Here is a 144,179-nt window from a genome sequence, read left to right on the forward strand (position 1 = left end):
TTGCCCATGTCTGGCCTTCAGGTGCCTGACTGATACCAAGATGAGAGGATCCCAGTTTCTACCGAGAAAGCATGATAAGCTTCAGCTTGTCATCTTCAGGTTGTCTCAAGATGACCGAAGTTCAGGGAGGTAAAATGCTTATGCTGGATTTATATTGGTAAATGAACAGAATGGATCTGGGTATGTATGATGGCATCTGACAAGCTTTGTGATGTACTCTAGATCTACATTCATGCCATCTGAAAGCAGCTGGCTTCTGTGCCTGTGGATTTCCAACACAAGACTTCATCATTCTCTCAAGCTGCTAACAGGTCTGTGGCTCCAGCATTGTGATGCTGGATGAGTTGCGCTGTTAAGTTGTTTACCACTGCAGGTGGAAGAGTGACCAGGTGTGGATGCTGTGAGACTGGCTGTGGGCTTGGAGATGTAGCAGGTATGCTTGACTTGGCCCAGAAGATGCTCTAGGAGGCTTGTGCTGGTGTGACTGGCACAACTTTTCAGATCTTCAAGGGAAAGATTCTGGGCCCCATGTCTAGCCAACAGAAGCCTTCAATAGCTACTAGTGAGCTTACAGCTGGCCGTGAAGCAAACTATCCACTGTCCTCATGCACAGCACTAGGATGGAAGGAGCCACTTAACTTGCCTGGAATTCTGCATTATGCTCCCCCTCCTCCATGTCATGGCTGCCATTAGACTGCACTGGAAACCAGTGACTGAATAAAAACCACATAACTGAAATGGTGCTACAGTATCTGCTTAATTCTTGGGCTACTAGAAATTCCCCAGAAACATTTCCTGTAGGAAAGCTGCACTCCATCCGCTGGAAGGTTGAAAGGTCTTGCTAGAGTCAGTCCTAATGGCATCCTTAGTGCTGAAGGAAAGACCTCTTCAGGGTAAGGTACTTGGTGTACAGAGCTGTGGATCTGGTACTAACCAGGCAATGACACTTGTCTGAAGCATCAAAATGGAGTAGGATTATTCAAGTAAATACTGATTTCCCACCCTCAGTCACTCCCCCATTTTGAGGATTGGATACAAAGGCCCCAGACTCCTTTCAGTGTTGGACTGGTTTAGCATCAGTTGTGCTACAGTATAAAGTAAATACTGCATTAAGTACTTGGGGCATTGTAGTGTGATGTGTAAGAACCACAGTACCTTTGTGAATTTCAGGTTGCAAAGGATTCCTGAGGCACTGCCAGATGGTACTTGGCTAATTAGGAGTTCAGTGGCAACCAAACTAGCACTTGGGGGCACCCAGCTGTTTACACACAGCATGTTTTTTGTAAGGTAGTGATAATTTTGCAAAGTTAATATTGCAAAACACTAGCAATCCCAGGTATTTTTAAAACGCCAATCTTTACCTTACCACTAAACTCATAATGACCCTACAACAGGGGTGGCCAATCTTATCCACAAAGGGCCGGTGTGTATGCAGGTTTTTGGGATAACCTGTAGGTCAGCTGTTCAAACCCAGGTGTGAGACCCCTTCAGCCAATCAGTCCTCTAATTAGTAGTCCAATTAGAGTTGCAGTGAAAACCTGCATACACAGCGGCCCTTTGTGGATAAGATTCCCCACTCCTGCCCCCCAACATATGAAATGCTGGACAACAACAGTTTTTATCCATCAGATGTGCTCCCTATTTGCAAGCAGATGGCAGTGAAGTTCCTGAAGATGTACTGGGTGCATAGACCCTTACTGCTGTCAGCTGCTGTCGTATTTGTAATATGTGGCAATAGGCTAGTGTCAGTTTTTTTATCCAGTATATCTATAATGAGAAGGGCAGTCTATGCCTATACATATTCTGCTCTGTATATTATACACAGGGGTAATTCCAGGTGGAAGGCATGAGAGGGGCAATAATTCAAAAAAGAAGGACCGATCTTATCATTAGCAAATGATATGTTTTGAACTGGTGACTGACAGAGGAAGGGGGCACTTAGGGGCCAATCAGCTTTCAGTTGGGGCTGGTACCCTTGTGGTCCCGCCCCTGTATTCAACCCTGATTATACACAAAATATAGCTTGTTTATTTCTTATTCCATGAAACATGGATTCTACTGCCTTTTTACTATTAATTTTTGATGCAAAAAGATGACCAGCATTTTGTGAATTGAGTGAATGGGAAAAAGTACATGGGAAAGAAAGACCTTAAGGTTTAATGGTGTAAAGCAGGTTCACATCACATTTTAAAGATGATAAGTAGCATTTAATACTACCCTCCAAATTTACCCGTGTATGAAGGATTAATATAGTCAGACATTTTGGTCCTTGAAAGAATCATGATTATGACTATGCTCTCTTCCAGCTGAGCACACCCTAAGGATATTTTGTACAGGTAGTACATAGACTAGCCTGTCTGTATCATCCAAAGATACATGCTTCATTCTTCATTAGACAACTTTATATCATCTTCAGTTACTAATAAACTTATCTTTCATGTCCCCTGCAACCACTACTATTGTATAAAACATTAAAAATATCAAGAAACTGTAATTAAAACTAAGCAGAATAGATTCTAAATTCTTCCTAAAGACCTTTGTTTCAACAGAATTTCACTTTTTAAATAAGAATAAAACCCAATTAATACAATTAGTAGTAATTTATAGAATACATACAACAAGAAAAAATGTGATCTGCTATTTCATAAAACAGCTATGTTACCTATTTTCTGTCATCTATATATTAGTTTGATGTAGCTTCAAGCATAAATCTAATTTGTCTCAAACGTATTCACTGGGTTATAAATCTGCAGTCTGCTGTATTTTATAATTCATTTGTTAAAGGCCTTCAGTTTCCAGTTTCAGTTTCCATGTAACTACTAAGCTGTGCCTATAAAATTGGTTTGAGATGGTTTTATAACTTCAGCTACATATTATACAGAACTATTTGTACGGAAGTTTAATTCTTCACATATATTTGCGTGCCAGATTTTCAAGATTATGTGTCACGTTCACGGCGAACGAGCAGGCAGGAAGCGGCGAAGGACGAGGAAGGCTGGTAGGTTTGCGGGGTACGAGGGTTTATTTGGGGAGACGGGGCAGACAGCGACGCACATCACACCAGTGACGGACACCCAACCAAGAAAGACGTGGACTGATATACATGAGGCAAGCCGAAATAACAAGGAACAGTTGGGCACAATCGGGGAAGCACACGTGGATGATGAGGGGGCGTGGCACACACGAGGAGCGGATGAGCTGGGCGTGACATTATGTTCTACCAATCAATTCAATGTTGATATACATATTTGTATATATTTATTCATAAGTCATTGTTGACCAAAACCAATTACTTATCAGTGCAAATATATTTAGTATTAAGAGCAGGGGTGCTGCTAGGGATTATGGGCCCTGTGACGATGTCCCCCATCTGCCACTATACACTGTTTTCCCACATTCCATGTATTCTATCTACTTCCTCTTTTAATGTTTTTGAAACCCTGATCATTTATTTTGGAGACAGACAGTGCCCATGACTAGCTAGCTTCCTAGCCAGCAGCCATATCTACATATTGCTAAATGCCTAGTGACTGCTTTGCTGTTTTCTAGTCAGATGGAAAATATTCAGATGTTGGTCATTTTGAATAAGTGCTCAACCATGAAAAAAAACACATAGTTCAGGTTTCAGCAGTTGGACGGTTCAAGGTGCAGTACAGCACCATATGTACTTTTATTATGACTGTATAATTATTGTTATGTACTATATTATTATTGTTCCCACTACAAATACAGATAAAGACTTAGGCAATGGATTTTGTTCATCACCTGCGTTCTGTTGGCATGATGAGGAAATGGCAGTGAAGTTCCTGAAGATGTAATATGTGGCAATAGGCTAGTGTCAAATATCCTGTAACCTTGACTACAACAATTAGGTATGGAAAATGGATGGACAGATAGATAAACAATATTAATATCTATAAATAAATGACTTCATATGGGGAATTCAGCTGTCTATAGACATATGCATTACATCAGGTACTGAATTAGCCCTAAAGACAATCAAATACTGTAATGCAGGGAGGATGCATAGGTCCTGGCAGGAGGTGGGGTGGGGGGGGGGGGGGATGAAGTCAGTTGATGGGCCTATAACTCAGTACCTGTCACGGGCGCGGGGCATGGTGCACGCAGGGAAAGAAAGATCATTTCACACGGATGCGATTGAAAGTATTGTGGCATCGGACGGACTAAGACATCGCGGGAGAAGAGAGAGAGATGGAGATTTGCTTGCTGGGGAGAACACGCTCTTTATTGGTGGTCCTGAAAAGGACTACATCAGGCACCCAATGAGCACTGAACCAATTACACATAGGAAACACAAGGTTGTCAGACGCTGAACTGTAAGATACACACACGGTGGGAGATTAACGTAAGCTAATTACATACAAGGATCGGACAGGGTACACACAAGACACGGGCAAACACACGCGTGACAATGAGGAAATATAACCATTAACAATAACAATACAAGAGCTATTTACAACTGCACGGGGGGCATGCTGGGACATGTGCCCCGCCGGTGCTGCACTATTTTACGGAAATCGAATAATACAGAACATTGTACAGTAAGAATGACAGGTGAACTCAACCCAGAAGGTTCCCCGTTGGCTATGGGGATCAAACCAGGAATTTGGGCAGTGCAAGGCGACAGCATAAATCACTGTACCCCCGTAGTAGGCAATTGTAACATTTACATAACTTACGCATTTAATCTGTCTGGCAATTCTTTGCCAAGCCAACTTATTGGTGTTATTTATTAGGGCTGGGTATTGTGACCAATTCTGCGATTCGATTCGATTCTTATTTTTATGGTTTCGATTCGATTTCGATTTCGATTCGATTCGATATCGATTAGCTATCAATATTTCATTTAAAATGTTAGTTTTGCAGACATGGGATCCATATTTTGATATAAATGCTGGTAACTGAAACTCTCCTATACTTAAGTTTATTACTGGAATACACTACATTAATCTACATTAATAATAGGGTGCACACAGTTGTTTGTTTTAAACAACTTTTATTTTAAATGAACACTGTAACAAGAAGTCATAAATATGTTTTTAGTGGAGCAATTCGAAAGATGGTGACACCTTCAGGACGAGAGGTGAATATTCATATCCTCTTACGTGAAGCACGCGCATTAAGAATCGATTCGGGGATTTCCCGAATCGATATCGTTGCGTTAAACTGAAGATCGATTAAAATCGGAGAATCGATATTTTTTACCCAGCCCTATTATTTATAGCCACAGTATTGCCTTTTTTAGCAGTTTCTTAGTATCAAGAACAATATCTTTGTATTTTTCATACAGCTACATCATCAGCATTTGTTTTGTGGCGGAAAAAAACACTGCTCTTGTTCTACACGCGTTCCGACTCATTTGATTGATCTATCTTTCATCCATTCATTTGGGCTTCTTTAATATTTCAGGTGTGCGCACTAAGTGAGACTATGCAAATCTGTCTTGATTAGTGAAAGCTGAACTGTGTTTGTGGAACGACATGAGGCTAAGTTTAGAGATGGTGCTAGTTTGAGTCTGACTTTTTCGGGAAAGTCTGGCTTTCCTTAGCTACTTTCATGGAATACCCCCCAGGGGCATGAGGCGGAAACTGGGATCGAGAAGGGGAAGAGGTAGGGAAGGGCACAAAAGGACTAGGATGGGGCAGCAGACTCGGAAACAGAAAAGGGAAGGGTTTGGTAGGAACAGACTGGGGAAGAGGAGGGACAGGAGGATGGGATGCATGGACCACCATGGGCTTGGAGAGCTGGATGGCTGGGCTGAGCGGCAGAACAACTGGAGTAGGAGGTGGACCCAGTGGGCGACTGGAGACTTAAGGAGGGGAACAGGTGGGTGACGTAAAAGGCTACATGATGGGGGCTAGGAGCCATCAAGGGGACTGAAGGATGGGATCTGGAGGGCGACGAGGGGATTGAAGGACGGGGACTGGAGGGTGACAAGGAACCAGGATCTGGGTGGCTGGCCCGGCTAGTGCGTCCCCATCTCCCCCTTTGGGAGACAGAGAACTGACCTGGCCCTCTTCTGGGCCTACATCTGCACCATAGAAGGCACCTATGGTTGGAGGCAGGAGCCTGGAATGTGGGACTCAGAGCCAGGTCCTGGGGGGTCCCACTCCAAGTCCTCTGCAGATGATTCCTCCAGATCTATCCCTAGTAGGCTGTGGGTAACCTCGGACAGAACTGCAGGGGAAGAATCAGGATGAGCAGGCCCCTGTGGGCCAGACTTGAGAGGCTTGGGTAGAATCAGAGCAGCCCCTTCTGGGCCAGACTTTGGAATCTCAGGAGAGACAGGCTCCCCTGGGCATGGCTCTGAAGGCTCGGGTGCAACGGAGGCCTTCCCAGGGCAGGAGTCTGAAGGCTCGGGTGCGACAGAGGCCTTCCCAGGGCAGGAGTCTGAAGGCTCAGGTCCGACGGAAGCCTTCCCAGGGCAGGAGTCTGAAGGCTCGGGTGCGACAGAGGCCTTCCCAGGGCAGGAGTCTGAAGGCTCGGGTGCAACAGAGGCCTTCCCAGGGCAGGAGTCTGGAACCTTTGACTTAGCCAGGTCTATAAAGTTCCAAAGTTCCTATTGTAATTCCTATTGTACATTGTGGATTGTGGATTACTAGAATTAAGAATAAGAGTATGTTATATTACAACAGAACAGGGGCGTAGCTCTGACAAAATGTCACCTTGCCCCCCCTCACGTTATATAATGTTATAATTTTATGCATTCAAAAGCCCCTGTAAAGTGCAGGGCCACTTAATCTACCAGGGTATCCATGCCGCTACGAGTTTATGACATTCTTGTGAAGAAAGGACAGTGATTCCATTAAATAGTCCCACGTGCCACTAAAATGTGTCCGGCCTACTCAGAAAACCCTATTTTAATTTTCTGCATCAAAGGCACCTGTACTTCATCTTTCTCTCCTTTCACATTTTGGTGTGGAAGCATCGTTATCCACATTGGTGCTCACCATTAAGGGTTCAATCAATCATCCTGACCCAAACTAGAAAAGTAAAATGCTGCAAATCTCTTTTGGGCAGCAGCAAAGGTTAATGTCTTTGTTGACAGGCTATAAGGCAGGCAGGAGTGAAGACATCAGTCTTGCTTATTCTCCCCTCTGTCTAAAAATGTCCCCAGTCAGGTCTCATTCTAGTCTATTAGAGAATAGGAGATGAAAAAGGGAAAGCACTGAACATTTATTGTGAATATAGCTTGAGGGAAGTTGCTTGTGGGTTTTGCTGCCTTGGCGAAATCAAGCATGCATCACCTCACAATGACAAATTATTGCACATCTAGCTGTTTAGTGCAATGGATTGTAGCCTGAATTTACATCTATGTGCAGTGCCAAACAGATGCATAACATTATGGAATGTTAGTCAGACTTGATAGATATACATTTCATAAATATACATAAAAATCAATAGCCATAACTCTTCTAATAGTTGTGCCTTCTGAAGTATTTGGCATTAATTTCCCCCTAAATTAGGCTGGACATTCAGGAACTGGGAGGTAATAAAAATCACAGGAAACACTGCTACTACTTACTTTACACATTCTTCTTTAACTGTGATTAATTGTTTCTGTAATAATTACAGACAGCTGCACCGAGGCTCCCTGGCACCATTAAAATACTGCACAGCATTTAGTAGGCAGTGTGTAAAAGTGGGATTAGGGGTGTTGGCTGTCAGTGTTAGTGCTCAAACCATCATGTTACTTTATGCCAATCTGTTTGCAAAAGTGTTTAATAAGAAATTTAGCCATAAAATATTTAATATAAAAGCAAATGAGTGAGAGAACACAATATTCTCAACAGAAAAGAAGTTTTGAACTTGGAGGGGCTCTGTTATCCTTAATTTACTTGCAGCTACCCAACTTTGGATTTTTTCGACAGGGATACAGTAATAAAGTAACTTCATTCAGTACTGTACTGTACCTCAAGCAAACAAACCACTGAAGCCACACGATGTTTTCATGAACGTGACAAAGCAGTGCATGCATTCGTTATTACGGACCATTATATTTAACCTGAATTTTTTATATAATAGGCTTTATAGTCTGTTCATAAATAGAAGGCGTCCGTATCTCGGACGTTCTTAACCCAGGGACTGTTTGTATTAAAACTTTGTATTTGCAGTAAATGTGGAAAAAAACAGCTTGTATTCGCCTCCTTCATGTTTGTCCTTCTGCAGTTATATTTGTTCCCAGTGGGGAACATGGACCTTTGATCTTCAGCATGTCTTGTAGTCTTATGTGTTGTGTGTCTGGGCTGTTGTTTTATGTCACGACCAAAATGTATATATTAACTAGTATATTATTGGTTTACTATAAGGAAAATGTATTTAAAGTATAAATGGGAAATATGGTCACACAACAGTACAAAAAAATAAGATTTTTGAAGGTTTTTAATCATTATGTTTCATGCAGTGTAGCATTAGGGAGTAGAGACAGGTGACAAACTATTTTTTCAGTGATCTAGGTTGTTATTAATGTTTTACATTACGTATCTTAAATTTGCAATGAGGATATTGACACTTTTCTTGATAATAACATGTATTATAAAGCTACGTTTCATGCATATTTATACATACGAGTATATTGTCCTGGGGACAGAAATGGCACTGATTCGGCAGAATGGCCCTTAAGTACAATGAAGTAAAAGAGGTGTGACAGTCAGGGACCCAGACTAATCCAATTACAGTAAAACCTCGGACTGCGAGCATAATTTGTTCCGGAAATGTGCTCGTAATCCAAAGCACTCGTATATCAAAGTGAATTTCTCCTCTCTCTCGTCTCCCTCACACCATCCACAATTCAAGGTGTAGCTGTATATTCCAAATTTTTTTAGGGCCTCTGTCATTGCGGGGCCCATGAAATTGTCCTAACTTCTCCCCCATTACACACCCCTGCCGATAGTCATCACCTTCATATTTCTCTAATAGCCTGGTGCCTTTTTACATTCCCTAAACGATCTTATGTTGCACTTATAGTTCTTGAATAGTCTTATTAGATCATTGCTAAACTATATGGACAAAGGTATTACGACACACCTCTTAATCATTTAATTTGGGTGTTTCATTCAGACCCATTTTCACAATTGTATAAAATCAAGCACCTATTCATGCAGTCAGGTTTACAAACATTTGTGAAAGAATGGGTCTTTCTGAAGCGCTCAGTGAATTCAAACATTGTACTGTCATACGATTTCATCTCTGCAAAAAACCAGTTTGTGAAATTTCTTGCCTGCTAGACATTCCATGGTCAGCTGTAAGCGATATTATTGCAAAGTGAAAGTGTTTAGGAACATCTGAAACTCCACGTAAAATAACAAAACGGGATCACAGAGTGCTGAGACACATAGTGCATAAAAGTTGCCAACACTCTGTTGAATCAATAACTGCAGAGTTCCAAACTTCCTCTGGCATTAACCCCAGCACTAAAATGATGCGCTGGGAGCTTCATGGAATGGGCTTCCATGGCCAAGCAGCTGCATGCAAACCTCACATCACCAAGACCAATGCCAAGTGTCGGATGGAGTGATGTAAAGCACACTGTCACTGGACTGGAGCAGTGGAAACATCTTCTGTGGAGTGACGAATCATGCTTCTCTGTCTGGCAGTCTGATGGGTGAGTCTGGGTTTGGCGGATGCCAAGAATATGTTACCTACCTGACTGCATTGTGCCAGCTGTACAGTTTGGGGGAAGAGGGATAATGGTAAGGGGTTGTTTTTCAGAGGTAGGGCTGGGCCCCTTAGTTCCAGTGAAGGGAACTCTTAATGTTTCAGCAAACCAAGACATTTTGGACAATTCTATGGTTTTAACTTTGTGGGAACAGTTTGGTGAAGGCCCTTTTCTGTTCCAGCATGACTGTGCTCCACTGCACAAAGCAATGTCCATAAGGAATTTGGTGTGGAAGAACTTGACTGACCTCAACCCCGTCAAACACTGTTGGGATGAACTAGAACGGAGATTGCGAGCCAGACTTTCATGTGCAACATCAGTGCCTGACCTCACAAATGCTCTTCTGGATGAATGGGCAAAAATTCTGGATGAATGGCCCAGTTACGCTCAAGCTGAAGGCTGCATATCATAAAGCAACCGGTAAGTTGTTATGTATCTCCTGCTCCAAACTGCTTGCACTTGGAAACTCAGCCTAGCTGCACTTATGCCTAGTTGACTCCTCGACAGCATGTTTGTAGTGTGTTATTTGCCTTACTTGTACATTACTTTATGAAGATATAAAATGAATTGTAATATGTTAGTTTTTGTATGTACTGTTCTATCTGAATTTCAGGTCACAAAATATAAAATTATTACATTCATTAATTATTACATTTGTTAAAGGGGAACCATCTTAAAAATCAAGAAGCACAAGCCAAACTTGATCAAAATTGCATCAGCAAAGAAGAACAGTGTTTATAAATCAAAGCTTATTGACAGGGATAGATTGTCACGATCTGACGGCATGGAGCAGGGAAGTCAGGGGATGTCGGGGAGTCCAGGGAGTCGGGGGAACGTAGGATTTATTAGAGGAAAACACACTCGGGAACAAGGGACAACAGGCACGTTAGTGACATTAATGACGTTAATGACCAGACAGGGGAAACATTCCCAGAAAGTCACTTAAATACACAGATTCAATTAAACACTACTAGAAAGAGCAGATAACAAGAAGATTCCACATGAGGTAAATGAGGGGGTGTGGGACACAGGAGGACCGGAACGATCGGTACACAGATGGATACTTAACAGAAAAGAATGATCTCAAAAATCACCATACAACCATTTATGCTGCCATTTGGAAACCATTTGTATCGAATGCTAATGAACAAAGACATAACCGGGTGAAATGACCTAAAAAAGAGGTCTGATTTATAAAACCGTTCCTAGAACAATTCATAAATGTGTATGTATGTACAAATTGCCGCTACACACAGGTATATAGGTATTTATCACTTGTGTGTACAAACAGCTATACGAAATGAATGTTGATAAGTCTCATGCATTTTAAATGTGCACTTGCACAGCAAGATTATTTTGGTAACACATTATTATGCCCATGTTTTTAGTAATTTATGAACACATCCATAACAAATAGTAATGCATTCATAAAGCATTATAAACATGGCTATAGATATTTATTTAAAAGGCATAATACATTATAGCTATGTTTATTATGCATTATGAATGCTTTATGAAGCTCTCATCTATAATGCACCACACATATTTTCCTAATGCATTATAATGGTTGGTATAAGCATTAAGGATGCTTTGTACTGCATTATGAAGGTATCTATAGCGCATTATAGATGAGAGCTTCATAAATCATTCATAATGCATAATAAACATGGCTATAATGTGTTATGCCTTTTAAATAAATATTTATAGTCATGTTTATAATGCATTATGAATGCATTATTATTTGTGCATGTTGCAGAAACAGAAACCGTTAAGACAGGTATAAGTTATTCTGGAAGCAGCAGAAACAATAAATAGGTATTATTTGGTAACTTCACCAGTGACCTCTCAAAGAAAGAGGACGACCTATCATGGGGACAGGTGACACATGCAGTTAACACCGTGTCACCTGTAATGAGAATGGTAGCGGAGGTGAGGAAGAAGTGCATTGATGTGTGTCCCCTCTGGATGGTAACAAAGCTGCCATCATATGCAAAACATCCCTAAGAGGAAGCATTCCAGATGGTAACACTGAACGTTCAGCTCCATCACCCATGGATGAGGTCGGGCTACCAGAAATACATAAAAAACATTTATGCATGTGTTTAAGTGGCGGCAGTAAGTAATGTGCTTTTTACACCGCGGTAGACTGACAAGTGAATGTTGCCAAAAATTAACTGTTCCAGACACGTCAGTTTCCTGGTAAAGCATATATTTAGTGATAATGACATATTATTTCTGTGGTGTAGATCTGCCGGTCTTGCTGGGTTCAGCCTCCCCCACTTGAGTGTGCATTGGGATGGCACTGGTGCGTCTTGTGGGCCTCCAAGAATGGTCCGAGCTCCTGGCAGAGACTGCATAAGGCTGCCTCTGGTAGACCAAGCCGACTGATCATCGCTCTCAGGAAATGGATCTGTGCGGCCTTTGAAAACACACTGTACCTGCCCAATTCTCTAGCAGCGATACGCCTGCCATCCTGCACCCTGTTGATTTGATTCTTTGGGTTTGGATCTTACATGACTTTGTAACAATTCCTTGTCATAAGCATGACTTGCCTACGTATACTTTGTGTGAACATAACTGGATCATTCTATTTGTTGATCTATCCAGGCTGAAAGTTAAAGTGGGAGCCTGTGCATATCCAACGTGTCGATCGGCTTGCTTCAGTTACACTTCTCTGCCACTAGGGGTTTGTGCATCCGCATGGTCAGGAATGTTCATAAAGATACGCACATTTCTACACACAGGAAGAAATTGATAAATACCATTCTATACGCAAAAATGCTGTTGGTACACCTGATTGATAAATGACACCTCATGACTCCCTAAACAGTAAAAAAAAAAGTAATACGGTGTAACGAGTCACCCTTCTCCTGTTTTCCTGTATCAAGACAGGTTATGTTTGGAAAAAACAAACAAACCTACAGTGTCTGTTGCTCACTGATTGTAGTACATAGTGATATGTCATTAGGTCCAGAGGACTGCTCTTCATAGGTGTATAATGGGCTTGAAAGCATGACCCTAATCCTTATAAGTTGTTGATATAAATATATTTGGTGACCCATCCATGGGGCACAGTTGCCTAATGAGCATTGTGTCAGTATTTTGAGTGTATTTCAACAGAGCCTGGAAAGTTCAGGGCATGTTTTTGGGGATGCTGTGGTTGTCCTCAGATGGTTGCTGGTTCAAATCCCAAGGCCAGCAGAGTGTTGGGCCCTTGTGCAAGGCCATAAATCCCAGTAGCTCTAGGGAACTCTAAATTCATAAACCAGATAAACAAGTGCAAAGTTAAATATGGCAAAGCTGAAAACTAACAGTAAACAGTTTGGATAGCTTTCCTGTCCACTCCTGCCACATTGATCACCTTCACGGGAGTAGCATGTCACAGAAAGGACAGATGAATGGTGTGGACCACTGCCAACGTATATGTGCTCTGAAAGATTCAGGAACCGTTCCTCAGTTAAATGATTGCAACCCAATTGCTTCATTCCCTGCCTCTCTCTCTCACTCTATCACCACACAGAAGCATACAGATTATCCCTACCCACAATGCATTGCTGAATAATGACTGACTCAGCAGTAGGGGCTCTTGTTACCAAGATTCAGGGAAAATACAACAATATGACCCCATCATAACTGAAGTAGTCGCTCTTGGCAGTAGCTTTTGGCCTTTTCCTGAAGTGTGCTCATCAATAGCACTCTATGCACTCTAATCACAGAAAATGTTTATTTTTCATTCCATCAGGAAACAGTGTCAAGGAGCATGAGAGTGATCTATAAAGGATAATGGAACACTGGCGATATTGTTACATTATTTAAAAGTGAGCTTATTTACCATCACTGTATACGAATGTGCATACTTTGCAATCTAAATTATGTCCTGATAGGTTAGTGTCAAAGGAAAAATAATCCTGACATCAGCAACAAAATGGTAAATGAGTTGTGAAAGGCATCTTTGGCTCCTTCACTGATCTCCATCCATTAACACTGATTGGTTGATTCTTTAAGAGAACATATAGAGAGTTAAATGCTCTCCTCTCCCAAACTTATTGCCGCAGCAATAACAAGACTGAAAATGTACCGTTCACCCCATCAGCTGAAATTAATTTTAGTTATTGCAACTATACATCAAAATATTTGTTTTTCTGTACAAATGCAAGAGATCTATCGACAGCGGCAGGCCAGCAGAGGCAGACTAATGTTCTGATCACTGGGATGGGGGGGTCTCCCCATTAATCGAGGCTCCCCTGTCACACTCAGTTCTACAAAGAAGCTTCACAATGGTGTTTTTATACATCTGAACACTGTCCTACTCTGTTCTCAGCCCTGAAAAGCAAAAACAGGTGAACCAGGATTTGGTTCTGGTTCCTAAGAAGTAAGACAACCACAGTGTGCACTGGACATAGATATGGGACAGAGCCAGCAGCTCTTTCTGTGTACCGACTGGCATGGAATAGGGGAGAGGTCTCCATTCCGCCTGCAGCAGAGCCAATCGTGTGAAAAGGATTTACGGCTCCTCAGAGCCCACAAGCCACAAACTCCTCCTGCACACGCCACTGCGGACCTCACCATGGCAAGAGATTAATAACCTTTATTATTTTTGTTCAACTCCAGATTCCACCTTACTAGCACTGAGGAGTCTAGTCTCATTTGCCTGCAGTGCCCTATTAGTCAGCAGAATTAGAAATCAATACTTGGCATCCATGAATTGAATGGATTTCCTATGTACTGCAGGGGTGTCACATGATGTAACATGCTGCAGAAACACAACCACAGGGTTGCTGGGGTTCGAATGCTGGATCTGCGTCTAATGAATGTAATTGCATGTTAGGTTAAGGGGGACTACAAGCTCTTCTTTTCCTGTCATGCTGGCCTACCTAAGATCCACAGAAAAACTACCGGTACCTTAACTTTAGATCGACCTTGTACTGGAGACTTCTAGAAAAAAATTGCTGTAGCATATATTGTTAATAGGCCAGTAGGGGTCACCATTATCCACAAATGTGATAAAATAAAGCTTGGTGCAACTGGTCCCACGACCTTGACAAGGTAGGCAGTAGAAAGATGGATGGATGGTAAAGCAGATCTTGTCCTTTAAATGGAAAATTAAATTGTAATACTTATTCTCAGTGCTGATTAATTATATCATGCAACCTAATCATAATAGTGGCCAAATCCCGACACAGACAGAAAAACCAGAAAAAAATCCTCCAACACAATAATTAGCTAAATAACCTTTTAGCCGTCAAAAAGTGTGGGGAAGGCAGGAGGAGAGTCATTTCCCAAAAGCAATACAAAATGCTTTAGTTTGACTTGAGACTTACACAATGTAAATCATAACATAATGATTATTTATAATAAGGGAATTGCATACCAACAGTGATACAGTATTAGTATAGATCCCGATCTCCCATAGTGAACATATTGTAGAAAGTTCAAAACACCTTAAGGCAGGGGTCTCAAACTCCAGTCCTGGGGGGCTGGAGCCCTACACAGTTTTTGGTTTACCCTCATTTACTGTAACACACCTGATTCAACTCCTTGTGCTAATTACCACACAGCTCTTGTGCTGAATCGTTTGTGGTGGAACAGGGAAAGAACTAAGCTACACAGGGCTCCGGCCCCCCAGGACTGGAGTTTGGCACCCCTGCCTTAAGGGGTCTGTATGTTGTTACGTCGTGTGGGGACGGAGCAGGAAAAGAGCAGGGAGTCGGAGAAACGAGGGCTTTATTGTCGGAGAGTACATAAGACAAAATACAAACGGCAAACCTGCACGAGAGACTTCAATGACAGACCTAAGGAAACGGACACAGACGCGGACTAAAATATACAGGACTAAGCAGAAATAACACGAAACAGCTGATAACAATCTGGGTTTCACACTTGGTAAACGAGGGGGCGTGGCGCACAGAAGGATCGGACGAGCAGGGCATCCCATATATGTCTTTTAATTGTAAAAGCTAGTTGCGAGCTGTACTTACACTGCCTCCTTCTGGTCATTGTATTTCAGGATTTTATTCTGAAGAACAGTGTCCTGCTCTGTTACCCTGCTTCAACACGGAAACTCTGGAGTAAATAAGTATTTAGTGTTAGATAGTCATTTAAAATTTCCCCCGACTTCTTTGATGATTTCCCTACAATAGAGAGCACTGGAAGTCTAAGACCTATTATTTAATGAGTTCTCACTCCAGCTAGCTAAATTCTGCTTTCAATAGTTATTTTCTCTATTGTGTATGTATGTGTTAATAAAATACATCAGCAGAAACTACTAAAAAAGGACAATTGAGTTTCCTGCACAATGTAAATTTCACTATAACCAATTGCATTATCTTTATACTTAAATTACACCTCATTACACCTAAATGTTTGAAACATTGCAGAGAGGAAGTGAAACAAATTATTAATGAGCCATGTGTTTGTCAGAGAAAGAAATACCATGAGAATCTGACAATTTAAATATGACACACTAAAACAGGAACATAAAACATAGAAAAATATTAGTGATGCACCGATTCCACTTTTCTGTCCCGATACCAACACCTGGGCTTTGGGTATCAGCCAATACCTAGTACTGGTCTGATACCAGTGTTTAATTAATAAGCTATAGGGGTATTACCTCACTGTGTGGAAGAGACTGTGATCAATCTCTTATGTGTAAGGCAACGGCTCAACTTAAAACTCAAACTAAGCTTATTGTAGTACAAATAAATGTACAGTAACACACACACACATATATATGCAGTGGTACCTCAGAACTCGAATTTAATCCGTTCGAATTCTAAAAAGTTTGAGTTGTGATCGAATTTTCCCCATAAGGAATAATGGAAAACCAATTAATTGGTTCCCAGCCCCAAAAAATTACACCTAAATATGTTATTTTTTAGCATTTAAACACAAAATGAACCAGAAGAAACAAGAAGAGCATATACTGTACTAAACACATCCAAGCACATTTATCAAAACAGTAATTTGTAAAGTAAGAAAATAAATGTATCCAAACAATGCGTAAAGTTAAAAAAAAAAAACATAATGTCCTGCCCAGATCGTCCGCTCCTTCCGTGTGCCACGCCCCCTCGTTAACCCCATGTGGAAGCCCCGTGTGATCAGCTGTTTCTGGTTGTTGTCATTAGTCCTCTGTATTTCGTCTGTGTTTCAGTTTGTTTCCCCAGTCCGGTCATTGTATTGTCTGTCTGCGTTTTGCCTGCCTTATCTGTAATTAAACCCCGTAATCCCAGATACCCTGACGTCTGCGTCTTTGTCTCCGTTCAGACCCCGCTTGGCACAACAATATTATTATTATTAAATGTATTAATGGTTTATTATTAATATTAAAATAATTTATAAGAAATCTTTATTTTTAAATGTATTTCATTATATAATAATAATTACTGTTATTGTCTATCATTGTCTAAATGTATTTTTACTGTATAAATATACACTCACTTAAAGGATTATTAGGAACACCATACTAATACAGTGTTTGACCCCCTTTCGCCTTCAGAACTGCCTTAATTCTACGTGGCATTGATTCAACAAGTTGCTGAAAGCATTCTTTAGAAATGTTGGCCCATATTGATAGGATAGCATCTTGCAGTTGATGGAGATTTGTGGGATGCACATCCAGGGTACGAACCTCCCGTTCCACCACATCCCAAAGATGCTCTATTGGGTTGAGATCTGGTGACTGTGGGGGCCATTGTAGTACAGTGACCTCATTGTCATGTTCAAGAAACCAATTTGAAATGATTTGAGCTTTGTGACATGGTGCATTATCCTGCTGGAAGTAGCCATCAGAGGATGGGTACATGGTGGTCATAAAGGGATGGACATGGTCAGAAACAATGCTCAGGTAGGCTGTGGCATTTAAACGATGCCCAATTGGCACTAAGGGGCCTAAAGTGTGCCAAGAAAACATCCCCCACACCATTACACCACCACCACCAGCCTGCACAGTGGTAACAAGGCATGATGGATCCATGTTCTCATTCTGTTTACGCCAAATTCTGACTCTACCATTTGAATGTCTCAACAGAAATCGAGACTCATCAGACCAGGCAACATTTTTCCAGTCTTCAACTGTCCAATTTTGGTGAGCTCGTGCAAATTGTAGCCTCTTTTTCCTATTTGTAGTGGAGATGAGTGGTACCCGGTGGGGTCTTCTGCTGTTGTAGCCCATCCGCCTCAAGGTTGTGTGTGTTGTGGCTTCACAAACATACCTCGGTTGTAACGAGTGGTTATTTCAGTCAAAGTTGCTCTTCTATCAGCTTGAATCAGTCGGCCCATTCTCCTCTGACCTCTAGCATCAACAAGGCATTTTCGCCCACAGGACTGCCGCATACTGGATGTTTTTCCCTTTGCACACCATTCTTTGTAAACCCTAGAAATGGTTGTGCGTGAAAATCCCAGTAACTGAGCAGATTGTGAAATACTCAGACCGGCCCGTCTGGCACCAACAACCATGTCACGCTCAAAATTGCTTAAATCACCCATTCTGACATTCAGTTTGGAGTTCAGGAGATTGTCTTGACCAGGACCACACCCCTAAATGCATTGAAGCAACTGCCATGTGATTGGTTGATTAGATAATTGCATTAATGAGAAATTGAACAGGTGTTCCTAATAATTCTTTAGGTGAGTGTATGTATTCAGGTAGTGTAAACATGTACGATGCTATGACAGCGAATGCGACGCTTAGACTGAAGCGTTATCCTTTGTTTCCGCTGAGAGATTGGTACGTGACTCATTTCCCGGCGCATACAAGTTATCTTAGGTCGGCGTTCACGGTTTGACTTCTGAGATTGAGATCGAGTTCTAGGTAATTTTTTTTCAAAGTGGTTGGTTTGACTTTTGAGAAATTCGAGTTCGAATGAGTTCGAGAACTGAGGTACCACTATATACTGTATATATACACTCACCTAAAGGATTATTAGGAACACCTGTTCAATTTCTCATTAATGCAATTATCTAATCAACCAATCACATGGCAGTTGCTTCAATGCATTTAGGGGTGTGGTCCTGGTCAAGACAATCTCCTGAACTCCAAACTGAATGTCAGAATGGGAAAGAAAGGTGATTTAAGCAATTTTGAGCGTGGCATGGTTGTTGGTGCCAGATGGGCCGGTCTGAGTATTTCACAATCTGCTCAGTTACTGGGATTTTCACGCACAACCATTTCTAGGATTTACAAAGAATGGTGTGCAAAGGGAAAAACATCCAGTATGCGGCAGTCCTGTGGCCGAAAATGCCTTGTTGATGCTAGAGGTCAGAGGAGAATGGGCCGACTGATTCAAGCTGATAGAAGAGCAACTTTGACTGAAATAACCACTCGTTACAACCGAGGTGTGCAGCAAAGCATTTGTGAAGCCACAACACGCACAACCTTGAGGCGGATGGGCTACAACAGCAGAAGACCCCACCGGGTACCACTCATCTCCACTACAAATAGGAAAAAGAGGCTACAATTTGCACAAGCTCACCAAAATTGGACAGTTGAAGACTGGAAAAATGTTGCCTGGTCTGATGAGTCTCGATTTCTGTTGAGACATTCAAATGGTAGAGTCAGAATTTGGCGTAAACAGAATGAGAACATGGATCCATCATGCCTTGTTACCACTGTGCAGACTGGTGGTGGTGGTGTAATGGTGTGGGGGATGTTTTCTTGGCACACTTTAGGCCCCTTAGTGCCAACTGGGCATCGTTTAAATGCCACAGCCTACCTGAGCATTGTTTCTGACCATGTCCATCCCTTTATGACCACCACGTACCCATCCTCTGATGGCTACTTCCAGCAGGATAATGCACCATGTCACAAAGCTCGAATCATTTCAAATTGGTTTCTTGAACATGACAATGAGTTCACTGTACTAAAATGGCCCCCACAGTCACCAGATCTCAACCCAATAGAGCATCTTTGGGATGTGGTGGAACGGGAGCTTCGTGCCCTGGATGTGCATCCCACAAATCTCCATCAACTGCAAGATGCTATCCTATCAATATGGGCCAACATTTCTAAAGAATGCTTTCAGCACCTTGTTGAATCAATGCCACGTAAAATTAAGGCAGTTCTGAAGGCGAAAGGGGGTCAAACACCGTATTAGTATGGTGTTCCTAATAATCCTTTAGGTGAGTGTATATATATATGTGTGTGTGTGTGTGTGTTACAGTTATCATTATATATTATATGTATAGTGGGGTTGTGTTGTTGTGTTGGAGTACGCCGTCTCCACCGGGTCCGTGGATGAGAAGAGATCACTCGAAGGCATTGATCAGTTGCCAAACAAACTTTATTCCAGCAGATCGATCTGGGAACTCTGCAACGCACCGTACCCCCACAGAGTTCGACTTCCTTGTTGTTCACCATTTTTCTTATACCCCTTCTACAAGCAGCCCCTGCCCCTGTCAGTACATTTCCCTTCTCTGGAAGTTTCTTCTTATCTGGTTATTGTGGCAACCCAATATTATTTGCCTAACCACTGTCACCGCAGCCTGCGTCAATAGATTAACTTTGGCATGCACAGAGCCTCCCTATATGTTGCAATCTAAGCAATACATCTTGCACGAGCTCGGTCCCCCCCCCCCCCCCCCCAGTAAGCTGATGTCCTTGTTCCCCTGCAAATATCTCTATGCACCGTTGCCACACCCACCACACAGTGGAACTCCTCGGGATCCCAGGTGGCTACCCCCCAGGCAGACGCATGGTCCAGTCCCACATTCCGGAAATGGCCATCCACCTGCTACAGCAAAGTGTTACGTGGACATTCCCTCAGCCTGGTCCAGCTACTTGGGTCCTCACCAATGAGGATCCTGTGAGCCGGATCACTCTCAGGGAAACATGCCACATAGCTATAGTGCCGTAACTGACACTCCCTCCCAATGCAGGTAATGTGCCACATTCGGGACTCCTCTAGCAACCGCTTGTTCGACACAAAGTTAAACCAGTAGTACCCAAGGATTCTCCAAAGAGACACAGTACCAAAGGAGTCCAGTCTTCGTCTCAGCTCACTGAATAGCGTCCATGTCTCACAGCCATACAGCAAGACAGGCAGCACCAGAGCTCTAAAGACTTGGATCTTTGTCCTCTTGCAAAGATATCGGGAGCACCACACACCCCTTTCCAGCGACTTCATTACGACCAATGTTCTCACAATCCGTCTGCTGACTTCATAGGATGAGTAACCAGAGCCATGAATGTCGCTGCCGAGGTAAGTGAATCTCTCGACAAGGTCAACATTCTCCCCACAGACAGACATACTACTGATGGTTGTGCCGAAGAAGTCATTAAATGCCTGGATCTTGCTCTTTATCCAGGACACCCGCAATCCCAGACACTCAGGCTCAGTCTCTCAAGAGCCCCGATCAGAGACTCCATTGACTCTTCTAAGATCACAACATCACCGGCAAAGTGAAGATCAGTAAATCTTTCCTCACCAACAGTGCTGGACCCCATGACCCTGCCCGCACCCAGTCCATACAAGCATTGAACAGAGTAGAAGCAAGAACACACCCTTTGGCGAACCCCAGAATCAACTGAGAAGAACGCAGAAGTTCTCCATCCACTCTGCACAGCACTTACAGTAGCAGTGTAGAGGCCGGCCATGACGTCCGCAAAGTCTCAGGATGTCCCACAGGGAAACTCGATCAACCATGTTAAACACTTTACGAAAATCGACATAAGGCTGCAAACCTCCACCTATATTTGTGCTTGCGCTCGATGAGAACCCACAGTGCCAAGATATGGTCGATGGTAGACTTCTAATGCATAAAACCAAATTGCTCCGGTTACTGACAGGCGAGCAAGTGATCACAAATCCTGTTAAGAATGACCCTAGCAAGGACCTTACCTGGCACTGAAAGCAGTGTTATCCCCCTGTAGTTGCCGCAATCCTGGCGATCACCCTTCACTTCCCAGAAAGGGACTACAAGTCCTGCATTCCAGGCAGTTGGGATGACGCCTGACTCCCAAATGGAAGCAAAGATTGCCTGCAATGCCAGGAGGACAGCCTTACCACCAGCCTGGAAATGTTCACCCTGGATAACACAGATCCCTGCAGGCTTCCCTGCCTCCAGCTAATATCCAGGGTGCCCTGCGAGATGAAGCATCTCCTTCTGGGAACACTGGCAACACCAACTTGGCAGCCTTCAGGGTCTGATCACGGAAGGTCTCCCACATCACGTTAGAGTCAGCAGTCGCACTCAATTCTGAAAGTTCCTCACACAAACTGCATGCAAACTCATTAGAAACAGCTTGATCTTAGAGCCTGGCCTTGATTCTCCTGGAAGGGGGTAGCCTACTGGATCTAAGCTGAATCTTCAGAGTAGGAACAACAAGTCTGTGGTCAGAATTCACAAACTGGGCACTTCTGTAGACCCTGCAGTTCTGCTGGAGCCTCCAGCATCTGCCCATGAGGATGTGATCGATCTCCATTGCCACACCACCAGTATTGGAGTACCAAGTCCAACGAAACCATAAAGGGCTTTGGAACCATGTTCCAACAACCCACAGCCCCTGATCTTTTGCAAAGTCAAGGAACATGGAGCCACTCTCACCCCTGTCTTCAGACCCATAGGGATGGGGACCAACACAATCCTCATAGCCAGCTCTGTCAGTGCCTTTGGTCGCATTGAAGTCACCCATGACCAAAGGAATGTCACCTCATGGCCACCTATCAACCACCGAATGAAGTTGCGAGTAAAATGTCTCCCTCAACGAGACATCACTCATCGTGGTCGGAGAATATACTGAGACAACAGACAAGACACCCAAGGAGTGCCTTAGTCTGAGTCTCATAATATGCTCCCTGACTGTGGCAGCCATCAGACTGACTAGACCAAAAGTAGGTGAACCTACCTAAAGAGATCTGGCCACTCCCCGCTCTATGTTCCTCAGAGAGTGCTGCCACCGAGATGCGAGTTTACAAAGCTCCCCCGGGCCCCGACAACAGAGAAAGATGGTGATCTTGCTGGAGAGTATTACTGTAGATCTCCGATGGTTTCAACTCATCCGGGGATGTGGCTCCCGAAGGCTTTCCCCCATCCTCTTCATGGTGCGTGCAGCCTTCCTGTGGGTAGCTGTAGCAGAACTACTCCCATGGAGTGCAGAAGGTCAGCAAATGGTGACAGATTTGCCTAGGAACAGAGTTATACCAGATGAGCCACCATTCACTGGAACAGGAGTCGATCTGTTCAGTCCATTTGAGATACAACATGACTGGACAACTGTAAAAAGATATGGCGTCACCTTTACTTGCCTTGCTTGCCATGCAGTTCACATAGAGGTAGCAGTGTCCTTGGATATTGACTTGTTAATTAATGTACTTTGACAATTCATCGCAAGAAGAGGTCAAGTTCAAGGTTCAAGGTTACTTTATTGTCATCAGCAGCTTCATACATAAAAACACAAAAAGAGTGATAAAACAACGTTTCTCCATGGCCGCTAGGGTGCATCAAACCCCCCAAATGAAAAATATTTTCATGGCTATATAAAAAAAATGTTCTATCTGTACTAAAAACACACTGTGCAAAATAATTTGAAATTTGGATAAGTTCTACCGGGTCCACAACAGCCATGAAATTCTGAAATAACGGCAATAATTCATACTTTGGAATAGTTATACTGCAAGCATTAATGATTTCATGTTTTAGTATTTAAAGTGGTTAATAGTGGATATCGATGGCACCGGGGAAAACCCGCGTATCCAACAATTTGTCAATTTTACAGGGGAACGTTTTTTCTAAATGGTGGAAGTAAAACGTGACCTAGATTTGAGAGCCCTTGTGAACATACTGAAAATACTGGTGCTAAAATCTGAGCCTCGTCCATGTTCACAAGCTACTCACTTCCAAATCACAGCACAGACTGATGTCCCTTACGCGAAAATTGCATGATATGAAATGGATGTGGTTTTGTTTAGTTGCTTTAGTTTCGTTCCCGCCCATTTTTCACTTACGCGGATTGCGCCATACTATAGTGCACTTACGCGGTTTTTCCCAGGTGCCATCGATATATCAGTCTTCTTGATGTTCACTATCAGTTCTTAAGATAGACATACTATTATACTTGCCCAGAAGTATATTGCTATTATATTGCTGCTGGAAGTATTGCTCTGTAACAGTAGGCCTATGCCCTATACACCTGTACCAACTATATCAGACATCAGACATGTATCACAATAATTTAATAATTTAATTTGTGCATTTAAAATATATTTGTGAACTTCTGAAGTACCTTCGTTTTTCTTGCGTTTATCATTATTTTTCATATTTTCAATCTAGATGTGGACCCGGTAGATGTTAATCAAAATTAACGAAATTTTGCCCAAATTATTTTTTCATCCGGTAGAACATATTTATTATACAGCCAAAAACATTTTGAAAATCAATGGGGGTTTGATGCACCCTAATGGCCGCGGTGCAACATATAGTACACTTAACATCACAGTAACAGGGCATGCAAGGTGCAAACAAGGTGCACTGTAGTGCAGTAAATAAACAGTGCAGAGATAATAAATAAATAAATAAATAAATAAATAGTGCAAAGATAATAAATAGTGCAGAGATGTAAACTTCGTAAGTAAGTAAAGTGCACTCGCAATTTAGAGGTAGTTTGTATATTCAGTTTAGAGGAATGTAAAGAAAGACAGTCCAGATATTAGTGTGCGTTCAGAGTTCTGATGGCTTGTGGTACGAAGCTGTTGCACAGCTTGGTAGAGGCTAAGCGGAAGCTTCAATACCGTTATCTGGATGGTAGGAGAGAAAAGAGTCCATGTAGCGTGTGGGAAGGGTCCTTTATAATGTTTATGGCTCTGTTGTAGCAGCGGGTCTGGAAAATGTCTTTTAGGGAGGATAGAGGCACACCAATGATCTTCTCAGCTGCTCTCACTATCCGCTGAAGCGTGTTACAGTCCGAGACGTTACAGTTCCCGTGCCAGACAGTGATGCAGCTATGGAGCAGGCTTTCGATAGTGCTGGTGTAGAACGTGGTGTGGATTGGTCGGGGGAGGCTTGCTCTCTTCATCCTCCGCAAGAAGTGCAGATGCTGTCGAGCCCTCTTAGCTATGGAGGTGGAGTTGACCAGGAGAGGTCATCGGTGAAGTGGACACCCAGGAACTTGGTGTTCTTCACCCTCTCAACAACAGCGCTGTCGATGGTGAGAGGTGGATGAGCAGTGCTGGATCTTCTAAAATCTATGATAATTTCTTTGGTTTTGTCTACATTTAGAGAGAGGTTGTTGCTCTTACACCACTGAGCCACTCTCGCCACCTCCTCCGTGTATGCAGAAATGTTATTTTTCTTGATGAGGCCCACCACAGTCATGTCATCTGCAAACTTGATGATCTGGTTTGAGCTAATCTCTGCTGGTCAATTTTGGGTCAGGAGTGTGAAGAGCAGTGGACTGAGAACACAGCCCTGTGGTGCACCTGGGCTCAGGGTGACGGTGTTGGTGCCGATTCAGACTGACTGTGGCCTGTCAGTCAGGAAATCTAGTATCCAGTTCACCAGGGGGGTATTGAGGCCCAGCCCGCTCAGTTTGAGAGACAGTCTCTGAGGGATGATGATGTTAAAAGCTGAGCTGAAGTCGATGAACACCATCCTTACATGAGAATCTCTCTTTTCCAGGTGCGTTAACGACAGGTGAAGCACAGTGGATATTGCATCATCAGTTGACCACTTTGGGCGGTAGGCAAACTGGAGGGGGTCCAGAGTGCTGGGTAGGGAGGTCTTGATATGTTTCATGACCAGTCTTTCAAAGCACTTCATGATGACCAGAGTGAGGGCCACATGACGGTAGTCATTGAGGCAGGTCACTGCTGATTTCTTTGGAACTGGAATGACAGTTGTGGTCTTGAAGCATGCTGGAACAATGGCCTGAGTCAGGGAGGTGCTGAATACGTCGATGAGGACGACGGCCAGCTTGTGTTGGAAATGCGGTCTGACAATGCATCAAATTTTGTTGGAGCGGATTAAGAGCTTAAAATGGCTATTCAAGAATGGAACGCTTCTATAATTGAGATTGTATTTTTACAACATGGCATCAAATGGATGTTCAATCCCCCATCTGGCTCTCACCAAGGAGGGTATGGGAGTGTATGATTCATTCAGGAATTAGGAAAATCCTCCATGCAACCCTAAATGTTCAAAATTTGGATGAAGAAGGCCTTCAGATATTTCTTTGTGAAGCTGAGGCAATCTTAAACAGTCGACCTATAACCACACCTTCTAATGACCCAAATGATCTGCAGGTTCTTACTCCAAACCACTTGTTGTTGATGAAAACTAAACCAGCATTACTCCCAGGGCTTTTCCAGCAAAAGAATCTCTACGCACGGAGAAGATGGAAGCAAGTAAAATACATGGCTGACCTATTTTTGGAAACGCTGGGTTACAGAATATTTACCTGAGTTCCAGAAACTTCAAAAGTAACATGTCACAGATCATCCTTCCTAGGGATATGGTCTTAATCGTGGATGACTTGGCACCAAGAAACTCTTGGGTAATGGGTAGGATCATTGAAGCAGTGCCAGATGAATATGGACTTGTTCATAAGGTTCAAATCAAGACAAGCGAACTGGACAGACTAATCACCAAGATGTGTTTGCTCCACAAAAACGAATGAGGCAGTGGTAAAGATTGCACTCCCACAGTGTGTTAGTTATTTATTATGGCTAAAACTATGTTGACTACAGTCATTTGCTGATTTGTATTTGTGGTTATTGTAGCAACTGCATGTCAAGCAAGCAAGTAGGGAGATGACGGAGAGGGGAATCAAGATCGGGAAGCTGTAGAGTCAGGAATAAGGATTTAATTCCACAGGACGACAAGGTTGTATACACACAGTAAACAACATCAATGACCGGACTGGGGAAACAGACTTGAATAAGGACTGAAATACACAGGACTCAATGGGAATAGCAAGAAACAGCTGATGACAATCAGGATTACACGTGAGGTTAATGAGGGGGCATGGCACTCAAGAGTACCAGACGAGCAGATCATGACAGTTACATAAATCTACATGAAAATCTTTTATATGTAGACATTCATATTTGGTACGTGTATGCGGTTTAATATGTTACTGTCTCTTTAATAATATGTGTCAGTGGTGGAGACTTAAGGGGCTGCATTGGCATGATCTGGCAGAGCGGGAAGGGTTTGCTGATGCGGGTACTTACCGTGTTGGATGTATAATTTTGGTCTTGCCTGTTAAATACGATTGTTAATAAACGTTACAATATATATGTGCTTTACCACTACAAGGACTGTGGATGTGGGGCATTAATCGGATTTGTACAACCAGACGTGCATAAATCATGCGCCCGCAGTTACTGTAGCGTTTAAAGTTTGCAGATACAAGCGTAGAGCTGCATCTGACTTCACAGACTCTTGCTTCCATGCATCTCTGCACATGACTATGGTTTTTGCCTGCAGTTTACAGTAGGTCGTGCGTTCAAATCCCCCTTTACTGTCTTTTTGGATATGTGTCAGGTAAATTAGTTAATTAGTTAAACCGTGCAGTGTTATGTGCGGAGCCCGTAGGTGCACTCGTTGTGTGCACGTGTGTGCACGTGCTGTGTACCTGCACTTGTGGTTTTGTTAAAAGGGACAGTTCTTAATTCTCTAGCAGCCAATCATGTTCAGCCAACTTCTCTGTCGGTCTCTGTCGTCACACTCCACTGTTGACGTCATGCACCTCCATGGGTCAATCATCACACTCTATTGATGATGTCACATATCTCCATCAGCCAATCATCGCGCTGGAGAGGAGAAGTATATGGAGAGGGCGCCTATACATTCCACCACGTAGGTTCGACCCTGTGTTTAGACACCCTAGGTAAAGGCGGGGGGAATCTCCTGTATTTTATGTCTATATAGGTAAGATTAGAATAGATAGATATTCTTTTGTTTAGTTTATTTTCTAGTTAGATAAATTACTGAGCCCTATTAGGGAAGCTGTTTGGTTCTATTTTATTCTTTCCTTTTTCGCCATCCACAGTCCAATCCCCCTCTCCCTTTTCTTGTGAGTTTTGTGTTTAGCTAATGCCTGTTAGGGTTGCTCCTGCAATGTCCGAAAATTAAATGTTATTGTTCTCACTCCATCCCTAGACCTTATACTGAGGGCGTGTAACATGCACACAAAAAAGAAGCAGTGAGTGATACCATCAGGCAGCACAGCGACAGCCTGGACTGATGTCAAATGTCAATAATGTAGATACCTGTGTGTAGTCAGCGTTTATTGTGTTCTCATTGTGTTGTACCGTATTGTCACGTGCAATGTTAATATTATGTGTTGCACCTACTGTTTGGCGTGTGAGTAGTCAGGGCGGCCAGCACAGTGAGCAGTGTGTGTGTTGTCAGAGTGACTGGCTTACATAAGTAAACATCATTTTTGTGCTTTCCTGCACTTTGGTCTGGCTCATTTTTGCTATATATTGTAACCATGTCTGGTACCCACACCTCAATTCAATTAGTGTATCTGTTATAATTCTTACTGTTATGTCAAATGTTGGTCATAAAACAAAAGAGAAATCAATATAATATGAATATTTAAACCTATAAAATATATAAACACAATGAATAACATTTTCAGACATGGACATTAAGACATACACACAGTATACAAGTAACCACCTTACAACAGCAAGACTCAGAGCATTCAGGTAAAATCACATTTATTGACTTTCAAATTTCCAGGTGATCCATCTCGTACTTCTAGAACTTGTACAGTTTGGATTAGGCTGGTGGAGCACATGACAGAGCTCTACGGGGAATACAATGCTATTCCTCACAGCCCCGTTCCTGGTTTTGTTTTGGGGGTCTTCTCAATGAGTCTCCCCTTGATAATTCTTTGTGATATTATAAGGCACAAGTGCTGCAATTATCCCATTCTCAACAGCTCCCTGGATGTGATGCGACTGGTCGTCAAAAAAGATGTGTGGGCGTATCACCTGAAGATGGGGCGTCTTTGAGGCCCCAGATAAAAAATAAGCCTCATCCATCTCCAGGCCCCAGCTCCTCAGGGTGTTCAGTGCTCGGAACCCTTGGCTGGCAGCGCCGCGGGATGTCACCAGGTAGGTCCGGATCGGGCACTCCTTCATGCCCTTGTCATGAAACTTGCGCTGAAGTTTGCTCAGGGCTTCCAAGAAGCATTTCAGAGGACCCTGCAGGTACCAGGTGGATACAGATGAGTCAGCTGAGAGCCAATGAGCTTTGTTGCTGCTTCATACCAAAGTACAGTAAAGATACAAAATACTGAATTTGGTCCTCATACACTTTCAGAAAGTAAAGTTCAGTCTCATACCACAAAATAAACACTAAATCCAACTAATAATACATAATGATAATAAAAATAAAACTCAAAGCCCTGTAAAATCACTGAGTGTATCTGTGCACTTTATGTACCTTTATGCACAGGAATATCCCTCGGGGATCAACAAATACATTTTGTCTGTACATAAAACAATTCTTATATATATATAATAAATTACTGGATTCAGGGGCTGGTCTTCCTTTGCTCTCTCATTTTCAAGGAAGGCATTTAAACCCTTCTCGCTGAAAATTCTCTCCGACTCATCAGAGAAGATGACGGCGTCACCATCGAAGGCCAAACGCAACTGGGTGTCAGGGGGTTCAATTGCGTTTTTAGGGCTGAACATGGTAGCAGCTGCAATATCGTCAAAATACATTGTTAGGTGCTTTAGGTCAGTGGGCCATTGTTATGCAGATCATGATAGTGAGAAAGTGTCATATGTCTTATTTTTTAAATGCATTACCAAGACAGACCTTCTTTCTTCCAGCGCAAATCAGTAATCACAGATCAGTTCTATAGCTATAAATACCTTATATGTCTAATATACCTCTTAAGGCAGTGTTACTCAAACTTTTTCAGACCAAGGACCACTTTCTCAAAAAAAAAAAAATCAGGGACCACATCCAACCACCCCCGTCCCACGCTAAAAAAAAAAAAAAAGGAAAAAAAAAGCATAAATGTTTTGAACCTTTTATTGTACAAAACATCTAACAATGGTTAACCAATGGTTTGGAATGTTTTTTTTTTCTTTTTCAATTTTATTTAAAGTTTCCTGTTCGAAATATTGTTTTCAATTTTCACACATTCAAAATGGCAAGTAACATGACTGTTATGAAGAAGTAATAAACTAATTGGCTCTGGTGAAAAGCAGCCTTAACAAAATCTAACAAAACACTGTTATTTAAATGCAGATAGACTGCATCTGGTCGTTTGACAATTAACTTCCCCTCTTTTAATGGGAGGAATGGTGCTGATGCATATTTTGCATCACTGACTGTATGTCTGGTTTTAGCCTACATTTATTTTTATACATTTTTTTAAATAAAATGTATACATTTTTGTTCCGAGAATAAATTCGCTTTACCCTTCAGTCAATGTTAGGTTAGGTATTTTTTTTTAGAGATGATATCACTTCACGGACCACTTGAGGTCGCTCACGGACCACTAGTGGTCCGCGGACCACACTTTGAGTAACACTGTCTTAAGGTAATGGTAATAACAAGCACTAATCAAGTCAACTTAAATGGCTTCGCCTGAAGAGCCTTTTGATGTAACAGAAAATTCTATTTACCTGCCACATTGGCTCCCTGGACCTTTTCCTTGTAATCGGACAAGTAGAGATCAATCTTAAATTTCTTCAGAAGTTCAGTTAGGCATTTCTCACCAGGCACAGAGATCCTTTCAGTAGGTAAACCTACAAAGGATACATACAAAACAGATATTAGAGTCCTCATGAAATTATTTTTTCATATAAGACCTATTACTTATATGTGGTTAGATTTTAAAGAGTATAACTAGCATAACATTTCAGTTGAATATAAAATGGTAGTTATTTTATACTTTTTTTAAATATGGTACAGAAGCAATGCTCATTTTAAAAAACTCATATTTTAACTAGTATGTTGGTTTTGTTACTAAAGTAGGTTAAGAACAATATCAATTGCAAGGTGCAGTATTAATTGGATTTTAGGATATTCTAGGTAAACTTTATTGTTTGTTGTTGGCTTTGTGAAAGTGTACTCCTGCACTTTATTACAATGTATTTATTTAGCAGGCCATTTTATCCACAGCGCTGTGACATGCGCCCTCTACTGGCGTTTTGTTATGTGCCAGTTTTTGTTCATTTGTGATGTTCTCAATTCAGACCGTGATGCTGTCCACCTGGCACTAATAGCAATTCTATAAAGGTCCATGACCAAAGCAGGTGGGGGGGGGAATGGAACAAATAACAACCTTCCTGTCTGCACAGAGTCGTTTTTGTTTACTGCTGATGTTAGAGGGGGTTGGAGGTTGTCTGTGCTTCTCTTTGCAGGGTTTTTAATGGGCTGCTTTTCTCGTAGTAGGTTTACAGGGACATATCTGGAACTGATGGTTGGCCTTATTTTTGGTTGGCAGGTCCCTCCAGTTCCCTTCTCTTTGTGTTGTAAGTTCAAGATTCAAGATCAGTTATGTGTCAAATACATGTCATGCGCTGCAATGTGTTACTTAAGTCGCTCCTGGACTGTGCAGTAGAAAGAAGAAGTGGAGGAAGAAGCTCTGTGTAATGTTACATTTCTGAATATGGCTTTATGTTGCTGTTTTTAATGTTAGGGTCTCTTTTTGATATTTTAGGGACTGAAACTGTATGTTGTGTTTTTTATATAGTCTCTTCATAATTTATTTGATGTTTTACTAGCTGATGTATTGACAAAATGACAATAAAAACTTTTGAATCTTGAATCTTTACATCCACCAAAGTAGATGATGAACCTGGACTGAAATTCCAAAATACCCACCAAGGTATTTGATGCATTTCTTGACACGCTTCTCATCCTGATTTTCAGTCATGAGAACAACGTCAAACCGCTCCTCACTGTCGGGGTACAGCTCATGCAGTTTGGCGTTCACCATCATCAGAGCCTAAGGAGACATCATACTGCCGAATGCTGCCGTATCGACTGCAAACCATTTACTGAACTAAATTCTTACAGTACGGTAATATATCACCCCTTTGATCATTATGGGACAAAACTAGATTTGCAATCTATGCAGAACCTGATAAGTCCTTAAAGATCCATGCAACCCTGGATGCACATTTTAAAAATACCTTTATGCACATTTTAAAAATACCTTTACGAATGGAAAGGCGGCTCCGGGCTTTAGGGCTTCATCCTCCAGCAACAACAGCCGTGATGGCATACCGATGGTGAACGGTTTCATCTGCAAAGAAAAGGATGAAAAGGAGGCTTATGCTCTTTATTATTGGTGATCCACTGTGGGTGATGCACAGCCATTCCAACACTATGCCTACATCAGTGTTCAGTATTTCCAATAGCATGAATGGTTGTCTATTAACACAAACCTAATTAGGCAAAAGATTGTCAAGGTAGCACCCGATGAATGCTAGTAATAAGTCAATAGCACCCACCCCCCCAGCTGCTGGCCATTTTAGGGCATTATTTGGTATGTATGTCCTAAATGAAAACACAACAAATAGTTCAACTAAAACCAAAAATATAACATCTGACTTAAAAAATATCAAACTTATTATGAAATAAACAAACGTGTAACACTTAGAGAATGACTAATCACCATCATTAATCAATCAGGACGATCTTACATTACCGATATAGAATAGCTCAAGTAAAACAATAAACAAAAATCAAATTCATATACTGCAAATATAGGAAGGTCAAAGTCCTCCTTATAACAATCTGAAGATACAGAACTTACCACCTGGTCGTAATTCTTTCCACTAGGACCACTAACCTCCCCGCATTTCCTCTTACTCATTATCGCCTCTGATTTAACTAACTTCACTTTACAGTATCGGCTTACAAATGACAACTTGGCAGGTATGACAACCTGTCTGGAAACAACTTCTCTTATATACTGTACAAGATGGGTGTTGGTTCCCATAATGATTCACTTTATTGTTCATTAGTCGTCATGGTGTTTTTTCCACCAAACCCATGTTTGAGTAATAGACATGCTCATGTACTTGTATGATCATCATAGAATGCCATATATGCCTGGAATTAAAAGAAAATCCTGTCTGGTCAAACCAGTCTGATATGATTTGATTTTTTTTTTACCCCAATCACCTACAGCTGTGACAGGAATCCAGATTTTCCCTGTAACCTATAGAACCACAATATAGTAAAGTTTCAGTTTTTCAACCAAATACCAGATGTACTGTAGGGTTAGAATTACTAAGCAAGGCAGATTGCATTTTCAAGGTAGGCTTTTAGACCGTCCTTGTCTTACATCTATGACACCTATACGAGGGGATTTTGGTTCATGTCCCTTAAAATCAAGGTGGTGTCATCAGCTGACTATAATACAACTTCTATTTCCAACTGAAATTCTTAGATATATATGTAGATATAGATAGATAAATATAGTACTTTTTTAATCCCTCGGGAAGGTTCCTCCGGGAAATTTAGTTCCAAGGCTGCCGTCACTTCAGCGCCATCTTGCCAGCAGGCCATCAACCCGACCATACATATTCAAACATCACATTACAGGGGGTAGACAGGTCAGGAAGACAGGGGAACAAGATTACGTGAGGAGAGTGGAGGTGAATTAAAAAAAACAGCCCCCAGACTATACTCCAGTAGGGAGTACAATGTAGGAACAGAAAAAAAACACCTCAGCAACATAAGCACATAGTCACCACATCTTACAACATTAAAGTCGAGACCGGCAATAGGGGAGGGGAATGGGGAGGTGGAGGTAGTCCAGCATAGACAAACATCAGTCCGGTCCTGCAACCAAACGGCGCTGGTCACAGACCCGCCTGTTCATGCTGGGGGTATGAAGCAGCGAAGGCGTGGGATGGGGGTAGGGTGTCCTTGTGGTTGGGGGAGAGGAATGCAAGAGAGTCTCACTGCCTTGTTCTTCAGGGGGAGTTGTTGAATTCAGCAGCGGCCTTAGCCAAGGCCAGTGCTGATTAGGGGGGAGCCAAAAGCAGATAGAATGGGGTTGTTTGGGTTTTCGGGCGAGAAACTGTAATTTCGCAGCCCCTCTAATGTCCATGCTGGTCTCCGCCATCCAAAATCCTTTGCAGAGCCGTGAGCTTCTCCGTGATGTTATCAAATCTGTGGTCCATAGTCACGGTGATGTTATTAAATCTGCGGTCATTAGACACAGTGATGTTATCCAGTTTGCGATCTATAGCCATAGTTTGAGCGCCAACAGCTCTCCCAAGTCCGTCAATCATCCCGGCCAGCCTAGTGGGGCTTTGAGCAGCTGTCACCGTTTTCTTCAATTTCCGATAAACCAGGGTGATGCCTAATCCAATCAGCATCAGACCTGTAATCATGGTTCCGAATAGGTAGATATCTTCGATGTCCTCCACGGACAGAGCTGCCAGACACACGACCCTCCAGTTCTCCCATCCGTCCATCGTGTAGCCAGCTGCGTACGTTCCTGCAGGACAGTCAGGTTCCCCCGAACCTGGGCTTCTCGTCGAGAAGATGGTGTCAATTGCATTGAGAAACCAGTTGATTAAATCCATAATTTCCTTAGTTTTGAAGAGTAGGGCTGAGAGAGTCTCTCAAGTATAGTAGACGAGACGAGACGAGAGGAGCAGAGCGGGGAAGATAAGGGGAGGGAGAGGGAGAGAAGTGTGTCCGCCTCCGCTGAGAGCCCAGCTAGAGAAGGAATTGCTGAGTAACACCTGTCTGATTAAAACTGGCATGATTTATGTTGAGATTGTGCATGAGTAGTGGCCATGCGATAGACAAATGTCAAAGATTTTTTGACAATTATTCATCAGCTCAGGGTTCTGATTGGTCTGACATCACATTTGTCAGATTCGGTCGGAAAAGCTAAGACTAAGTTTTTGAAATTAGAAAAATTGGCTGAAACAATTTTTTGGACGGAGATTAATATTGTGATTGGCAAGTTGGTAGGGCAGGGACCATTGTATCTGTGGTAAAAAAAGAAAAAAAACAATTTAGAGTCTAGGCCTAACAGGTCAGGAGATATAGGCTCAAATGCTAAATGCTGCAATGTTTGCCCCCCCCCCCACCCAATGACTGTCTGGGTTGGGTTGGATTTTCTGACTTACATGATAGTCAAAGACAAATGATGAAAATATCCGTTGTGCTGGTTTTGCAGGTTTAGAATAGAATAGAATAGAATGCCATTTATTGTCACTATACACATGTACAATGAGTTTAAAAGCAGCTCCTCCAGTGCAAACGTATGTAGAACACACAACAAACAATAAACAAATAGTGCAAAAAGTTCTGTTGTGCTATATACATATGGAAAAAATAAATAACTAAATAGGTTTATATATATACAATATATATATATATATATATATATACACACACACACACAGTGTGATATGCAGTGTGGGTAGTTGCACATTATTTAAATATTTCACAGTAATGATGATCATGTGCAGTGAGTAGTGCATGTTGGACACAGAGTAATGATATTGTTCAGTATACACATATTGCACAGTTATTATCAATACCATTTAGATATTGGATATTGCACAGTTGATGGATAGAAGGAAGTCCAGGGATTGGGGGGGTTAGATGTATGTTAAACATGTATGAGTTTAGAGTGGTTATGGCTATTGGGAAAAAACTATTCTTGAGTCTGTTTGTCCTTGCTGTGATGCACCTGTAGCACCTCCCTGAGGGCAACAGGTGAAACAGATCAGAGCCAGGGTGGGAGCTGTCAGGGTGGGAGCTGTCAGGGTGGGAGCTGTCAGGGTGAGAGCTGTCAGGGTGAGAGCTGTCAGGGTGGGAGCTGTCAGGGTGAGAGCTGTCAGGGTGAGAGCTGTCAGGGTGGGAGCTGTCAGGGTGGGAGCTGTCAGGGTGAGAGCTGTCAGGGTGAGAGCTGTCAGGGTGGGAGCTGTCAGGGTGGGAGCTGTCCTTGATGATGTCTTTTGCTCTGCTGGGGCAGCGGGAGGTGTAAATGTCCATCAGGGAGGGGAGAGGGCAGCCGATGATCTTCTGTGCTGCCTTTACTACTCTCTGAAGCCTCTCCCTGTCTTCCATGGTGCAGCTGCCGTGCCGTATTGTGATACAGTATGTCAGCAGGCTCTCGATGGACGAGCGGTAGAAGGTCAGTAGCAGGTTGCAGTTCAGGTTGTGCTTTCTGAGGATCCTTAGGAAGTGTAACCGCTGCTGAGCCTTCTTAGTAACTGCTGTGTCCAGGAGATGTCAGCGGCGATAAGCATGCAGAGAAACCGGAAGGTACGGACCCTCTCCACACACTCACCGTTGATAGAGGGGGGCTAAGTCGGTGCTGTGCCTCCTGAAGTCGACTATCATCTCTTTGGTTTTCTTGGTGTTCAGAGCCAGATTGTTGTTTGAACACCAGGCTGCCAACTTCAGGACCTCCTCTCTGTAAGCTGCCTCGTCTCCCTTTGAAATGATTCCGACCACTGTGGTGTCGTCAACAAACTTGACGATGAGGTTGTTGCTGTGGGCCGGAATTACAGTCGTGGGTATAGAGACAGTATAGGAGGGGGCTCAGCACACAGCCTTGTGGGGATCCGGTGTTCAGTGTGCGAATGGAGGAGGGGGGGGTGTGAGTCTCACAGTTTGTAGCCGGTTGGTAAGAAAGTCCTTTATCCAGACACATGTGAGAGGGGGGAGGCCTAGAGTGACCAGTTTGCTGATGAGAATGTCAGGAATGATTGTCCGGACATGGCTCTGCTGCTGTTCCAGATGGCTCAGCACAAAGTGGAGAGCTACGGCAATGGCATCTTCTGTGGATCTGTTAGCACGATATGCAAACTGGTAGGGATCGAAGTCTTTGGGGAGATAGTCCTTGATGTGCTGGAATCTCTCGAAGCACTTCACGATTACCGGAGTGAGGGCCACAGGGTGATAATCATTTAGGCTGGTGTTGGGAGACTTCTTCGGCACTGGTATGATAGTGGCTGATTTTAGGCAGGATGGAGTGACTGCCTGGGCTCGGGAGAGGTTGAAGATTTTGGTGAGATGAGGGTGAGCACCCTACCAGGAACTCCATCTGGGTCGGCAGCCTTCTTAGGGTTCACTGCCAAGGGCACCCGTCTGACATCGTGCTCCTTTACAGTGAGTGGAGTGGTGCAGGAACCCAGTGGGGGTGGGAGCAGGGCTGAAGCAGGTGAGTGCTGCTTTTGTGTTGATTCAAAGCGAGCAAAGAAGCAGTTTAGCTCCTCTGCTAGTGGTGCACTCAGATCCCCTGTTGTTGCATCACAGCCTCTGTAGTTTGTGATGTTATGTATTGTATGTGGTACTAAGCCTAGCTAAACTCAAAATAAATAAATCGCAGGGTCCTGATGGTATCTTACCTATAGTTTTAAAAGAGATGAGAGATATTATTAGCCAACCTTTCACTTTAATATTCCAGAAATCGTTATCTGCGGGTGTGGTACCTTCAGATTGGAAGCAGGCTAATATAACACCCATATTCAAAAAAAAGGGATAGAAGTAATCCAGCAAACTTTAGGCCAATCAGTTTAACTAGCATTACTGGAAAAATAATGGAAGCTATAATCCAAGTAAAAATGGTAGATTACCTGGATGCAAATAACATTCTGAGGGATAGCCAACATGGATTTAGGAGAGGTAGGTCCTGTTTAACGAATCTACTTGAGTTCTTTGAGGAAGCTACAAGTGAAATTGATCACAAGAAGGCCTACGATGTGATCTACTTAGATTTCCAGAAGGCCTTTGATGTTGTCCCCCACAAACGGCTCTTGCTAAAGCTCAAAGCTGCAGGGATTTTAGGAACTGTGGCAGCTTGGATCGAAAACTGGTTAACTGTCAGGAAGCAGCGAGCAGTTATTAGAGGCACAATGTCACAGTGGGCCTGCATTCATAGTGGGGTACCGCAGGGTTCAATTTTAGGACCACTATCGTTCCTAATTTACATTAATGATATTGACACCAATACATACAGTAAACTGGTTAAATTTGCAGACGACACCAAGGTGGGTTGATACTTGGCAGATGAAATTTAACACAGATAAATGTAAGGTAATCCATGCAGGGAGCAGAAATATAAAGTACAGATATTTTATGGGTTCCACTGAAATAAAGGTAGCTGATTACGAGAAAGATCTCGGTGTGTATGTTGATGCTTCCATGTCCCACTCTCGCCAGTGTGGGGAAGCAATAAGAAAGGCCAATAGAATGTTGGGTTATATCTCTAGGTGTGTGAGTTTAAGTCAAGGGAGGTGATGTTACATTTATATAATTCCTTGGTAAGACCCCACCTAGAATATTGTGTGCAGGTTTGGTCACCATACCTTAAGAAGGACATTGCTGCCTTAGAAAAGGTGCAACGGAGGGCTACGAGAATGATTCCTGGTCTTAGAGGAATGTCTTATGAAGAGAGGTTAGCTGAGCTGAATCTGTTTAGCCTTGAGCAAAGGAGACTAAGGGGGGACATGATCCAGGTCTATAAGATTCTAACGGGTCTGGATGCTGTTCAGCCAAATGGCTATTTCAATATTAGTTTAAATACTAGAACTCGTGGCCATAAGTGGAAATTAGTGGGAGAACATTTTAAAACAAACTTGAGGAAGCACTTCTTTACACAGCGTGTAGTATGGAATAGTCTTCCTGCTAGTGTAGCGCAAGCTAAAACATTGGGTTCCTTTAAATCAGAGCTAGATAAGATTTTAACAACTCTGAGCTATTAGTTAAGTTCTCCCCAAACGAGCTTGATGGACCGAATGGCCTCCTCTCGTTTGTAAATTCCTTATGTTCTTATTCCCTGCCACACCTCCCGTGTATTTTGGCTGGACAGGTGGGACTCCATGGTCCTCTTATGGTCCATCTTGGCTTTTTTAATTCCACTTTTCAGAGTGGCTCTGTCACCTGACCTGAAAGCAGCATCGTGGGCTCTGATGAGTGTACGGACCTGGCTGGTCATCCAGGGTTTCTGGTTTTGGAAAACTCAAATGTTTTTGTCCACAGAAACATTTCCGATGCAGAACTTGATATAGTCCAGTACAATTCCTGTGAATGTTTCTAGCGCTTGGTGTTCAAATTTGTCCCAGTCTGTCTGTTCGAAGCAGTCCTATAATGTGGAGAGTGCATTCTCAGGCCAGGTTGTAACAGGGGTGTAAGCTGGGAGAGCAGGAGAGAAAGATGGTCAGACTGGCCGAGTTCGGGGAGGGGTATGGCTCTGTATGCATGCTTGATGTTAGAGTAAACGTGGTCCAGAGTGTTCTCCCCTCTAGAAGAACACTTAATATGTTGATAAAATTTCGGGAGTACAGTCTTCAAGTTGGCCTTATTAAAGTCTCCTGCAATTATGTGAAGACCATCAGGGTGGGCCCGCTGCTGTTCATTAATGGTGTTCAGCAGGAAAGAGAACGCCGTGGTTACATTGGCGTCAGGTGGAATGTACACAGCCATGACAGTCACTACTGTTAGCTCTCTTGGTAGAAAGAAAGTCCAGTATCTTATGGACATGTACTCGAGGTCAGGGGAACAGTGTTTGTCTATAATTAATACTGAGCCCCCCTCCTCTGCTCTTACCAGATTCCTTTGTCCTGTCCCAGCGGAGCAGAGTGCAACCTGCTATCTGCATGCTAGCATCGGGTATCCCCGGGTGAAGCCAGGTTTCAGTGATAACCAAAACACAGCAGTCCCGAACAAAGCGATTTCCAGCGAGTTGTAGTTCCAAGTCATCCGTTTTATGCACCAGGGATCTGGCAATGGTGAGATACAGGCTCAGTAGAGGTGGCTTGTGCAGATGTTTCTTTAGCCTTAGCATAACACCGGATCTGCGGCCCCGCTTCTGCCTCCTTTCCCTCCTCCATCTGCGCCGTCTCCTAGACCCGACAACAACCCACAGAGAGCCCGCTGGTCTCGCTATGTTGTCTGGGATGCTGTGTGTGTGATGAAAAACACTCAGAATAGATGTCTGGTACTGGACACCGGTGTCTATAAGGTTCTGATGGGTGTAGTAGTTGCACAATCAACCAAGAAAAAAGTACAAAAACAACTAAATAGAGCACTGAAAAGGAGAGCCGTGAGCTGCTGCGACCATGCACGCCGTCATCTTGCTGCATATCCAGAGACACATGTTCAGTTGCTGTAGCGCCTCCATTGACTGACTGGCCCCAAATTCGGAGGGTCTATCCATAGTCCTTTACTACAGTAGAGATTCAAATTTGGTGATGATTGGCTGAAGCATACATGAGATATAGCTGTCTGATAGAAATGGGGGTGGCACAGTTATAATTTGGGCTTTTTTGAATGATTTTAAGGGCAGTCTGCTGATTTGATTTATATCAGTTATGTCTATGATGGGTGGAGAATGTAGGACAAGAAGAAATATGTCTTTTTTTAATATATGGAAATCGCTAAAAATGCAAATGGCTGTTCCTTAACAGTAAATATATTTTGATTTGGCATGAGTCACAGAACTCAAAGTAAAAAGTATTGTCAAAGACAAATGATGAAAATGTCAACAGTACGGTTTTTGCAGGTTCAGAGACATGTCTAGTTGCTGTAGCAGCCCCTATTGACCTATTGGCACCATTTGGAGGGTCCTTTCTCAGGGCCCTCTAACAGTATGTTGTCAGATCAGGACTGAGGGTTGCAAGTGATTTCAGCATACTATAGTCCCCAAGCAAACCAGCCAATACAGCGTGTTTTACTACCAGCCTCAGGACAAAGGCACTGCATGAGAGGGATTAGTGCTGCTTCTCCTATTATAGAACATAACTGCAAAGCTCAGCTAAAGTCTCTTTCCCGTAAAGACTCCTTTGGTACAAGCTACTTATCAGGTAGACCAATGACTCTAGCTACTTATCAGACTGAACCAGTAACTCGGGCTCCCCAGGTGCAGGCTATTTTTCAGTCAGACCAGTGACCCAGACTACTTCTCAGGTTAGACCAGTTACTCAGGCTACTTCTCCTGGTAGACCACCAGTTACTTGGGCCTCTGCTCTGGTAAATCTGACCTTGGTATTAGCCAGCCAATCAGAAATCACCCTCAGTGGTCGTCAACTGGGCAGGATGCCTCTGGCACAGTGCTGAGGTTTGAATCTGTATTATAGGCCTGTGGAACTACACTGATGGTATGAGGACTTTCTTCTGATGGCCACTGTGTTCATTATGCTAGTGTTCCTCATACCTTGTTCATCTCCAGATGACCAATGCCCTGGTCTATATTGTTGCATTGGCCCACACACCCAGGGGTGTTAATGGCAACCTGATTGTAAGGACCACTGGTGTTGTGGTTAGCATTAAATGTCACTACTGGAGGTGGGGATGTCCAATAGGCTTCAGTGCTCCCTAGCATTAGCGGCCATTTCAACCTTTAGTACTTCATCCAAATGTTTCCTGCCTGCTTACGCAACAGAATGGGAGCAGCAATACCTTGGTGCCAACCTGGGTCTCCTACTATATCACAATGGCCATTGACCTGTCAGTGCAAATAAATTCATTAGTAAGAGGGATGCAGTCTTGTCTTCATGAAAACAAAGGTGTTGCAGTGCATTACATTTCTTAATGTCCCGATGGAAAGCCAATCTAGCCCCATGTTCATCCAGCTCATTATTCAGAGATTGGACATTTGCTAAGACAATCCTAGGAAGTGCGGAGCGACGTTGTCGGTTTCTCAGTTTAACTAGAATACTGGGTCTTTTCCCTGTTTTGCTCCGCCAATGTTTCTGCCTAGCTAACCAAGGTAAGTAGCATCCATTCACGAGACAATCTGTCGGTGTAGTTCCAGATCGCAAGATTTAATCAGCGTGTTTCAAGTTATAAAGAAACTAGTAAATAGCATTTAGAAAACAAGAAAAATGCAGAGCTGAGGAGGACGCCAAGCAATGGCAACAATCCTCACTGGAGCAATTTTGTGTGAGCTAAAGCCTCCCTAGGGAGGGGTTGCGGCCATGTCCAACCAGGAGGAGACCCGGGGTCAGACCCAGGATCTCCAGTTTCACTGTGAAAGGTACCAGATGCAAAAAACCTTAAAATGACTGACACTTGGAGAGACGGGGATACAGGCTTTCCTCTTTGTGACAGCAATGCCAGTCTGGGCTCCAGCAGTGAAATTATTTCCACAGCATTTTGTTTATACATGTGAAAACAATTACTAAAACTTGATTTCTTCAAAAGTATTGAGTGGGTAATTGCTATCCATAAGTATTTATCTGGCTAGTTTGTTAGTCTTCATTGAAATAATCCAGGTAATCCATGTGTCTCCATTGACTGAAATCATTAATCTGAAGTAAAACCTGCCTCCTTGGAGGTTTAATTTAAGCCCTCCTTTACTCCTGGAGTACATCTAATCTTCCTTCAGGAAATTGACTCAGTTAATTCAGGACTAGGCTAAGTCTGGAACTAGTTCATACTATGACTGGGAAAGCAGATTTCAGTTAACCTGGTTTGAAAGGCTTTTTTAGTCTAGGACCAGCATTAATCTCTGTCCATGCTATTTCAACAACCGTTTTCAGCCTTTCATTTCAAATATCACACACCATGGATTTGCACTCACATTTTTGCCAATTTTATGTATTGGCCTCTGTTTTTTCCTACAAGAAGCTTCTTATGTAGTACAGGAGGTGACAAACACATTGGCAAAGAAAGGACATGCTGAAATAGCGGCAAAGTAGGCCATGTTTGGCACTCACAACTTCATAGCACAGCTACTGAATGCATTATATACATTTTTCTAAAAACCTAATCCTAAAGTCACTACTCAATTGTCACACCATGCATTCCTTTCCCCTTGTTCTCGCTGTTGTGTGGCTCTAATGAGCCACACCTGTTACTTACTTAATCTCTCCTCATTACAGTCCTTGTGTGAATCACCCCATGTGCCTCTCGTCTGCTCCCTCACTAGTGATGTATTTAGTGCCTCCCTGTGTTGAGCTCCTCAGTCTGGTTGTTGATGTTGCAGCCTGCATGTGCTCCCCTGTTTGCCCTGTGTTCTTGCCTGATTCTCCCTACCCTATTTTGACCCCTTGTGGCCCATTTCCTTTCGCCTTGCTTTTTGTTTTTGTTTAAATAAAGCCTTTTGGTTTTTCCCAAGCTGTCAAGTATCGCTGAGGCACGGCAGGGAAACAGGTGCGAGAGTCCAGGAGTTAAGGGTAAAAACTCGGGATTTATTATGTGTAACCACAATCAGGAACAGAGGAAACGCCAGTGACATACAAGTTGTCAGTGACAAGACTGGGGAAAGACTAACCGGGAAGCACTTAAATACACAGACTCAATTAAACAAGACTAGATACAGCTGGTGACCAAAAGGATTCCACATGAGGTTAAAGAGGGGTCGTGGCACACAGGAGGAGCGGCACGATCAGGTCGTGACACACGCCTGCCTTTGTTTCCATCCTTCTTGAGATGTGACATAGATCACAGTGACAATCTCTACTCTTAGCTCCATCACTAACTTGGAAGGAATGCTGAGGTGCATTGGCATGTGTGACCACAATGAGCATTTCATTAAAGAAATTGCTGTTACAGACAAGTACAACAACAAAACAAAAGAACTAAACATTCTGATTAAATGCCTGGGGAGGAAGCACCCAGTTATGCAGATTACATGAGAAAAGAGAAATGCATTAAATAACATTATTCCCAAGACAGACCTGTATAATATAATGAATCTGATTCTATAGTACCTTACACAAGAGATTGTACCGTTTGTACTGTATAGCAGCTGAGACGCCCTGCATATTTTTTCCCCTCGTTGTTCTCTCCCTCATGTGAGCCACACCTGTTGCATGTAGCATGCTTGAGAAGCTGTGTAATGATGTCGAATTTGTAATTTTTTGTTCCAGAAAATGGTACAGGTTTATAGGCAGAAGGCAGGGAGAGGACAGAAAGAGGACATACACAGGCGTAGGCCTGGTGCAAGACAAAGGTGCAACAAATGGAGTTAGGAAAGAATGAGAAGTGCAATAAATGAATATAGGGAAAGAGTGAAGCTTCTATCACAGAGAGGTTCCCCCCTTACTGAACAAGTCAACACACACAGTTAAGTTCATAGCTATGTTTTATTAAATTAATGTATATTCAATTCAGTTTTACTGCATTATTGATGTATATTCAGCTCTTTAGCCTTGTTTTAACTATCATGACTATTACATCAACAAATTCACATATTTAGGGCAACATATCACTATCGAGGTGAATATATATTGATGAAACATGTTGATTATACTATCAAGTTACATGAAAATGATTAATAAAGAGACATTTAAAAAAAATCTTAAACATGTTTTATTGGTTACTTGTATAAAACTTGTTGCTATCGAGCTAAATATGTCACATTAAGGGCACTTGGGACAGAGAGGTAGGCAAGCGTGGGGAAAACCAAAAGGAGCTTTAGTAAAGGAAACACTACAGAGAGAGACCACGAGGGGTCAAAATGGGGTAGGGAGGATCAGGAGAGAACACTAGACACAGGACACACTGGGGAGCACATGCAGGCAGCAACATCAATGACTGGACTGGGGATCACAGGACTGAAGGACACTTTTTATAGGGCACATGAGGGAGCAGACGAGAGGCACTTGGGGTGATCCACACGAGGGCTGTAAGGAGAGGTAAGATTAAACAGGTAACAGGTGTGGCCCATCATAGCCACAGGAGGGAGAGAATGAAGGGGAAGAAATGCAGGGCATGACAAATATACATTAATAATCTAATAAAACATGTAACTGAGAATTCTTACAGAGTAAAATATGCAGTTGTAATCGGTCAAACATATTGCTATTGAACTAAATATACATGAATTATCTAATAAAATATGTTGGTTGTACTATCAAGCTAAATGTAAATGATTTTTTAATAATAATAAAAGGACACTTTAAAAAATTATTTGTAAACATATTTGATCGAGCTGACTAATAGAACATGTCGGTTGTACTATCCAGAGAAATGCGAACTAGTTCCATATTGCTATCGAGCTAAATATACATTAATAATCTAATAAAACATGTCTGTTGTATTATCAAGCTAAATGCAAATAAGTTGTTAATGATAATTAATAAAAACAAATTTTAAAAAACATTTGTAAGCGTATTTTATTGATGTGAACACTTGCGGCAGCAGTAAGAGTGAACCTGAAACTTACGAGTTACAGGTAACTTGAAACTTACGGAGTAACTCATCGCGATTGCGTCATCAAGCCTAACAGCTGAGTGTCACAGGAGGAAGGAATTCAGACATCTGAAGTGATAGATTAGGCACAGCAGCACCTCGACCACTCCTTCTTTGCCATTTTCACTCCCCATAGGACTGACAGCTGCACCTCATTCCCTTAATTACCCAATGCTAGTGATGGTCCATTCGGTGCCAACTCTCTGTATCGTGTTGAGTACAGATGATGGCTCTCGTCAAAACTCTTTATCGACGTGCTTATTGTTTCAAGAGGAATTACGTGACCGATACAATAGCAGTGTCAGTCCGAAGCGTGTGCACCTGTGCATCAGAACTGAGTCGACAGAGTTTCTATGGCAAACCATTTTAACATTTAATCACTAGACTGGATATGTATTGCAGATATCCGTAACTCAGTTTTCCCTAGTCAAAAAGACCATTTTGGATATCACAATGGCATTCTTATCCACAACTGCCATTTTAGATATCACAATATCACTCTCCCTAGGACAAATTGTGTCACTTTTGCAATTCATGTCTAATATTTTAATTTCATTGAGACTAGTAAAAATGTAATTACGCATATTGACAATTTATATTATGAGTGATCTGCAAAAATTTGCAAAACTCTCAAGTAAACTTTTTTCACGTTATTATGGGGTGTTGTGTGTAAAATGTTGATTAAAAAAAATTAATTTAATCCGTTTTGGAATAAGGCTGTAACATAACAAAATGTGGAAAAAGTGATGCGCTGTGAATACTTTCAGGATGCACTGTATACAAGTGCATTTCCTGAAGAAAATGAGTGTGTGATTGCTGTGCCGTAGCACAAAAAGATTAGTTCTGATTAGGGCTGAACGAAATGGACAAAATTTCATATCTCGATTTTCATGCCAGATATCTCGATATCGATACGATACGATATGACTACAGGTTCGGTGAAAACCAAGCATTTCTCAGAAAAATAAAAACATCATAATACAAAAAAATTTGGAAAGTGTAGTTTTATTTTTAAGAACTCACTGCCAGTCATCAACATTAACATAAATTACCAAAAAAATAAATTACAAATCAAACATTTTACTGCAGCTCTGCTTTAACAATAAATAACAAATGCAGCAGCTGGTGGAACACTGAAAGTGCATTGAAGTGCAACATTTATATTCTTCAAAAGATCACATAACTGTATGCAGAAAATGCATTTGCTACTAACAGAGAGGTAGTTACAGGCAGCACAACTTCTACAGATTCTTTGGCAGGAACTTGTTAACCATGTCTGGCTTCAGACAGGACCTCTGACAACTCACAGTGTTGCCTGATGCACTAAAAATTCTCTCTGAGGGAGAGCTGGTGGCCTGCATGCACAAGTATTTTCTTGCCATGTTGCTGAGCCGGGGAAAGTTGACTTTGTGAGTTAATCTCCACCACAGAAGGGGGTCCTCATCGTTGTCAATTGTGGGGGACTGGATGTAGGCACTTAGCTCAGTTTCTATGGCAGCAGTGGGATCGATTGGTACTGTTGCACTTGCGGTGGATCTTTTGAAGAAACTTCCCAACGACTTCTTAGCCTTTTTGGTGGGTGGGGTTGAAACTTCTTCCACTCTGGTCTCTCTGCACTCAACAGAATGCTAGAAAATAGTAAAAACAAAAGAACAAACAAGAAAAAAGAATTTAATTAGTTTTATATATGAATGATCATTACTGTATGAACAACACAATTCAGCTAAATTTAAACTTAAATATTTACTAAAATGTAAGATAATGCATTTAAATGGAAGGAACTCTTCTCATTTACTCCATTCTAACCATTATTTTTACCTTGTGTTCCATCATCTTCATCTCTGACACCAGTCTGGCTTTGATGATGGGGACGTCGTTGACACTGATGTATTGTGTCTTGGATCTAAGAAGGATGCCACATCCAAGAGCTCTTGTGTAACTCTCTCTTCATACTTGCTGTTCAAGTACTCCAAAATTTTCTTTTTTAAGGACTTGGTCATGTCTGTATCACCCTCCTCTGGTGCCAAGATGGTTGTGTTAAACAGGCTGAGTACTGGTTTGATGTGTGAAACACTAATGTAATCCTCCCCTGACAGAGCATCCGTGAATTCAAGCAGTGGTCCCAGTGCCTTGCTGACTGACTCCAGCACATCCAGATCTTGATATCCAAGAATTAGGTGCCGGGTGTTTCTGTCCTCTGAGAGGACCTCGTGGAGTGCTTTCTGCTGCTCCAGAATCCTGTTAATCATGAGCACCCTAGACCCCTATCTAGTTTGACACTCAGTGATGAGTTCGTGGACTGGAAGGTTGAGGCGCTTCTGGGCTTGCTCAAGTGCCACTCTCTTTTTCCAGCTATGTGAGAAGTGGCACACCAACTTTTTGCAGACACCTGTTGCACGGCTGATCCGGCTGTCACCTTTCACTGCGTTTTCTTGGAAAAATAGATGTACAAAAATAATTCATGATTATATTACAACAGCTAAATAACCACATAATAATGCAGATTGTTTTCTCTCTCTCTCTCTCTCTCTCTCTCACTCACTCACTCACACATACAGACCTCTCTCTCTCAAAGTTATTAAAAATAAACATAACGTACCTATTGCCAGGTGTAGCCTGTGTCCGAAGCACTGAAGGCGCGTCCAGCCATTCACCTCCACAGCCTTTATCATGTTCGACGCATTATCAGTTGTCACGCAAACTTGTTGGTCCTCCTTCAAGTTCCAGTCTGCTAACGCACCTCTCATCTCCTCCGCTATATTATCCCCGGTATGCTCCGCGGGGAAGAATGATGTCTGCAGACAGCGGGTCTTGAGTTCGAAGTTTGTTGTGATAAAATGGACTGTTAAACTTATGTATGGTTCAGTTGTCCGGCTCGTCCACAGGTCCGTGGTTGTGGCGAAATGATCGATTTCACGGAGCTCGGATTCAACACTCATTTTACACTCATTATAAAGTTTCGGAATGGCCACTTGATTAAAATGTGTTCGGGATGGTATTTTATAACGCTTGTCCAGCGTCCGAACCATTTTTTTAAAGCCTTCTTTTGAGACTGTGTACACAGGTACCATGTCTTTTGCAATGTGGTATGTTATAGCGTCTGTAATTTCTTTGTGTCTGGTGGACGTCGACTCGTACGGCGTAACGCTACTGAACGCGTCAGCAATCAAACTTTGCTTTGGCTTATTTTGGGATGACTGAGAAGTCCCCGGTGTTTCTCTCATTGTCATGCACTCTTCATGCAGCACGCGATGGTGTTGTTTCAGGTGGTGAAACATGTTTGTTGTGCTACCTTGCTTAGTCGCAATTTTTGTTAAGCACGACCTGCACAACACGTCATTCTGGTTTACATCGTCTTTTCTGAATCCAAAATACCTCCAAATAATGGAAGATGATTTATGTTTTGGCACCAAGTCAGATTCTGCACTACCACCGGCCGAATTATCTCCCGCACTCATTTTCTTTCTTTTTAATTTCTCTGCTGTCTCTGTAGTGTGTGCGCGCTGTCTTTAGCGGTGCATTCAAGGGCACTCGTAAAACTGATGTTCGTTGTGTGACTGCCAGAGTTGTATGCAGGGCGGGGCGAGCGCGGAGAGGGGAAATCTATGTCGTCTATATCGTTGCTTTTTTCGATAGTAATATCTTGAAAGTTCATATCTAGATATAGATACGATAACGATATATCGTTCAGCCCTAGTTCTGATCACGATGGATGGATATGTATGTGTTGGATGAGTTGGTCTGAGTTATTAAAGTGTAATGGCTGTTGGATGAATCATGCCTCAGTGGGATATCTTGTATTATGACCAGTGTATTTCTATGGGGCCAAAACCGCATTGCCACCAATGGGAGAAAAAGGGATGGGTGAAAAACAAGAAACAGATGAATACGGGGTCATACCTCAATTCATGTATGTGCTGGTTGAGCTGCCCTGAGGTGTCTCATACAAGTTTGGTGACTGTGATAAAGTGTGACAAGACGACTTTGTTTTCGAAGCGCACTCTTAGGACGCCGGACAAACAAGCTGAAACTGGTTTCTCCAAAACTGTGGCAAACAAATGTAGCAAAAAGTGTCTAAATAAAGGAAGTAAAAATAATAATAGTAATATCGGATAACAATAGTGTGATCACACTAATAAAAACACCTATAATTTATTCCATTATTACTTTCCGAAAGAATGAAGATTTGCTTCAAACAGGCCACATGATGGCGCACCACGTCTATGAGATACTTAAAAACCTTGGCGTGCCCCAAGCAGTAGAATAAAGCCCTTATGAAGACACACTAATTAGGCTGCTGCTTTGTTTGTTTCGGCAACAATCAGTTCTTTCCAATTTGTGTTTGTCAGGAACACTTAGGAGGCGGGCAAACCCTGTACGCTGTCTGCTACCCGGCCCTCATTTTGATATTCTTCCTTCTACAGCTGATAAAGCTGATCTGCAGATGTTTTTCAGTCATGGATTAGGTAAACATTAGACTGCAATATAGTATGGAGTACATCAACTCTTAAAATTCTTTTGGAAGCAACTAAAATGATTTTTACAATAATTTTTCAGTATTTTTCATCTTTACAACCCAGTCATGTTTATTTGTGCTGATCGTCATTGCATAACTCTGTGGGTAATGGCTTTAAATTAAACCTTGATTCCTATGATCAATGGTTGTCTTATAATAGGCAGCTAGATAGGCTAAGACATGTAATATCCAAAAGCATATCTATCAATCATCAAAAGCTGTTTTTAAAGAAATCAAATAATATAGGCACTGAGCAGCAAGCCCGTAGTCATATTCAGTCAACCTGTCAGCTATGAGTGAGTGACTTTTTTATTATATATTGCAGAAAATTTGTTACTAATGTGCATATGTTTTCTTGTTTCTTTAGGCAGACCAGTACATGAGTCACCAGTGGATGGAGAAAACTCTAAAACAGAAATGAATTGAACACTGTCTGACTTAATTTCATTTGCCAATGTTACCCCCTAATAATTGGGTTTGGTTGGCAAAGGCAGGCAAGGGGCACAAGCTACAGGCTGGCTCTGAGAGAAAACTTAAATTGTCTGTTGGAAAAAGCAGGCTTTACATATTGCCCCATGTGGAAGTAATGGAGGTATGGATTAGAGCTGTCCCATTATTGTTTTACTGATATCTACAGGTGGAACTGTAAAGCCTTCATTCACAGATTACGTCAACTACTTGTCACGGATCAACCCCAGGGATCCCCGGATGACGTCAGGAAGACCACGTCTCCAGGGATTCCTTGATCCTACCTTCTCCGTTTTGACAAGCTGTCAGCTTTACGCAGCTACACCGGGCAGTCCGGTTTCTCCGGTTTTCGTTGCAACCACCTACCGCAAGCTGTTGCAGGTCGTTTCTAAATTAGGGAGGCTATTCTATCAGGCACCCTGATGCGAGATCTTCTAGAGTTATCTCTGAGTTTGAGCGTTTCCCTGTTTCTGCCACTCCGTGTTTTCTGCTGTTTTGACCCCGAGTTTCTGTTCAGCCCCTTCGACGCCCGACGTGAATCGCCTGACCCCCACCTGTACTCTGACTACGAGACCTGCCCAGCCCCCAAGATCGACTCTACACATCGCCCAACCCCAGCCTGCCCCACGACAACGATCCAGTCCGCTCCTTTGGTTTATTTTGAGCGATACGTTCGCCAGTATTCTCACTCTCTTAGCTGTCCATCATGTCCGATGACGACGCTTGCTCCTGGGGGAGTCAACGCCATTGACGTTGGTGCCACTTCATATGGCTGTGAAGGCCAATGCGGGAGCCACACACTCGCTTGCAGATGGGGCAAATGTGTCCTGATGTTGGAGCGATTCCAGCTGCCCGCTGGTGTCGTTGGGCACGTCTCTCGGCCCTTCTTTGAAAAAAGATGTTGCTGATTTGTTCAGTTGCCTTGATGCAGATGTCATGCCAGGTTGGTCTGATGAGTGCAAGGGGCTCAAGTTGACTTGGGCTGATGTTGCAGTGCTTCAGGAGTTCCTTAGTATAATCTTTATAACGCCTTTTCTGCCCACCAGCAGCCCGTTTAGAGTTGGACAATTGCCCATAGAGAGTTTGGTGGGGAAGACGATGGCCAGGCATGCGGATAGTATGCCCAACCCAGCGCAGATGCCTTTTTGCCAAAGCAGTTTACATGCAAATGGTGTTAGTTAATGACAGAACATCTGTATGGGGGGTTCGGTCTTTCCAGGACAGATTGAGGATTTTTTGCAAGCACCTAATGTGAAACATCTCCAAGCTGTTTATGTGACGCCTGTATGGGGTCCATGTTTCTGCCCCATAGAGCAGGGTGGAAACACATACTGCATTATAGACTGCAATTTTGGTACTGATCTTTAGATTTTTTTTATCAAACACCCTTTTCCGAAGTCACCCGAATGCTGATGCGGCATTGTTGACGCGGTGATTAATTTCCATGTCAAGAGTTCCATGTCTGATGTAAGTGTAGAACCAAGGTAGGTAAACTGGTGGGCAAGGTTGAGAGGGCTCCCATTAATACAAAAAAATGATGGTGAGGGGAGTTTGGTGGAGAGCTGAGCCATGACCTCAGTTTTCTTGACATTGATGTGGAGACCGAAAGACTGATACAGGCTGGAGATGGTATCTAGAGCATGCTGCATGGAGTCTGGGCTGTGTGCCAAGACAGCACAGTCATCAGCATATTGGAGCTCATAGATTTGACAGGTTTTTGTCTTTGTGTGGGCCTGGAGTTGCCGGATGTTGAACAGGCTGCCATCAAGGCGGTATTCCAGGTGAACGCCATCGCTGTGTTTCATGGCATGGTGAAAAAGGCGGGTGATTGCTGAGAGGAGGAGGTTGAACAGGACTGGGGCCAGGACACATCCCTGCTTCACCCCTACGTTTACCTTGAAGGGTTCTGACTGGAGTCCTCCCATAAGAACTCTGGCTTGCATCCCATGGTGCAGTTGCTGCAGGATGGATAGAAACTTGGGTGGTATAGCAAGTTTATGGAGCTGTTTCCAGAGCAGCTCACGGCTTATGGTATCAAAAGCTTTGCTGAGGTCAATAAATGCTATGTAGAGGTCTCTATGCTGCTCTCTACTCTTCTCAAGCAACTGCCGCAGAACAAAGATCATGTCGATAGTGGATCTGGACTTCCGGAAGCCACACTGTGTTTCAGGAAGAGTAAATTCTGAGATATATTCCACCAGTCGGTTGAGCATGATCTTTGCTAGTACTTTCCCAGCGGTGGAAAGAAGCGAGATTCCCCGGCTGTTGCCACAGTCTGCTCGATCCCCTTTTTGCTTATAGAGGACAACAATGTTAGCATCCTTCCAGTCCTGACAGACTTTCTCGCACTTCCAGATATGAGTAATCAGGATGTGCAGACGGCGTGTAAGGAGATAACCTCCGTTTTTAAGAACCTCAGCTGGAATGGCATCAGGTCCTGGGGCTTTGTTGTTCTTTAGGCCCCTGATGGCCTGTCGGGTTTCAGAGAAGTGTGGTAAGGTATCCAGTTGTGGCATTTGTGGTAGGTCTGGCAGTTTATCAAGAATGTTTAAATCAGCTCGGTTTGTATAATTAAGAGTAGTTTTGAAGTGATTTGCCCAGCGCTCAATGATTTCTTGCCGGTCCTTGAGGAGGTTGTTTCCATCTTCAGATCGAACAGGGGTTCCTCCTGGGACCGTATAAGGTTTTAATGGCATCATAGAAGCCCTGGGTATCATTGCAGTCAGCAAAATGCTGGATTTCTTCCGCTTGTTCCATCCACCAGCTGTCTTCCATGGTCTGAAGAGCCTGTTGAATTATAGCTCTGGTCTTGGTGAAGCGTGATTTTAGACTGAGGGATCCTGGGTTGGAAAGGAGAGCTTTGTGGGCATTATGCTTCTCTTCTAAAAATGATTGGATTTGCGCAGAATTACTGTCAAACCAGTACTGGTGACATTTTTTTCTTGTACCAAGGGCTTCTGAGGCTACAGAATGGATGGCTGCAGAGAGAGCTGGCCAGTCATTGGCATCCCCCTGTAAGTGGGCAAGGCTACATGCGAGGAGTCTGCGAAGAGTGCCTATGGTGTTGGGATTACCTAGTGCTGCACAATTCAGTCTTTAGTTTGGGGCCATCTTAGGATGACGGGGTGGAACGTCTAGGCGAATTTTGGACCTGACCAAACGATGGTCAGTCCAGCACTCAGCCCCACGCATAGCTCTGTTAATAAGAACATCCTGTCTATCCACTTGACGGACAATGATGTAATCAAGAAGATGCCATTGTTTTGATCTAGGGTGTTGCCAGGTGGTTTTGAGCCTGTCTTTCATCTGGAAGATAGTACTTGTAATGACCAGCTGATGTTCCGCACAGAGGGAGAGAAGCCGGTGCCCATTGCTGTTAATTTTTCCCACCCCGTGCTGGCCTATGATCTTATTCCAGACATGATGTTCTCTACCCACTCTGGCATTGAAGTCACCCATAATAATTAGTTTGTCTGTAACTGGGGTTTTCTGAATGGCTGCATCTAGGCTTCTATAGAAATCTTCTCTGATGTTGGGCTCTGTGTCCAGTGTTGGTGCATAGGCACTGATGAGAGTGGCAAAGCGTTTCTTTGCCAGATGAATTCGGCATACCATTAGCCATTCACTAATGCCTACAGGGGATTCGGTGATGTGTTGCAGTAGGTGGGTCTTCACGGCAAACCCCACACCACGGATGCAGCACGTGCCTTCAGGAACCCCCTTCCTAAAGAAGGTGTAGCCTGCACCAACTTCTGTCAGGGAATCCTCTCCATGTAGCCTAGTCTCGCTGAGTGCTGCAATATCGATATTATACTTTGCAAGCTCAAGGGTTACAAGTGCTGTTCTTCGGCGAGGCCTATCGGTTGGTTTCGCTATGTCCAGAAGGGTCTGAACATTCCATGTGCCAATGTACAATTTTATCTTCTTGCTTTTTCGACCGCAATGGGGGATGCCCCGATGGCTGCGGTTAACCATCTGAAGTCAGGGGAGCAGACAATTTTTGGACCACCTTTTCCAGGTCCTTCCCCATCAGGGGTGAGCAATGTGGGGCTGCTCAGACACAATGAAAGCTGGCGAGGTGTTGCGCTGCTCCATCCCACAAACACAACGACCGTCACTTCATTGCCGCCTGTGTGCATGGTTTGACTAGGCACTCCCAGCCACATCCTTGGCCTGTGCCTACCGCCATTCCATATCGCCACAGGACTTTGATTAGGGGGGGGGGGGGGGGGGGAAGCAAGGGGCTTGCGCAAAGGAAAGGATTTAGGTGAGAGTGTGGGTGCGCAGTCCTCACTTCCACCATCTTCGACCTGCCAGAATAACTTCCAGTGGCATGAGAAGCTCACGACGACCTTCACTGTGGCATGGGCTGCAGGGGCCTGCCGGTAATCCAGTCTACTGGACACCACCTGTTGCCTGTCCCCAACTGCAGGTTTGTGTTCGGGGTTCGCTCCCCTAGCCAGCATACCTTTCAGGGTTTACCCACGTGGCAGTGGGGCAGTGGTTGGTGGAAACACCTCTGGGGACTACAGTACTACAATCTGGACCACTGACAACCTTCGTTTATTATTAAAGTCAATTTGCCTCTGTTTTCCGCGACAGCGTCCTCTTTTCCCCAACTAAAACCCTGACAGAAGATCTTGCCAGAGGAAGATGGACCCAGCGGATCAGGTGAGCATCCAGCAGCTGGCTGAGGCTCTGGCTAGACAAGGCACCCTTCTGAGTCGTCAACAGATGGACATCGGAGCTGTGGGAGACTCCTTGGATTCCCTCCATGCGGGATTGACAGCGCTGGCTACGGAGGTGCAGCGCATTCAGGAGACACGACCCGCCGCTCCGCCGATTGCTTCTAGCGAGCCTCGTATTCAGCCCCCCGGCCAAAATAATGGAGAACCGGGGTCATGTAGAGCATTCTTGTCGCAGTGCTCCCTCGCCTTCGAACCCTCGCGATGTCCTGTGGCTGGGATTCTCAAGCCTTATTCGATGCCTATTATAACGGGCTAACAGAGGACATTAAGGACGAACTCACCACACGGGAACTTCCTGAATCTCTTTCTGCACTGACTGACGTAGCCCTAAGGGTGGACATGCGGATTCGTCAGCGTCACAGAGAGCGACGCAGACCGGAGGAGGTACCCCGCACCTCCAACCCAAGCACTGTTAACCCCTTAGACGCTGGACCGGAGTCGATGCAGGTTGATCGGACCCGCCTTTCTCCAGCCGAACGACAACGGCGCCTTACTGTCAGTGCATGTTTGTACTGTGGACAGACTGGTCATTTTATTGCCCAGTGCCCAGTAAAAGGGCGCACCCACCAGTAGGGAAAAAGGTACTGGTGGGTGTGGTTCCGGTTAATCCCTCTTCTGTGCAGCGGACTTTTCTCCCAGCAGTATTAACGTGGGAGTCCTCCCAGCAGTCCCTGGCTGTCCTAATTGATTCCGGGGCAGATGAGAGCTTCATCGATTCCACGCTGGCTCAACAGTGGAGGATCCCCACCACCCACGTCCAGGCAACACGGACAGCTTACGCTCTGGATGGAAGGAGAATGGCAACTATCTCCCAGGTTACGGTTCCGGTGAGTCTGTCACTAGGGGGAGCTCATGTTGAGACCATTTCTTTCTATCTGATCAACTCACCTCAGGCACCCCTGGTGCTGGGGCATCCTTGGCTTGTCCGTCATAATCCACACATCGACTGGGAGAGGGGCACAATAATTGCCTGGAGTCCATTCTATTTTCCCCAGTGTCTGCATGCTAGCCAACCACTAGAGGTCCCCACACAGGATGAGGAGGTCACGGATTTGTCAGGCAGAATACCAAGACCTGAAGCGTGCTTTCAGTAAGTCCCAGGCCGCCTCCCTTCCGCCGCATTATGACTGTGCTATAGATCTGCTACCAAGAACCTCCCCTCCCAGGGGTCATCTCTATTCTCTTTCGGGCCCCAAAAGAGGGGGTATGGAGGAGTATGTTAACGGAGCTTTGGCTACAGGCATTATCCGTCCTTCTTCTTCCCCTGCTGGGGCAGGTTTTTTTTTTTGTAAATAAGAAGGATGGCTCTCTTCGTCCGTGTATTGACTATAGGGGTCTGAATGAAATCACCGTTAAGAACCGCTACCCACTGCCTTTGCTGTCCTCGGTCCTAGACCTTCTCCAGGGCACCAAGGTCTTTACTAAACTGGATCTCCGTAATGCCTACCACTTGGTGAGGATCTGGGAGGGAGATGAACGGAAGACCGCCTTCAACACCCCTACTGGTCACTATGAGTATCTCGTGATGCCTTTTGGGCTAACTAACGCTCCGGCAGTGTTCCAGGCCTTGATTAACGATGTCTTTCGGGATATGCTGAATAAGTATGTCTTTGTGTATCTAGATGACATCTTGATATTCTCACAGAATAAGCAGGAGCACGTTCAGCATGTTCGGGCAGTTCTTCAGTGCCTGCTGTCCCACAGATTGTTTCTAAAGGCAGAGAAGTGCGAGTTCCAAAGACGTACCATTTCTTTCCTGGGTTTCATCCTTGCAGAGGGTTCCATCCGGATGGATCCAGAGAAGGTCAGGGCTGTGGCAGAGTGGCCACAGCCAAAGTCTCGGAAGGACTTACAATGTTTTCTGGGTTTTGCTAATTTTTACCGGCGTTTTATTCACGGGTATAGCTCGGTAGCCGCACCTCTTACTGCGTTGACCTCTACTAAGGTCTCGTTTCAGTGGACTCCCAGAGAGCTTTTGCTGACCTTCATGACCGATTCACCTCTGCTCCAGTCCTACAGGTGCCCGACCCATCACGGCAGTTCTTAGTGGAGGTTGATGCCTCAGGAACCGGGGTTGGGGCAGTGTTATCCCAACGCTCCTTGTCGGATAAGAAACAGCATCCCTGTGCTTTTTTTTCCCGGAAGCTCACTCCTGCTGAGAGGAACTACAATATAGGGGACCGGGAGTTGTTTGCTATCAAACTCACATTGAAGGAATGGACACAGTGGTTAGAGGGCACTCCTGACCCTTTTTTAATCTTGACTGACCATAAGAACCTGCAGTGCCTGCGTTCCGCTCGATGGCTCAATGCTCGCCAAGCTAGGTGGTCCATGTTTTTTAACCGTTTCAACTATCTGATCTCATACAGGCCCGGCACCAAGAACGGCAAGCCAGATGCCCTGTCCCGCCAAAATGATGTAGGTGAGGTAGGGGAGAAGCCCAGTCTTGTTCTGCCAACCACGTGTTTTATTGGAGCTGTCACGTGGGGCATCGAGGAGGCAGTCTGGGCGGTCCAACCTCTCATCAGATCAACAGAGGGTTGCCCATCCAAGTGTTTATTCGTGCTGGAGTTCTTGCACTCCCAGGTTCTTCATTGGGGACAGGTTCTCTCCTGGCCTGCCATCCAGGGGTTCACCGCACGCACACAGGCCCTACGTGGGCAGAGGTTTTGGTGGCCTTCCATGCTCCGGGATATTCGTAGTTTTGTGGCCGCATGTGAGACCTGTGCCCGAAATAAGAACCCCTCACGAGCTCCAACTGGGTTCTTGCTACCTCTTCTCATCCCTAGACGTCCCTGGTCTCATGTGGCAGTGGATTTTGTGACCGGTCTTCCCCCCTCCCGGGGATATACAGGGGTCCTTACGGTTGTGGACCGGTTCTCTAAGGCAGCCCATTTTATACCCATTCCTAGATTGCCGTCTGCTAAGGAGACAGCGCAACTGTTGATCGAGCACGTTTTTAGGCTCCATGGGTTACCTGTGGATATTGTGTCCGACAGAGGCCCACAATTTGTTTCTCGTTTTTGGAGGGAGTTTTGCAGGCTGCTTGGGGCCACAGCGAGTCTGTCCTCTGGTTTCCACCCCCAGTCTAATGGTCAGACGGAACGGCTCAACCAGGACCTGGAGCGGATGCTGCGTTGTCTGGTCTCACCTGCAACATGGAGTTCCTACCTGATCTGGGCAGAATACGCCCATAACTCGTTACCTGTCTCATCTACGGGACTTTGTCCATTCCAATCATGCCTAGGGTACCAACCTCCCCTGTTCCCATCCTTGGAGACAGAGGTCACGGTTCCTTCTGTCCACCAGTTTTTACGCCGTTGCCATCGCACCTGGAGGATCGCCAGGTCTTCTTTGCTGTGCTACAGAGCCCGGATGGAAAGGTACGCTAACCAACGGCAGTCCCGAGCACCTCCCTTGCAGGTTGGACAACGGATCTGGTTGAATGCCAGGGACTTTCCCTTACACGTGGTTTCACGGAAATTGGCTCCTCATTTTGTGGGACCTTTCCCTATTGCTAAAATCGTTAATCCCTCCGCTGTACGCCTCCGACTCCCAGCCGCTATGCGTAGGATACACCTCACTTTTCATGTCTCCCTGCTAAAACCACATGCTGTTAGTCCCCTGGCATCTCCTGCTCTTCCTCTTCCATCGCCGAAGCTGATAGGTGGGGGTGAGGCTTTTACAGTACGTCGTCTGCTGGCTGCCCGTCGCCGGGGTCGTGGATTGCAGTACCTGGTGGATTGGGAGGGTTACGGGCCTGAAGAACAGTCTTGGGTGCCGGATTGGCACATACTGGGCCCCTCTCAAATCGCTGATTTCCGGCGGGCCCACCCTGGGGGGGGGGCTTGGCCATCCGCCAGGTGGTGGTCGTCGGAAGTGGGGGTACTGTCACGGATCAACCCCAGGGATCCCCGACTGACGTCAGGAAGACCACGCCTCCGGGGATTCCTTGATCCTACCTTCTCCGTTTTGACAAGCTGTCAGCTTTACGCAGCTATACCGGGTAGTCCGGTTTCTCCGGTTTTCATTGCAACCACCTACCGCAAGCTGTTGCAGGTCGTTTCTAAATTAGGGAGGCTATTTTAGCCATCAGATCTTGCACCCTGATGCGAGATCTTCTAGAGTTATCTCTGAGTTCGAGCGTTTCCCTGTTTCTGCCTCTCCGTGTTTTCTGACCGTTGTTCTGCTGTTTTGACCATGAGTTTCTGTTCAGCCCTTTCGATGCCCAACGTGAATCGCCTGACCCCCGCCTGTACCCTGACTACGAGACCTGCCCAGCCCCCAAGATCGGCATCGCCCGACCCCAGCCTGCCCCACGACAACGATCCAGTCCGCTCCTTTGGTTTATTTTGAGCGATACGTTCGCCAGTACTACAATCTGGACCACTGACAACCTTCGTTTATTATTAAAGTCAATTCGCCTCTGTTTTCCGCAACAGCGTCCTCTTTTCCCCAACTAAAACCCTGACACGACTGTAATGACCCAAGCCTTTGTCCTCTTCTTCTACCAAACATTACAGATGTCTGATGAAAATGTCATATCAGGTAATATATGAAAAGATGCACACAATTTAACAGTAAAGAAAACCGTAAAATATGACAGGTGGTTTTGAGTTTTTCTGATTACTAATATTAATGCAGCATGTTGCAGGTATAGTGATACATTACGATGTGTCACACCCCACACCCACCTCATTACCTCGTGTGAATCCCCGATCGTGATCACCTGTGTCCTGTTATGTCTGGCTAGTCTTTTGTATTTAGTCCGTGTCTCAGTTAGTGACCCCAGATCCGTCATTGTATTGTCAAGTGCTGTTCCTTGTTTGCTAGTCCTGTTACCCAAATAAACCCCGTCTGTCCGTCGTTACGGCTCCACTTGCCTGCTTCCCTGCTCGCCCGCTTGCCAGTGTGACAGAATGACGGATCTCCCGAACAACGCACCGCAGCAGGAGGAAGAGTCCTGGCTCCGCCTGCGGCAAGAGGTAGCGTATTGGCGAGAGCTGCCAGAGATCCAAGAGGATCCTGGCTACTACGCCCTCGTGGATCGGAGCTGGACCATACTACAGGGAGAGACTCCGTCCACGGAAGCGCAAGGTGCACTCCCTCCTGCGGCAGCTCGTCTGCCAGATGAAAGAAAAGCGGCTTCAGCCGCTCGCCTGGCCAGAGGCAACCCCGCCGTCGCCTACCGGACCCGGCAGGGTGAAAAAGAAGAGACGCAGGGGAAAAAGAGACACCGTCCCGTCGATCTTTCTGGGAACCTGCTCTCTGCACCCCGCCTGGGATGACACCCCCTGCTGGCCGCGTGATGGCAGTGCCCGCTGCGTCGCCCCCTGCTGGCCAAGTGATTGCGGCGCCCGCCGAGGCGACCCCTGCTGGCCGCACGCCTGAGGTGCCCACAGAGGCGGCCCCTGCTGACCACGTGACGGTGGCGCCCGCCGAGACGCCCTCTCCTGTCCTGCCCGTGGCCGCCTCTCCCATCCTGCCCAACCAGCCCGTCCTTCCCGTCCAGCCCGGCTCTCCCGTCCAGCTCGTGGCTCCGGCTACACCAGAAGCCCTGCCTCTAGTTCCCCCAGCCCTAATGACTCCCTCGCCCTTGCCCCGACAAGGCCGATGCCCCTCAGGACCCCGCCTTTCGGTGTCCCGTAAGGGATGGGGACATAGGCGTCGGGCCCGGGTCCTGCCCGCCCTGCCCCCTGGCTCGCCCGTTCGGCCCCTGGCTGTGGCTCGGTGGCTGCCTGCGGGTCCTGCGCCTCGGGGTCGGCGGTCTCCGCCGGGTCCCCCCCTGGATCCTCGGTGCCGGTCCTCGGTCCCGCCTCTGGCTCCGTGTCGGCCGCCTCCGGGCCCCCCTGCTCCGGCTTGGCGTCGGACGCCTCCGCCTGCCGCGGCTTCCCCCTCCTGCCTGCCTGCACCGGTGTTCCCTCCTGCTCCCTCCGTGTCCCCTCCGTCACTCCCTCATCCCGTTCCCTTGGCCCCTGGGTGGTCCCCTTCTGCTCCCTCCTCCCTCTCGCCTGCGGCCCCTCCGGCCACTGCCCGTCGCCTGCCTGGGCTCCCTCGGGCTCCCCTTTGTCCCCCTTCCGTTCCTGTCTGGTCTCCCGTCTGCTCCTCCTCCTTTCGTCCCGCCTGTGTCTGTTCCTCGTCCCTCTGTTCCTCCTTTGTTCACTCCTAGCCCCTTCATGTCGCCTGTGGGTGTTCCGTCTGTGTCTCACTTCTCTGTTTGCCTATCTGCGTTTCCTGTTCTTTGTCGTGTCCTGTCTTTCTTTTCGTCCTTGTTCCTATTCTGTGTCTCTGTCCTGTTCCCGGTCCTTTGTTGATGGGTTTTGATTTTTGTCTTCCAGGTCCTGTTCCCCGGTCCTGTCCGTCGCCTCCTCTCGGGCGCGCCCGGTGTGCGCGCCTTTGGGGTGGGTTCTGTCACACCCCGCTCCGTCTGCTCCCGATGTGTGCCACACCCACCTCGTTACCTCGTGTGAATCCCCGATCGTGATCACCTGTGTCCTGTTATGTCTGGCTAGTCTTTTGTATTTAGTCCGTGTCTCAGTTAGTGACCCCAGATCCGTCATTGTATTGTCAAGTGCTGTTCCTTGTTTGCTAGTCCTGTTACCTAAATAAACCCCGTCTGTCCGTCGTTACGGCTCCACTTGCCTGCTTCCCTGCTCGCCCGCTTGCCAGTGTGACACGATGATTACGCTAACAACAGATTCATACTGTGATGGAATTTGTGTAGAAAAATCAACTCTGTTTAGTCCCTTCAGGAATCACAAACACTATTCTCCAAACAGGATTAAGAATATTGCAAGTCCCTATTAGCAGATCAACAGAAGGTATTTTCCATTTTTGGTCAGGTTTTTAATTTCTCCTCTATAATGATTGGCAATATGGTTTGTACTGTATGTTCTTATAATTACAGGAAATCAGGAAATGGGCCCTTGAGAATATCAAGGAACGACAAAGAAGAGTTAATTATATGCAAGAGCTGTTTTTGTTTGGGGGGGGGACTCTTCAGGGGTGAAAAGGTGACAAAAAAGCAAACTCCCTACAGAGATCCTGGGGTATGCACCCCTGAACATTTTTTGAAATATCTGCCTTAAATTATGAATTTACAGTGCATTTTAACATGAGGATATAAGGGGAAAACCTTAGCTTAGAATAAATATAATCTTATGTAAGGCGGACATCAGTTACGGACACTGAAAAGAGGTGTGTGTGGTACGATAAGCCAAAAGGGCATGTTAGCCTGACTATCCTAGTTGACGTGCGGCATACAGGCCCCTTCCCATGATGCTTGATAGATTTTTCTGTATGAGCTCTGTTTAAGTGACACATACTTACTTCAAATAAATAGTTAATCAAACCAACAAATAAAGCTCTTTTGAAATTTTTAACAATACAGTAACTGTTTGGTCAACTCTTGAAACAAACTCAAATTAGAAATAAACATTTTAATAACTCTCAAGATTACATATCATTTTTAAATAAAGGTCATTTCAAGTCATAAATGTTCCAACAATACTGTAAAATTAAATAACATTATTGGTGTCTTGAACTAATTGCAATCTCCGTGGTTAAGTAATGTGTTTAAGGAATAAATGATTGTCTCTACTCTTTGGGGGCTTCACAACCAGTACTGCAAAATCTCTAAAAGCTGTGCACCATTTTTTAAAAAGTGGAGCTAAATTCACTGCATTCTACACGAAAGCTGCTTGTGCCCTGGAGTTGTCGTGGCTGTGTTTTGTGTACCTGCAGTGGTTTCTGTTGTGCTGAGTTAATAAAACCAGTCCTCATGCTGGTTTAGCAATCCTTGTGCTCGGTTTACCAATCTTTTCTATTGGTTTGGGCATGGACTGACACATGTATTTTATATTTTTACTATAGGACTCCCAGCAGACTTCATAGTACTGTAGCTAACTGCCTGAATCAGCTGAAAGTTGTTTAAAGATATGAAAGAAACTAACCAGCAGAACAGAGGCTGACAGAGCCTGTTAGCTCAGGCTTCAACATGATGGCACAGGGTGGTGGTCCTGATTGGCTAGTACTCGTTTCCTTTGTGAGTTGGGTTGGTTAGATTTAGGCATGAGGAATGAGATTGGTTAGGGTTATGGCAGAAATATCAGATTAAGCCAATCAGAAGCAGAAATGGGCGGGACATGCTGGGTGATGTGTTATAACCCTCCCCCCACACTCTGGATTGTTTTTAATTTCTCATCAGATAAATGTTGACCAACAGCAGCTCACTCTGCCCTCCACTAAGCTACTCTCAAATCCAAATGTTGCTGATACTTCCAGACCATCACCATTTTATGTACTTTACTGTAGACTCAGCTCAGTCTTCTCCATTGGCCCACACACCAATTATAATTGATGAGGATGATAACAATGAAGTCCCTGTCTCTCCTGGCCACCAGACTCTGAGACACTTTTGTCCTCCCTTCCAGCACGGGAGGCTGTGAATGAGTATGTATGTGTTAAATTATCTCACTTGGTATACATGACAAATTTCTCAAATGTGGATAAAGACTATTTGGACTATCAACAACGGCTGATACATATCATGGCATTCAGTCCTATCCTTCCTTCAAATCTACAAATAAGGGGGGAAAAAAACAATTACTTAAACTGTACATTGATCTCATACCTAACTGAAAAAGTCTTGTTCTTAAAAAAGTTTATTCTTTTATCTTTTTGCTATTTCCAGAGTTAATCTACAGACCATCTTGACCAAACTGGTGAGTGGGGTGGACTTCAGTTTGTGTCCAACCAGCAACCAAATAAATGTTTGCAGGAACATTTTACAATGTTTGTGTGTCCACCAAATTTGTGGACTACCAACAGCCCCTGTCATGTAAATGATCACACATTTCTGGAACAGCTGATGAAAGTGAGTTTAAATAATAATGGGGTATTAATTTTGGTATTCACGTTAAAACTTCTTGTTCAACTTCTTATTCATGTTCAATACAATACTTTCTTTTAGTTCACCCAGATACAAGAAGCAGAATCAATTGAGGAGGCAAGTATTACCATTGGAGAAGCAGCTGAGAGCCTGAGCTTTGTAGGTTCCCTCAGACATGTGACAAAAATGGAAGATAAGGACTCCCTGGTTTGCTCTGCTTTAGAGTTCCTCGTGAATGGAAGAATGAGGGATGCTATTGACCAGTAAGGAAGTTCTGGCCTTGTATTATTAATGTAAAAAAAGCATCTAGCCAGTTGACACGTCAGAAGTTTTCCTGCACAATCTACGGCATTCACAGAAAAGTGATACATGCAGCAATTTTTTGTAGTAGCGCAAATGCGTACGTATTTTATGTGCATTTATGCTATTATGACAATAAATTACCGGGTATTTTAACCTTTATGTGGCAATTTTGTACTTCTTTCGCAGTACAAAGGCTAAAATACAAAGTGATTTTTTTTGTCATAACAGCGCGAAGGCACATAAAATAAATACGCATTTGCATATATGGTGAATGCCACTTGCATGCGCATCCCTGTATATACATTTAGCTGAAACAAACACAACACACTCCAAGCTTAATGTCTCAGTTTAGAGCGAACCAAAGCTATAAGTTTACCAAAATTCCATGTCATTGGATAGCAGTAATTTCAATTGATGGAAATACAAACTAACATTTCAAATATGGAATATTTAGGTAATAGTGTCGATCCTAAAAATGGAAATAGACGACCGGAGTGACAAAGACAATGGGTTGTTTTTTTAAGTGAATGGAATTAACACCAGGGGTCTGTATCACATTTAACAAAGCCAGAGTTCTTGCTTAGCTGGATAATTTGTCAGATGTAATGTACCCCAGTATTATCTTAGTTCACTTTTATTTATCCCAGACTATCTTAATTCCAATAGGTTATCAGGCTTAGTTTGCTGTAATTGTAGACAATATGATTTGCCTTAAAAATGACAGTATGAGTGGATCTGTTTTGTTTCTCAGGAACATAATATGTAGTGAAAGTCTATGAACATCATTATCAGGGTTTAGAACCCCTGAATTCTCTAAGGAGTAGAAATTAAGGTAAAAGTACTACAACACATGCAACAATACATCACACCAAAGGCGTTCAATCCTTTGATTGTGATTTGACTCTCCAGTTATGAAACTCCTGAACTAGATGCATGAATAAATTCACATGCAAGTTTTCACCACCATGGTGAAATCTGACTCTTGCAGGCAGTCCATAGAGGCATGTTGCTTTCAAAAAGTGAGAAAGCACTGTTATGGCTGGATTGTCTGTGCTGCAGTTGAGGTATGTAATGAGACGGTAGTGTCCATCAGTGGCACCATGAATAGTAAAGACCGATATAGAAAGGGTGGGTAAAAAATAAAATTATTCCTGGGAAATTATGCAAGTATAGTATGAACAGTAGTTTGGATACAAACTTAAGCTGTTAACTTGCAGTAATTGTTTTATAAATATTCCAAATACGACAGGTCTGGTAATTAACCGTATATAGCGCATGTTCCCATCAATGTGCCACAAACTGTTGGGGTATGGTGCATGATAAAGTGAGAGAATGGCGACTGTCCGGCTCCGTCTCCTTGCAGCAGCAGCATCTCACACACCCTGGACCAGGTAACAGTTACTCCCCGTGTAAAAACGGGCAGAAATGTTGGTGGTGGAGATGCTGATTTAAACCCGGAGACGATCTCAGCAGGGCGCCGATTAGAGCACACAGGTGGATTAGTTAGCCAGGAGTTTATTATACCAAAAAGCAATACAGATTACAAACCTACAGACTGCGGACACTTCCAATCTGCACTGCACAAGCGGAGGAAAAAGCATGCACCAAAACCAACCTGAAATAATCAACCGGGGGGGGGATGGAGTTTACTTCCTACGTGACATATCAAGAGATCTCTCAGTCCTCCATACAGATATGCAAATATAATCAAAGAAAGGAACTCAGGAGAGCTGGCAATTTTAACAGCCGCCTCCAAATATGGACACAAATTTGTTATCCATCAGGCCAGCTCAGAGTCTGAAGAGCCTGTTTGTATGTCTGGCATCCAGATAAGATGAGCCACTGGTCTCACGTACACTCTGTAACGTAACTCTGCAAAGACACGCTCTGGCCCTGGGTGATACAACTGCTCATCATACTGCTTAATCAGCAATGAAGTGATCCTATGGAATGGATCTAACACTGTAGGGTGTACTACATCCTGACCTATGTCATGGCATTTGTGCAGGCGGCCTCCTACTCTGATTAAGCTGGTGTCAGCGTCAAACTGCAGTGCGAGCGATGCCAGCCTACTGCTGATAGGCACGGTTTTCCCTGCTTTGAGACAAGCGTACTCTACGGGGAAACTGTTGATCTGCGCATGTCGGAGGAGTTTCTGTTTGGCTGCTCTAAATTCATCTGCCGTGGGGCTGCGACCTGTACAGGCCGCCCCATCAGACTGCTGAGCAACAATTTTCACTAAGTCGGCGAAAGATTGGTAAAGATTCATGATTCAAGAGCTTTATTTGTCACATGCACGGTTGTACAACATGCAGTGAAATGAATTTTGTCCCGATCAACCCAACCATACATATACAAACATTACAGGGGGTACACAGGTCAGGTAGACAGGGGAGAGAAAACAGAATTACATTAGGAGACAAGAGGCGAATAAAAAAACAGCCCCCAGACTGTACTCCAGTAGGGAGTACAATGTAGGAACAGAAAAAAACACCTCAGCAACATAAGCACATGGTCACCACGCTTTACAACATAAAAAACTCGTGACTTGCAACAGGGGAGGGAAATGGGGAGGTGGAGGTAGTCCAGCATAGACAAACAGCCATCCGGTCCTGCAGCCAAATCCAGCGCAGTTCAACAGACCCACCTGTCCACGCTGGGGGTGTCAAGCGGTGAAGGCGTGGGATGGGGGGAGGGTGTCCTTGGGGTTGGGGGAGAGGAATGCAAGAGAGTCTCACTGCCTTGTTCTTCAGGGGGAGTTGTTGAATTCAGCAGCAGCCTTGGCCAAGGCCAGTGCTGATTAGGGGGGAGCCAAAAGCAGGGCTGAGATAGTCTCTCAAGTATAGACAGTGAGACAGTAGACTGGACGAGACGGGAGGAGCAGAGCGGGGAAGATGAGGGAGAGGGAGAGAAGTGCGTCTGCCTCCACTGAAAGCCAAAGAATGTCAAAGCTCAATAAAGATCAATACCTGAAACTTCCCCCTTCGACCCTGCTGATGCCAACCCACAGAAGGTGGTCCCTTTATACTCCTCAGAATCTTCTACTCGATCCACCATGGGTCCCCGGGGCCAGTGTGACTGAGGGTCCTGTAGAAACTCAGGACCTTGGCTCCACCTGCTGATCCCAGCTCTCTGAGACAATGTCAAACCCCTGGTGATATTGTCAGCTAGATTACTCTGGCAATCCACATACCGCTATGACTGACAGTCCGTCAGCTCCTGTATCTCTGTAATCCTAGTCCTCACGAATACTTTAAATCGACAAGATTCGGACTGAATCCATGCAAGAACAGTTGTATAACCTGTCCAATAGAAGACATCATGGATCTCTACTGTAAGCTCCTTCCATAGTACGATCGCTAACTGGGCTCCAGCCAGAGCAGCACAGAACTCCAGCCTAGGGATTGACTGCTGTTGCTTAGGTGCGACTCTGGATCTCGCAGCTAAGAAGGCGATCTCTACCCTTCCATTTATACCTTCAATACACACGTATGCTACAGCGCCATAGACCTGCTCTGAGGCACAAGTGAAGATATGCATGCTCCGGCTAGCTAGTGGACTGAGATCAGTGCTATTGTAACATCTGGGTATATAAATTTGGGACAACTGGCTAAGTTCCCTTTCCCAATTAAGCCAATCTTGGATCAGCTCACTAGGTAAGTTGGGGTCATCCCACTCCCTTTTTTTTAGTCCAGAGCTTCTGAACCAGGACCTTGGCTCTGGACGTGAAGGGGATTATGAACCCAAGTGGGTTATACTGGCTGGCAAGAACGCATTAGATCCTCCACATTGTAGGTTCAGCACTCTCTATCTAACTATATTTGTAGCCCAATGTGTCTGATAAGCACTGCCAGCGTAACCCAAGTGTGCGCTCCTGTGGATCAGCGCTGGGCTGCGTGAGCCAGACCTTAGTACTCGCTGCTTTGGAATCTGTGGGCAGATCTTTAATGACCTCTGGGCAGTTAGAAGCTCACTGACACAAGTTAAATCCTCCCTCAGCTAGAATGTGTTGCAACTTCCTGAGGAGTTCCTTAGCCTCGCTGGGAGTAGCTAGGCTCTGAAGACAGTTGTCCACGTAAAAACAGTGTGCAACTGAGGAACACAAGTCTTCTCCTGACTTAGAGTGGTCCATTACGTGCTTCTGAAGCGCTAAGGTAGCGCAGCAGGGACTGCAGGTGGTCCCAAAAGGTAGAACCTGCCACTGATAAACATCAGGTGTGTTCCCCCTCTTCAGATCGAGCCACAGGAACCTGAGAAAGGGCTGTTCCTCCTTAAGCATCCGCACCTGGTGAAACGTGCCACCACTGATGGCTACTCTGTACTCTTGGAAACGGAGGAGGACTCCTAACAATGAAGTGCCAAGTGATGGCCCAGAGAGAAGACACTCATTTAATTAAGCTCTTTCCCTTATAGGTGAAAGAGCAATTAAAGACAAGTCTGTTCTTGACGTTATGCTAAACTAAGTGGTGTGGGATGTACCACCCAGAACTGCCCACAGCGGTGGCTGGTGGAACCTTACACACGTAGCCAGCTTCAACTTATTTAGTGATTTCTCTCTGATAAACTGCAGCTTTATCAGGGTCTCTAGCTAGACGTTTCTCAGCTCCTCCAAGGTAAGCAAGAGTAGCTTCCATAGGAGCGGCTAACGGGGAAGACTAGTTTTCCACAGAAGCGGATTCGCATAGCACTCAACGCCTTCGACTGGAACTCTAACTGTACAGTCCTCCAGTTTCTTAATTGCCTCAGTATCCTGTTTAGACCTAGTGACGAGCTTCTCGTTCCGGTAGGGTAAGGTGTCAAACTGCCATAACCTCTCTACATGGGTGAATAATTCAGAGTCTGGAGAGGCAGCATGTGTCAGGAGACACTATGTCGTGTTGAGACTGGTGGTCAGCAAGCCTAGGTGGGTCTTTATACAGTAGCTGTTGGTCCACCAGGGGGCCCTAGTCTCACTGGCTCTATCGGGGTTATCAGATGTGGACAATCTGATCCGATAAGCAGAAGTCGGTATGTGTCCGTAACTGGAGCTAGGGGGAGGTCTTTCAGGTGTCTATACTTCCTCTGAAGAGCTACCACTGGGTAAGTATGTGGAGCGAGACATAGCTCTTTGGCGGTGAAAGCGCTGTGTATATGGAAGGTCCAGCCGGCACGGCTAGCAGGGGACACCGAGAAAGACACTGCTGCCCCTCTAACAGTGCACACGTCTTACCTTTCCGTCTGAAGCGTCAAGTCCTCTGGGTTCCCCTGGAGGCCTAGCTTCTGAGCGGCTTCATGCAGCAAGATAATGCACTTTGAGCCATCATCCAAGAGAGCATACGTGTCTAGGGTATTCTCTCCATGGCGTAACAACCCGACATATCTTTTCTCTCCGACATCGGTTATGCGTTGTTATCCAGGTCTCCTTCCTCGGACTAGACAGAAGTAAGTTAGCACACTGATTCATGTAATATTGAGTGGTGTTACAGAAAGGACAGAACTTCTTAGGCCTTTCCTGGAAGCCCTGAGAAGCTACATCACGTGGCTGAGCCTTGTGCTTCTTGTCCTTCTACTCTATGAAGGACAGTGGCAGTTTTAGAGGAAGACTTCAGCTGGCCAGGCCTATCTCTACAGAAGATATGATGCTCCTTAGTATGATCAGCAGCATCAGTTGGTGGGCCACATCCCTTTACCATCACTTCATATTCAAGCCACTCAGACAGATGATGGAGGGCTGGTATGGGAGTAACAACAGGGTTAATATACCTCCTAAAGTTAACTCTTAGATCATGTGGCAGTTTAGCCAATAATCTGCGGACATGAGATCCACAACTAAACTCTGTCAAACCCCCTCGACCAAGCTGACCCAGCATTCCAACGAGTGCCCTTGCCTTCAATGCAAACCTCCTGAACCCTCTAACATCCCCAGTCCTAATGTTAGGCCCCTCCATCAGCTTAGCAATACGTTGTAAAGCAAGTTGGTGTGGCTGTCCATACAGTTCAATGAGAGCTCTCATCGTGCCACTGTATGGGTATTGGCTATTACTATAGGAGTCAGCTATGAGTAAGGCTTCTTCAAACTTAAGGTGATCAACCAATATCTGGAACTTAAACCACTCAGTCACATCTGCTGGCAGTAAATTATCAAGGGCAACTCTCAACCTTGCAAACTCCCGAGGGTCTTCATTCACGAAATCAGGGATTGTAGGCTTAGGCCCACAATATAGGGATTCCTGAAAGCTATCCTTGGAATAGCTGTTGTAGTGATGGTCACTCATGTGGTGTGACAAACTGTATGAGCTATTGCTACCATAAGGGTAGCTGCCATGTAAACCAGAGGCGATATAAGGTTGGTCCAGTGATTCCCAAGCAGTAGGTGCACTGTAGCGGTTGGCCAGCGAGCAGCATGCAGGCTCACGGCTGGAGCGGTCGGCGGGCAAGCGGTGGCAGCCTGTAGGCTCACGGCTGGAATGGTCGGCAGGCGATCTGCAGTGGCCTGTAGGCTCACAGCTGGAGCAGTCGGCAGGCAAGCGGTGGCGGCCTGTAGGCTCACGGCTGGAGCGGTCGGCGGGTGATCGGCGGCGGCCTGTAGGCTCATGGCTGGAGCAGTTCAAGCTCGGTGCTGCGGTTTGTCCCAAGTTATGACTTTGCATGACAGCAATGTGGGATACGTGTAGGGCCACATTTTACACGCTCTTAGAGTTGCAGTGTCTCTCAGAAATAAAGGGCAGAGGATCACAATCCCCTTAATACTGTGTCGACAAGTAGTGCAGCAATTTCAGAAAAAAAGTTCCTCTGTATAAAATTGCAAAGAGGTTGAATATATTATCAGCTACAATACATAAAATAATCAAAAGATTCAGAGAATCTGGAGAAATCTCTGTGCGTAAAGGACAAGGCCGAAAAACCATACTGGATGCCCGTGATCTTTGGGTCTGATTCTGTAATGGAAGTCACTAAATGGGCAGCTTGAATATCTGGAAAGGCACCGTCAATGCTGAGAGGTACATCCAGGTTCTAGAGCATATGTGTCAAACTCAAGGCCCGCGGGCCACATCCGGCCCGGCATGTAATTATATCCGGCCCGCGAGATCATTTTATATATTATTGTTATTAATGGCCCGGCGATATGAAGCGCTGGTAACACAATAAACTACAGATCCCATAATGCAGCGCTTCAGCTGTCTTGCCAAACACTTCCCGCTAGGGCTGTGCAATATGGCATAAAATTCATATTGCGGTATAATTTGAACCATAGACGGTAGACGGTATGTATTGCGGCATATGATTTGATCTGTAAATTTCAATACACTATAACTGTTTTTGAAAGGGTAACATATGTCCATAGCAAAGGCATTGCAGCAGGAAGTGGTATAGTAAACTGTTAAAACATTTCAAAGTAGTCATGAATGAAAAAATATGAAAACATTTAAAGTAACTTCACTGGTTTTATCTTATATTAAAAACACAGGTTGGTTTTGTAAACTGTATAGGTAAGCAGAAAACAAGACACAGAACTAGACTAGTGTCATAACTCCATCTATATTAGTATGACCATCTCTCCCATAAAGGTCCTGCCAGGCAGAGTCCTGCAGGGGTTCGGGTACCCGACCGGTGACCCGCAAATTTTGCTGAAACGGGTGAAAAATATTCTACTTTGTCGGATATGGGTTCGGCTCGGGTCGGACGCAGGAGAGCTAAATTACGGTTTTCAAAACATCGTGTGCCAACAAAAAATACCCTAGGGCTATAGTTTAGTGAGAAAAATCCCTGCATTCAAGATGATAAAACGTAAAATCAGTATCAGTTTATGTCTGCACGCGCATTCCCGGAAATCTCTCCCACTTTCATTTTCAAAAAACGCATGCGGAGATGCGATCGCAGTTGTTCGAAATGGATGCTGAAGTAGTCAGCTGAGGCCATCAACTGAGGACGATATCCTTTTTTTGCACAGTAGTATAAAAAAATATTATGTTATTTAAGGTTTGAGTTGATTTATTCCGGAATAATATTTCGGTCTGTTTTTATTTATATTTATGTTCAAAAAAGTTAAGTTTTAAAAGTTTTAAAAGTTTAGTTTTAGTGTGTTCAATAAATGTTTATCCTGTTCGGCCCGCGACCTAAAGTGTGTTTTGGATTTTGGCCCCCTGTGCAATTGAGTTTGACACCCCTGTTCTAGAGCAACATATACTCCTATCCAGACACCTTCTCTTTCAGGGAAGACCTTGCATTTTCCAACATGACAATGCCAAACCAAACTGTAATGAAGTAGGTCTATTCAAATCGCTGTGGGGAGTCCGGTTATAACTCTGGTATAACCACAACAGAATCTGGATGACTCGAACTTCTTTCAATGAATTCTCCTTTATTGGGAGTATACTGCAGCTGTTATAACTTATTACGTGGAAAGTAGTGTGTGGTCTGTAAACATAAACAAAATAATGCAATGCAATATAGACATTTTAAGTACAGGTTACAGATTACACTGCAAGGTAATCTAGCCCGTCTCTGAATTATGAACCTAAATATGTACCCAGGATCGCTACTTTAACTAGCCAGCAATAGTATGCACTGCTTACTAAGTACATACAGTTAACATGGCTAAGCCTGCACCTTGCATAGGGCACATAAACGGTAGCATACATGTGCTAATAAACAAGAAAAGTCAAACGAATAAACATTATGCACACCGCTCCAATGCCGTAAATAAACCTTAATCCGTATATACATAGCTCCAACATAAAGGCATTAAACCAAGGAATGTAAATTAATTATAGAATAGTATACATGGTCTTACAAAACCCCCTTCGTAGTACAAGCCACAGGTCAGGTCAGGTTGGGGAGCATGTGATGATGCAGCATGTTGCCACACCCACCACACAGCGGAACTTCTCAGGATCCTGGGTGGCGACCCCCCAGGCAGACGCATGGTCCAGTCCCACCCTCCGGAAATAGCCATCCATCTACCATAGCCAGGTGTGCGAGCCGGATCACCCTCATGGAAACGTGCCACATGGCCGTAGTGCCGTAATTGACGCTTCCTCATATTGCAGGGAACGTACCTCATTCAGGGCTCCTCTAGCAACCGCTCCTTCGACACAAGATCAAATCAGTGGTACCCAAAGATTCTCCAAAGAGACACAGTATCGAAGGAGTCCAGTCTTTGTCTCAGCTCACTGTATAGCGTCCATGTCTCACAGCCATACAGCAAGACAAGGAGCACCAGGACTCTAAAGACTTGGACCCCTTTCCAGCGACCTCATGACACCCCATGCTCTCTGAATCCGTCTGCTGACTTCATAGGAAGAGTCACCAGGGACATGAATATTGCTGCCAAAGTAAGTAAATCTCTCAACAAGGTTGACATTCTCCTCGCAGACAGACACACTACTGATGACTGTGCCGAACAAGTCATTAAATGGATGGATCTTACTCTTAATCCAGGACACCCACAATCCCAGACACTCAGACTCCTCGTCCAGTCTCTCGAAAGCCCTGATCTTAGCCTCCGCTAAGATCACAACATTGTCTGCAGAGTCAAGATCAGTAATTCTTTCTTCACCAATAGACTCCTCAAAGCTGCTCGACCCCATAACCCTGCCCAACACCCAGTCCATACAAGCATTGAACAGAGTAGGAGCAAGATCACACCCCTGGTGAACCCCAGAATCAACTGGGAAGAAGGCAGAGGTTCTCCCTCCACTCTGCACAGCACTCACAGCACCAGTGTACAGGCCGACTATGACATCCAGCAACTCTGGGGGATCCAGCGAAGTCTCAGGATGTCCCAACGGGCAAATCGATCAGCTGAGTCAAACGCTTTACGAAAATAAACAAAGGCTGCAAAGAACCTCTGCCTATATTTGCACTTGCACTTAGGGTGACCACCTAATCCATGTCAGGAGGGACACTATGAGCTACAACAGGATTTGTAAACTACCATTTCATACATTTCAATTAAAAGGACCAGGATTTCACTTAAGCACTGGGTTCTTGCCGTATGCTGATTGGTCAGTCTCCTATAATCATGCATACAGTATGTGTCAGTAATGTTAATGCGAAACAGCTGGATGAGTCTTTCAATCTAGGAACTAACCAAACATTTTAGCAGAGCACAGAATCCTTTCAGCTTTAAAGTAGTTCGTAAAAGCTGAAGTAGCTCATAGTGTCCCTCCTGACATGGATTAGGTGGTCACCCTACTTGCACTCGATGAGAACCCTCAGTGCCAGGATACAGTCGATGGTTGACTTCTTAGGTGTAAAACCAGACTGCTCCGGTCACTGATAGGCAAGCAAGTGATCGTGAATCCTATTAAGGATAACCCTAGCAAGGACCTTACTGAAAGCAGTGTCATCCCACTGTAGTTGCCGCAATCCAGGAGATCACCATTCCCTTTCCAGATAGGGACTACAAGTCCTGTTTTCCAGTCAGTTGAGATGATGCCTGACTCCCAAATGAAAGCAAAGATTGCCTCCAATGCCATGTGGACAGCCTTACCACCAGCCTAGAGATGTTCTGCCCTATCGCCAGCTGATTCACCACCCATGTAATCTCAGTGAGATTGGGTGGTTCACAGCTGATTGGAAAATCAGCCTTGAAAACTGCGGACCCAGAGATGTCCAACATCCTAGCTGGAGGGTCAGCTTTAAACAACTGCTGAAAGTAGCCGGCCCAGCGGGTCACAACTGCAGCGTCATCCGTAAGTAGCGTTTAAAGTTTGCGGATACAAACGTAGGGCTGCATCTGACTTCACAGACTCCCGCTTCCATGCATCTCCGCACATGACTATGGTTTTTGCCTGCATTTTCCAGTAGGTCGTGCGTTCAAATCCCCTTTACTGTCTTTTTGGATATAAGCATCAGGTAAATTAGTTAATTGTACACTGTGCGGTGTTATGTGCGGAGCCCGCAGGTGCACTAGTTGTATGCACGTGTGTGTGCATGCGCTGTGTACCTGCACTTGTGGTTTTGTTAAAAGGGACAGTTCTCAATTCTCTGGCAGCCAATCATATTCAGCCAACTTCTCTGTTAGTCTCTGTTGTCGCACTCCACTGTTGACGTCATGCACCTCTATGGGTCAATCATCACATTCTATTGATGATGTCACAGATCTCCGTCAGCCAATCATTGCGCTAGAGAGGACCAGCTGCAGTCTAAAATCTTGCCCAGGAACGCTTTGGAGGGGCTGTTCTTTCCTGCTGCCTGCCAGTTTGTTATACTCACGTTTGCCTAAGAAGTCAACCATCGACTGTATCCTGGCACTGTGGGTTCTCATCTAGTGCAAGTGCAAATATAGGCATTTTGGAGTTTGGTTCGGAGGACTAGACAGGGAAGCAGGGGCGTGCCTATACATTCCAGCACGTAGGTTTGACCCTGTGTTTAGACACCCTAGGTAAAGGCGGGGGGAATCTCCTGTATTTTATGTCTATATAGGTAAGATTAGAATAGATAGACATTCTTTTGTTTAGTTTATTTTCTAGTTAGATAAATTACTGAGCCCTATTAGGGAAGCTGTTTGGTTCTATTTTATTCTTTCCTTTTTCGCCATCCACAGTCCAGTCCCCCTGTCCTTTTTCTTGTGAGTTTTGTGTTTAGCTAATGCCCAGCATTGTTCCCTGGTGAAATTTGAATTTATTTCTCAGTTGTATGTGTGAGTGTGTGTGGACTGTCTGTTAGAGTTGCTCCTGCAATGTCCGAAAATTAAATGCTATTGTTCTCACTCCATCCCTAGACCTTATACCGAGGGCGTGTAACATGCACACAACAAAGCAGCAGTGAGTGATACCATCAGGCAGCACAGCGACAGCCTGGACTGATGCCAAATGTCAATAATGTAGATACCTGTGTGTAGTCACCGTTTATTGTGTTCTCATTGTGTTGTACCGTATTGTCACGTGCAATGTTAATGTTATGTGTTGCACCCACTGTTTGGCGTGTGAGTAGTCAGGGCGGCCAGCACAGTGAGCAGTGTGTGTGTTGTCAGAGTGACTGGCTTACATAAGTAAACGCCAATTTTGTGCTTTCCAGAACAAAACAGTCATACACAGATAGTCAAAATCAATAAGCAAACCAATCACACAAATCCAAAAGAAACGAGCAGAGCTCCCGAGGAATCTTGCTGTCCGGCTTTTCACTCCGGGAACAGGAAGTGAACAGGCGGTGCGACGTCTCGTGGGTGGCGTCCTGGTCGAGGGTGTTATGTACGTCACGTTTTTTGGGGATATTAAGAGGACAGTACGCGGGAACGGCGCGGCAGTTTTATGGGAAAATAAATGAACAGCTTCAGCTAACGACCGGTCTCGTGTCTTCCTTAATACACGACATTTTGACGACGAGGATGGAGCTTGCACTCCCACCACCTTCACCTTTTCTTGCGCTCCCCGGCGAACCCCCTGTCCCTTGGACTCGCTGGCTGGAATCGTTCCAGACATACTTGGATGCCCTAGGACTGCACGGCGTCAGCGACGCTCAGAAGAAAGCCATACTTATTCACTGTTTAGGCACGGAAGGACAGCGGATCTTTCGGACGCTCGGACCTGCGGAGACGTATGAAAACGCTGTTTCGCTCCTGGGTTCTCACTATGCAGCTCCACAAAGTGTCATCCTGCGCCGGATTCTTTTTCGCCGAAGGCGACAGCAGCCGGGTGAGTCCGTACACCAGTACGTGGCTAATCTGCGCGGTTTAGCCAGCCTTTGTAAATTTGGTGGCATGCAGGATGAATTCATTCGTGATCAGCTGGCTGAACACTCTAACAACCCTAAAGTTAGAGAGCGACTGTTGACGGCAGCAGATGATCTCTCTCTCGCTAGCGCTATACAAGTTGCATTTCAAATAGAAACAGCAGCGGAGTTTACGTCTCAATTAGCTTACCCCGCTGTCACCTCGCTCCCTGCAAAACAAATATCTAAATCACAACCACCTGATAGTGCTATCCCGCTTGAAGTTGATTCAGACGTGCATTATACTCAGTCACCGCGATCGCAAAAAAAGGCAACGCTGTGGGAATTGTGGCTCATCTTCCCATGTTACTCGGGCCCGGAGTTGTCTTGCCCATGGGCAACAGTGCCAGCGATGCGGCAAAGTTAACCATTTTGCCAAAGTATGCCGTTCCACCCCTGCAAATTCTACAGCGCTGTCACTTCCCACTGCCCCTCCACCTGTTTCTACAACTATTCACACTGTCAGCTCCAAGCTCCAGTGTTTTAAAACCTGTACGGTTGAGCTGGACAATGTCTGCCTTCCCCTCTTATTGGATACTGGGGCTGCAGTCTCCCTGTTAAACCTAGCTACTGTACGGCAGTTTTTTTCCCATGTGCCACTTTCTAAGGCTGTTCCTGCTCTATGTGGTTATGGCAGTTCCAAAATTAACATGGTAGGCTCCATCGGGTTCTGTCCGCTATGGCTCTAAACTAGTCCCAGACTTTCCCTTTCACGTCTCGCACCATGGTGCCAACTTACTGGGCCTTGACCTTTTTACTGCCCTTGGATTCTCTCTCCTGGATACGACTGGATCTGCCATTTTGACTGTCAGCTCACCATGGCAGCAGCAGTATGCGGCCCTGTTCGAGGGCGTAGGCTGTCTCTCCACATTTAATCACCAACCCCTACTTGATCCATCTGTCACTTCAGTGATTCAGCCCCTCCGTTGAGTCCCCCTGGCCCTTCGTGATGGTGTTACTGCGGAACTGCGCCACCTGCTGGAGGCAGGCATTATTGAGCCATTTAATGCTTCTCCATGGATCTCAAATTTGGTGATAGCTAAGAAGAAATGCGGAAATCTGCGCCTCTGTGTTGACCTCCGGGCTGTAAACAAGGCTGTCGTTCCTGACAAGTACCCCCTCCCTTCCATAGAAGAACTCACCTCTCATTTTCATGGCTCGATGGTTTTCACAAAACTGGACCTTCGTCAGGGCTATCTGCAGATCCCTCTCCATCCCGACAGCCGGAATCTCACGGCTTTTGTGACGCATGCTGGAGTGTTCCAGTACACACAGGTCCCATTTGGGCTTAGCTCCGCCCCAAGCTGTTTCCAGAAGATTATGGCTACCATCTTCACTGGTATCCCTAGGGTGGTCATCTACCTCGATGACATTGTGGTCCATGGACCTACAGCTGCCGTCCACGACGAATGCCTTCATCAAGTGTTTGAAGTGCTAGCTAAACACCACCTCACGCTTAACAGTCAGAAATGTGTGTTTTCTGTACCTGCCATCGAGTTTGTGGGATTCCGCCTCACAGCTGAGGGCCTCACTCCACTTCAATCTAATATTGAGGCCATTCAGCGTATTTCCGAACCCACAAATGCTACCCAGGTTGCCTCTTTCCTGGGCATGACAGCTTATTACCTGCGTTTCTTGCCTCACTACTCTGCTACCACGGCTCCATTGCGTCAGCTGCTGCAGAAAGATGCACGTTGGATTTGGACACCAGCCTGCTCTGAGGCTTTCCATCTCCTGAAGTCCCAGCTCAAATCATCTCCTATCCTGGCACACTTTTCCCTCTCATGCCCCACCTCTGTCACTTGTGATGCCTCAGCTGTGGCAGTTGGGGCTGTACTGTCACAGCTGCAGGATGGAGTGGACCGGCCCATTGCCTTTGCCTCCCGTGCTCTCAACCCCACCGAACAAAAATATTCTGTGGGCGAACGTGAGGCTCTAGCCTGTGTCTGGGCCTGTGAGCGTTGGCACATGTATCTTTATGGCAGGGCATTTACACTGCGCACTGACCATCAGGCGCTGACAGCCTTGCTTGCAACAAGTGGTACAGGACGCAAACCACTCCGACTTTACCGGTGGTCTGAGCGACTTCAGCAGTACAATTTCACCCTGTGTTTCACCCCAGGTCGTGATAACGTTGTGGCAGACCTGCTGTCTCGCTCTACCCAGTCTCCTGCAGCACCTGACTCCGTCTCTCAGGAACCAGACCTCATCCAGATGATGTACACATCACTGAAGGCAGCTGTCTCCGTTGATGAACTCCAGCTGGCCTCAGAACAGGACCCAGTCCTTTCTCAGCTTCGTACATACATCCGTACAGGCTGGCCAACTAAAGTCTCTGCTGAATTGACTCCTTACCACAGGGTCAGGGATGAGCTTTCGTGTTGGAATGAGCACTGCGTAGCTCGTGGAGCTGTCACAGTGGTACCAAGCAGCCTCCAGGCCCGTGTTCTTCGCATGGCACATGAAGGCCATTTGGGCATTGTACGTGTCAAACAGCGTTGTAGGGACCTCGTATGGTGGCCCGGCATTGATAGGGACATAGAGAATCTGGTTAGGGATTGTGCAGCCTGCCTTGTCAGCTGGAAAATGGGCTCACCTGCACCACCCCCTCTGCAGCCTCTGGTTTGGCCCGCTCATCCTTGGGAACATCTCCAGTTGGATATCTGTGGGGAACTACATGGAGTTCCACACCACCAGCGGTTCCTCCTTGTGGTGTATGATCTACACTCTAAGTGGCCTGAGGTGGTCTCCACTGGCACTGTCACAACACGGGTAGTCACTGATTTTTTAGATACACTCTTTGCTCGATGGGGACTTCCTCTGGCTATTACGACGGATAATGGACCACAATTCGTGTCTACTGAGTTCGAAGCCTTTCTGATGGAGCGAGGCATCCGTCACATCCGCACAGCATTATATCACCCCCAGGCTAATGGCAGAGTGGAGCGTCTCAATCAGACCCTTAAAAATGACATCAGAGCCCACTTAGCTGAAGGTTACCCCTTTTCAGCAGCACTCCTTCACACACTGCTCCATTACAGAGCCACGAAGCACACCACAACAGGTTGCTCACCAGCGTCACTTATGTTGGGCCGCGAACTGCAGCTTCCACTTGATCGACTCAAGGCCAGTTCTGTTTCCCCTTCCCCTCCATGCCGCCACAGGGTGTCCGCTCAGCAGCACAAGATGAAGCTGCGGTTTGATCAGTCTCGGAGGGCACGGAACCCTACTATCGCCGTTTCGGATTGGGTCAGAATCCGCCGCGCTCATCGGGACCACAAGCTGGTCTCATTCTGGTCTCCTCCTATTCAGGTGGCGGGGAAGCTAGGGCCAGCTACTTTTTCTCTTTCTGATGGGTCCCGATGGAATGCTAGCCGCCTCCGCAAGGTGGCAGCTCCAGAATTGGCTAGCGCAAATGTTCACGCTGGCTCTCCTTCATCAGCAGGTAATTGGGACTTACCTATGGAACCAGATACGCTCACACCTGAACCCATAGTCGAGCCCGCTCAAGGCCCAGCTGCACATCCATTCAAGTCTACATTGGAGTCCACTCGAAGATCAGCTCGCCTCCGGACTCGCCCAGGTTACCTAAGGGACTTTGTGACTGAATTCTAATATGCCGACCTTGCATTTGGCTCTCTGTGCAGTTCATTTAATGTGCTGGGTATGCTAAGTGTTATTGTGTTTTTTTTTTCATACCACATTATGGTAATATGTTGTTTCTCTAGAATATTTTCAGTTTTCCGAATTGTCACGATTGATTTTGTTCGTTTAGAGGGGGGAGTAAATGTTATGTACGCGCACAAAAAACACGTCACGTTTTTTGGAGATACTAAGAGGACAGTGCGCGGGAACGGCGCGGCAGTTTTATGGGAAAATAAATGAACAGCTTCAGCTTACGACCTGTCTCGTGTCTTCCTTAATACACGACAGAGGGGGCGGAGCGAGAGCCGAGCCGAGTGGTCCTGGCCGTGGGCGGAGCCGAACAACAGCGGCGCGTAACACTGCACTTTGGTCTGGCTCATTTTTGCTATATATTGTAACCATGTCTGGTACCCACACCTCAATTCAGTTAGTGTATCTGTTACAATTCTTACTGTTATGTCAAATGTTGGTCATAAAACAAAAGAGAAATCAATATAATATGAATATTTAAACCTATAAAATATATAAACACAATGAATAACATTTTCAGACATGGACATTAAGACATACACACAGTATACAAGTAACCACCTTACAACAGCAAGACTCAGAACATTCAGGTAAAATCACATTTATTGACTTTCAAATTTCCTGGTGATCCATCTCGTACTTCTAGAAATTGTACAGTTTGGATTAGACTGGTGGAGCACATGACAGAGCTCTACGGGGAATACAATGCTGTTCCTCACAGCCCCCTTCCTGGTTTTGTTTTGGGGGTCTTCTCAATGAGTCTCCCCTTGCTAATTCTTTGTGATATTAGAAGGCACAAGTGCAGCAATTATCCCATTCTCAACAGCTCCCTGGGTGTGACACAACTGGTCGTCAAAAAAGATGTGTGGGCGTATCACCTGAAGATGGGGCGTCTTTGAGGCCCCACATAAAAAATAAGCCTCATCCATCTCCAGGCCCCAGCTCCTCAGGGTCTTCAGTGCTCGGAACCCTGCGCTGGCAGCATCGCGGGATGTCACCAGGTAGGTCCGGATCGGGCACTCCTTCACCATGCCCTTGTCATGAAACTTGCGCTGAAGTTTGCTCAGGGCTTCCAGGAAGCATTTCAGAGGACCCTGCAGGTACCAGGTGGACACAGATGAGTCAGCTGAGAGCCAATGAGCTTTGTTGCTGCTTCATACCAAAGTACAGTAAAGACACAAAATACTGAATTTGGTCCTCATACACTTTCAGAAAGTAAAGTTCAGTCTCATACCACAAAATGAACACTAAATCCAACTAAATAAAACTCAAAGCCCTGTAAAATCACTGAGTATATCTGTGTACTTTATGTACCTTGCTGCATTATGCCTCTGGGATCAACAAATACATTTTGTCTTTATATAACAACAATTCTTATATATATAATAAATTACCGGATTCAGATGCTGGTCTTCCTTTGCCCTCTCATTTTCGAGGTAGGCATTTAGACCCTTCTCACTGAAAACTTTCTCCGATTCATCAGAGAAGATGACGGCGTCACCATCGAAGGCCACACGCAACTGAGTGTCAGGGGGTTCAATTGCCTTTTCCGGACTGGACATGGTAGCAGCTGCGATACCTTCAAAATACATTGTTAGGTGTTTTAGGTCAGTGGGCCATTGTTATGCAGATCATGATAGTGAGAAAGTGTCATATGTCTTATGTTTTAAAATGCATTACCAAGACAGACCTTCTTTCTTCTAGCGCAAATCAGTAATCACAGATCAGTTCTATAGCTATACATACCTTATACAGTATGTCTAATATACCTCTTAAGGTAATGGTAATAACAATTAATAATCAAGTCAACTTAAATGGCTTCGCCTGAAGAGCCTTTTGATGTAACAGAAAATTCTATTTACCTGCCACCTTGGCTTCCTGGACCTTTTCCTTGTCATCGGACAAGTAGAGATCAATCTTAAATTTCTTCAGAAGTTCAGTTAGGCATTTCTCACCAGTCACAGAGAACCTTTCAGTAGGTAAATCTACAAAGGATACATACAAAAAAGATATTAGAGTTCTCAGGAAATTATTTTTTCATATAAGACCTATTACTTATATGTGGTTAGATTTTAAAGAGTATTTTTTTGCTCTTTAGAACGCCTGTGGCCTTGGCCTGGAGCCGATGTCGTCAGACGGTGCCCAACCTTCTCAGGGTGTTTCGACCCTTATCCGCTACACCCTCCAGTTGGCGGGTCGGCAGTGATGGCCAGGTCACTGCCCATCAGCTCCAGGCCTCCAGCCCCCCTCCTCCCTTTTAAACCACAACCAACAAGAGGCTCTTTCTGCTGCCTCTCCAATCCTGCGCACAGCTGCCTTACGGTCCTTGCCTGATACGCCGAGTGTAGTGAGCACCGACCATACAGACTGTGCCGGAAACCCTCTACACCCCACCTCTACTGGAAACAGCCACGTTTGCCACCCTTTCTCTCTGCACTCCATGATGAGGTCCTGGTATTTCAGATACTTTCTCTCATGGGCCTCATCACAGCCTTCTTCCCATGGGACAGTCAGTTCTACCAGGATAATCTTCTTTGCCTGCTCTGACCAGATGACAATGTCAGGTCTCAAGGTGCTCTGGACGATGGGGGGGAAAATGAGCTTCCTACTCAGGTCAACTATCATCTCCCATCCTTGTGCCCCCTGGAGGATGTTGGTCCTGGTTCTCCTTGCAGAAGATGGCTGCTCCCCTGCCCTGATGAACTGCAGCACTGATGTTTGTGGCTTGAGTGGTTGCGGCCTTCTCCTGGCCTGCTCCAGGATGTCTGCAATTACACTGAGCACCTGATCATGCCGCCACCTGTATCTCCCCTGGGCCAGAGCTGTTTGACACCCTGCTAGAATGTGGGAGAGTGTGCCATTCTTCCCACACAATTTGCAGAGTGGATCCTCCCTCAGGCCCTACCTTACCAGGTTTGCAGGTGACGGGAGTGTGTCATATACAGACCTCAGGAGGAAACTCACACAGAACGGTTCCAGCCTCCAGATTTCGGTCCACGTGACCCTCTTTTTTGGGAGGTCCCATCTGGTCCAAGTTCCTTGGGTTGCTAGTTCGACAGCCTTCGCCTTCCATGTCTCTTCCACCTGGTGCCGCACTTCAGCTTGCACCATCTCTCTCCTCTGCTGCACAGTTGCCTTCCCCCACTGGATGAAACAGGAGGTTCCTAGTCCCTGCCGGCCAGTGCAGACATTGCCAATGATATCCCTCAACTCTATGCAGCTTTTAGCTGGCCTAACTGCGGTGTCTGCTACCCACTTGCGGCCTGTTCTTGTTATGACCCCCGCATTGCTGACACGCTCGTCTTTAGAGTCTCTGAGTACCATTGCCACCCTGCACTTGGCCACCTTGAACTCCTCCACCACAGATGAGAATGGAAGCTGAAGCTGGCCAGACCGAATATAGAGCCCTACTGCTGTGAAGCTGGGAGGGATACCAAGCCACCGCCTCAGATGTTTGTTTATTTTCTTCTCCAACTTCTCCACTGCAGTCACTGGAATCTCATATACTGTCAACGGCCACATCAGCCTTGGTAGAAGCCCATGCTGGTAAATCCAGGATTTGAACTTGCCAGGTAGTCCCGACCCGTCAATCCTCCTCAGCCACTCATCTGCCTGTTTTCCAGTGTCAGAGATGTTGTTCCTGTCGCTGAGGGTGTCATCGTACCACTTTCCCAGGCATTTGATGGGATTCTCCCTGATTGTTGGAATTTGTTCACCTTGGACGTGGAGTTTGAACGCATTTGTCAGCTTCCCCCACCTTATCACCAAACTCCGTGACTTCCTGGGCTTGAAAACCATCCTCGCCCATGATGCCAAAGCCCCAAGAGTCTTCAGGATCCACCTTGCCTGCACATGTGTTGTTGTTGTTATAGTGAGGTCGTCCATGAATCCTCTTAGTGGGGGTTGCCTGCTCCCTGCTGCAGTCACTGGTCCTTTGGCCTCTGCTGCTGCTGCTGTAATAAGAAGGTTCATCCCCATGATGAACAGGATGGGGGAGACTGTGCATCCTGTTACAATCCCCTTCTCCAGTATCTGCCATGCAGTGATGAACTTAGCAGTCAGAAACCGCAGCTTGAATGACCCCAGGTAGCTGTTAATCATCTGCCTAATCTTGTCTGGGATGTGGTACTGCTCCATGGCCTTGTTAATGAGGATATGGGGCATAGACCCATACGCATTGGCAAGATCCAGTCAGACTACTGTTAGGTCGCTCTTATTGCCCTTGGCCTCCTGGATCAGATGGCTAAGGATAGCAGTGTGTTCCAGGCACCCAGAAAATCCTGGTATCCCCCCCTTCTGAATTGAGGTGTCCACATAACCATTCTCTGTCATGTAGGTTGTCATTCGCCTTGCCAAGACTGAGAAGAATATCTTAGCTTCTACACTCAACAAAGAAATGGTGCGAAACTGGCTGATCTCAGAAGAGTCCTTCTCCTTTGGCACAAAACAGCCCTCTGCCACTCTCCAGGATACTAGTATTCTGCCCTTCACCCAGATTTTCTGGAGGAGCTTCCATAATCTACGTAGCAGAAGTAGACATTTCTTGTAGACTTTGTAAGGCAAGCCGCTTGGTCCAGGGGCTGATGCAGTTCTTGCCTTCTTTACCACCTCCTCCACTTCCTTCCAGGTTGGCTCTCTGGTCTCCAGATGTTTCGAGGGGGGTGGGACACTGGTGATCCTTGGGTGGCTACCCAGATCTTCATACTTATGTGGGTCACAGTATGTTGACCTTAGGACTTCCTCAACCTCCTCCTTAGAGCTGGTCAGTGTTCCTGATCTAGCTTCCCATAGCAAGGCCTTGGTAAACCTATATGACCCTACATGAACTGAGCCCTCTTGGCCCCTCTCTCCTTCCTTTGCTTCCGTGTCTGCTCTGCCTTCCTCAGCCTGCGAAGCCGGTCTCGGAGTCCAGATGTCAGGTCTTTAATCCCTTGTTTTTCCCCTTCTGCAGCATTCCTGAACTGCCTGGAGAGTATCCTGATCTCTTTCCGCAAGCTCTGGATCTCCTTCTCCCTCCGATTCAGCTGCCTTGCCTTTGGACTGATGGTCTTTCTCTCCTCAATGCCAAACCGCTCCCTGGCCATGTTGTACGTAATTGCCGTCATCGTCTCAATTTTCCGCTCCACTGTCCCTGCCAGAGCAACATCCAGGATCTTGTTCAGATCCTCATCTAGCTGCTGCCACTCTTTGTTGCTGTTCATCCTGGGCCATTTCACCCTTTCCTTTGCAGGTTGGAGTTGTCGGGAGGCATCAGAGTTGACCATTGTATGGGTCTGGGGCAAAGCCGTTGCCAAGAGATCTCCAGTGCTGTGGGGTGCTTCCTGCCTGGGGATAAGGGAGAGCGCTAAGGAGGAAATTTTAAAGTACAGAGAAAGGGACTCTGTACGTCTGAGTGGTGATGTGCTGCAGTGGTGGAAAAAACAAATGGATCTTCCACTGCTTTCAGCATTGGCAAAGAGCTACATCTCCACCCCAGCTACAAGTGTACCCTCTGAAAGAGTGTTTAGCACAGCTGGAGACGTAGTTACAGCACATCGCAGTTTGCTACGTCCTGATCATGTGGATCAACTGATATTTCTTAAGAAAAACCTTAAAAGAGGACATTTAAGTTAAATTTAGTGTTAATCTCATGAGTTTGGTTTACAGCATCCTGTGACTGCCTATACTATTTTTTTTTGTTTTATTTTATTTTCATTTATTTTATTTTTTTTACACATTTGAATACAGTTTGTGAGAGAGGGTTTGTGAAAGGTTTTTTTTGTACTACTTCTTATTATTGGTTATGTCAAAATAGCACAAAATATAGCAAAATAGTTTTCTGTTCACTGAGTAAGCCCGTCTGCTGAAAGCACATTCATCTGCTAGCAAGTTATGGAACATTTCTTCAGTTTATCTCTGAGCAGCATCCTTAAATTGTTTAACTTTTAACAGCTCAAACATTTAAGTGGAGACAGAACAGGAAAAAAAGCATTTGGTTTTATTTAATCTTTTTTTTTGCTCTACCAAAGCCTATTTGTGTAAGGGTCATGCACTACAAATCAGAAGGCACTTAAGTTAATTTATGATTTGTTGTCTGAAACAAAGAAATAAAAGTATCTGTAACATACTGAAATGCATAGCATCATATTTGTTTCATTTAATCATACTGCATCGAATCGTGTTGAATCGAATCGAAATCGGATTGCACTGCATCATAACGGGTGTATCGCATCGCTAGCTGCTTCGTGCATCTTTAATGTATCGTATCGTTGGCTATGCATCGAGATGCGTATCGCATCGGCCTCAGTTATGGAGATGCACATCCCTATTACACAGCTATTACCTGATTTTATTAAGAGGAGTGATCTTACAGGAATTTCAGTTGGAAATAGAAGTTGTATTATTAGTCAGCTGATGACACCGCCGTGATTTTAAAGGACAGTAACCAAAATCCCCTTGTATAGGTGTCATAGATGTAAGACAAGGATGGTCTGGAGATCCCCAGGCAGGAAGCACCCCACAGCACTGGAGATCTCTTGGCAACGGCTAGCATAACATTTCAGTTGAATATAAACTGGTAATTTTATACTTTTTTGAATCATGGTACAGGAGCAATGCACATTTTTAAAACTCAGATTTTTAACTTATGTTGGTTTTGTTGCTAAAGTAGGTTAAGAACAATATCAATTGCAAGGTGCAGTATTAATTGGATTTTAGGATATTCTAGGTAAACTTCATTGTTTGTTGTTGGCTTTGTGAAAGTGTACTCCTGCACTTTATTACAATGTACAGTGGTACCTCAGTTCTCGAACTCATTAGAACTCAAATTTCTTAAAAGTCGAACCAAGCAGTTCAAAAAAAAAATTACCTAGAGCTCGATCTCGATCTCAAACAGTGAACGCCGACCTAAGATAACTTGCATGTGCCGGGAAGTGAGTCACGCAGCACGTCTCTCAGCGGAAACAAAGGGTAACGCTTCAGTCTCAGCCTCGCATTAGCTGTGATAGCATCGTGCATGTTTACACTAGCTGAATACATATATTTAGACAGTAAAAATACATTTAGACAATGATAGACAGTAACAGTAATTATTATTATATAATAAAATAGATTTAAAAATAAAGATTTCTTATTCATTATTTTAATATTAATAGTAATATTGTTGTGCCGAGCGGGACAGCATCACTGTCTGAATTGAGAACATCACAAATGAACAAAAACTGGCACATAACAAAACGCCAGTAGAGGGCGCATGTCACAGAACTGAGGTACCACTGTACATTGTAAATAAAATGTTATGCTAGCCGTTGCCAAGAGATCTCCAGTGCTGTGGGGTGCTTCCTGCCTGGGGCAGGAGATCCCCAGGCAGGAAGCACCCCACAGCACTGGAGATCTCTTGGCAACGGCTAGCATAACATTTCAGTTGAATATAAACTGGTAATTTTATACTTTTTTGAATCATGGTACAGGAGCAATGCACATTTTTAAAACTCAGATTTTGAACTGTTATGTTGGTTTTGTTGCTAAAGTAGGTTAAGAACAATATTACTTGCAAGGTGCAGTATTAATTGGATTTTAGGATATTCTAGGTAAACTTCATTGTTTGTTGTTGGCTTTGTGAAAGTGTACTCCTGCACTTTATTACAATGTACAGTGGTACCTCAGTTCTCGAACTCATTAGAACTCAAATTTCTTAAAAGTCGAACCAAGCAGTTCAAAAAAAAAATTACCTAGAGCTCGATCTCGATCTCAAACAGTGAACGCCGACCTAAGATAACTTGCATGTGCCGGGAAGTGAGTCACGCAGCACGTCTCTCAGCGGAAACAAAGGGTAACGCTTCAGTCTCAGCCTCGCATTAGCTGTGATAGCATCGTGCATGTTTACACTAGCTGAATACATATATTTAGACAGTAAAAATACATTTAGACAATGATAGACAGTAACAGTAATTATTATTATATAATAAAATAGATTTAAAAATAAAGATTTCTTATTCATTATTTTAATATTAATAGTAATATTGTTGTGCCGAGCGGGACAGCATCACTGTCTGAATTGAGAACATCACAAATGAACAAAAACTGGCACATAACAAAACGCCAGTAGAGGGCGCATGTCACAGAACTGAGGTACCACTGTACATTGTAAATAAAATGTTATGCTAGCCGTTGCCAAGAGATCTCCAGTGCTGTGGGGTGCTTCCTGCCTGGGGCAGGAGATCCCCAGGCAGGAAGCACCCCACAGCACTGGAGATCTCTTGGCAACGGCTAGCATAACATTTCAGTTGAATATAAACTGGTAATTTTATACTTTTTTGAATCATGGTACAGGAGCAATGCACATTTTTAAAACTCAGATTTTGAACTGTTATGTTGGTTTTGTTGCTAAAGTAGGTTAAGAACAATATTACTTGCAAGGTGCAGTATTAATTGGATTTTAGGATATTCTAGGTAAACTTCATTGTTTGTTGTTGGCTTTGTGAAAGTGTACTCCTGCACTTTATTACAATGTACAGTGGTACCTCAGTTCTCGAACTCATTAGAACTCAAATTTCTTAAAAGTCGAACCAAGCAGTTCAAAAAAAAAATTACCTAGAGCTCGATCTCGATCTCAAACAGTGAACGCCGACCTAAGATAACTTGCATGCGCCGGGAAGTGAGTCACGCAGCACGTCTCTCAGCGGAAACAAAGGGTAACGCTTCAGTCTCAGCCTGTTTACACTAGCTGAATACATATATTTAGACAGTAAAAATACATTTAGACAATGATAGACAGTAACAGTAATTATTATTATATAATAAAATAGATTTAAAAATAAAGATTTCTTATTCATTATTTTAGTATTAATAATAATATTGTTGTGCCGAGCGGGACGGAACGGAGACAAAGGCGCAGACGTCAGGGTATCGGGGAATATGGGGTTTAATTACAGGTAAGGCAGGCAAAACACAGACGGACAATACAATGACCGGACTGGGGAAACAAACTGAAAGGCGGACGAAATACAGAGGACTAATGACAACAACCAGAAACAGCTGATCACACGGGGATTCCACACGGGGTTAACACACAACTTGAACTTTTTAGAATTCGATCCAGAGTTCTGAACGGATTAAATTCGAGTTCTGAGGTACCACTGTACTTATTTAGCAGGCCATTTTATCCACAACGCTGTGACATGCGCCCTCTACTAGCGTTTTGTTATGTGCCAGTTTTTGTTCATTTGTGATGTTCTCAATTCAGACCGTGATGCTGTCCACCTGGCACTAATAGCAATTCTATAAAGGTCCATGACCAAAGCAGGTGGGGGGGGGGGAATGGAACAAATAACAACCTTCCTGTCTGCACAGAGTCGTTTTTGTTTACTGCTGATGTTAGAGGGGGTTGGAGGTTGTCTGTACTTCTCTTTGCAGGGTTTTTAATGGGTTGCTTTTCTCGTAGTAGGTTTACAGGGACATATCTGGAACTGATGGTTGGCCATCATGGTTATATCCAGCCTTATTTTTGGTTGGCAGGTCCCTCCAGTTCCCTTCTCTTTGTGTTGTAAGTTCAAGATTCAAGATCAGTTATGTGTCAAATACATGTCATGCGCTGCAATGTGTTACTTAAGTCACTCCTGGACTGTGCAGTAGAAAGAAGAAGTGGAGGAAGAAGCTCTGTGTAATGTTACATTTCTGAATATGGCTTTTTCCCTACGGGGATTAATAAAGTGTAAATTATTATTATTATTATTATTTATGTTGCCGTTTTTAAGGTTAGGGTCTCTTTTTGATATTTTAGGGACTGAAACTGTATGTTGTGTTTTTTATATAGTCTCTTCATAATTTATTTGATGTTTTACTAGCTGATGTATTGACACAATGACAATAAAAACTTTTGAATCTTGAATCTTTACATCCACCAAAGTAGATGATGAACCTGGACTGAAATTCCAAAATACCCACCAAGGTGTTTGATGCTCTTCTTGACACGCCTCTCATCCTGATTTTCAGTCATGAGAACAATGTCAAACCGCTCCTCACTGTCGGGGTACAGCTCATGCAGTTTGGCGTTCACCGTCATCAGAGCCTAAGGAGACATCATACTGCCGAATGCTGCCGTATCGACTGCAAACCATTTACTGAACTAAATTCTTACAGTACGGTAATATATCACCCCTTTGATCATTATGGGACAAAACTAGATTTGCAATCTATGCAGAACCTGATAAGTCCTTAAAGATCCATGTAACCCTGGATGCACATTTTAAAAATACCTTTACGAATGGAAAGGCGGCTCCGGGCTTTAGGGCTTCATCCTCCAGCAACAACAGCCGTGATGGCATACCGATGGTGAACGGTTTCATCTACAAAGAAAAGGATGAAAAGGAGGCTTATGCTCTTTATTATTGGTGATCCACTGTGGGTGATGCACAGCCATTCCAACACTATGCCTACATCAGTGTTCAGTATTTCCAATAGCATGAATGGTTGTCTATTAACACAAACCTAATTAGGCAACAGATTGTCAAGGTAGCACCCAATGAATGCTAGTAATAAGTCAATAGCACCCACCCCCCCAGCTGCTGGCCATTTTAGGGCATTATTTGGTATGTATGTCCTAAATGAAAACACAACAAATAGTTCAACTAAAACCAAAAATATAACATCTGACTTAAAAATATCAAACTTATTATAAAATAAACAAACGTGTAATATTTAGAGAATGACTAATCACCATCATTAATCAATCAGGACGATCTTACATTACTGATAAAAAATAGTTCAAGTAAAACAATAAACAAAAATCCAATTCATATACTGCAAATATAGGAAGGTCAAAGTCCTCCTTATAACAATCTGAAAATACAGAACTTACCACCTGGTCGTACTTCTTTCCACTAGGACCACTGGCCTCCATGGGTTTCGTCTTACTCATTCTCTCCTCTGATTTAACTAACTTCACTTTACAGTATAGGCTTATAAAACACAACTTTCTCCAAGAGGGGACAAGGCAGGTATGACAACCTGTCTGGAAACAACTTCTCTTATATAAAAGATGGGCGTTGGTTCCCATAATGATTCACTTTATTGTTCAATCGTGATCCTTTTTCCCACCGAGCCGATGTTTGACTAATAGACATGCTCATGTACTTGTAAGATCGTCATATAATGACATATATGCCTGGAAGCAAAAGCAAATCCTGTCTGTTCAAACCAGTCTGATATCTCTTGAAATTTTTTTTACCCCAATCACCCACAGATGTGATAGGAATCCAGGTTTTCCCTGTAACCTATAGAACCACAATATAGTAAAATTTCTGTTTTTCAACCAAATACCAGATATAGGGTTAGAATACCTAAGCAAGGCAGATTGGATTTTCAAGGTAGGCTTTTAGACCATCCTTGTCTTACATCTATGACACCTATACAAGGGGATTTTGGTTACTGTCCTTTAAAATCAAGGCGGTGTCATCAGCTGACTAATAATACAACTTCTATTTCCAACTGAAATTCCTGTAAGATCACTCCTCTTAATAAAATCAGGTAATAGCTGTGTAATAGGGATGTGCATCTCCATAACTGAGGCCGATGCGATACGCATCTCGATGCATAGCCAACGATACGATACATTAAAGATGCATGAAGCAGCTAGCGATGCGATACACCCGTTATGATGCAGTGCAATCCGATTTCGATTCGATTCAACACGATTCGATGCAGTATGATGCAATGAAACAAATATGATGCTATGCATTTCAGTATGTTACAGATACTTTTATTTCTTTGTTTCAGACAACAAATCATAAATTAACTTAAGTGCCTTCTGATTTGTAGTGCATGACCCTTACACAAATAGGCTTTGGTAGAGCAAAAAAAAGATTAAATAAAACCAAATGCTTTTTTTCCTGTTCTGTCTCCACTTAAATGTTTGAGCTGTTAAAAGTTTAACAGTGAAACAATTTAAGGATGCTGCTCAGAGATAAACTGAAGAAATGTTCCATAACTTGCTAGCAAATGAATGTGCTTTCAGCAGACGGGCTTACTCAGTGAACAGAAAACTATTTTGCTATATTTTGTGCTATTTTGACATAACCAATAATAAGAAGTAGTACAAAAAAAACCTTTCACAAACCCTCTCTCACAAACTGTATTCAAATGTGTAAAAAAAAATAAAATAAATGAAAATAAAATAAAACAAAAAAAAATAGTATAGGCAGTCACAGGATGCTGTAAACCAAACTCATGAGATTAACACTAAATTTAACTTAAATGTCCTCTTTTAAGGTTTTTCTTAAGAAATATCAGTTGATCCACATGATCAGGACGTAGCAAACTGCGATGTGCTAAACGCTCTTTCAGAGGGTACACTTGTAGCTGGGGTGGAGATGTAGCTCTTTGCCAATGCTGAAAGCAGTGGAAGATCCATTTGTTTTTTCCACCACTGCAGCACATCACCACTCAGACCTACAGAGTCCCTTTCTCTGTGCTTTAAAATTTCCTCCTTAGTGCTCTCCCTTGTGCTCTTTGTCGTCTGTGGTCTCGCAGTCTGGAATTCCCCAAACATCTGGTCCAAGGCCGTTTTCTTCTTGGGAGGAACAGCAGCTAAGAACAAAAGAGAAGAGAAGAGGGGATTATCAGTTGTGTTGAAAAAATATATCAATCAATCAATCAATACTATACCACAAAACATTTGACATACAGTATTAGACTAATAACACATGTATCTCCAAATCAACATACAGTAGTTTTATAACTTGTGCCACAGTTCCTAAACTTCCTATTAGAACAAAGCAAACCTGTCTCTTCCTCTCTGTGGGTGCTCCTGTCACCTCCTGTTTCAGCAGCCTGACTCTCGTTCAATGTGTTCCTGTCCCCTGCCTGACAATAATTATTATAATCCAAAGACTAACTGTTAGATTTCCTTAAACTAGACATAAATTTATTTACCTGTGTCTTAAATTAACAAATGGATACATGATAGAGAGGCAGAGGGGAGAGAGTGAGTGTGTGTGAGTCTAGCTACAGTCTTCTGAGTATATTCTTACCTTTTCATCCATCTTCACCACCTCTGTAGTTACGTAGCTTCATGAATATCGTGTCCTTGGTGTCGCTGTCATCCAGGAAAGCCAAATCTTAGAAGCGTGGATCAAGGGCTGAAGAATAGTGAAGGAGGTCTTGGAGATATGTATAGCGACCATCAAAGTCCTCTCTGAATCGTTCCTTCATCTGGGAAATTACTGGTAGATCACTCTCATCTGGCTGGAAATGTTTCTGTAATTTGGCCTGGATTGGGGAGATCATCGAGATGGTGGGTTTTTTTTCCCTCACTGAGGAGTGTGGTTTCCACTTTCAGAGGGGACATCAATTTGATGACCTCTTGGATTAGTGTCGTCTTCCTCTGTCATGCTGGCCATGCCTTCTCTCCTCTTTATCTTTGACAACAGTGTGTTCAACACAGCAAGCTGCTGCTCCCAAAAACATTCCAACATGTCAAAAGAACTGTTCCATCTTGTGGAAACATCATGGATTAGCTTGTGGTTTGGCAGCTGTAACTGGGCCTGCGTTTCATGTAGAACTTCAGTTGCTTTTGGGCTCCTGTGAAAAAAACGTTACCACCTTCCTCACTTTTGCTAGAAGCTCTGACACCCTGTCTACCTTGAGGGATATTTGGGAAGCCAAATTAAGTGTGTGTGCGATGCATCGCACATGGGGGTCCATCTCAGCACCGACTCCTGCCAGTATCATGTTTTTAGCATTATCAGTGACCAACGCTGTTTTCTTGTCATTGATGTTCCACTCGCGGCAAACGTCCTGCAGTAAAACTGTTAGATTACTCCCCGTGTGAGCCTCATTGAACACTCTAGTCTGTAGAACGTGGTTTTGCAAAACCCATTCGTTGTCAATATAGTGTGCTGTGACAGTGATATATGAGTCAGTGGCGCAAGACGTCCAGCCATCAACCGTAATTGCAACTCTGGGCACTGCTTAATGACTCGGCTATCTCTCGTCGGACTTTGTCATACAGAATAGAGATTTGTTTCTCGGTGAATAGCTTCCTACAGTATCTGGTATGTGGTACCTCGGCTCCAAGACGTGGAGGAGGTATTGGAAGCCCTCGTTCTCAGTAACGCTGTAAGGCTGAATGTCTTTACAGATAAAAAAAAAGGCGATTGCATCGGTTATTGCCTTGGAACGAGCAGAACTGTTAGGCAGCTGCGATTGAAAAAAAGTTTCGATTGTTTGCTCACCCGGCGTCCCGCTAGCAGTAGCAGGTTCAGCTGAATCCGAGTGAGAGGAGGAGGAGGAGGCCGGAGTCTCCAAACTCACACCGTGTCGGTGTTCTGACGATTTATGCTGCCTTGTCGAAAAATCCTACCGTAGCGCAAATCGACAGCCGAGTCTATCGATTCGTGCTACCCTATCGAAAAATGCTACGTTGCCGGTAGGACGTTCTGATAGTATAAACTACCCCATCGGAATGTGCTTCCATATGGATTAATGCAGGTAGGACGTTCTGATAGTCTAAATTACCCCATCGGAATGTGCTTCCATATAGATTAATGCAGGTAGGACGCTCTGATAGTATAAACTACCCCATCGGAATGTGCTTCCATATAGATTAATGCAGGTAGGACGTTCTGATAGTCTAAACTACCCCATCGGAATGTGCTTCCATATGGATTAATGCAGGTAGGACGTTCTGATAGTCTAAACTACCCCATCGGAATGTGCTTCCATATGGATTAATGCAGGTAGGACGTTCTGATAGTCTAAATTACCCCATCGGAATGTGCTTCCATATAGATTAATGCAGGTAGGACGTTCTGATAGTATAAACTACCCCATCGGAATGTGCTTCCATATAGATTAATGCAGGTAGGACGTTCTGATAGTCTAAACTACCCCATCGGAATGTGCTTCCATATGGATTAATGCAGGTAGGACGTTCTGATAGTCTAAACTACCCCATCGGAATGTGCTTCCATATGGATTAATGCAGGTAGGACGTTCTGATAGTCTAAACTACCCCATCGGAATGTGCTTCCATATGGATTAATGCAGGTAGGACGTTCTGATAGTCTAAATTACCCCATCGGAATGTGCTTCCATATAGATTAATGTAGGTAGGACGTTCTGATAGTATAAACTACCCCATCGGAATGTGCTTCCATATGGATTAATGCAGGTAGGACGTTCTGATAGTCTAAATTACCCCATCGGAATGTGCTTCCATATGGATTAATGCAGGTAGGACGTTCTGATAGTCTAAACTACCCCATCGGAATGTGCTTCCATATGGATTAATGCAGGTAGGACGTTCTGATAGTCTAAATTACCCCATCGGAATGTGCTTCCATATGGATTAATGCAGGTAGGACGTTCTGATAGTATAAACTACCCCATCGGAATGTGCTTCCATATAGATTAATGCAGGTAGGACGTTCTGATAGTATAAACTACCCCATCAGAATGTGCTTCCATATAGATTAATGCATCAGAATATATCGATAGATAGATATTATATTGATTCCAAAGAGAAATCTGATATAACAGAAGACAAGACATATGAGAAAAACAATTTTATATTTCACAAGTCAGAATTTACTTTAACTATGTACATACAGTAGGTAAGACTTTCTAATCTAGGTATTTATATTTACAACACAGGCATACATTTTTCACACATGTATTCTGAACTAGTGTCATATTTTGCACATTCAACATGTGCCCATCTGTGGCAAAAATCACACTGCACCTGGAGGGGAAAAATATATACAAATTTGAAATGTAATTTGAAAATCAGATTCAGATTACATACAACTATGATAAGTATTTACACTAAAAGAAGGGAAACATATTCAGCACTGGCAATTACATAACAATTCAAACATATTTAAAAATATATTTTTTTTTTACCATTTCAATCATGCTGCGTTCAGCATCGCCTTCCAACATGGAACATACCACGCAGTAATCCTCTGCATTCCCTAGAAATGGACTGAGGTCATTTTCTTCTTACTCATAAGTTATTTCTTGTTTATTATTAAATTATGAAAATAAACAATGACTTACACGGTACAAGAATATACATCATAGGAAATCACTTAAATGATTGACATTACCTAAATGATAGTTAATTTATGAAAAAGCTCAACTGAGACCAAAACATACAATGGCTCACTGAAATATGTATTGTCCTATGGCTATGACATAAACGTATGATACATGACCACCCGAAAATGCTTTGGGAAAACAGGGCTCCCAGCAACTTCATGTGATCTTCAAAACTGTAACTACAAACTATAAAGGCATTACTAAACGTACCACGATGTTCCAACAGTGTTCAGGCTATCTGCATGCGTTCCATCCCAACAGCTTCCGTTGTGGTCAGCACCTCAGTGACTTCTCCATACATAAGATAGTGTTCTGCAAACTGTAATAAATTTTCAGTTAAAAGTATGCTTAACCTTATGTCACTTTTGTCCATTCGTCCCTTTTTCCTTCAAACTAAGGCAATGCTATTGTATGTCAATGCACTCTGTATTCCATATCCTACCTCTGTCACTTGTGTTGCTACCTGTTATATGTTGTATTATTTGTATTGTATTTGTATTCAGTACTTATTCATTGTGACGTCACACTGCTCTGGTGAAATTAATTGCATCGTGTACACTGTACTGTACTGCTGGCAATACAAATTTTATTCTTGAAACACAGAGCCTCGGACTTTTCAAGACATAAGACAGTGTTTTGCAAACTGTAAGATTATCTGCCATAAGTACAATTCCACCAGTTTTGGTTTCTTCTTCTGCAACTCAAAAATTTCAGACATTGCTCTGCCAAGTTCCCAATAGTCTTGACATACAATAGTCTTAATTATAGTTACCCATACCCAAATACAACAATGTGAATAAATACCATCAACACTAAAACTCCACAACTGGAAGAATCCTGCTGTTTGTTGTGTTGCAGAGTATGCAACTTCCACTCCAATCTAGGGTCGTCACACCCTCTTGTCTTCAGAAAATTCCTGGTTAAAAACATGCAGTTAATAATCTGGCCGCAAAATTTCTTCTATGGAATCATGACTTCCCACAGGCTATAATAAATACCTCCAGTTGCGCAAAATTTTACGTTTGTAAATGTCTTCATTTCCCATGGGGTCTATAAGAACAATTCTCTTCGTTGGGATGTTGACGATCTAAAAAAATATATTACATTTTGTCAACTCACTAAACAACAATACATTACATTCATTAAAAATTCTGTAAAATAACATGAAGTGAACATATACCACAAGAATCCAGTGTGCCCCAAAGTTTACAGGACACAGCCAAATGTCCTCAGCTGGAAACTTCATCTGTGGGATGTTTTATAACAAGTTGAGAATGATCCAGATTTATTGAACTAACATGCATTACCTTCAGATTAACTAAATTACCTTGCTAACACATCTGAACTGTCCAGAAAACAATGCACTTGCAATCACTGAACACAACAGGTGTACAGGTTTCTGTAAAAGACAAACACATGTTACAGAACATTCAAAAAAAAGAAATCAGGAAGATTCATGTGTAATACATAAGCCTTACATAATTCTTACATGCCTTTAGTTTCTCAATGATACACTGGAGGTGTGCATCAATTACCTGTATTCAGAACAAAAGATTTATATTAAAAAAACTTATAATAATAATACTAATATTAATAATAATAGCATTAATAACCTCATCAGACAGCCACCCATTTCCCTGCAGCGTTCGAAAAGAAGTGTCATATAGCTTGTATGGTCCAATGACTGCCTCCACACACCCATTGTCCATTGCACTCCCTATCCTCTTTACTAAAAGAAAAGTATGATTAAATTAGTTGAGTTTTCTATTGAAGTGGATGAGGGCCAACGGGCCACAACTGAACAAGGGGCCAATGGGCCACAACTAAACAAGGGGCCAACGGGCCATTTTAACCAACAAGCCCCCAAAAATGTCATGCAAACCCCAGTCATGCAACAATTAACCTGTCAGGAAGGCCAAACTGGCAACAAGCAACTAACTGGTCATGAACAACATTTTAGCCAAGACACCTTCTTCTTGTGTGCTTCGTTTTGCAGGGGGAGCAGGTTCTGGTACAGGCTTTTTAGGCGCTGGTTTTGGGGGTACCTCTTTAACCATGGTGTAACTTTGGACAATAATAGAGGGTCTGCTATCTTGTGTAGGACCGCAAGGAGAAATCTTCAAGGGTGTTCTGCAACTTTGTACAATAACAGAGGGTCTGCTCTCTTGTGTAGGACTGCAAGGAGAAATCTTCAAGGGTGTGCTCCTCTTCACTGGCTGACTGGGTGTTTTTGCAGTGACAGAGTAATTTCCAGGGTTGCTTCTTCTATATGGCTTAAGATGTTCAATACTGTACATATTTTTTAAAGTGGTGCCCTCAGCGTTTTGTAATGCTGCTCGTTTGCCGTGGATGTGCTGAATGGTGTAGGGACCTGAAAAATTCGGTTCAAGTCTTCCACCTTTTCTTCCGCGCTTCCTCATATTCAGAAGAAGTACTTCATCTCCAGCAGTGTACATGACATTTCTGTATTTTTTCTGAACCCTTCTAGCATAAGCATCCACTTGTTTTTCTTGGCATTTGGAAATGTTTTCTTGTGCAGTTTTTTTTTTTTTTTTTTACTGTATCTTGTGCTTCTTTTTTAGAGCCGATATAGCTTGAGTCCTCAGGTAGAACGATTATGGAAAGCTAGAATTTAAAGCAATTACAAAAAATAAAAGTGACTCACTACATGAAATAACCAAGTAAACATTACTGAGTCACATAATGTTCGAACGGTTATTTAAACGGAGTGGAAATCACAGCTCACATGAAGAACAGCATAAACCTGTACAACACAGCTGCTTGTGTTAGTAAACAGACACAGACATAACTGTATTTTAAACAGTGTTGATCATTTGTACATTATGAAATTTATTTAATACCTTTTCATACAATTGAACTGTAAGAAAATATATTTGCACCAATGATCTTGCATAAGTACAGTGGGGGAAATAAGTATTTGATCCCCTGCTGAATTTGTAAGTTTGCTCACTTACAAAGAAATGAACAGTCTAATTTTTATGACACTTTCATTTTAATGGAGAGAGGGAGAATATCAACCAAAAATCCAGAATAAACACATTACATAAGTTATAAATTGATTTACATTTGATTGAGTGAAATTGAGCCCCTACAACCCAGCCAAAAGCCAACCACAGATTATGTGCCCATGTGGCACTGATTATAATCAATTACACACACACCTGATGTTAACTCGTTATGTGTATAAAGCACACCTGTCCACTGAATCAGTTTCTTCCATTACAACCTTTCCAACACCACGGGCAAGATCAAAGAGCTGTCAAAGGATGTCAGGGACAAGACTGTGGACCTGTACAAGGCTGGAATTGGCTACAAGAGCATTAGCAAGAAGCTCAATTTATAACTTATCCAGAAAAAACACTACAAAAGTTATAAATTGATTTGCATGTCATTAAGTGAAGTAAGTATTTGGTCCCCAAGCAAAACATGACTTAGTACTTGGTGGAGAAACCCTTACTGTCACCTTCTCACCAAGCTTCTTGCTGATGCTCTTGTAGCCAATTCCAGCCTTATACAGGTCTACAATCTGGTCCCCACATCCTTTGACAGCTCTTTGATCTTGCCCGTGGTGTTGGAAAGGTTGTAATGGAAGAAACTGATTCAGTGGACAGGTGTGCTTTATACACATAACGAGTTAACATCAGGTGTGTGTGTAATTGATTGATTATAATCAGTGCCACATGAGCACATAGCCAATCTGTGGTTGGCTTTTGGCTGGGTTGTAGGGGCTCAATTTCACTCAATCAAATGTAAATCAATTTATAACTTATGTAATGTGTTTATTCTGGATTTTCGGTTGATGTTCTCCCTCTCTCCATTAAAATGAAAGTGCCATAAAAATTAGAGACTGTTCATTTCTTTGTCAGCAAACTTACAAATTCAGCAGGGGATCAAATACTTATTTCCCCCACCGTACAACTGTAAATATGACATGTAAATTTGTAAATATAGAAATTAAACAGAAGTTTAAATACAGAAATTAAGCAAAAAAGACTAAATATGCAGCCAAAATTATTATACTCTTTGATCATATAAACGAGTAAGACTTGATTGATATGTAAAGATAGCGATAGTTTAGAGACAACTAAAACACTCACTGGCAATTCAGCAGGAACTTCTGAAGGAAACACTGCTTCTCTTCCGTACATTAAAAAAAACGGCATGTATTTTGTGGTAGTGTGGACTTTAGACCGCAAAGAAAAAAGTGTGGCATCTAGGTACACATCCCAGTCATCCTGTTGAGCATTTACTAATTTTCGTAGGGCTCTAAATGTAGACACAGTAAAACAGATGCAATATGACAACAATGACAATGTGGTAAAATCCATTAAGAATGTGATGTACAAATAATAAAGCATACCTTTTTATATTGTCATTTGTCTTTTCATCCAGACCGTTTGTCTGTGGATGATAAGCGGCTGTGTCACGTTCGGGCTCGGGCGAGCCGGGAAGCAGGCGACAGCAGCCAGGAAGTCAGGTAACGGGGTTTAATTGGCGAAATACAAGACATCCACGGACAATACAATGACAGATCTGGGGAAGACTGATCTGGGGACACAGGTGATCACACTCAGGGCTGAACACGAGGTAACGAGGTGGGCGTGGCACACATCAGGAGCGGACGGAGCGGGGCGTGACAGGCTGTGACACTCCTTTCAATTTTTAGTATGTCACAAAGCCCAGAGTTGAGCTTCAAAAGACAAATCATTTGTTACACACACACACTCACCTACGCCTGGCAGGCTCTTGGCCTACTGTGGTAAATGTTTGACCGTAATAAAGTGGGCATCATAAAATAAGTTTTTAAAACATAAGCAGTTCTGCTTAATTTTATACTTACTTCATTAACAAATTCTCTTCCCTGGTCAGACAAGATTCTTTTAGGGCAGCCATGTCTGTATATTATTGAGCACAATTTCTGTGCTACTTCAGCTGCAGATTTGCTTGTTAATGGGAAAGCCTCAACCCATTTGGAAAAATAGTCAGTAGCCGTAAGAATATACTGAAATCCACTGGAGGTTTTTGGAAGTGGTCCAGTCAGATCAATTCCAACTAACTCCCAGACATCAGACACCTATTTAAGGAAATAACTATGAGCTTTGTATAAGGTGTGTATTGCTATTTTCATTTAATATGTTACTAAAACTACCTTAATGCACTGCAGTGGTTGTGCCACATCAAGTTGTTTACCAACTTTTTGGCAGCGGTCACAATCCAGAACCTTTAAGACATACAATATTATTTGTGTAGTGTTTATACAGAAATATCAAACATTAATCTATGAACAATAATTACTTTAACTGCCTGTCAAATGATCTATTATATCTTCAATTTATATTTGCTATATTGCGGTCTTTAAATAAAATGCAGGAAGATAATACATACCCAGTTGTCAATGTCCACTGACATGCCACTCCAGTAAAATCTGGAACACAAGGCAGTGCGCGTTTTAAGGACGCCTGTGTGTCCTCCAATAGGAGATGCATGAAACTCCTGAAAAAGCCTCCAAGCTTCCTCTTTGCTCTTTATAGCTCTCCTACCTCCATAAAAGAGCTCTGCATCTATGAAATATGAAAGTAAATTCAAAATAATTAACAATTTATTTAAACAAATAAGAGATTTATTAGTATTTACTGGAAACTACTGACCTTTAAGTCTGAACTTTGAGGCATATCTCCGCAGATTTTGCCTCTGGGATTTTTCATATTCTGGTGGGTATGACCCAGCAGAAAGAAATGTGTAAACTGTATCCCACCTCTTCTCCATGACTACAAAAAAAGTTGGACAAATATTCTTGGCCTTTAATAGCATTTATTAAGTACAGAGCAGTTATTATATTAACATTATTGCAATTATACTAAAAAACACATTACCCGAACAGATTAATTGTACAATACCCATACTGAGTGCTTAGAAAGTAATCCTATGTACTTGTTTGTACAGTCAACCTGTAGCACAATGTTTGCCTGATGTGGACAGATGCGTCTGTAGTAAATGTTAGTGTGGGATTTTTTAATGTAAACATAACTTGTTAGGGTATATTGGACTACTGAGATAGGCTACCTTATATTATTAAGTGTAGGTGTTAAAATAAGCACATTCCGATGGGGTAATTTAGACTATCATAAGAACATAAGAACATAAGAAATTTACAAACGAGAGGAGGCCATTCGGCCCATCAAGCTCGTTTGGGGAGAACTTAGCTAATATCTCAGAGTTGTTAAAATCTTATCTAGCTCTGATTTAAAGGAACCCATGGTTTTAGCTTCCACTACAATAGCAGGAAGACTATTCCATACTCTGACTACACGCTGTGTAAAGAAGTGCTTCCTCAAATTTGTTTTAAAATGTTCTCCCGCTAATTTCCACTTATGGCCACGAGTTCTAGTATTTAGACTAATATTGAAATAGTCATTTGGCTGAACAGCATCCAGACCCGTTAGAATCTTATAGACCTGAATCATATCCCCCCTTAGTCTCCTTTGCTCAAGGCTGAACAGATTCAGTTCCGCTAACCTCTCCTCGTAAGACATTCCTCTAAGACCAGGAATCATTCTCGTAGCTCTTCGTTGCACCTTTTCTAAGGCAGCAATGTCCTTCTTGAGGTATGGTGACCAAACCTGCACACAGTATTCTAGGTGGGGTCTTACCAAGGAATTATATAAGTGTAACATCACCTCCCTTGACTTAAACTCCACACATCTAGAGATATAACCCAACATTCTGTTCGCCTTTTTTATTGCTTCCCCACATTGGCGAGAGTGGGACATGGAAGCATCAACATACATACCGAGATCTTTCTCGTAATCAGCTACCTTTATTTCAGTGGAACCCATAAAATATCTGTACTGTATATTTCTGCTCCCTGCATGGATTACCTTACATTTATCTGTGTTAAATTTCATCTGCCAAGTATCAGCCCATTCGCTAATTAAATCCAGATCCCGTTGAAGCCTCTCTGCTGCTTGATTAGTATCTGCTACCCCGCCCACCTTAGTGTCGTCTGCAAATTTAACCAGTTTACTGTATGTATTCGTGTCAATATCATTAATGTAAATTAGGAACAATAGTGGTCCTAAAATTGAACCCTGCGGTACCCCACTATAAACGGAGGCCCACTGTGACATAGTGCCTCTAATAACTACTCGCTGCTTCCTATCAGTTAGCCAGTTTTTGATCCAAGCTGCCACAGTTCCTAAAATTCCTGCAGCTTTAAGCTTTAACAAGAGCCGTTTGTGGGGGACAACATCAAAGGCTTTCTGGAAATCTAAGTAAATCACATCATAGGCCTTTTTGTGATCAATTTCACTTGTAGCTTCCTCAAAGAACTCAAGCAGATTCGTTAAGCAGGATCTACCTCTCCTAAATCCATGTTGGCTATCCTTTATAATGTTATTTGCATCTAGGTAATCTACCATTTTCACTTGAATTATAGCTTCCATTATTTTTCCAGTAATGCTAGTTAAACTGATTGGCCTATAGTTCGCTGGATTACTTCTATCCCCTTTTTTGAATATGGGTGTTATATTAGCATGCTTCCAATCTGATGGTACCACACCCGCAGATAACGATTTCTGGAATATTAAAGTCAAAGGTTGGCTAATAATATCCCTCATCTCTTTCAAGACTAAAGGTAAGATGCCATCAGGCCCCTGCGATTTATTTATTTTGAGTTTAGCTAGGCTTAGTATCACATCAACCTCAGTTATACATATATTGGTCATAGACGATGCTGTATTCGTATTAATTGGTGGTAAATTACTTGTGTTCTCTATTGTGAACACCCTTGAAAAATAATCATTAAACTCGTTTACCATATCAATTTCGTTATCAATTATAAGGCCCTTACTATCCTGCAAATTAGTGATTTCAGCTTTTAGTGCTCTCTTAGAGTTAAAATATTGGAAGAAACCTTTACTGTCATGCTTAGCCTCCAATGCAATTTTTCTTTCTACATCCCTCTTTGATAGCCTAATGTCATTTTTTAACTCTGCCTGTAGACTTAGATACTCCTGCTTGATTTTGAAATCATTAGTTATTTTCCAGTTGTGGAACAGAGCCCTTTTCCTCCTGACTTTATTCTTAATTTCCTTAGTAAACCACCTTGGTTGTCGTTTCCTAGATTTAGTTTTGCTGGAAACAGGTATGAAGTCCTCTTGCACTTGCAACAATGTGCTTTTGAAAAATTCCCATGCCTCTTCAACTGTTTTGCTATTTAACTCTGTCCAGTTTACAGTTTCTAATTTCCGTCTCATACCATTAAAGTTAGCCTTCCTAACATTGTATACTTTTAATTTAGACTTTGCTCTTCGGACACTAAAATTAACCTCGAATTTAACCATGTTATGATCACTACCGTACAATGGGTCTAAAACCTCTAATTTTCCAATCCTATCCTGGTTATTACAAAAAACGAGATCAAGAAGGGCTTCTCCCCTGGTTGGAGTATTAACAAACTGAGTAAAAAAACAATCCTGTACTAATTCCACCATCTCAAGTTCATTTACAGAAGAGCCAGAGACTGTGTCCCACTGTATCCCAGGTAAATTAAAATCACCCATAACCACCACATCATTTTTATTACTCATAATCCTGATATCATCATATAATATTCTGCTTTCCTCTACAGCTACATTAGGTGCCCTATAACAAACCCCGACAATTAGGCCATTTGAATCTTTAGCATCAAGTTTGATCCATACAGCTTCTGAATTTTTATTTTTATCAGTGAGTTCCCTTGCCTGCAAGTTTTCTTTTACGTATACTGCAACACCACCTCCCTTCTTGCCTATCCGGTCTCTACGGAACAACGTATAACCATCCATATTATATTCATCACCATCATTGTCACTCATCCATGTTTCAGTTATTCCTATAATGTCGTAATTGTCTGAAGAAATTAAAGCCTCTAAGTCATTAATTTTGTTTCTAATACTCCTAGCATTCAAATACAGACCACTAATGGTAGGCCTTTTACATTGTCTACTTTTAATATTTATTTGGGCTTTCCGTCTCTCCCCACATAAATTCATAACTGACCTCCCTGCCCCCCCAGTCCCTAGTTTAAACATTCCTCAACTATTCTGCACATACGCCTCCCCAATACACTGGTTCCCCTATGGTTCAGATGCAACCCGTCCGGCTTGAACAGGTCCCACCTGTTCCAGAAGGTCTTCCAGTGCCCCATAAACCTGAACCCCTCTTTCCTACACCACCATTTTAGCCACGCATTTAATCCCCTTATCTCAGCTAATTTTGCCTGACTTGCACGTGGCACGGGAAGTATTCCAGAGAATACCACCGTGGATGTTCTGCTTCTAAGCTTATCCGCGACTTCTATAAATTTATCTTGCAGAACAGCCCTTCTGCCCTTTCCTATGTCATTGGTGCCAACATGCACCACGACCACTGGATCCACCCCGGCTGGGGCCAAAAGCCTGTCCACTCGATCTGGAAGGTCCCCTACCTGGGCACCAGGCAGGCAAGACACCGTACGGGACCCTCTATCACGGGTGCACACATAACTATCTACACCTCTTATAATTGAATCCCCTACTACCACAACCTCCCTCCTACTGGGGTTAGGTGGCTCCTTGGTGCCCAAGGGCCCACCTGCCTCCCCAGTCTCTTCCGGCTCTAAAGCTGGAAGCACCTGAAAGCAGTTAGAAACCGTTACTTCAGGTGATGCCGCCTCTGTGAACTGTGTACGCCCTTTTCTACGTCTACGACCTACGTTCACCCAGCTCTCTCGACCTACCTGTTCATCATTCTCCCCCCTCCCCGCTTGTGACGTACACATAGTCTCCCTAGAAGGCGTATTAACTCTCTCCTTTAACTCATTGCTATGCTGGATGAGAGCCAGTCGCTCCTCTAGGTCACGAACCTGGACCATGAGTGAGTCAACTAACCCACATCGCTCGCAGACGAAGTCCGACTGGACGCAAGCATCCAGAAGGGCAAACATCTTGCAAACACAACACTGAGTTGGCCCCATAATTACCTAACTCACTATGTCCCCGTCCTTTACTCCCAGCCCAGTATATTAATAGAGATTATTTAAACTTTTAGTTGATCTAATTAACGTATAGTTAAAACAAAGTGCCGAGTACACTAAAGCACTAAATTAACACTTGCGTTAAATCGGTACTTTATTATAAATTATCCGGCAGCGTCAGCGATAACAACCTTTAAATTTAACTTTTAAAATAACCAAATTTACAATTACTTACCCGAGATTAACTTCCTGCTGAACCACGTTTAGCTAAACTAAAGCGAAGTTGCTCTAGGGAGGCCAAAAAACCACAAAAACCCTCTCAAAGCAGGCTACTGCCGGAGCGGGAAAAAAAGTGGAAAATGTCCTCCCGGCCCCGACCGGCGACCGAGCAAAGCTCCGGAGCAACTGACCTTTTAGAGTTAATGTTACCGATGTTCGATAATATTACCCGCGGGTGTTTGATGCGAAGGACGCAAACAGAAACGCCGCTCGCGCCCGCAGCTGTCGGTAACACTCACAAGGACAGACAAGTACACACGTAAAAATAAGAGTAAAAAATGAAAACAACAACAACCACCCACGTAACCGTGCTGGCACACAAACGCTCAAATATACCTTTACAGATAATTCAAATCAAATCAACCGCTTCAACAGGCACACAACACAAGTGCACACAGCGACTACGCCACTCCCGATCAGTACAGCAATCCCAGCAGCCTCTACAGCAATCCCAGCAGCCTCCTCAGAACGTCCTACCTGCATTAATCCATATGGAAGCACATTCCGATGGGGTAGTTTATACTATCAGAACGTCCTACCGGCAACGTAGCATTTTTCGATAGGGTAGCACGAATCGATAGACTCGGCTGTCGATTTGCACTACGGTAGGATTTTTCGACAAGGCAGCATAAATCGTCAGAACACCGACACGGTGTGAGTTTGGAGACTCCGGCCTCCTCCTCCTCCTCCTCTCACTCGGATTCAGCTGAACCTGCTACTGCTAGCGGGACGCCGGGTGAGCAAACAATTGAAACTTTTTTTCAATCGCAGCTGCCTAACAGTTCTGCTCGTTCCAAGGCAATAACCGACGCAATCGCCTTTTTTTTATCTGTAAAGACATTCAGCCTTACAGCGTTACTGAGAACGAGGGCTTCCAATACGTCCTCCATGTCTTGGAGCCGAGGTACCACATACCAGATAGGAAGCTATTCACCGAGAAACAAATCCCTATTCTGTATCACAAAGTCCGACGAGAGATAGCCGAGTCATTAAGCAGTGCCCAGAGTTGCAATTACGGTTGATGGCTGGACGTCTTGCGCCACTGACTCATATATCACTGTCACAGCACACTATATTGACAACGAATGGGTTTTGCAAAACCACATTCTACAGACTAGAGTGTTCAACGAGGCTCACACGGGGAGTTATCTAACATTTTACTGCAGGACGTTTGCCGCGAGTGGAACATCAATGACAAGAAAACAGCGTTGGTCACTGATAATGCTAAAAACATGATACTGGCAGGAGTCGGTGCTGAGATGGACCCCCATGTGCGATGCATCGCGCACACACTTAATTTGGCTTCCCAAATATCCCTCAAGGTAGACAGGGTGTCAGAGCTTCTAGCAAAAGTGAGGAAGGTGGTAACGTTTTTTTCACAGGAGCCCAAAAGCAACTGAAGTTCTACGTGAAACGCAGGCCCAGTTACAGCTGCCAAACCACAAGCTAATCCATGATGTTTCCACAAGATGGAACAGTTCTTTTGACATGTTGGAATGTTTTTGGGAGCAGCAGCTTGCTGTGTTGAACACACTGTTGTCAAAGATAAAGAGGAGAGAAGGCATGGCCAGGATGACAGAGGAAGACGACACTAATCCAAGAGGTCATCAAATTGATGTCCCCTCTGAAAGTGGAAACCACACTCCTCAGTGAGGGAAAAAAAACCCACCATCTCGATGATCTCCCCAATCCAGGCCAAATTACAGAAACATTTCCAGCCAGATGAGAGTGATCTACCAGTAATTTCCCAGATGAAGGAACGATTCAGAGAGGACTTTGATGGTCGCTATACATATCTCCAAGACCTCCTTCACTATTCTTCAGCCCTTGATCCACGCTTCAAAGACTTGGCTTTCCTGGATGACAGCGACACCAAGGACACGATATTCATGAAGCTACGTAACTACAGAGGTGGTGAAGATGGATGAAAAGGTAAGAATATACTCAGAAGACTGTAGCTAGACTCACACACACACTCACTCTCTCCCCTCTGCCTCTCTATCATGTATCCATTTGTTAATTTAAGACACAGGCAAATAAATTTATGTCTAGTTTAAGGAAATCTAACAGTTAGTCTTTGGATTATAATAATTATTGTCAGGCAGGGGACAGGAACACATTGAACGAGAGTCAGGCTGCTGAAACAGGAGGTGACAGGAGCACCCACAGAGAGGAAGAGACAGGTTTGCTTTGTTCTAATAGGAAGTTTAGGAACTGTGGCACAAGTTATAAAACTACTGTATGTTGATTTGGAGATACATGTGTTATTAGTCTAATACTGTATGTCAAATGTTTTGTGGTATAGTATTGATTGATTGATTGATATATTTTTTCAACACAACTGATAATCCCCTCTTCTCTTCTCTTTTGTTCTTAGCTGCTGTTCCTCTCATATGGAAGCACATTCCGATGGGGTAGTTTATACTATCAGAACGTCCTACCTGCATTTATCTATATGGAAGCACATTCCGATGGGGTAGTTTATACTATCAGAACGTCCTACCTGCATTAATCTATATGGAAGCACATTCCGATGGGGTAGTTTATACTATCAGAACGTCCTACCTGCATTAATCTATATGGAAGCACATTCCGATGGGGTAGTTTATACTATCAGAACGTCCTACCTGCATTAATCTATATGGAAGCACATTCTGATGGGGTAGTTTATACTATCAGAACGTCCTACCTGCATTAATCTATATGGAAGCACATTCTGATGGGCTAGTTTATACTATCAGAACGTCCTACCTGCATTAATCTATATGGAAGCACATTCTGATGGGGTAGTTTATACTATCAGAACGTCCTACCTGCGTTAATCTATATGGAAGCACATTCTGATGGGGTAGTTTATACTATCAGAACGTCCTACCTGCAAGTATGTATGTATGTATGTATATGTATATGTATGTATGTATGTGTATATGTGTGTGTGTGTGTGTGTGTGTGTATTTATACACGCACGCACGCACACACGCGCACACACATGCGCACACACGCGCGCGCACACAGTCTCTAATACACTCAAAACATGCTCCCCTTCTTCATATAGAGTTGAGGGTAACTTTATACTGGAAGTTTATTGTAACACGATACACGGCATGATAAACTACACTGCTGCAAAGTCAGTGTGTAAATATACACGGTTAATAAAATATAAAATCCATTTTTCCATTTTATACGTAAAAAGTCGCTTAATAAGAGCAGACTGTGCCATTTACGACTGTCTGGAAAGGTTTTTCACGATTGTACATGAAATAATTTGATTATTTTTTTAAAGAAAACACATTGAAACGTTTATTGTTTATTGTCCTGCGCGCCAGCTTTTCAAACATTCATTTATTACTCTAGAGCAGCGTCATATGCTCATATGCCTTTCCCCCGTGCCCTGCAGACAGCGTGTAGATGCAAAAAATACAAATGTATAAGTCTAAAGTAACAATTAAAAGAACTTTAAAGATATTACTCACCGTAAAACAATGTGTCCAACGAAGGGTAGCACAGATATATGGGCGTGGTGTTGAATCCGACGAATGTGTGACTGCGCACGCGCTGCGCATGCGCAGAACTGCTAGGTAGGACATGTCGATGGGAAGCATGGATCGACAGAACATCGGCGCTTCAAGTGTGTTGTCAGATTCGTCGTGCTGCCTGTATATTTTATAGTGGCACGACATATTTTACAAATTGCATGGGTTTTATCAAGATTTCCAGCTTTCTTATAAAACCCAAAGTGTTTCCACACACTGGATTTGTAATTACTTGGTGGAGGACGCAGCTGCTCTACCTCTGCCATGTTAATTTATGCTCTATGTGACTTTCTGGACATGCCCCGGTCTCTGTAGTGTTGTGATAGGCTACGTCATATTCACGCAGCAGTGAAGAGAGACGTGCGTGAGATGCCAATTTGTATCCGATGCACACATTTTAAACCGATGCATCGCACCGTTAACTTTTTAAGCCGATGCACCGAGCGAATCGGGGAATCTTCCCATCCCTACTATGTAACCACTAAAAACAAATAAGGTGAGAGAGGGCATCCTTGCTTTATACACCTTTTTATATTTTCAAGGAGATCAAGAGATATAGGCAATTGTTAGTTGTAGAGCCCTAATTGATTAAGTACAGCCAGCCTATTACTGCAACCCCAGAATAGCAATGGAAGGTAATATTCCATATTCCAAAGAGGTAGGACAAGGCATTGCCAAGTTACAGCTGTCTGATTAAAACTGGCTAGACCAGTAACAGAGGCTACTTATCAGGCTAGACCAATGACACAGGTTACTTATCAGGCTAGACCAATGACACAGGTTACTTATCAGGCAAGACCAGTGACACAGATTACTTATCCGTCGATATCCTATTGCACCGCCTTCATACCACCATCGGTCTCTCCAACTCCGTCTACGACTGGTTCTCTTCCTTTCTCTCTGGAAGAACTGAGCACGTTGCCCTGGGAAAAGCCAAATCAGATACCCACATTGTCACCTGTGGGGTTCCCCAGGGCTCGGTACTAGGACCTACTCTTTTCACCCTTTATCTGCTCCCTCTTGGTCGTGTTATCAGTACACATGGACTATCTTTCCACTGCTACGCTGACGACACACAGCTTTACTTAAAAATGGATTTTAACCACCCCAACCACTCTGCACTGTCGCATTCTGCCACTCTCACCACCTGCCTGGAGGACATAAAGGCGTGGATGAAGCTCAACTTCTTGCAGCTAAACAGCTCCAAAACTGAGGCCATCCTAGTCGGCACTACACACCAGGTTTCCACTTCCACCATCACCATGCAGTATTTCTTTTTCAGATCAGGACATTCCATTATCATCAGTTGTCACCAACCTCGGTGTAAAAATGGACCCCCATCTCACCTACGATACTCACATCCAACAGCTGTGCAAAACCTCTTTTTACCACCTCAGGAACATCGCCAAACTTCGTCCATTACTCACCCTGGCAGATGCAGAAAAGCTGGTGCACGCCTTTGTCTCCTCCAGGCTGGACTATTGCAATGCGCTCCTCATCGGGATCCCTAGCAAGAGCATTCAAAAACTTCAATACGTGCAGAACAGCGCTGCTAGGATCCTGATGAGGGTGCGAAAATTCAACCACATCACTCCTATTCTAAAAACACTCCATTGGCTCCCTGTTTCACTCCGCATTTGGTATAAGGTCTCCCTCCTCACCCACCAATGTCTCCACGGAACTGCTCCTACATACCTCAAGGATCTCCTCACTCCTCAGACATCCGTACGTTCCCTCCGCTCCTCCTCAACATACCTTCTTAAAACTCAAAGGACAAAACTCCGCACAATGGGGGATCGGGCCTTTTGCTCTGCTGCCCCTCGTCTTTGGAATGCCCTCCCAGAGCATCTTAGGGCACCACAGAATGTAACCACTTTTAAATGTGGCTTAAAGACCCACCTTTTTAAACGCGCATTTTATTGCTGATTTTATGTGTTTTTATGTGCTGATTTTACTTGTGTAGCACTTTGAGATTTGTTTTAATGAAAAGTGCATTATATATTATCAGGCTAGACCAATGACACAGGTTACTTTTCAGGCTAGACCAGGTAATCAGGCTACTTCTCTGTGTAGACCACCAGTGACTTGAGCCCCTGCTCTAGAAAATCTGACCTTGGAACACTAGTGAACACTAACACTGTGAGGATTGAGTATGAGGAAGATTCTGTTGTGGTGGATGTGCAACAAGATCTTGGTATTGGCCAGCCAATCAGCTCATCAGAAATCACCCTCAGTGGTCGTCAACTGGGCAAGATGCCTCTTGCACAGTACTGAGGTTTGAATCTGTATTATAGGCCTGTGGAAGTACACTGATGGTATGAGGACTTTCTTCTGATGGCCACTGTTCATTATGCTAGTGTTCCTCATACCTTGTTCATCTCCAGATGACCAATGCACTGGTCTATATTGTTGCATTGGCCCACACACCCAGGGGTGTTAATGGCAGCCTGATTGTAAGGACCATTGGTGTTGTGGTTAGCATTAAATGTCACTACTGGAGGTGGGGATGTTCAATAGGCTTCAGTGCTCCCTAGCATTAGCGGCCATTTTAACTTTTAGTACTTCACCCAAATGTTTCCTTCCTGCTTACGCAACACAATGGGAGCAGCAATACCTTGGTGCCAACCTGGGTCTCCTACTATGTCACAATGACTGCTGAGGAGCATCTGGATTTCACACTGACGCTGATGGATGGTAGGCAAGAGGGTCATAAACCATATCTGGCTTTATGGACTTGAACTCAAAAGTTCCCTTGCTGTGTGTGCCCTTTATATAGAGCAGTGGTTCTCAAACTATTTCAGGCGAGGGACCCCTTAGGGAGAACAAATTTTTAAGGACTTCTCTCTACACCAGACCTATTATATATTATCACAACATGACAGAACTTGACATCTTTTCAACTTGTGTACAATTAGAACTCCACTACAAATACCCTACTTTTTTTTAAATGATTAACTGAAATAATAACTGAAAATGTAGCATGTAATTATAATTATGTACCTGATAAATTAATGAGATAGGTGAGCTTGTCTCTAGCCGCACAGTTTATCAATTCTGGGAGTTATGGATGATAAGCAGACTCTGAGGTCATGCAAAAGCTTCCTGTCCTTTGTTTTCATGGCATCCAGTGCTGAGAATGAGACCTCACAAAGGTAGGTAGTTTGAAAGGGAAGCAAAATTCTCATGGCCTCTGCAGTAAGTTCAGGATACCCCTGTGAGATGGTGGGGCAAAAATCTGCATGAGGCATCTGCTGGAATTGGACCTTTACATTGTTTTTCTCATATTCATTTTATATTTGTCGGAGTAACAACGAAAACGGAATGATGAGCTGTTTCAGGCGAAAACAGAGCATTTTAATTTTCATTTCAAATAAAACGCGGCGTTGCCAACTTTGGCCAGCTGGCTGGAGTGAGATTTTCAATTCCAGATGTCTGCACACATATATAACAGTTCTTACCTTGTAATAGCTATAATTTTATGTTTATGATGGTATAATATAGATTTGCTGTAAGATTTCCTGCGTGAGTCTGAAAGCATGAGAACGTACAGTTTTTGTTTCACCTTAGTTGATTTATATAACAAATTACTTTATGAAGTTGTTAAAAAGCAAAACTTCAACGAACATGAAATCACCAATAAATTATGTCTACAAATATTTATTTTAATACTTTTATTTTAATATTCAGAGAGTGTCAGGGTCGGCCTCCCGCTGTGGTCCTTCCGTGCCCCTTCCCCGTTTGACCAGCAGGTGGTGCTGGTCATCCCGTCCATACGTCAGTCCTTGTTTCTCCCCTGTCACTTGTCTGGTCTTGTGGCTCAATGTATTAAGCATGTGCTGTCTGTTTGCCCCTCGGTCCTGAGTTCCCTCTTGTTGTGAGTTCGAATCCCGCCTCCTCTGTTTTTGTATTTAGCTCCCTGGTGTTTTCCTTTATGCTTAATTATTCCTGGTGTTTGCTTTGTAATTGGTTTTGGTTTTGTTTCTTGTTCCCCTGCTTATGTTATTGCCTATGTACCTTCCGTGTGTTGATATATGCTTCCTTGGTTAGTGTTTAGTTTCCCTGATTGTTAGTGTCTTTGAGTTAATTGGTTTCACCTGTGTCCTGTTTCCCTAGTCTTTGTTAATCAGCCTCACCTGCCCTGTGTTAGTCATTACCCCCGTAGTATATTAGTTCCTGCCTTTGTTCTGTTTCCCGCTGGTTCATCGCGTCGTGTCTCGTGTCTATGATTGTCGTTAGTTGATGGTTTTGATATTTTCAGTGTTCTGCGTGTATTCGGTTTTTGTTATTTAGTCTTGTTTAATCCCCTTTCTGTTTTTGACCCCTTGTGGTCTTTTTGGTTTAGTTGTGTTTATAGTGTTTTCAGTTTTGTTTAATAAACCCTGTTTTTGTGTTCCTGGAGCCGCAAGTGGGTCGTCCGCCCCTTATTTGTGCACCATGCCCCGTTCCCGTGCCCGAGATGCCCGCAACCATGACAGAGAGAGCAGCCTATGCACTTTTTCTTTGAAGTGATTTTATTTTTGCACTAATGGCACTACTGATTTTACAGTACTCAGTTATAAATAAATATATGTTTGTGTTTCAAATACTGCCGTACTGCACAGTCAGACCTTACTACCATCCCTTGACATTGGTTTCATTTCATCTTGGTGAACATAATGACTCTCTGACATCAAAGGGAAACTTTAAACATTACACTTTGCACTTTTAATTTTAGTCGACTAAATCAACTGTAGTTTTAGTCGACTGTAATCTTATGATATTTAGTCAACTAAAACTAGACTAAATTTAAAATTATGACAAACTAAATTACATTTTAATCAAAAGACAATGACTAAAACTACATAAAAATTTGCTGTCAGAATTAACACTGAGTCACACCCTCCACTCCTAGCTCCACTGCTAACTTGGAAGGAATGCTGATGTGCATCAGCATGTTTGACCACATTTCATTAAAGAAATTGCTGTTACTACCTGTATGTGCTCCTGAGTGTGCCCTGTGTCTCGTGTTCCTGCCTGTTTCTCCTCACCCTGGTTTGGCCCCTCACGGTCTGTTTCATTTGTCCTGTCCATATTGTAGTCTCCTATAATAAAGCCCCTTTTGATTTCTCCATGATGCCTACCTTCACTTCCGTCCTTGCCCTTGATGTGACAGCAGCCATCCATTAGCCAGAAGCAGAACAAAGCAGGATATTGCAGCCAAACTTCTGAAAACAACAGCTCTGGAAAATGTTCGACTCGGAAGGCCAGTGTTCCCAGATTTGATACTATGCAAATTAAATTTGATCAGAATCTCACACAATCTTTCATGCACTGAACGTCTGAACATCAGCTGCAGTTGGCTGAACTCATCTGTTGACCAGTGGCATTCTGATGATGATTTCTGCGCACCCAAAACATTCGTTCACTCCACGAAAGTTGTCAATGATGCAGCTGAGTGCAGTCAGGCTCATCATGGACCTTGGTACATGTTTCATCCCTGACCCAGTCCAGCGAGCAGCTTTGCTGCAAGCTGTTAAACATCATAGACATTTGTATCCAGACAATCAAAAGAAAACTTTAAATGCTTTGAAGTTGGCTGGCTTCAGCCAAACACTGACAAACAACAGTATCTGATTTTAATTACAGTTTGATTGGTATTTATGGGCTATCATTGTGCCTGTGTTTATGTAGTTGCGCAACAATGTTGTCAATTTTCTGTTCTAATAAAATTCAACAGTAACATATTCACCTGCGACTATTTTAAAGCACAGATTTATATTATGACTAGTACAAACACAAATGGGGATATGTATATAAATATTATGGATATTTGTAACTGTAATTCTTTCCATAAAGAATGTAGTTTTAGATATATCTGAAACTGTAGGCTAAGGCTAATGGTTAATTGCTGTATAATGGCTTTATATAATGTATAATGACATTTGACGCAGTGTTTTGATGTGTACAGTCACAAAACATTTTAACAGGATTCTCTGGGATTCAGAAAAGAATGGGGGAAAGAGACACGGATAGAGCCTCTACTTTTAATCAACCGTTTAAGAAAAGAACTTGCATCCCAAAGTCCATAAAGTTTATGGATGGATATGTATGTGTTGGATGAGTTGGTCTGAGTTATTAAAGTGTAATGGCTGTTGGATGAATCATGCCTCAGTGGGATATCTTGTATTATGACCAGTGTATTTCTATGGGGCCAAAACCGCATTGCCACCAATGGGAGAAAAAGGGATGGGTGAAAAACAAGAAACAGATGAATACGGGGTCATACCTCAATTCATGTATGTGCTGGTTGAGCTGCCCTGAGGTGTCTCATACAAGTTTGGTGACTCTGTGATAAAGCGTGACAAGCAGGAAGACTTTGTTTTCGAAGCGCACTCTTAGGACGCAGGACAAACAAGCTGAAACTGGTTTCTCCAAAACTGTGGCAAACGAAACGCAGCAAAAAGTGTCTGAATAAAGGAAGTAAAAATAATAATAGTAATATCGGATAACAATAGTGTGATCACACTAATAAAAACACCTATAATTTATTCCATTATTACTTTCTGAAAGAATTAAGATTTGCTTCAAACAGGCCACATGGTGGCGCACCACGTCTATGAGATACTTAAAAACCTTGGCGTGCCCCAAGCAGTAGAATAAAGCCCTTATGAAGACACACTAATTAGGCTGGTGCTTTGTTTGTTTCAGCAACAATCAGTTCCTTCCAATATGTGTTTGTCAGGAACACTTGGGAGGCAGGCAAACCCTGTCTGGCAGGCAAGACTCTTTCTGCTACCCGGCCCTCATTTTGATATTCTTCCTTCTACAGCTGATCTGCAGATGTTTTGCAGTCATGGATTAGGTAAACATTAGATTGCAATATAGAATGGAGTACAGCAACTCTTAGCATTTTTTCAATAATTTTTACAATAATTTTTCAGTATTTTTCATCTTTATTAACCAGTCATATTTATTTGTGCTGATCATTATTGCATAACTCTGTGGTAATGGCATTAAATCAAACCTTGATCCCTATGATCAATGGTTGTCATGTAATAGGCAGCTGGATAGGCTAAGACATGTAATATCCAAAGCAAACTTACCTGTTGACTTGTGGCATTCTGATGATGATTTCTGCACAGCCAAAACATTCATTCACTCCTTGAAAGTTATCAATGATGCAGCTGAACGCAGTCAAACTCATCACTGACCTTGGTACATGTATCACCATTGACCCAGTCCAGAGAGCAGCTTTGCTGCAAGCTGTTGAACATCATGCACAGTTGTATCCAAACTATCAAAAGAAAGCTTGAAATTCTTTGGTTTAAATGTAATAATGTAATTTAATTTAAATGTAATAAATGTGTGACACCAATACAAACTGAACATTATACTATTCCATTTTGAAATGTTGTCTAATAATAACAATTACATTTTAATCCATTATTCTTCAAATTTATTTATTTTCTAAAAACTTCTTTTTCTTACTGTCCCATTTTACCTCAATATGGTAGATGTAGCATTCAGCAAAATTGGGACACCATTTAAAATGAATAAAACTATTTTTTAAAGCTGTAGCATGTATGAGAAGTTGTGTAATGATGCACAATTTTTTTTTTTTTCCAGAAAATGGTACAGGTTTATAGGCAGAAGGCAGGGTGAGGACAGAAAGAGGACAAACACAGTCGTAGGCCTAGTGGAAGATAAAGGTGCAACAAAAGGAGTTAGGAATGAATGAGAAGTGCAATATATGAATATAGGGAAAGAGTGGGGGCAGGCCAGGAGCCGAAGATCCGCCTTTTAGTGAGGGCATGGTGTGTTCCAATGTCCACCCTTCAAAAATGAGTGAGGGGTGAACTTTTGTTATGCCTCTGCTAGGAAGCCATTTTTATCCAAGTCATTTAAGGTACCTCTAGACACGGCCTAGGAACCCTGAAAAACAGGAAGGGTTCAGCTGGGATCGGGACAAGTTCGGCAGGGATCTCACCAGGAACAGGCAAAGGAGCAGTAACATCTTCTGGGCACTGTGTGGCAGCAGCAGCATCTCCTGGGCAGGAAGTTGGCTCCATCCTTGCCCAGGGTCTCCGCTTTCTGCAGCAGGAGAAGACAGCGGAGGCCTTGGAGGAGTCAGCTGACAGATCAGTGTCTGGCTGTGGTGAACCAGCGGGCAGATAAGTGGCGACTCTGGAAACAGGCGGAGCTCAACAGGTACCTCAGGGGAAGGATGGAGCTCGGACACCTCATGAAATGGGCGGAGCCCAGCAGTCCCTGGAGACACGCAGAGTTCAGACACCTCACACTCGATCAGTGCATCATGAGGGTTCGAGCCAGGGGTGGAGGTGGGAGATCTTCCATACTACTGGGTTTGCCTTCAGCTTCAGGGTGAGGTCTAGGAGGGCGAAGTAATCCTCCAGCTGAAGAGAGGGCTTCTCCCAGGGTCTTTGCAACCCCCCTGGTCTTCAGAGTACTCAGGGTATCCGGTCTACTGAATTGATGCACACAAACCAGACACACTAGACACAGGACACACTGGGGAGCACATGCAGGTAGCAATATCAGTGACTGGACTGGGGATCACAGGACTGAAGGGCGCTTTACAGGGCACATGAGGGAACAGACGAGAGGCACCTGGGGTGATCCACACGAGGGCTGTAAGGAGAGGTAAGATTAAAAAAGCAACAGGTGTGGCCCATCATAACCACAGGAGGGAGAGAATGAGGGCAAAGAAATGCAGGGCATGACAAATATACATTAATAATCTAATAAAACATGTCAGTGAGTATTATTACAGAGTCAAGTATGCGGTTGTAATCGGTCAAACATATTGCTACCGAACTAAATATACATGAATTATGTAATAAAACATGTTGGTTGTACTATCAAGCTGAATGATTTCTTAATAATAATAAAAGGACACTTAAAAAATCGCTTGTAAACGTATTTGATCGAACTGACTAATAGAACATGTCGGTTGTACTATCCAGAGAAATGCAAACTAGTTCCATATCGCTATCGAGCTAAATATACATTAATAATCTGATAAAACATGTTTGTTGTATTACCGAGCTAAATGCAAATATGTTGTTAATGATAATTAATAAAAAAAAACATTTGTAAGCGTATTTTATTGATGTGAACACTTGCTGCAGTGGTAAGGGTAAACCTGAAACTTACAGGTACCTTGAAACTTACGGATTAACTCATAACTTACAGTAACTTGAAACTTACAGAGTAACTCATAACTTACAGTAACTTGAAACTTATGGAGTAACTCATAACTTACAGTAACTTGAAACTCACAGGAGGAAGGAATTCAGACAGCTGAAGTGATGGATTAGGCACGGCAGCACCTCGACCACTCCCTCTTTGCCATTTTCACTCCCCATAGGACTGACAGCTGCACCTAGTGATGGTCCATTCGGTGCCAATTAACTCTCTGTAACGTGTTGAGTACAGATCTGTATCGACGTGCTTATTGTTTCAAGAGGAATCACGTGACCGATACAATAGCGGTGTCAGTCTGAAGCGTGTGCGCCTGTGTGTCAGAACTGAGTCGACAGAGTTTCTATGGCAAACCATTTTAATATTTAATCACTAGACTGGATATGTATTGCAGATATCCGTAACTCAGTTTTCCCTAGTCAAAAAGACCATTTTGGATATCACAATGGCATTCGTATCCACAACTGCCATTTTAGATATCACAATATCACTCTCCCTAGGACAAATTACTTCACTTCATGCCATTCATGTCCAATAATTTTAATTTCAGATATCCAAAATGAAACACCATTCCAGATATCCATAATGTAATTTTGAATATCCATAAATACATTGAGACTAGTAAAAATGTAATTATGCATATTGACAATTTATATTATGACTAGTACAAATGCAAATGGGGATATGTGTATAAATATTGTGGATATCTGTAGTTGTAATTCTTTCCATAGAGAATGCAGTTTTAGAGAGAAACTGTAGGCTAAGGCTAATGATTAATTGATGCATAGTCATTACTGTGACTTTTCACACATTGTTTTGATGTGTACAGTCACAAAACATTTCAGCAGGATTGTCTGGGATTCAGAAAAGAATGGGGGAAAGAGACACGGACAGAGCCTCTACTTTTAATCAACTGTTTAATGGAGTTTTTCATGCAAGACAAGAACTTGCATCCCGTCCACAAAAGTTTACTTTCTACCACAGGGCGACTTTTCCGACGTCGTCCAATCACACAAAGTAAGTTTGTTGTGAAGGCAATAAGACGGACACTGACGCGGCAAAGCTGTAAGTCCTGTTGTGTTATTAATACTCTCCTCAGAGAAGTCAGAGGTACCCGGGGCTGAGCCCGAGAACGTAGCTGAAACTCAGGCGGGGAGATAGGATGATCGGCTTCGGTACAGATGAGGGAGAGGCGCAAAACACGGTCGAGAATCCAGGCAGGGGTCGGGCGATTGGCGTCGGTCCAGAAAGGGGGCAGGCAGAAACTCGGAGTCTAGGAAACGTACACAGAGAAACACACACCGGAGAAAACGCTCGAACTCAGGGCACACCATGAAGATCTCGCACCGATCAGAGAGCCGAGTTGCCTGATATAGTGAAACCGAAACCGGGTAAAACAATTAAGACACAGCTGGGAGAGGAGTTTCTGGAACGGGAGCAACCGGTACAGCCAGAAAAACTGGTTGACAGGACGCGAAACCTCAGGGGCAGACCGTCAGGGCATGCGAAGCGTTCTCCACCGTGTTGCGCTTTATGTGTGTTCCTTGTCCATGTAAAAGATTGCAAACTTAATTATACACGTGCATTTCCTGAAGAAAATGTGATTTTTGTGCCGTACCACAAAAAATGAGTTCTGATCACGATGGATGGATATATATATGTATTGGATGAGTTGGTCTGAGTTATTAAAGTGTAATGGCTGTTGGGTGAATCATGACTGAGTGGGATATCTTGTATTATGATCAGTGAATTTCTATGGGGCCAAAACCGCTTTGCCACCTTTGGGCCTGATTCTGTGATGGAAATCACTAAATGGGCTCAGGAATATTTCTAGAAAACATCGCTGTGCCATCTGCAGATGCCAGTTATTAAAATGGACTATGGCTAAGTGGAAAACTATTCTGTGGTCAGAGGAATCTAAATTTGAAATTCTTTTTGGAAACCAGGGATGCCATATACATCATCTAAAGAGGAGAAAGACCACCCAGCGTGTTCTCATCGATCAGTTCAAAAGTCAGCATCTCTGATGTATGGGGGTGCATTAGTACATATGGCATGGGCAGCTTGTATATCTGGAAAGGCTCCATCAATGCTGAAAGGTATATCCAGGTTCTAGAGCAACATATGCTGTCATCCAAACACATCTCTTTCAGGGAAGACCTTGCATTTTCCAACATGATAATGCCAAACCACACACTGCATCTATTACAACGTCATGGCTTCATAGAAGAAGGGTCTGGGTACTGAACTGGCCTGCCAGTGGTCCAGATCTTTCACCCATTGAGAATATTTAGTGCATCATAGAATTAAAAATACAACACAGAAGACCGAGGACAGTTGAGCAACTAGAATCCTGCATCAGACAAGAATGGGACAATATTCCTCTCCCAAAACTCGAGCAGCTAATCTCCTCAGTCCCCAGACATTTACAGACTGCTGTTAAAAGAAGAGGGGATGCCACCCAGTGGTAAACATGGCCTTGTCCCAACTTTTTTGAGACGTGTTGCTGCCAAGATATTCAAAATGACCTTATCTTTTTCCTTAAAATTATACATTTTCTCAGTTTAAACATTTGATATGTTTTCTATGTTCTGTTATGAATAAAATATGGGTTAATCAGATTTCTATATCATACAGAATCATCCTGAATGTTCTTCATTTTAGTAACTAAATTAGTAGAATATTGTCCTAACAACGCAAACATCATACTGTAGGTGTTCTGACGAGTTGAGCTACCCATCAAGACGTGCTATCGAGCCTTTCTGTGCATGTGCAGTTCCACCGTTTGGGGGTTAGGGTTAGGGTAAGGGTTTTACGGGTTTTTGTTGGGTTAGGGTTAGGGTAAGAGTTAGGGTTAGGGCTATCGATTAGTAGCATAACTTGACAAAGTAGCTCAACTCGACAGAACACCGGCGTACCTGGATGATCCATACGACATTAGCGCGCAAATTGTGAGGGGCTCTCTCTGTCAATATGTATGAAATGGAGCAATGGCATATAATATGCATGCAATGTATTAATTAATGACTGTTAGAGAGAAAGTTATTCTGAAAACCCAAGGGGTGTGCATTGTTCCCTGTTGTCCACTGATCAAAGCACACTTCACTAGATGTGCCTGTCTTGTCTAGTTTTAAAGTTATTAACTCATTCATGTACTGTCCCATTGCACATTATACGGATACATTCGAACATTCAAAAATTAATTAAAACATATGCTTCTGTTTTGTCCTGTTGTAAATCATTTGTTTGTTAAACAATGGCTCACCTTCTATTAAGTGTCATATGAAGAGACACCTTTTCCTTATTAGCTGTAAAATATAGAAACACACTATTAAGTGGAGGCTGGAAATTTTTCATAATGAGTAAAAATATAAATACATATAGCCCTACCACTTGACATGATGTTTTTTTATTTCCTCTTGACTTGCTGCCATGTACGCTTTCCACTACTATTGCATTTGAAATCAGATCAGTTAAGTTATTGTTAGCATTAGGTTTACATTATGAGTAACATCAAAGTAATGGGACTTTAGGGAGCATTACATTACTTAACAGCAAATAATAGGTGGCTTCTGAATTGTCGCATCCGTGAGCCTCTGTATTTATTAACAGTATTTTAATTTATTTCAGAAAACACTTCATAGTCTAATACTTGGTCGTGAGATACTTTAGACCACGTTTTATGACCATGAAAATGTACTTATGCATTTACTCAGTCGGCAATATGTTGCCAACAAGCCTGCCTGCTTTTGTTGGCTGCAGTGGTATTGGACTTTCTTTGCAGTGTTGATTTAAACTTCTCATAACCCTGCATCATTAGCATGCAGTCTTCCTCCGTGAAACATGGAGATTGCACCATGATTCAAACGGTGACTTGCGCTGCCGAACGTGCTCCATATATGTGAACGCGCACAAACTCTAATGCAGTTAACACCGATATAACAAATCTACTTCTTGTCTGGCGTCGTAGTACTGATTAGCACCGATTGAGACAACCCGATTTTGTCAACCCCTGCGTTAGCAAATTAACTCCGGGTTAAATCTGATTTGGTTAAACCCCCTTCGTAGTACAAGCCACAGGTCAGGCAAGGTTGGGGAGCATGTGCTGATGTAGCATGTTGCCACACCCACCACACAGCGGAACTTCTCAGGATCCTGGGTGGCGACCCCCCAGGCAGACGCATGGTCCAGTCCCACCCTCCGGAAATAGCCATCCATCTACAACAGCCAGGTGTTACGTGGGCGTCCCGTCGGCCTGGTCCAGCTGCGTGGATCCTCAGCAATGAGGATCCTGCGAGCCATATCACTCTCAGGGAAATGTGCCACATGGCCATAGTGCCGTAACTGACGGTCCCTCACAATGCATGTAATGTGCCTTATTCGGGACTCCTCTAGCAACCGCTCATTCGACACAAAGTCAAACCAGCAGTACCCAAGGATTCTCCGAAGAGATATAGTACCGAAGGAGACCAGTCTTTGTCTCAGCTCACTGGATAGCGTCCATGTCTCACAGCCATACAGCAAGACAGGGAGCACCAGGACTCTAAAGACTTGGACCCCTTTCCAGCGACCTCACGACACCCCATGGTCTCTGAATCCGTCTGCTGACTTCATAGGAAGAGTCACCAGGGACATGAATATTGCTGCCAAAGTAAGTAAATCTCTCAAGAAGGTTGACATTCTCCTCGCAGACAGACACACTACTGATGACTGTGCCGAACAAGTCATTAAATGCATGGATCTTACTCTTAATCCAGGACACCCACAATCCCAGACACTCAGACTCCTCGCTCAGTCTCTCGAAAGCCCTGATCAGAGCCTCCATTGACTCCGCTAAGATCACAACATCGTCTGCAGAGTCAAGATCAGTAAATCTTTCTTCACCAATGGATGCCCCACAGCTGCTGGACCCCATGACCCTGCCCAACACCCAGTCCATACAAGCATTGAACAGAGTAGGAGCAAGAGCACACCCTTTGGCGAACCCCAGAATCAACTGAGAAGAATGCAGAGGTTCTCCCTCCACTCTGCACAGCACTCACAGTACCAGTGTACAGGCTGACCATGACCTTCGGCAACTTTGGGGGATCCAGCGAAGTCTCAGGATGTCCCACAGGGCAACTCGATAAGCTGAGTCAAACGCTTTACGAAAATCAACAAAGGCTTCAAAGAACCTCTGCCTATATTTCCTCAGTGCCAGGATACAGTCGATGGTAGACTTCTTAGGTGTAAAACCAGACCGCTCCGGTCACTGACAGGCAAGCAAGTGATCGCGAATCCTATTAAGGATAACCCTAGCAAGGACCTTACTGAAAGCAGTGTTATCCCACTGTAGTTGCCGCAATCCAGGAGATCACCATTCCCTTTCCAGATAGGGACTACAAGTCCCGTTTTCCAGTCAGTTGAGATGACGCCTGACTCCCAAATGAAAGCAAAGATAGCCTGCAATGCCATGTGGACAGCCTTACCACCAGCCTAGAGATGTTCTGCCCTATCGCCAGCTGATTCACCACCCATGTAATCTCAGTGAGATTGGGTGGTTCACAGCTGATTGGAAAATCAGCCTTGAAAACTGCGGACCCAGAGATGTCCAACATCCTAGCTGGAGGGTCAGCTTTAAACAACTGCTGAAAGTAGCCGGCCCAGCGGGTCACAACTGCAGCGTCATCTGTAAGTAGCGGATACAAACATACTGTAGGGCTGCATCTGACTCCCGCTTCCATGCATCTCCGCACATGACTATGGTTTTTGCCTGCATTTTCCAGTAGGTCGTGCGTTCAAATCCCCTTTACTGTCTTTTTGGATATAAGTATCAGGTAAATTAGTTAATTGTACACTGTGCGGTGTTATGTGCGGAGCCCGTAGGTGCACTCGTTGTATGCACGTGTGTGTACCCGCACTTGTGGTTTTGTTAAAAGGGACAGTTCTCAATTCTCTGGCAGCCAATCATGTTCAGCCAACTTCTCTGTTAGTCTCTGTTGTCGCACTCCACTGTTGACGTCATGCACCTCTATGGGTCAATCATCACATTCTATTGATGATGTCACAGATCTCCGTCAGCCAATCATTGCGCTAGAGAGGAGGAGCTGTAGTCTAAAATCTTGCCCAGGAACGCTTTGGAGGGGCTGTTCTTTCCTGCTGCCTGCCAGTTTGTTATACTCACGTTTACCTAAGAAGTCAACCATCGACTGTATCCTGGCACTGTGGGTTCTCATCCAGTGCAAGTGCAAATATAGGCATTTTGGAGTTTGGTTCGGAGGACTAGACATGGAAGCAGGGGCGTGCCTATTCATTCCACCACGTAGGTTCGACCCTGTGTTTAGACACCCCAGGTAAAAAACATTCTTATACAGATGTAGCCACTTGAATTTTCCCCTGTTTCTATGATGGGGCCTTGGCTGATCCATGACAGGTCCCTGCTGGGTCCTGGCTGGGACCTTGACTGTAATGAGATCCCCCGCGATGATGTAATGAACAAGGGGGCCAGCATGAACCGCCCCTTAACTCTCTGTGTGTAAAGTACAGTGGTCCCCCAGAACTGGAACTTAATCCGTTCAGAACTCAGGTTCGAATCCTAAAAAGTTTGAGTTCTGATCGAATTTTCCCCATAATAAATAATGGAAAACCAATTAATTGGTTCCCAGCCCCAAAAAATGACACCTAAATATGTTTTTTTAGCATCTAAACACAAAATGAACAGCATAAAACAAGCAGAGCATTTTTTTCTTAATGGCTTCCAAAACCATAAAGAATGTAACCCAACACTACCCGTGTCCTGCCCCGATCGTCCGCTCCTTCTGTGTGCCACGCCCCCTTGTTAACCTCGTGTGGAATCCCCGTGTGATCAGCTGTTTCTGGTTGTTGTCATTAGTCCTCTGTATTTCGCCCGTGTTTCAGTTTGTTTCCCCAGTCCGGTCATTGTTACGTCATTGTGTTGTTCTGCCTGTTCTCAATTAAACCCCGTGTTTCCCAATCGCTTGAGTCCTGTCCCTGCTTCCAGGCGGTCCATTGTTTATTTTTATTATTACCCTGTATCTGTCAATTTTTATTGTGTACATAAATGTGAGGGACCAGCAAGCAGACACAGGGGCACAGAATGTGTTACCAACCCAAACTTTACTGAAAATCCAAAAATCATCAAAATACAAAAGAATACCCAACAAAGGAAAATCCTGGGCCCAATAAAATGAGGTCAACCAAACAGAATGAAACCAAGATTAAAGCATAACATAACCCAACCTACACTGAACATAACTGACCTAACAAATAACACACTGGGGAAAACATATATACTAGGTGATCAGTCCAGCAACACCCACAACCATAAACCACAAACACTACCATAACATTTACACCTACATACTAATAAATCCATAAACCCCATAACATATTTAGCCCATCAAATTATACAAACAATTTTATAAAGAAAAATTAAAACAATAATGTTAACTAGAATATAATAAACAACTATGCCAAAACCCAACTCCCCATCCCCCTGCCGTGGGCACCTGTTGGTACCGCCGATGGGAATTTAAAGGGAACCCTGATGATCTAGACTGTTTGCCCGTCGGACTGAAAAAATGCATGCACCAATTCCTGCTGTTCCACTCCTCCAGGTAACTGCAACTTAATATAAACACACATGAATGTTGTACCTTGTTAAATGAACATCCTGACAAATAAAATTGATTAAATGTGCCTTGGGTGTTTCATGAAAATTGTGATGAAAAACCAAACCATGTATAAATGCATATAAATGAAAACTGGGTAAAACATATTCACGTCGTACTTGTGCATGCAGGTCAAGGCGGGGTTACCATATTGCCGTCTCTGGCCATCACAATATATATATATATAAAAAGCGAATGCGCTTTATTTAACCAGGTAAAGTCTCATTGAGTTTAAAATCTCTTTTTTTTTCCCTCTGGGTCAGTCTTTCGGGGCGTATACAGTCTCTCGTTGATCCGGTCTCTAATTTTCTGCTCCTGCTCCTTTGTCAGCTCAGGGAACCTCTTACGCACGTAACGAATGATTTTATCCTTTAAGTCACAATTTAGTTCTTCCTTGCTCTTCTTGCCGGACCAGTTTACTTTCTTCCCCCACTGTTTGTAGGTCTCAAATAGTACAAGATTATGAAACAATTTGACTGCATACTCTTCAGGCTTATCCTTTCCGTTTGAAATAAATTCGTTGTAGAGCGCCTCTTCATCCTCATCAGACATGGCATTCATGGAAAACTCGGATATTGGTGGTGGCGTGAGGGGGGTGCTGGAATCAGTAGCACTGGCTGGCTGGCCGGCAGGGGTGGTAGACCCACATGGCTGTGGATCATGTCCTTCATTTGGAGATGCAGGCTGGAAGAGTTGTCTCCTTACTTCTGGACTGTGATCCTGTTGCTGCTGTGTCTGGTCTGGTCTGCGTTGTTCCAGTGCAAAGGGTCTCTGGGTTACAGCCTCCAGCGCACACTTCATCATTGTAACCTGAGACTCGGTTGCACTCGGTGTCTCTGTCAGGGCTGCAACCTGGGACTCGGTTACACTCGGTGTCTCTGTCGGGGCTGCAACCTGGGACTCGGTTGCACTCGGTGTCTCTGTCAGGGCTGCAACCTGGGACTCGGTTACACTCGGTGTCTCTGTCGGGGCTGCAACCTGGGACTCGGTTGCACTCGGTGTCTCTGTCGGGGCTGCAACCTGGGACTCGGTTACACTCGGTGTCTCTGTCGGGGCTGCAACCTGTGACTCGGTTGCACTCGGTATCGCTGTCAGGGCTGCAACCTGTGACTCGGTTGCACTCGGTGTCGCTGTCAGGGCTGCAACCTGGGACTTGGTTGCATTCAGTGTCGCTGTCAGGGCTGCAACCTGGGACTTGGTTGCATTCAGTGTCGCTGTCAGGGCTGCAACCTGGGACTCGGTTGCACTCAGTGTCGCTGTCAGGGCTGCAACCTGGGACTCTGTGTAGGCTGAGGAAGAACCATTGGCAATGCTATTGGTGGCAGCCTAAAATAAAATAAAAAACACAAAGGAAATAAATACACAGCAGTTTATTTTGTCATTTGCTTACACACTAAAAATCAGCACCTTGGCCAAAGCTACAAAACCTTAAGCAATTTCACAGTTTTATATTTGCCTCCTTACTCTCTTATATATATAATAAATTACCAGATTTAAATTAATAAATTACCATGCAACCCTGGATGCGCATTTTAAAAATACCTCTACGAATGGAAAGGCGGCTCCAGGCTTTAGTGGTTCATCCTCCAGCAACAACAGCCGTGATGGCATACCGATGGTGAACGGTTTCATTTACAAAGAAAAGGATGAAATGGATTGCTTATGCTCTTTACTACTGGTGATCCACTGTGGGTGATGCACAGTGATTTCGACACTATGCCTACATCAGTGTTCAGTATTTGCAATAGCATGAATGGTTGTCTATTAACACAAACCTAATTAGGCAACAGATTGTCAAGGTAGCACCCAATGAATGCTAGTAATAAGTCAATAGCACCCCAGCTGCTGGCCATTTAAGGGAATTATTTGGTATGTATGACCTCAAAGAAAACATAGCAAATAGTTAAACTAACACCAAAAATATAACATCTGACTTCAAAATATCAAACTTATTATGAAATTACAAAAGTGTAACACCTAGAGAATGACTAATCACCATCATTAATCAATCAGGGCGATCTTACATTACCGATAAAGAATAGTTCAAGTAAAACAATAAACAAAAATCAAATTCATATACTGCAAATATAGGAAGGTCAAAGTCCTCCTTATAACAATCTGAAAATACAGAACTTACCGTCTGGTCGTTTCCACTAGGGCCACTCATTCTCTCCTATGATTTACAGTAACTAGCTTCAGTTACAGTGTAAGCTTATGAAAGACAACTTTCTCCAAGACGGGACAAAGCAGGTATGACAACCTGTCTGGAAACTGGAAACAACTTCTCTTTTATACAAGATGGGTGTGCTCATGTACTTGTTTGATCATCATATAATGACACATATGCCTGGAATGAAAAGAAAATCCTGTCTGGTCAAACCAGTCTGATATCTTTTGAAATCTTTCTACCTCGATCACTCACAGATGTGGCAGGAGTCCAAGACAGATTGCATTTTCAAGGAAGGCTTTTAGACCATCCTTGTCTATGACACCTATAGTGAGTGGAATTTGGTTATTGTTCTTTAAAAACAGGGTGGTGTCATCAGGTCACTAATTACTTTTTTTTCCAACTGAAATTCCTGTAAGATCACTCCTCTTAATAAAATCAGGTAATAGCTGTGTAACCACTAAAAACAGGTAAGGTGAGAGAGGGCATCCTTGCCTTATACCCCTTTTTATATTGGCAAGGAGGTCGATATAGGCAGTTGTTAGTTGTAGCGCCCCCTATTGATTAAATACAGCCAGCCTATTACTGCATCCCCAGAATAGCCATGGAAGGTAGTATAAGCAGCAATTCTCATCCACTCTGCTCTGCTCACATGCTCTGTTGCTTACAAAATTTTATTTTTTTGCAGACCCTCTGGCAACGTTTCACGGACCCTACTTTGAGAACCACTGATGAGAGGACCTCCAGCACATTCTTCCAGGGAGATGTCCGTAACATAAAAAGCCTTGATCTTTGTGGCCAACAGTCCTCCCTTATGTCTTTGTGGACAGCTGTGTGGCCATGTTTGTCCCTGATGTGACCTCTATCCCTAGCTATGCCTTTGTGGAGATCACTGGGTAAGTAACATGTATACCTGTGTGGAAAGTTTGGCTATGCTGCTTGACCATGTCTGACCTTCAGGTGCCTGACTGACACCAATGTGAAACAATCCTAGTTCCTGCCCAGAAAGCAGGAAAAGCTTTAGCTCAATGGCTTACGGTTCTCTCAAGATGACAGGAGCTCAGGTAGGTAAAGGCTCTTATGCTGGATTTATATGGTTAAATGAACAAAGTGATGGCAACTGACAATGGAAATGGTACAGGTTTATAGGCAGAAGGCAGGGTGAGGACAGAAAGAGGACATACACAGGCGTAGGCCTAATGCAAGACAAAGGTGCAACAAATGGAGTTAGGAAAGAATGACAAGTGCAATAAATGAATATAGGGAAAGAGTGAAGCTACTATCACAGAGAGGTTCCCCCCTGACTGAACAAGTCAACACACGCAGTTAAGTTCATAGCTATGTTTTATTAAATTAATGTATATTCAATTCGTTATTGCCACAGGAGGGAGAGAATGAGGGGGAATAAATGCAGGGTGTGCCAAATATACATTAATAATCTAATGAAACATGTCAGTGAGAATTATTACAGATTTTTACAGATTACATATGTGGTTGTAATCGGTCAAACAGACTGCTATCGAACTAAACATACATGAATTATCTAATAAAATATGTTGGTTGTACTATCCAGAGAAATGCAAACTAGTTCCATATCGCTATCGAGCTAAATATACGTTAATAATCTAATAAAACATTTTTGTTGTATTATCGGGCTAAATGCAAATAAGTTGCTAATGATGATTAATAAAAAGAATTTTCAAAAAACATTTGTAAGCATATTTTATTGATGTGAACACTTGCTGCAGTGGTAAGGGTGAACCTGAAACTTACTCTGTAAGTTTCAAGTTTACTGTAAGTTATGAGTTACTCTGTAAGTTTCAAGTTCCATGTAAGTTATGAGTTACTCTGTAAGTTTCAAGTTCCCTGTAAGTTATGAGTTACTCTGTAAGTTTCAAGTTACCTGTAACTCATAACTTACAGGTAACTTGAAACTTACAGAGTAACTCATCGTGATTGCGTCATCAAGCCTAACAGCTGAGCATCACAGTAGGAAGGAATTTAGACAGCTGAAGAGATCAGGCATGGCAGTACAACTCTGTATCGTGTTAAGTACAGATGATGGCTCTCGCCAAAACTCTGCATCGACATGCTTATTAATTGTTTCAAGAGGAATCACGCGACCGATACAATAGCGGTGTCAGTCCGAAGCGTGTGCCTGTGTGTCAGAACTGAGTCGACAGAGTTTCTATGGCAAGCCATTTTAACATTTAATCACTAGACTGGATAGGTATTGCAGATATCCGTAACTCAGTTTTCCCTAGTCAAAAAGAACATTTTGGCTATCACATTCTTCTTATCCACAATTGCCATTTTAGATATCACAATATCACTCTCCCTAGGACAAATTATGTGCCATTCATGTCCAATAATTGTAATTTCAGATATCCAAAATAAAACACCATTCCAGATATACATAATGTAATTTTGATTATCCATAAATACATTGAGACTAGTAAAAATGTAATTATGCATATTGACAATTTATATTATGACTAGTACAAATGCAAATGGGGATATGTGTATAAATGTTGTGGATATCTGTAACTGTAGTTCTTTCCTTAGAGAATGCAGTTGTAGAGATAGGCTAAGGGCAATGATTAATTGATGCATAATAGACATTACTGTGACTTTTCACACAGTGTTTTGATGTGTACAGTCACAAAACATTTTAACAGGGTTCTCTGGGATTCTGAAAAGAATGGGGGAAAGAGACACGGACAGAGACTCTGCTTTTAATCGACTGTTTAATGGAGTTTTTCATGCAAGACAAGAACTTGCTTCCCGTCCACAAAAGTTTACTTTCTACCACAAGATGACTTTTCCGACGTCGTCCAATCACACAAAGTAAGTTTGCATGATTGCTTTAGCACTATGGACTGTAGGATCACACATGCACATATCACAGGGCCTAAATTCTAGGTGGCCTGAGACAAGGCCGAGCCTGGTACGAGAGGCACCAAAGGGGGGTTACACACATGAACACACACACACAGATAACACGGGGGCCAGCACTCCAACTTTTATTGCCCTTGACTTGGCACACAACCCCCCTCCACATACACACTGCCTTACATCTCACTCACCCAACAGACGAACACCCTAAAGGAAATTTCATTTAAGTTTGGCTTTTGTATACCCTGTATATTGATTTACTCACGACTACTAGTCTCAATATACAGATAGGTTATGTTTGTATGTGTCCTTAGACAATCTTAGTGTTTTGTGTGCCACCCTTATAACCATGTTCATGGAGTATCACCTATTTACCCCTTTGCACTTGAACACATATAAATTTAAATAAATAGATAGGTATAGCTACCATTGTATATATGTTCTCATGGTATACCAGAAGAATCTGGAAAATTAGTGTAACCAATGTGTCCTAACTTTTAGAGAGTCTTCTGTGTTAAACCCCCCCCTTCTCTTCCAACATTCCTTTGCGGTCCTTATCTGATCTTGGTGGACAGTCACCAAGTTTCTTTGTTTCTACCATGCTATGTTAAAAGAACTGAATTAAGGTGTATCTTATCCATTCTGGAGAAGATGAATTGGCATAAGCCACACCAAACAAAATGTGTTGTTTCCAGATGTGCAACTTATATTGATATTACCACAAACTAACAGCCACGCCTATCTATGTATAAGATGTGCTGTTTGTAATATGAATATTTGATGTAATGTCTGCACAAAGTGTAACATCTGTTGAGGTGCAACCCAAAACACCTGTATCCCATACTGATGTGAATGAGTCACATAGATAAAATAATTAATTGTTTAATCAATTAATACAGATGGTATGAGGTATGTACCTGTGAAGCTGGTATAGCATATTTGGTGTCAAACTGATGGAAAATCACTCCTGATTCCAAATCTGGTCAGTGATTACCATAAAAGTGGATGTATCAAAAGTTATAACAGCTTAATGAAAATCATCAGTAAAGGGAGAATCAGTCGGGCCATAAATCCCAAAAGGACTGATACAGACCCCCTTCCAAAAGCCCGCCAAATGGATGGCCAGCTATTGGGCCAGGAGTCGAATTCCTGGTCATCCCTATTCATGGACTTTACAGCATAAAACCCTGACACCTCAGAACAAAGGCGAGCAGAACAACCACCAAAGGCGCGCAGAGAATAACCGCCAGCCCGAAGAAGAACATCAGCCCGGGAGAAGAGAAGCCCACAAGAAGCCCTCCGGTGAAGGCCCAGCTGAACAGAGAACAGCACCCAAGACAAAGCTTCACCAGGAGAAAGAATCTAAAGGGACTCCACTCCGCTGCTCCAAACACCGTGCCTTCCTGATTGCCATCGGCAGCAACTCTGCCATCAACTGCCAAGACCCCCCCCTCTTCAACCAAGTAAACCAGCTTCCTTTCATTCTAACAACTTAAGCTGTTCTGTTAACCTGCTATAAGACTTTAGGGTCGTGTTTCTACAAACTGTGCTTGCTTTGCAGAACAGTATTTCCCATTTAAGGTTACTCATTTAAATCCGGTCATTGCATTTTCATAATTCCATCGTTTGTTCTATTCCGTTATTTCGTGTTCGTTGTTTGTGTTAGGTGTAATGTCTGTCTTATGTTAGTTGTAGTGTTAGCTAGGAATAAATGCATGTCTTTTACACAACTTCAGCCTCCGTCATTGAGTACTCACACTAAGTTCCTGCCTGTTAACGTATGTGATCTCATACGTCATGCGTACAACGTACCGTTTTGTATAAATGCGGCTGTACCAATAAAGAAGTTCTCTTCTGTTTCCGGTTTACGGAGAATCGATGTATGTCGTGTGTTTTTCCTCCGTACAAAGTGATATATAATCTATCCCTACATATACCTAGAGAAAATGGCTACGCCAACAGGTTATGGGCCCAGGGCGCGGGATGTAGGAAGTAGGTGGCAAAGGTTGTGCTTTGACGGAGATGAGAAAAATTACGAACTTTGGGAGACAAAGTTTTTAGGCCATCTGCGCTTACTGGGGCTGAAAGATACCATCCTGAGTGAGCCCACCTCAGACGATGAAGACGACGAGTTTGAAAACGACAGAAAGAAAAATGAAGAGGTATATGCAGAAATGATTCAGTTCTTGGATGATAAAAGCCTCTCGTTAGTTATGAGAGATGCAACGGATAACGGAAGAAAAGCTCTTCAGATATTGAGAGACTATTACGCAGGTAAAGGGAAACCTAGAGTGATTAGCCTGTACACGGAGTTAACTTCTCTACAGAAAAGCACTATTGAAAGTATAACCGATTATATTATTAGGGCTGAAACGGCAATTACAGCACTTAGAAATGCCGAAGAAAAACTGAGTGATGGACTTTTGATTGCAATGATTCTGAAAGGTTTGCCGGAGTCGTTTAAGCCATTTGTTATCCACGTTACACAAGGCAACGAGTATTTGACATTCGCGGAATTTAAGACAAAACTGAGAAGTTTTGAGGACACAGAGAAATATCGCGCCAGCTCGGATGATAACGTGATGAAAGCAAATGCTACTTTTCGAGGGAGGGGGATCGCTACAGGCCCCGACATTGTCTGTTACAACTGCGGAGCGAAGGGACACAAGGCCCGGGCATGTCCAAGCGAACGACGGAGAAAACAATGGTGCGGGCACTGCAAAAGCGCGACACACACAGATGCACTTTGCAGGCGTCAGAGAAAGGACATTGTAAAACAAGTGGCTGATGAAGAAGAGTGCGAGCACACTTCAAGGCCAGCCATCTCCAACCAAGCGGACTGAACCACAGAGGCCTGATGGTTGATACCGGAGCAACGTCGCACATTATAACAGACATCGGAAAGTTCAAGAAGTTTGATCACACTTTCCGGCCAGAGAAACACTTCATTGAATTGGCCGATAGCACCAGGGCAAACGGCATTGCGCTTAAAAGAGGCGACGCGGAGGTGAACCTGATGAACCGCGAGGGAGAGCGAGTGAAGGCTACACTGAGAGACGCGCTGTTCATCCCGACATATCCACAGGACATCTTTTCGGTAAAAGCAGCGACAACCAGCGGAGCGTCAATCAAGTTCGAGCAGGGACATGATGAACTCATCCATCAAAGTGGTGCAAAGTTTGAGATAAAAGAATATAATAGACTGTATTACTTGGACACTGTTAGTGAAAGTAATGACACCAGTGATTTTTGTAATGGTTGTTATGATATTCAAACTTGGCACGAAATACTAGGCCACTGCAATTATGATGATGTTTCCAGGTTGCAGGATGTTGTAGAGGGCATGCAGATTAAGGGTAAATTTGACAAGTCCAAACTGAGTTGTGAGGTATGCACACAAGGTAAATTTGTGCAAAGCAGAAACAGGGAAGCAGATGCTCGTGCGAAAGCAGCACTTGAGCTCGTCCACACTGATTTGGCCGGTCCTATAGACCCTATAGCAAAAAATGGATTTAAGTATGCTCTTGCTTTTACAGATGACTATTCAGGTACAGTGTTTGTATATTTCCTGAAAGCTAAGAGTGATACAGCGAAAGCTGCAGAAAGGTTCCTAGCTGATGTAACCCCTTATGGGAATGTGAAGTGCATTAGGTCTGATAATGGCACTGAGTTCACGGGACAAGAATTTCGGTCTTTGCTTAATAAGAATAGCATTAGACATGAGTTCTCTGCACCGTATTCGCCACATCAAAATGGCACAGCAGAGAGGATTTGGCGCACACTATTTGACATGGCGAGATGCATGTTAATTGGGTGTAACCTACCAAAAGAGTTATGGACATATGCTATAATGACAGCTGCAGTGATACGCAATAGATGCTTTAATAGCAGGACAAGTCAAACGCCCCACTACATGCTTACAGGCAAGAAACCCAACTTGTCTAGGATGAAAATATTTGGGTCTGTATGTTACGCATACAAGCATGATAAGAAGAAGTTAGACACAAGATGCGATAAGGGAATTTTCATAGGTTATGACAAAAACAGCCCTGCATATCTAGTCTACTACCCTGACACAAAGAAAGTTATGAAACACCGACTGGTGAAGTTTGTCACAAAGAATATAAGTGAGAAAGAATCTCAGACAGATTCATTGATGTTTGATAAGGATTTCCTTGAGGAAAGATATGTCATCTAGACCGACGGTAACTGTAACTAAGCAGAAGGAAGGGAAGGTAAAAGAATCCCCGGGTACTTCTGATAACAGGGATATGACTGATACAGCTCAGATTGAGGGAATTGAGTCTCGCTACCCCAAAAGGGATGGGAGAGCTCCACAGTACCTCACTGAGTATGTTACTGATACAAGGTCTAATGATCAGGCATCAATTAGCATTGACTATTGTTATAGGATGTGTGATGTGCCACAAACATTCAAAGAAGCTATGAGCTCACCTAAAGCAGAGATTTGGGCTAAAGCTATGAAAGAAGAGATGGATTCTCTTCAGGAGAACAATACATTTACACTAACTACCCTACCAGAGGGCAAACGTGAAGTGGGGGGTAAATGGGTATATGCTGTCAAAAGTAATGCAGATCAGACAGAAACCTATTAGGCCAGATATGTCGCTAAAGGTTACAATCAGGTGATGGGGGTGGACTACAAGGAGACTTTCTCTCCAACTGCCAGTCTTACCTCAATACGTGTTCTGATGCAATTGGCAGCAGAATATGATCTTAATCTACATCAGATGGATGTTAAGACGGCGTATTTGCATGCTCCTATTGATTTTGATGTATATATGGAACAACCAGAGGGATTTGAGGTAAAATCTGACATGGGTGAAAAGTTAGTCTGTAGACTAAACAAGTCACTCTATGGTCTCAAACAATCCGGTAGAAACTGGAACAGGATGCTTAATGATTACTTAACTGAAAATGGTTTTGCACAAAACCCCGCAGACCATTGTGTTTATACCAAAGAAACTGGTAATGAGAGAGCAATCCTTATAATTTGGGTTGATGATTTACTTATTGCTGCTAGCAATGAGGATTTGTTGAATTATATAAAGAAGACACTTGCTGCAAAATTTAAGATGAAGGATCTCGGAAAGCTGAGACATTTTCTTGGAATTGATTTTGAACAGGATAATGGGAGTGTAAAAATGAATCAGAAAAAGTATATAATGAAGGTACTGGAAAGATTTGGCATGTCAGCTTGCAAGCCAAGGTCAACCCCATGTGAACAAAAGACAGAGTACAACAGTGGTGCAGACCCTGTTGATGCCAAAACGTACCGTGAGGTCGTAGGAAGTCTGATTTACGTAATGACATGTACTAGGCCTGACCTAAGCTGGGTGGTGAGTAAGTTGTCTCAGTATATGTCTGAACCAAATGAACAACACTGGTTGACAGCTAAGCATGTGATGAGGTATCTGAAAGGTACAATTCATTATGAGTTATGCTACAGAAAAAGTGAGACAAATCTGAAACTAGTGGCATATAGCGATGCTGATTGGGCGGCGGATTTAAATGACAGACGAAGCACCACAGGATATTGCTTTAGTCTCACTAAAGATGGTCCACTGATTTCGTGGAAGTCCAAAAAGCAGGCCACAGTTGCTTTATCAACATGTGAAGCTGAATACATGGCACTCGCTGCGACTACACAGGAGAGTCTGTATCTTGTACAACTGATGAATGGGATAGAGAATAATTGTCAGTATGCACCAGTAAAAATCTTTGAGGACAATCAAGGCACGATAGCATTGTCCAAAGATCCAGTTTGCCGCCAAAGATCTAAGCACATTGACATTAGGTATCATTTTGTGCGTTCGGCTGTTACTGATGGGAGAATTTTGATTGAGTACTGTCCTACAGAGGATATGGTGGCAGACGTTATGACTAAACCCATGACTAAGTTTAAGGTGGAGAGATTTGTGAAATTTATGTTTGGTGTGTAAATACAAATCACCCACATAAGAAATATGTGTCGCAGTTATACTGTTGTAGTAGTAGATATACTGTATTGTATGAGATCAAGTGGGGGTGTTAACGTATGTGATCTCATACGTCATGCGTACAACGTACCTTTTTGTATAAATGCGGCTGTACCAATAAAGAAGTTCTCTTCTGTTTCCGGTTTACGGAGAATCGATGTATGTCGTGTGTTTTTCCTCCGTACAAAGTGATATATAATCTATCCCTACATATACCTAGAGAAAATGGCTACGCCAACACTGCCTCTGTGCGATCTTGCTACACGCTCTGAACCTCAAACTCGCCTGAAACATCGCGAGACTCTCTCTCATCGGCCGTGAGGGGAGCTTCGCTACCAATCGTTTACATTACCTGGTGATGCAGCTCGCTGGACGAGCCTTCTAACCCAGGTTATTAAGCGATACTGGTAATTAGTGAATCCCAGTTAAGTCTCACATTAACAGACTCACAGGGATACAGCAATCGAGTTTGGAGGAGCCGACCATTCGGCATAACAATTGATTAATAATCAGCATTAAATAAGAATTAATTAAACTTTAATTAATTGAAACATATTGGTGGAGAATATTAAACATTACCTGAGCTAATAATTCCTACAGGACCATCTACTGTTATTTTCAGGGGCAGACTGTCAGGGCATGTGAAGCGTTCTCCACCGCTTTGCGCCTTATCTGCGATCCTTGTCCATGTAAAGGATTGCAAACTTAATTATACACGTGCATCCCAATGCAGGTAATGTGCTTCATTCCGGACTCCTCTAGCAACCGCTCATTCGACACAAGTCAAACCAGCAGTACCCAAGGATTATCCAAAGAGACACAGTACCAAAGGAGTCCAGTCTTCGTCTCAGCTCACTGGATAGCGTCCATGTCTCACAGCAATAAAGCTAGACAGGGAGCACCAGGACTCTAAGGACTTGGATCTTCGTCCTCTTGCAAAGGTATCAGGAGCGCCACACACCCCTTTCCAGCGACTTCATGTCCCCCCATGCTCTCCCAATCCTTCTGCTGACTTCATAGGAAGAGTAACCAGAGCCATGAATGTCGCTGCCGAGGTAAGTAAATCTCTCGACAAGGTCGACATTCTCCCCACAGACAGACATACCACTGATGGTTGTGCTGAAGAAGTCATTAAATGCATGGATCTTACTCTTAATCCAGGACACCCACAATCCCAGACACTCAGACTCCTTGCTCAGTCTCTCGAAAGCCCTGATCAGAGCCTCCATTGACTCCGCTAAGATCACAACATTGTCTGCAGAGTCAAGATCAGTAAATCTTTCTTCACCAATAGACACCTCAAAGCTGCCCGACCCCATAACCCTGCCCAACACCCAGTCCATACAAGCATTGAACAGAGTAGGAGCAAGATCACACCCCTGGTGAACCCCAGAATCAACTCGGAAGAAGGCAGAGGTTCTCCCTCCACTCTGCACAGCACTCCCAGTACCAGTGTACAGGCCGACTATGACATCCAGCAACTCTGGGGGATCCAGCAAAGTCTCAGGATGTCCCAAAGGCAACTCGATCAGCTGAGTCAAAGGCTTTACGAAAATCAACAAAGGCTGCAAAGAACCTCTGCTTATATTTGCACTTGCACTCGATGAGAACCCTCAGTGCCAGGATACAGTCGATGGTAGACTTCTTAGGTGTAAAACCAGACTGCTCCGGTCACTGATAGGCAAGCAAGTGATCGCGAATCCTATTAAGGATAACCCTAGCAAGGACCTTACTGAAAGCAGTGTTATCCCACTGTAGTTGCCGCAATCTAGGAGATCACCATTCCCTTTCCAGATAGGGACTACAAGTCCCGTTTTCCAGTCAGTTGAGATGATGCCTGACTCCCAAATGAAAACAAAGATTGCCTGCAATGCCATGTGGACAGCCTTACCACCAGCCTAGAGATGTTCTGCCCTATCGCCAGCTGATTCACCACCCATGTAATCTCAGTGAGATTGGGTGGTTCACAGCTGTTTGGAAAATCAGCCTTGAAAACTGCGGACCCAGAGATGTCCAACATCCTAGCTGGAGGGTCAGCTTTAAACAACTGCTGAAAGTAGCCGGCCCAGCGGGTCTCAACTGCAGCGTCATCCGTAAGGAGCATTTAAAGTTTGCGGATACAAGCGTAGGGCTGCATCTGACTTCACAGACTCCCACTTCCATGCATCTCCACACATGATTATGGTTTTTTCCTGCATTTTCCAGTAGGTCATGGGTTCAAATCCCCTTTACTGTATAAGCATCAGGTAAATTAGTTAATTGTACACTGTGAGGTGTTACGTGCGGAGCCCGCAGGTACACTCTTTGTATGCACGTGTGTGTGCATACGCTGTGTACCTGCACTTAACAAAACCTGTGGTTTTGTTAAAAGGGACAGTTCTCAATTCTCTGGCAGCCAATCATGTTCGGCCAACTTCTCTGTTAGTCTCTGTTGTCGCACTCCACTGTTGATGTCATGCACCTCTATGGGTCAATCATCACATTCTATTGATGATGTCACAGATCTCCGTCAGCCAATCATTGCACTAGAGAGGAGGAGCTGTAGTCTAAAATCTTGCCCAGGAAGGGGCTGTTCTTTCCTGCTGCCTGCCAGTTTGTTATACTCACGTTTGCCTAAGAAGTCAACCATCGACTGTATCCTGGTACTGTGAGTTCTCATCTAGTGCAAGTGCAAATATAAGCATTTTGGAGTTTGGTTCGGAGGACTAGACAGGGAAGCAGGGGCGTGCCTATACATTCCACCACGTAGGTTCGACCCTGTGTTTAGACACCCCAGGTAAAAAACATTCTTATACAGATGTAGCCACTTGAATTTTCCCCTGTTTCCATGATGGGGCCTTGGCTGATCCATGACAGGTCCCTGCTGGGTCCTGGCTGGGACCTTGACTGTAATGAGATTCCCCACGATGATGTAATGAACAAGGGGGCCAGCATGATCCGCCCCTTAACTCTCTGTGTGTAAAGTACAGTGGTCCCCCAGAACTGGAACTTAATCCATATTGTAGTCTCCTATAATAAAGCCCCTTTTGATTTCTCCATGATGCCTACCTTCACTTCCGTCCTTGCCCTTGATGTGACAGCAGCCATCCATTAGCCAGAAACACAACAAAGCAGAATATTGCAGCCAAACTTCTGAAAACAACAGCTCTGGAAAATGTTCGACTCGGAAGGCCAGTGTTCCCAGATTTGATACTATGCAAATTAAATTTGATCAGAATCTCACACAATCTTTCATGCACTGAACGTCTGAACATCAGCTGCAGTTGGCTGAACTCATCTGTTTACCAGTGGCATTCTGATGATGATTTCTGCGCACCCAAAACATTTGTTCACTCCGCGAAAGTTGTCAATGATGCAGCTGACTGCAGTCAGGCTCATCACGGACCTTGGTACATGTTTCATCCCTGACCCAGTCCAGCGAGCAGCTTTGCTGCAAGCTGTTAAACATCATAGACAGTTGTATCCAGACAATCAAAAGAAAACTTTAAATGCTTTGAAGTTGGCTGGCTGCAGCCAAACACTGACAAACAACAGTATCTGATTTTAATTACAGTTTGATTGGCATTTATGGGCTATCATTGTGCCTGTGTTTATGTAGTTGTGCAACAGTGTTGTCAATTTTCTGTTCTAATAAAATTCAACAGTAACATATTCACCTGCGACTATTTTAAAGCACAGATTTATATTATGACTAGTACAAACGCAAATGGGGATATGTACTGTATATAAATATTATGGATATTTGTATCTGTAATTCTTTCCATAAATAATGTAGTCTTAGATATATCTGAAACTGTAGGCTAAGGCTAATGGTTAATTGCTGTATAATGGCTTTATATAATGTATAATGACATTTGACGCAGTGTTTTGATGTGTACAGTCACAAAACATTTCAGCAGGGTTCTCTGGGATTCTGAAAAGAATGGGGGAAAGAGACATGGACAGAGCCTCTACTTTTAATCAACCGTTTAAGAAAAGAACTTGCATCCCAAAGTCCATAAAGTTTATGGATGGATATGTGTGTGTTGGATGAATTGGTCTGAGTTATTAAAGTGTAATGGCTGTTGAATGAATCATGACTGAGTGGGATATCTTGTATTATGACTAGTGTATTTCTATGGAGCCAAAACCGCATTGCCACCAATGGGAGAGAAAGGGATGAGTGAAAAACAAGAAACAGATGAATACGGGGTCATACCTCAATTCATGTATGTGCTGGTTGAGCTGCCCTGAGGTGTCTCATACAAGTTTGGTGACTCTGTGATAAAGTGTGACAAGCAGGAAGACTTTGTTTTTGAAGCGCACTCTTAGGACGCAGGACAAACAAGCTGAAACTGGTTTCTCCAAAACTGTGGCAAACGAAACGCAGCAAAAAGTATCTGAATAAAGGAAGTAAAAATAATAATAGTAATATCGGATAACAATAGTGTGATCACACTAATAAAAACACATAATTTATTCCATTATTACTTTCTGAAAGAATTAAGATTTGCTTCAAACAGGCCACATGTTGGTGCACCACGTCTATGAGATACTTAAAAACCTTAGCTTGCCCCAAGCAGTAGAATAAAGCCCTTATAAAGACACACTAATTAGGCTGGTGCTTTGTTTCGGCAACAATCAGTTCCTTCCAATTTGTGTTTGTGAGGAACACTTGGGAGGCGGGCAAACCCTGTCTGGCAGGCAAGACTCTGTCTGCTTCCCGGCCCTCATTTTGATATTCTTCCTTCTACAACTGATCTGCAGACATTTTGCAGTCATGGATTAGGTAAACATTAGATTGCAATATAGAATGGAGTACAGCAACTCTTAGCATTTTTTCAATAATTTTTGCAATAATTTTTCAGTATTTTTCATCTTTATTAACCGGTCATATTTATTTGTGCTGATCGTCATTGCATAACTCTGGTAATGGCATTAAATCAAACCTTGATCCCTATGATCAATGGTTGTCTTGTAATAGGCAGCTGGATAGGCTAAGACATGTAATATCCAAAGCAAACTTACCTGTTGACTTGTGGCATTCTGATGATGATTTCTGCACAGCCAAAACATTCATTCACTCTGTGAAAGTTGTCAATGATGCAGCTGAACGCAGTCAAACTCATCACTGACCTTGGTACATGTATCACCATTCACCCAGTCCAGAGAGCAGCTTTGCTGCAAGCTGTTGAACATCATGCACAGTTGTATCCAAACTATCAAAAGAAAGCTTGAAATTCTTTGGTAATTTTAAATGTAATAATGTAATTTTATTTAAATGTAATAAGTAATACAATAATGTAATACAAACTGAACATTATACTATTCCATTTTGAAATGTTGTCTAATAATAACAATCACATTTTAATCCATTATTCCTCAAATGTATTTATTTTCTAAAAACTTCTGTAGATGTAGCATTCAGCAAAATTGGGACACCATTTAAAATGAATAAAACTATTTTTAAAAGCTGTAGCATGTATGAGAAGTTGTGTAATGATGCACAATTTTTTTTTTTTTTTTCCCAGAAAATGGTACAGATTTATAGGCAGAAGGCAGGGTGAGGACAGAAAGAGGACATACACAGGCGTAGGTCTAGTGGAAGACAATGGTGCAACAAATGGAGTTAGGAATGAATGAGAAGTGCAATATATGAATATAGGGAAAGAGTGGGGGCAGGCCAGAAGCCGAAGATCCGCCTTTTAGCGAGGGCGTGGTGTGTTCCAATGTCCACCCTTCAAAAATGAGTTAGGGGTGAACTTTTGTTATGCCTCTGCTAGGAAACCATTTTTATCCAAGTCATTTAAGGTACCTCTAGACACGGCCTAGGAACCCTGAAAAACAGGAAGGGCTCAGCTGGGATCGGGACAGGTTCGGCAGGGATCTCACCAGGAACAGGCAAAGGAGCAGTAACATCTTCTGGGCACTGTGTGGCGGCAGCAGCATCTCCTGGGCAGGAAGTTGGCTCCATCCTTGCCCAGGGTCTCCGCTTTCTGCAGCACGAGAAGACAGTGGAGGCCTTGGAGGAGTCAGCTGACAGATCAGTGTCTAGCTGTGGTGAACCAGCGGGCAGATAAGTGGCCGACTCTGGAAACAGGCGGAGCTCAGCAGGTACCTCAGGGGAAGGATGGAGCTCGGACACCTCATGAAATGGGCGGAGCCCAGCAGCCCCTGGAGTCACGCAGAGTTCAGACACCTCACACTCGATCAGTGCATCATGAGGATTCGAGCCAGGGGTGGAGGTGGGAGATCTTCCATACTACTGGGTTTGCCTTCAGCTTCAGGGTGA

The 144,179-nt window shown here is 43.6% G+C and overlaps 2 long non-coding RNA genes and 2 pseudogenes across 3 annotated transcripts; 1 reads left to right on the plus strand and 3 right to left on the minus strand.

Moving 5' to 3' along the window:
* The first annotated feature begins 9,530 nt into the window (after positions 1-9,530).
* On the plus strand, positions 9,531-28,117 carry LOC140581029 (uncharacterized). Of its 2 annotated transcripts, none has more exons than XR_011984117.1 (3): positions 9,531-9,625; positions 9,861-10,099; positions 25,292-28,117. It is a non-coding gene; the product is annotated as an uncharacterized lncRNA (long non-coding RNA). The 2 variants fall into 2 exon arrangements; XR_011984116.1 differs by lacking the exon at positions 25,292-28,117 and adding an exon at positions 11,926-15,502.
* Positions 28,118-28,324: 207 nt separating this feature from the next.
* Positions 28,325-92,202, minus strand: LOC140581028 (cytosolic 5'-nucleotidase 1A-like; annotated as a pseudogene).
* Positions 80,658-117,305, minus strand: LOC140581026 (cytosolic 5'-nucleotidase 1A-like; annotated as a pseudogene).
* On the minus strand, positions 96,366-97,547 carry LOC140581188 (uncharacterized). Its single transcript, XR_011984265.1, has 5 exons — positions 97,477-97,547; positions 97,330-97,395; positions 97,148-97,236; positions 96,954-97,065; positions 96,366-96,468 (listed from the first exon to the last, which is right to left on the minus strand). It is a non-coding gene; the product is annotated as an uncharacterized lncRNA (long non-coding RNA).
* Positions 117,306-144,179: the final 26,874 nt, after the last annotated feature.

This window comes from Paramormyrops kingsleyae, chromosome 19 (genome assembly GCF_048594095.1).
Source record: "Paramormyrops kingsleyae isolate MSU_618 chromosome 19, PKINGS_0.4, whole genome shotgun sequence".
In the NCBI taxonomy this organism is placed as follows: Eukaryota; Metazoa; Chordata; class Actinopteri; order Osteoglossiformes; family Mormyridae; genus Paramormyrops; species Paramormyrops kingsleyae.